The following is a 118,474-nucleotide window of genomic DNA, read 5'->3' on the forward strand; positions in this document are numbered from 1 at the left end:
CTGGAAGCAAAAAACACCTGCAGTTTCTTCCTCTTTCTTCTTCTTTCTCTTTTAAAAAAGTAACATCTTTATCATGGTATCATGGTATAATTTACATGTCATAAAAGTCACCTGTTCTAAGTGCATGACTCAATGATTTTTCACATATTTACAGAGTCGTGCAACCATCACCACAATTCCGTTTTAGAACATTTCCAGTAAGAAACCGGTACCCTTTTGCAGTTACTCCCCGTTCCTATGCCCACACTGGGTAACCCCGATCTGCTTTCTGTCTTTGTAGACTTGTCTTTTCTGGATATTTCATACAAAAGGAATCATACAATCTGTTCCTTTGAGTCCGGCTTCTTCCACTGAGCATATTTTGAAATGTTTTGATGTATGATTTTTTTTGGTCCATGTTATAGAATTGATCAGTGTTTCACTCCTTTTTACTGCTGGGTAGTATTCCATTGTACACATATACATTTGTTTCTCCAGTCATCAGTTGATGGATACTTGGATTGTTTCAATCTGGGGGCTATTGTAGTTGTTTTCATTTTTCCTGAAAAGACTGTTGAGTCATATGACCCTCTATGTTTAACATTCTGAAAAACTGCCCAACTGTTTTCCATGTTCCATTCTCACCAGCCATGTATGAGGGCTCTAATTTCTGCAGTCTTGTCAACACTTATCATGTCTTTTTGATTACAGCCACCCTAGTGAATATAATGTGTATTTCCCTAACAATTCATGACACTGAACATCTTTTCATATGCTTATTGCTCATTAGTGTATCTTCTTAGGAGAGCTGTCCTTCTAAGTCATTTGCCCATTTTTAAGTTGGGTTGTTTGTTATTTAAATTGGGTTTAATAGACGTTTTTTAGAGCAGTTCCAGGAGTTTAGTTCACAGAGAAATTGAGCAGAAGGTACAGAGATTTCCCACAGATCCACCCTGATCCCACATATACAGCCTCTTGCATTATCAACATCCCTCACCAGAGCAGAGCACTACTACAGTAGAACCTACACTGACATCATAATCACCAAAGTCCGTAGTTTACATTAGGGTTCAGTCATGGTGTTCCATATTCTATGGGTTTGAACAATATATAATGACACATCCACCTATCATACAGAGTAGTTTCACTGCCCTAAAAGTCCTCTGTGCTCTATTAATTCCTGCCTCCCCACTCCCAGAAACCACTAATCCTTTTACTGTGTCCACAGGTTCACCTTTTCTAGTTGTAACCATACAGTATCTAGTAATATGTATTTAAGTTTCCTTCATGGTTTTTCAAGCTTTCTAGCTCATTCTTTAGTGCTAAAAAGATTACATTGTCTGGATGTACCATAGTTTATTTATCCGTTCATCTACTGAAGGGTATCTTGGTTGTTTCCAAGTTTGGGCGTTATGAATAAAGGTTCATGGGCAAGTTTTTTTGTGCACATAAATCTTCACCTAATTTGGGTAAATATACTGCTCACAAAAATTAGGGGATATTTCAAAATGACAATGAAGTGATAAAATATCCCCTAACTTTTGTGAGCATAAATAGGAGCTATTTCAAAATTAATATGAAGCGATAATATATCCCCTAAATTTTGTGAGCTGTGTACAAAGGAGTCCAATTGCTGGATCAGATGGTAGGAGAATGTTTAATTTTGTAATAAACTGCCAAACTGACTTCTAAAGTAGCTGTGCCATTTTGCATTCGCAGCAGCAATGACTGATACTGTCACTCTGCATCCTCATCAGCATTGGTGTTGTCAGGGTTTAGGATTTTAACCTTTCTAATAAGTGTATAGAGGTATTTCCCTGTTGTTCTAATTAGTGATTCCCTAATAATGTATGATGTGATCACCTTTTAATACACTTGTTTGCTCTCTGTATTTCTTCTTTGATGAAGTGTTTGTTCAGTCTTTTGCTAATTTTTTAATTAGGTTGTTCATTTCCTTATTGTTGAGTTTGGATAACAGTCCTTTATCAAATGTGTGCTTTCCAAAGATTTTTCTCTCAGCTTTTGGCTTGTCTTCTCAATCTCTTTTTCTTTTCTTTTCTTTTTTTTTTTTTTTTTACAGGGACAGAGAGAGAGTCAGAGAGAGGACAGACAGGAACGGAGAGAGACGAGAAGCACCAATCATTAGTTTTTCGTTGCAACACCTTAGTTGTTCATTGATTGCTTTCTCATATGTGCCTTGACTGTGGGCCTTCAACAGACCCAGCAACCCCTTGCTGGAGCCAGCGACCTTGGGTTCCAGCTGGTGATCTTTTTGCTCAAGCCAGATGAGCTTGCGCTCAAGCTGGCAACCTCGGGGTCTCGAACCTGGGTCCTCCGCATCCCAGTTCAACACTCTATCCACTGCGCCACCACCTGGTCAGGCTCTTCTCAATCTCTTGACAGTGTCTTTTAGAGAACAGAACTTTTGAATTTTATTATTTTTAATCACTGTTTTATTTTTCAATTAGTTGACATACAATATTATATTAGTTCCAGGTGTACAACCCAGTGATTAGACATTATATAGCTTACTATATATAGCTTACTATAGTGATCATCCTGTAAGTCTTGTACTCATCTGACATTATACAATTATTGTAATATTATTGACTATATTCCCTATGCTGTACTGTACATCTCCATAACTATTCTGTAACTACCAATTTGTACTTAATTTCTTCCCATTATTCACCCATTCCTCCAATATCCCTCCTATCCAGCAAACATCAAAATGTTCTCTGCATCTATAAGTCTGTTTCCATTCTGCTTATTTTCATTTTTAGATCCAATCGTTGATAGATGCGTATTTATTATCATTTTATTGCTCATGTTTTGATCTGTTTTATTTCATCTTCTTAAGAAGACCCATTAACATTTTGGGTAATACTGGTTTGGTGGTGATAACTCCTTTAGCTTTTTCTTGTCTGGGAAGCTCTTTTTGTCCTTCAATTCTAAATTATAGCTTTGCTGGGTACAGTCATCTTGGTTGTAGGTCCTTGTTTTTCATCACTTTGAACACTTCTTGCCAATGCCTGTTAGCCTGTGTAGTTTCTGTTGAGAAATCAGCTGAAACTCTTATGGGAGCTCCTTGAGGTAACTGCTTTTCTCTTGCTGCCTACAAGGTTCTTTCTTTGTCTTTACCTTTTGCATTTTAATTATGTGTGTTGGTGTGGGCCTCTAGGTCTATCTGGTTTGGGATTCTCTGCATTTCCTGAACTTTGTACGTCTATTTCCTTCATCAGGTTAGGAAAGTTTTCTGTCATTTTTTAAAGTAGGATTTCAATTTCTTGCTCTCTCTTCTTCTGGCACTGCCAAGATGTGAATGTTGGTATGCTTGAAGTTGTCTCAGCAGCTCCTTACACTATCCTCATTGGGGGGGGGGATTCTTTTCTTTTTGCTGTTCTAATTGGGTAATTTTTGCTTCTTTGTATTGAAAATCACTGATTTGATTCTTGGCATCATCTACTCCACTGTTGAATCCTTGTAAATTATTCATTTCAGTTAGTGTATCATTAATTTCCGTTTCTTTTTTTTTTTAATGGTTTCTATGTCCTTTTTCATGCTGTTGAAGTTCTAAGCTTCCTTATAACTATTGTTTTGAACTCTGTATCTGGTAGTTTGCCTCCATTTATTTTTCTGGAGCCTTCTCCCGCTCTTTCATTTGGGACATGTTTCTTTGTTTCTGCATTTGGGCTGTTTTCCTATGTTTGTTTCTGTATTAGGTAGAGCTGCCATGTCTCTGAGACTTGGTAGAGTGGCCTTGTGTAGTAGGTGTCCTATAGGGCCCAGTGCCATGGCCTCCCCAGTCACCTGAGCTGGCCACTCCAGGTATGCCCCTGTGTGGGCTGTGTGCACTGTCCTGTTGTAGTTGAGCCTTGATTGCTGTTGGCATCACTGGTAGGGATTAGCTCCCTAGCTGATTCACTCAAGGACCAGCTGTGACTACAGCAGAGGAGCTGCTGTGCAGGAGTCAACCCTATGGAGCAGAACTCGCTTCAGTGGGGGCTCTGGTGATTACCGAGTCTGCCCCTGGAGTGTGTCACTTTTGGAGGTGGTAGGGTTGTAATCCAGGTGTACTGGCTCTGGGGCTTCCTGAAAGGTGCAACATCAGCCACTGCCTGTGCCCTGCCTGGGGCCACCTGGCACAAGCTACAGAGCCATGTTCAGATAGCTGTTACTTGCACTGGGATAGAGATGTCCAGATGAGACCAAGCTATGAACCAAGGCCAGCTAGTATTAGAGCCAGGCCTGGGACCATTTATAGAGATATGAGGTATGCAGAGGCCAAATGCTGCTTGTTTGAGATTTTAGAATAGTGCAAAGCATGAAGAAAGATCATCTGTATAGGAAAGTCACTGAAAATGGCTTGAGTGGGCCTGCAACTTGGGTGGGGGTCACAGGGAGTCACCTAGGTGGGGCAAACAGTGTAAGCCATGTTGATGGAAACTCAGATTGCCCACTTGTTGGCTCTCTGAGGGGAGGAGTCTCAGAAAAGGAACAATAGCCTCTGTCAGCATTTTTTGTCTGGCAGAAAGCTGCCTCCTAGCTCTTGCTCTCATGCCAAACAATTCAATTATTCCTTGTATGTCCATTTCTTTTCAAGCTGCTGGAGCCCAGAGGGTATGATCGGAGTCTGTCCATGGGCCCTTTTAGAACTGCCTGGGACTCCAGCAGCCCTGTCTCCCTCAGCCACAGTCCTCTGGGTTTTTACAGCCAGAAGCTATAGAGACTTCTCTTCCTGGCTCTGGAACCCTTGACCAAGAGGCCTGTTGTGGGGCTGGGACCCATCACTTCTTGGTGGGAACCTCTACAGTCAAGATATCCCTCCCAATTTTAAACCAACACAAGTGGGTGTGGGACCAGCCCATTCAGTGACACTGCCCCTCCTTCCAGTCTCGATGTGGCTTCTTTAAATCCCTAGTTTTAGGACTTCCATTCAGCTAGATTTCAGGCAGTTCAGAATGGTGGTTGTTCTGTAGTTTAGTTGTAATTCTGATGTGGGAGGACTCAAGTACTGCGTTACCTATGACGCCATTTTGACCAGAAGTCAGAACTTTTTATTTTAATGACGTCTACCTTATCAAATCTTTATGGATTGTGCCTATAGTGTTGTAACTAAAAAATCATCATACTTAAAATCTGAATTTTCTCCTAGATTATCTTCTAGGAGTTTTACAGTTTTGCATTTTACATTTTAGGTTTATGATCCACTTCAAGTTATTTTGTGAAGGGTATAAGGCAGGCATAGCCAACATACGGCCCGCAAGCCAAATGAGTTTATGTGGCCCGCAATTAAATTTTTAATATTCTCCACACGACGCAATGTGGAAATGAAATAAGTGGTACTTTTAAATCGTTATACATAAACTACAATATCTAACCACTGTACAACAATGAAAGTTAAAATCTCAGCTACTCAGAAGCGGAAGCATCTTTGATTATTGGAAATCGAGATATTTAAGAAGATAGTGATACGCGCAAAAGAATTCTGCGTGTGACTAATCTAGGGTTAACTTCCAATAATTGGTCGAATGGATTCGCGATACTTCTTTATTTTTAAAAAAATTCCATTATAAAGATTTACAACTTTTGTACTCATCTGTGCAATTTTTATAAGCAATTAAATACTGGAAAATATGGAAATTTAAAAAAACTTGCCAAGGAATATTTAGTAATCTTCAGCTCAACTTATATTTGTGAACAAACTTTTTCTTAACTGAATCTAAATAAAAGTACAAGATCAAGATTAAATGATTTACATTTGGAGGCTGTGTTAAGAATAGCTACTACAAGTATAGAGCCAGATATTAAAAAAATACTAGGCAATGCAGAGCGCCTCAACACATCATATTAGTTTTTTTGTTAATTTGTTGTACTAAATTACTTACATTTATTCATAAACAAATTACATAATAAAATTTTGTTTACTTAAATGAATCATTTTTGTATTTAACATTTTTTAATTTTAATATTTCATCCAGCCTGTGAAAAATTTTTCTTTCTAATCTGGCCCGGGGGCAAAAACTGTTGGCCACTCCTGGTATAAGGTCTGTCTAGATTCTTCTATTTTTCATGTGGATATCTTCTTGTTCTATCACTTGTTCTATCATTTCTTGAAAAGACATGTTTTCTCCACTACATTGCTTTTGCTTTTTTTGTCAAAGATCAGTTAGCTATATTTATGTGCTTCTATTTCTGGCTTCTCTGTATGTGTACATTCTTTCACCAATATCACAATGTCTTAATTACTGTAGCTTTATAGTATAGTGTCAGCCCTCCAACTTTGTTCTTCTGAAATATTGTGGCTATTCTGGGTCTTTTGGCTCTTTGTGTAAAATTTAGAATCAGTTTGTTGATATACAAAAAAATAGGAACTTGCTGATTCTGAAACTGCATTGTATCTCTAGATCAAGCTGAGAAGAAATGACATCTTCACACAGTATTTTTTCTATTCACAAACTGAGTCACTTCCCACTTATTTAGTTGATTTCTTTCATCAGTTTAACAATTATCTTCATATAGAACATGCACATATTTTGCTAGACCTAAGTGTTTCATTTTGGAGGGTGTGAATATAAGTGGTATTGTTATAAATTTCAAATTCCACTAGTTCATTACTGGCAGATTGGAAAATAACTGAGTAACCTTGTTTCCTGCAATTTTGCTATTCACTTATTAGTTTCTTTTTATTGTTGTTGTTCCGTAATTGCTTTAGCCTGTTTATGTAATAAATTACATTAATTGATTTCCTGATGTTGAACCAATCTAGCATACCTGGGATAAATCCCACTTGGTTATGATATATAATTTTCTAATAGTGTTGGGTTTGTTTTGCTAATATTTTGGTGAGGATTTTTTTGTACTTATGTTGATGAAAAATATTGATCTATAGAAGCGATTTTATTTTTTTAATTTTTTTTCTTATCAAGTGAGAGGCAGGGAGGCAGAGAGACAGACTCCTGCATGCGCCCCAACTGGGATCTACCCAGCAAACCCCATCTGGTGCTGATGTACTGCCCATTTGGAGAAGCTGCTCCATTGCTTGGCAACCAAGCTATTTTAGCACCTAAGGTGAGACCATAGAGCCATCCTCAGTGCTTGGGGCCAACTTGCTCATTTCAGCCATGGCTGCAGGAGGGGGTAAAAGAGAGAGAAAGTAGGGGAGCGGGAGGGGTGGAGAAGCAGATGGTTGCTTCTCGTATGTGCTCTAACTCGGGACTTTCATACACCAGGCCGACACTCTAACACTGAGCCAACCAGCCAGGACCAGAAGCAATTTTCCATCAGTGTGCCACAAGAATTTTTAAAACATGCAATACCTATTTAGTCAGGGACAGTGACCTCTTCTCCCTTAGATTGTCAAATAAAAATAAATAAAAATTATACCTATGTTAGATCAGCTGACTTAAGCCCAAGGTCACTGGTTTGAGCAAGGGGTCACTGGCTTGGCTGGAGCCTCCCAGTCAAGGCACATATGAGAAAGCAATCAATGAACAACTAAGGTGCCACAACTATGAGTTGATGCTTCTCATTTCTCCCTTCTTGTCTGTCTGCCCCTGTCTCTCTCTTGCTGAAAGAAAGAAAGAAAGAAAGAAAGAAAGAAAGAAAGAAAGAAAGAAAGAAAGAAAGAAAGAAAGAGAAAAAGACAGTAAGTAAGTTATGGATATTCATCCAGATTTAGCTTCAAGAATGTTCAATACAGTAAGTATTCTTCACAATAGTAAAATTGAAAACAAGGGGGATTTTTAAAATTATTGTACACTACTGTAATGAAATGCACTCCTATCATGTGATTTTTTAAAAATGTATAACTTCAAATGCTGTTTGTGATGACTTAAAGAAAAAAAATATATATATTATAGAACAAGATACATAGTATGATCACAGTTCATTTTAAAAATTAGCATATGAAAAAAAGGTTGGTATATGCAAGGGCTTGTGTGCATAAAACAAGACAATGGAAGCTTTATACCAACATATCTAAAGTGATTGGCTCTTTTGGGTTATAGGGCTTCTTTGGTATCTGGTAACAGAAGCCAAGTTGAGGTAAAGCAAAAAAAGGTCATTTGACATGTTGTCCAGAAAAGGCAAACCTACAGACAGAAAGCAGATTAGTGCCTAAGCAGGGCTGGGGGCAGGAGTGGGAGTGAATGCAAATGAGCACCAGGGATCTTTCTGGCCCTGTGTTCTAACACTGGATTGAGTGATGGTTATACAACTGAAACATCACTGAATTGTGCAATTAAAACTACTGAATTTTATAGTATGTAAATTATATCCCAATAAAACTTTATAAGGGGGAAGGGGCCATTTACTGCAAGAATAGGATGGGTGTCAGGGAGGTCTTTCTGAATTCACAAGGACTCACAACCAGGACTCAGGGAGCCTTCTCACCTCACGTCTGTCTGCGACTGTCTGCCCTCCTGTTCCACTCCTCTTTAAGGCTGGCTCAGAAACAAAATAGAATCAAAAAACTGTGGCCACCCCAGAGACCCTGCACTATTATGGTCACTAGTAGAATTCCTTACTCAATTCCCAGCATGGATAAGGTGCACCAGCGATGGCACACCCAGAGGCCCAAAGGGGAACGATTCTCACCGGGGCAGTTGCCATATAAGTATTAGAGCATTAGATGACTTTTCTCTAATGACCTTTATTGATTGAGTATGCTTTAGTGCATGCCCTTCCAGGAACTACATATCCTGCTCTTTCTCCCTTGTGAAGCCCTACTACCTGAACTAGAAGATGGAACATGTGACTGGCTGCAGCCAATGGGTCAGCAGTAAACATGTTGTAAGCAAAGGCTTAATAAACACTTGCAATTAGTCTGTTCTGCAGGAATGTTGGAAGAATGCTCCTTTGTAGAACCCAGCCACCATGCCAGGAGGCAGTCCAAGCAGCCACGTGGAAAGGCCCACCTGAGAGAGAACCGAGACCCTTGGCCAACACCTCCACCCGAGCTCCCAGGTGACGGCAGCTGCCCCAGTGACCCTGCTGGCACAATGTGGAGAGATGTGCCAGAAAATCCACAGGATCCAAGAGAAAATAAACTGCTATGGTGTTAAAACATTAGATTTTGTAGCGGTTTCTTTTTTTAAAAAAATTTTTAAATTATTTTTTAGTTTTTTGAATTATTTTAATTTACTTATTCATTTTAGAGAAGAGAGAGAGAGAGAGAGAGAGAGAGAGAGAAGGGGGGAGGAACAGCAAGCATCAACTCCCATATATACCTTGACTGGGCAAGCCCAGGGTTTTGAACCGGCGACCTCAGTGTTCCAGGTCGACACTTTATCCACTGCACCACCACAGGTCAGGCCTGCAGCGGTTTCTTATGTAGCAATAGGTAGCTAAGACATCCTTTATTCTTTGTCATCAGATAGTTTTGGTAAATATTGAAATGCACAACCTACAAGGCACTGAGTAACTGGCACCAGGCTGAAGTACCTTTACTTTCCCACCACCCTGCTGCGATGCCCTGCAGCGGTGGCGGGCATGCAGGGATACTTGCCGGCACTTCGCTGAAGGGGGACGGATATGAAAGTCCTACTTAATGTACCAGCTCTTACTTGAGTTCAGTGCTCAGTGTATGCAACAAAAGGACAGGCACTGCTGAGCAGCTCTAACAGCAGCTTCCTTGGGAAGCCCAGACAGCTTTCCTCTTCACATCCAAAAGGCCAAAAAACCATTGTTTGTAGGCTGCAACTAGTGGTGGAAAGTTTGAGGAGTAAAAGAATATTACATCAACTCAGTGAATCTCCCACAAAATACTTATTTGCAAAAAGGGAAGGATCAAAGTTAACTCTGCCACAAATGGGACTAGTGGACAGCGTGTGCTTCCTAACTGATACACTTAAGAAGCACTCAGCATCACATTGTGGTATTCCTGCCGAACTGCCCAACAGAACCCTGAACAGAAGGAAACAACAGGCACCTTCAAGTTCAGGACGCTCTGGCAAGTCAACTACAGTACTCCTTAAAAATGTCCACATCAACGAAGACCAGGGCAGTTCCTGACTGTAGGAGACTAAAGCAGCACAACTAGACACAACACATGCTCTTCACTTTCTTTTGCCATAAAGGACAGCGTTAGAACAATTAGTGAAATGTAAATTAGGTCTGCAGATCAGATAACAGCACGGGATCAATGTTAACTTTCCTGATTTTGATTCTTGTACTGTGGCAAAGAACATTTACTTTAAGAAATGCATACCTGGCCCTGGCCGGTTGGCTCAGTGGTAGAGCATCGGTCTGGCGTGCGGGGGACCCGGGTTCGATTTCCGGCCAGGGCACACAGGAGAGGCACCCATCTGCTTCTCCGCCCCTCCCCCCCTCCTTCCTCTCTGTCTCTCTCTTCCCCTCCTGCAGCCGAGGCTCCATTGGAGCAAAAGATGGCCCGGGTGCTGGGGATGGCTTCTTGGCCTCTGCCCCAGGTGCTAGAGTGGCTCTGGTCGTGACAGAGCGACGCCCCGGATGGGCAGAGCATCGCCCCCTGGTGGGCGTGCCAGGTGGATCCCGGTCCGGCGCATGCGGGAGTCTGTCTGACTGCCTCCCCGTGTCCAGCTTCAGAAAAATAAAAAAAAAAAAAAGCAATCAATGAACAACTAAAGTGACACAATTGTGAGCTGATGCTTCTCATCTCTCTTCCTTCCTGTCTCTCTCTCAAAAAAAAATTTTTTTTAATTAAAAAAAGAAATGCACATCAAAACATGTATTATGGAGAAAGGAACATGATATATGCAACCTACTTTTAAATAGTTCAGCAAAAAATGTGTGTGTGTATATACATGTTTGTAAAGACAGCAACAAAAAATGCAAATATGTAAAGTATTAACATTTAGGGAACTAAAATGAAGAATACCTGGGAATTCTTCGTCCTCTTATACAATTTTTCCATCAAGCCTGAAATTATGTCCATTAAAAACAAAATATTTTAAAGGCACTGTTTACTAGGTCATTCCCTTTGAACCTTTATCACAACGGCCCAGCTGGATCTAGAAAGTCCCCCCTCTGATCTGAACAGGGTTTGTTACTACTTTTTGGCTCACACACCCCTTTAAACATCTGATGAAACCTCAGGCTCCCTCCACTGAAAAACATTCACTCTTTTTTGTTTGTTTTTTAAGATTTTATTTATTCATTTTAGACAAGGGGGGGGGAAGAGGGGAGAAACAGGAGGCATCAACTCCTATATGTGCCTTGACCAGGCAAGCCCAGGGTATTGAACCAGCAACCTCAGCATTCCAGGTCAACGCTTTATCCACTGGGGCCCCAATGGTTAGGCATTCACTCCTACTCTCACACTTACTTGCCTCAGGTTACAAACCCTGACCTGGGAGACCAACAAAGAAATACCCACATGCACCAGAAGTGTGAGGTCCAAGCAGCAGGGGAAGTGAGGGGCTTGGCTCAAAATCACAGGTGCCCACTCTGGGTCCATGGACTCCTTGGCCGGGGAAGGGCTCCGCCTCCACTTCACAAGCTGCAGACAGGGCGGGCCAGTACAGAGGCAGCTCCAGTACAGAGGCAGCTCCAGCGCAGAGGGGCTCAGCCCTCTGCAGTCTACCTGCCTGCTAGCTGCTGTCTATCTTACTCGGCCTCTCAAGCCTCAGCTTTCTCCTCCATAAAATAGAGGCCATTACAGCAGCATCTCCTGGAGTCCTTGGCAGAAGCCGGAGCTCAGCAGGAGCTGCCATTGTTTTAGTACTTTTAGCACGGAGTATGTGTCTGCTCAATGTCCAACGGACTTCGCTGCTGCTGCCCGACCCCACCTAGATTTGGCTCTGGAGGTGCCAAGTGCTGTTCCGCTGCTCCCTGGAGACATGAGGCCAGCGCCCAAGCTGAAGCCCCAGAGGCCTAAGTTCCCAATAACTCCTGTTTGCCTAGGAATCTCTGAGATCAAACCTTTGCTTTTCATCCCACTTGAAGCTTAATGCCTTTTGCTGGACATAATTTTTCATTTAGCCATTAGCTATACTCAGTTTAACTAGAATACTAGACATTTTGGCCCAATGTGAACATATTAGTAGTATGTTTGCTTTTCAACAGCTACTCATTTTCATCTTGAAATTCTCTCTCAAAATAACATGAATTATTAAAGTGAAGACAGGAAGTGGTTATGAGTAGCCAGACAGAGGGCGTCACATACTTCAAGTGTAGGGGTTTCACACAGACGTTGGTGGGAGCAGGGGCTTCCGACGCCTACAGCGCACAGGGATGAACGCCTGTGGTTCCCCCTGAAGCACCGTCCCCAGCTAAAGTGACCTGTAGTGACGTGCGTAGGATCATGCCGGCGAACAAAGCCCCGGAGCTGCAGAAGGCCTTCCAGAAGTTGACGGTGTGCACATACCTGAAACGAGGCCTAGCTGGCCCCAGGCATCACTGGACTACATGGCATTGACTGGGGAGGGCCATCCACTGCCTGACTGCCCTCTCCGCGGCTTCACAGGCCAGGGACAAACAAGTTAGGCTGCAAAGAACTGGTGTGCTTTTTGGCAAAACCCATCAAATTGTTATTTTTCATTGTTTCTGATTTAAAGAAAACATTCTGCAAGAAAAAAATAGATATTAAGGCAATATTTGAGTTTTTTTATGAAATGCACATGGCCTGTCAGAGCTGAAAGTTAAAACTATTGTGCAAAGAAATGCAGCTGCTCGAGTGTGGGCTTGTGCCCTGAGGTTCTGATGAAGGCTGCACACAGGCTCTTAACACGGTCTGTTCTGAGCTCCGTGGGGACTCAGGGCGGAGTTTCTGAGCATGGGGAGCAGAAGCCTTTCTGGATTCGTATGTGGCTGAGGAAGGAAGACAAAAGCCAAAGCCAGGCACTGAAATGGAGAGTCTGAATTAGTAGTTACTCTGGAAATTTTTCCATCTTGCGTAAAATGTAAATAGAAATTATTTGCAGCCTGCCCCCGTTCATCGGGCAGTGTGTTTCAAAGGGCTACTTGCCTCTCAGATCCTTGGTGAAACTTTATGTGCAATTGTTATGTATTTATTCCACCATGGGAACAGAACACCTGTTTACTGATATCTATTTTATTGATGCAGCTGTGATACCAAGTCTCCTTTGCTTTTTAATAATGTTCTAAATTTTAAATGATGACTTACTTTGATTGTGGAATAAATACATAAATAACAACCTAAGAAAATAAGGTGAAGACAAGTCTGCCTTGACCCCTGGGAGCACTGCTGAGGAGGAGAACAGTTTTGTGAGCAGAGCCTGCACCCAGGGCTGGTCTGTGCATAGGCAGACTGCCCATTCTCCTAGTGTCAATGCTGCCCAAAGTTCTAGGGTGAAACCATCCATTATTTAAAAATTAAAACATACTTGTAATTTTGAGTAGAATGTAACATACTTGTGATTTTGAAAACCTAAACCTTAAAGGACAGGAATGAGTCAGGTTACAGCTAATCCCATCCTCTGTTGGGGCCTTGCAGGGCGAGGCTGGAAGTGCTGGCTTCGCTCTCTGGAGGGGAGGAAGGAAATGAGGAGCCCAGAGGATTCGCTCTCTGCAGGGGAGGAAGGAGATGAGGAGCCCAGGGGATTCACTCTCTGCAGGGGAGGAAGGAGATGAGGAGCCCAGGGGATTCACTCTCTGCAGGGGAGGAAGGAGATGAGGAGCCCAGAGGATTCGCTCTCTGCAGGGGAGGGAGGGGATGAGGAGCCCAGGGGATTCGCTCTCTGCAGGGGAGGGAGGGGATGAGGAGCCCAGGGGATTCGCTCTCTGCAGGGGAGGGAGGGGATGAGGCGCCCAGGGGATCCGCCCTCTGCAGGGGAGGGAGGGATGAGGAGCCCAGGGGATCCGCCCTCTGCAGGGGAGGGAGGGATGAGGAGCCCAGGGGATCCGCCCTCTGCAGGGGAGGGAGGGATGAGGAGCCCAGGGGATCCGCCCTCTGCAGGGGAGGGAGGGGATGAGGAGCCCAGGGGATTCACCCTCTGCAGGGGAGGGAGGGGATGAGGAGCCCAGGGGATTCGCTCTCTGCAGGGGAGGGAGGGGATGAGGAGCCCAGGGGATCGGCCCTCTGCAGGGGAGGGAGGGATGAGGAGCCCAGGAGATCGGCCCTCTGCAGGGGAGGGAGGGATGAGGCGCCCAGGGGATCCGCCCTCTGCAGGGGAGGGAGGGGATGAGGAGCCCAGGGGATCCGCCCTCTGCAGGGGAGGGAGGGGATGAGGAGCCCAGGGGATCCGCCCTCTGCAGGGGAGGGAGGGATGAGGAGCCCAGGGGATCCGCCCTCTGCAGGGGAGGGAGGGGATGAGGAGCCCAGGGGATCCACCCTCTGCAGGGGAGGGAGGGATGAGGCGCCCTGGGGATTTGCCCTCTGGAGGCAGGCCATCACAGCTTTGGGGAACCTGGCAAGTGGGTGACTCTGTATCCAACCCAGGGCCAAATGCCACAGAAGTGCTGTGGCAGCCTCGGCTCCTAGGAACCCCGAAACTTCGTTAAGAGAGACAAGTGACACAACAACAAATTGTCTTCACGTGGGGGCATGCCATGTTCCCCCTGAGCCTTTAAAGAAGTTCTTAATGAGTGGTCCACAGCTCCCGGGTGCAAAATTTTAAATGTGCTGGACAGTTCTGTAGAGTGCTCAGCTTTCTTTGGCTTCTCAGAGGGAGTCATGTCCCAAAGTTAAGAACCACTGTTCTCGACTGAAGATCTGGGTGTTACAGGGAAAGGTTTTTATTTGAGAGGAGCCAGCAGTGTTGGAAATGCTCCTGCTGGTTCCCAACAAGCTGACTGCGAATCTACCGCCAACACCCCCCACCCCCCAAACAGCCCAGTTCTACAGACGGCTAGGCCCATCCATGCCAACTCTCCTCCCACGCTGCGCACCTCCACCAGTGGTGCCATCTGCACAGGCTGCTCAGCCCACCACGCCCCGGCCGAGCCCCTAGTGGGAGATGCTAACAGAACAGGTGGAGCGACATGTAGACGCAAACATTTAGTTTATTCTGTGACCAACGTCAGAGAGACAGACACCAGAACCTCAGTGACAACACAGCAAGGCTGGGAGAAGGACTGGCACCCTGTTATGTAACCTCATCGTCGCTCATCATCCCAGGCCAGGACAGCACCTCTGACACTGTGCTCACCCTCTAAGTCAGGACAGATTTTTTTCTCACCAGGGGGATCAGTTTAGATACTCTCCTTCATACAGACCGTCCAGTGGAAGGACAGCAGCATCCCCAGTGTCAGGTAACTGTGGAGTCCCAAGATGTGGGCCGAAGGCCACTCCACAAATGAGTGCACAGCGATGCTGCTGACAGGCCACTCACTCCTCATTCCGCTGCCCACCTCTCCTCTCCTCTCAGTTGAGAGTTTGAATGAATGTCTAATCACAGAGATTAGAACTCACAGTGAAATGAATAAGGTCTATGTGATGACCCATCTCTAAGAGCAGTGTGTGTCTCTCTCTCTGTGAAGAGCTGTAGTCAAGTCACATCAGCGTCGGAGCCTCAGAAAGAACGCATGTTTGCACTCTGTGCTCTCTAATGGGTAATACTTATCATAAAAATCTAACACGTATTCCTCAGTCTTGAATCCAAACTTCTGGTACAGCAGCATAGCAGGGTTGCTTGCCGAGACGTGAAGGGTTACATCCTTGCCCATGCAGGTCTGCCAAAAGAGCGGAAAACACAGGATGGAAAGGAGGAAGCCCAAGGGAAATGAGTAGGTGAAGAAACTCTTTTTAAGTGTAGGTAGGTAGTTTTGGAAACCGGAGAAGTCAGGGACTGAAGCTGACACTCCATAACACCTAGCAACAGCTGGCCACCCAATGGCATTCTGCCACTGATGAAAACATTCACTGAAGTGTCCATCAACACTAAGGACACTGACACGTGCTGAGTGCTCTTTTTCTCCCTGAAACAAAGGGCCAAGGGAGCTCTTCTATTATCAACTGTATTATTTATAATTCAATTACATTTAAATATATCAAACATACCTATACAAAACCCTGGTAACCTTGAAGAAATAGTAAACAAACTATCCTAAAGTAAGTTCTGCTTTTAAAAACTAGATGTTAAATTATGTGACCAGGTATGAAATATTAGGACTTTCACTTAATTATAAAATCTGAAGAATCTAAATGGAGCTTCAAAACCTGGATCCAGGCCCTGGTCAGTTGGCTCAGTGGTAGAGCGTCAGCCCAGCATGTGGATATCCCAGGTTCAATTCCCAGTCAGGGCACACAGGAGAAACAACCATCTGCTTCTCTACCCCTACTCCCTTCTCATAGCCATGGCATGACTGGCTCAAGAAATTTGGCCCTGGGCACTGAGGATGGCTCCATGGCCTCACCTTAGGTGCTAAAAATAGCTCAGTTTCCTAGCAACAGAGCAACACCCTAGATGGGCAGAGCATCACCCCATAGGGGGCTTGCTGGGTAGATCTTGGTCAGGGCACATGCAGGAGCCTGTCTCTCTGCCTCCTCTGCTCTTACTTAAAAACAAACAAACAAACAAAAACCCTGGATCTAAATAGTCTTATTTTAGAGGGGTGATTTTTTGTCTGTTTTAATAACCTCATGAATGACGGTTACTGGCTTTCTGTCCCTTGGTCTCATATTATACTGGGCCATTTTGGAAGGGTCTCACTCAGACTCACCCCTCCTCCACTTCTTCCCAAAGAGCCCAGAAACAAGTGGGCAAATGAGCAAAGACAACATACCTGAATCAGATGATAAATCATGAAAGTTGCAATCCCTGATCTTCTCCATTCAGGATGGACAAACAGAAATGAAATGTAAGCTTCATTGTACTTCACATCGGGAACCATGAAGCCGAAAGCAATGATGACTTTTTTATACAGGACGACAACACTGAAGTCTGGGTACTGCAGGCACTCAGACAGGTCAATGCCTAAAGAAAAGAAACCATCAGAGTCCAACCATGTGCCTTTTGGAATGAATGAGCACCAAGCTGTTCAGTCTGTACTTACAGCTACACCTGCATTCTAAGAAAAAAACAAAACAAAAAAATTAGACAAAGATATTATCGTAGAAACCACACATTCAGATCATAAAGTTAACAGTGAATTTTAGAATAAATAAAAATGAACATCATCTTTTCTAAGTACATGTTAGAAGAGGAGAGACAGAAGAGGGTGGGCAGTCAAGTGAACAGGTTCAGAACCGGACACACCTGGTTTTAAACTCAGCCTCCTAGCTGTGTGTATCAGTGGGAACATCTCTAAATGTCTCGGCCTCAGTTTCTACAATGTTTAAGACGAACCTGTACCTAGACCTCACAGTGTTGGGGTAAGATCCCCTGTCCATATCATTGTATTCTTCACCTCAGACATACTTAGTTTATAAGCCCTTTTGTACAAATGCTACACTTGCAACAAACAGGTTAAATAAAAAGTGAGCCCTGGCATAGTGTATGGAGTTCTAGTGTAAAGGCCGGAAGCAGTCAATGCTCCTGGAATGTTCCTTTCAGCCCCCACCACTCCCAACAGAGCAAGCACAGCTCTGCCACCACATGCACTGTTACATGACTGTCAGGCAACAAAGATGGCAAAGCTCTTGTCCTGATTAAATCTTATCTAACATCTGGGAGACATATTATTTCCTTTATATTTCAAAGCACAGTAGTAAAGCAGATCAACACAAAAAAATGTGTTTACATTTAACAATGAAAATGTGCTCCTTTAATTGATGGCTTTGGTCTCTAGAGACCAAATCTATTGAATTAAAGTCTGTAATTGGGATATTTGGCTTTTTAAAAACACCTTTTGGCTGTACTAATACTCTCTATGGAACAGCTAAATAAACAAAGCATACAGAATTATTAAGCAAAATCAAAAATGTCTAAATGCCCCAGCTACCAGTCTGTGTGTGGCCGAGAGACATTACCTGGTATCTAAACCCATGGAGAAGCAAACAGCATGAACCTTTTATTCTGGAAGCAGAGGCAAACAGGGAAGAGAAACAAAAACACTGTTTATTACTTTATATGCAGGTTTCTTCTTGATCTTAGGAAAGAAAGAGGTATTTATATTTTAATATTTCTGTATTAGTAGAGACAAACTGAATAAAATCATGAATAAAGGTTTTAGGATCACATGACATACACTACTTTATGAAATTACTACGGTTAACTACACAGAAAACTGATCTGCCCAGTGTGAGAAGGGGGAACATACCAGGCCAGAAAAACTCCTGACACATAGAGTTTATCGTTGGGATGTGATTTGGCTGGACATAGCAGTAATCAAGAGGCGCATCGGGCTCTGGCGTCCAGTGAGGGTCACCTCTGTGCAGGTGGGAACGAATCTGTGACAGGAGTTGCAGTTTGGGTGGCTTTGTTTCATAATCACGCCTCCAGTACCACAGAAAATAAACAAATTCAAGTCAAAAAATACCCACTATTATTCCTAGCCATTTGATTCACACAAATTCCTTGATCTGCTTGAAACTGTGAGCTAATTCGCATTACTTTATATGGCAGCTAGCTTGACAACAGCTACAGTCCTTTTTGGTAAGAATTTAAAACTCTTTCAGCATCTGTCAGACAAGCCCCTCTGCACCCACCAGGAACTCTCCCAGTGCTGGTGAGGAACAGAAACTGCCTCCTAATGTTCTAACCAAGAGCGAGGGCAGGGCAGGTCCTACTGCGCCAGGGCCACAGGGACCACCAGCGACCCCGGGACACAGCGGCTCACACACTTCCTTTCCACGTGCCTGCCTAGGAGGAGCGCTGCAGAGGAGGACCTGTGACTGTGGAGCAGCAGGCAAGTATGGTCACCAGGACTATGGGCGCTGTCAGTCACAGCCAAGACCGCACCGGGGCCTCTCCTGTCAGCTCGGCTTCGCTGCATGGCCTGGACTCCTCACTAGAAACTGTCCCAACATCCAGTCCAGATACAGGTCTGACTGGGACATCTACCCATTTTTTTTATTACACAGACTACGAAATACATACAAGTCTAAAAGTTAAAACAATGAGTATGATCATCATAATTAAATCTAACAGTTAACTTATCCTTGCTTTTTATGTTTCTATCAAAGGACCATCCTTTCTGTAAAAAAAGTAGAGTTGAAACAAGTCCAGGTTGAGGCCAGACCCAGAGCACAGACTCAGCCCTTAACGACTCCTGCTCACAGGCTTTGGGATGCATTCACTCCAACAGAGGGACAGGGCAGAAACACAAACACACTGCTCCTGACATACAGCAGCGCTGCGCTTCTCCGCATACCTGATGTACGGTTTCAAGATCCGGGACGTGTAAGGGCTGACAATGCTCTGGTCCACAGCCAAATCTTCTGATCCCACCAAACGATATAGAAACTTGGTAGTTTGGTGCCGAAATCCTTTCTTGGATGGTAGGGCAGTCTATGAGAAAGAAACAGTGGTCACATAAGAACAAAATATTGGTTTAATTTCCACAGAAAATTAGTACTTATGATATTTTTATGTATCAGAAAGTAGGTCTTTTCATATCATACATTTAAAAAGCTTATTTCAACAAAAAAAATGCATACATATCTTTGTGCAAAATTACATATGAAACACTCGACTGTAATAGTTTAAAATAAAAATAATTTAAAAATTTTTTAAGTTATTTAAAAATGTTTAGCCTGACCAGGTGGTGGCGCAGTGGATAGAGCGTCAGACTAGGATGCAGAAGATCCAGGTTTGAAACCCGAGGTCACCAGCTTGAGCCTGGGCTCATCCACCTTGAGCAGGGGCTCACCAGCTTGAGTGTGGAGTCACTGGCTTGAGCATGGGATCATAGACATGACCCCATGGTTGCTGGCTTGGGCCCAAAGGTTACGGTTTGAAGCCCAAGGTCGCTGGATTGAGATCAAGGTCTCTGGCTTGAGCAAGGGGTCACTCGCTCTGCTGTAGACCCCACCCCCACCCCCCGGTCAAGGCACACATTAGAAAGCAAACAATGCACAACTAAGGTGCTGCAATGAAGAATTGATGCTTCTCATCTCTCTCCCTTCCTGCCTGTCTGTCCCTATCTGTCCCTCTCTCTGTCTCTGTCACTTAAAAAAAAATGTGTAAAGTCACTGAAGTGAGTGAAACGCAGGACTGAGCACAGGATTTACAGCTTCCATAGGGTTCACTTTATCTATACATACCTTCAGTCTTTTCATCAAATATTAACCAGCACTAGTGTTGTAGAGGTACAAGTATACATGGGTCAGGTTTGATGAGCAGTTTTTGTCCTAACAGCCATGGAGGCCAGTTATTCAGTACCTATATATGGGTTTATTAAAATATATCTCTATTCCCATGAGTAAATTTGACAAAAGTAGGACTGATATAGATTATCAACCCTCCAACAAATCCCACTAGTGGGGAAGCCCTCCCAGAGGTCCACTGAGGATGTGGGCTCTGCCCCCCAGCCAGTGTCCTGATTGAACAGGTAGGTTTCACCCTGGGAGACCAACTGGGGATGTCTGTTGTTCAGCAAGTGCTGCTACAGGCCCCAGTCATGTAGTAACAGAACACGGGCAATTAGGGTTTTACAGCAAAGAGCTCAAATGGGAGATTAAAAAGCACACTTATAAAGTGGTTTGCCAAGGGTTGGATAAAGTTTAGAAACTTGAGTTGTTTTTGTAGAATCAGTTTGCTCTTAGCCCAGAAAATAACTTTGTTGGAAGAAGAGCAAGAATTCCTTCTTTTATAATTTGCTCTCATTATTTTCCTAACTGGACACCAAAACTTTCAAAAGCCAACTTTGAAATTCTTCCAGGACTTTAAAGTAAGTTTCAAAGTGAAATTAAAAGCTGTGGTATACAGTTCCCAAATATGGCCCGTCACTTCCTCCCATGCCTCTGGGCACGGATGGCTCCTCATATCAAAAGGCAGTCATTTCCCCTCCCCTTGAATGTGGGTGGGTCTATGACTGGCCAATCAGAAAGTGACTAAAGTAGCACTGGAACTACTGGGACTGCTGGGCCCAGGGCTTAAGGGGGATGTCAGTTTTTCCCTCCGGGAGTCCAACTTCCTTGGTGTCCAGGTCAGACCACTGAACAACCAGAGGCCACAGAGGCTCTGGCAGAAGAGAAGCCATCCTATTCACTTCAGTCCTGACCCAGTTCCTGGCTAAATGTAGCCAAAGAACCACCCAACTGAGCCCAGTCACCCCAAAGAATCAGAATATCGAGTAGTCCGTGTTTAAGTTTTGAGATGGTTTGTAATGCAGCAACAGGTAACTGAAACACCAGCCACTTAGCCGCTAGCCCACAAAATACTACCCAGGTAAGGTCTCAAGATGAGTTCTGTGGAACTCTATGGATGTTATATAGTATCCCAACCTTACTGCCCTGCTCTCTCCCAAGTCCACACCACCCTCAGCTTCTGCCCAGGCTACGATTGCCTCCTGCTCGTTCCCCGCAGCCTGCGGCTCTCACCCCATATCATCTATTCTCCAGAGCCAGATCCTTCTTTTAAAAACTAACGAGTCCTGGCCAGGGTGCTCAGTGGATAGAGTGGCATCCCAGCACTCTGAAGTCGTGTATGTGCCCAGTCAGGCACACACAAGAAGCAACCAATGAGTGAACAACTAAGTGCAACAACGAGTTGATGCTTCTCTCTCTCCCTTCCCTTTTCTCTCTCTCTTTCTTTCTCCTTCCCCCCTTCTCTCTCAAATCAATGAAAACATTAAGAAAAAAAACTAATTAAATTCTTCTTCCTTGATGGGAACTCCTATCTGGCTTCCCACTGTCATTGTATGTTCATAATACAATTCAAACTCCTTGCCATGACTGCAGGATCTGGCCCCGTCACCTCTGTGGCCTCATCTCCCATTACCCCCTTCCTCTGTCATCACCATGTTCCAGCCCTAGACACCAAATTAACTTCTGCCTTCGGTCCTGGGCCTGGGTCTTCCGCCCTGACCCTTCCTCAGCCTGGCTCCTCCTTGCAGATCAGAACTTGGTTCCAATGTTGCCTCTACAGAAAGGCCGTCCTTAGCGACCCCGTCCAAAGTGGCGCTGCTGCCCTCCGCCCTACACTCCACTGCAGCGCTCGCCTTGTCGGGAGTGATCCTGTTTGTTCAGAGTTAGTACTGTCACCTCCCTGCTCACCAACGGCAGCTCCATAAGGGTGGGAACCTTGTCTGTGTTAATCCACTGCAGTACCGCCCAACAGACTGGTGCTTGGCACACATGAAGTATTCAACTTAACATCAGTTCAATGACAAAATGGTGGAGGGAAACGTCCCAAAGTCAAATACTTCTGGTTCTAAACAAAATGAGGTGTTAGATAGATAGGCTGAAGAGTCCCTTCCCTAAACCCAAGCTGGGAGAAATTGAACAGTGAGAAGGAAGACAGAACGCAAAGGCTGAGAGAAAACCCAAGAGATATCAGAGGTGGCCAAGTACAGGAGAGCTGGCCATGGCAGGCCAGCGCAGAGAAAGGCACTGCACCATGACGGGCATGGTGGTGTTTCCTGATTAGGCCACTGTCTCCTCTCTGAATAGATCTCTGTCAAGCAACGTGGCCAGCAAGCGTACTCTCAATGCAGTGGATGCCCCTGGGACAGCCCCAGAGCACCCTGTAACCCAGGCAATGACAGAGAGACATGTAAAGGTGCACAGGGGCTGCTGTCCTAGGACTTCCTCTGAGGTGAGCTTGGCTGGTTGTGAACAAGGTGAGGAAGGTAAGTGGTTGAGCCCAGAGCCTCCCATTTTATACAAGTTTGCCAAGAAGGTGACAAACTAGAAACCAGTCTCTGCCCTTCCTTCCAGGTGTAAACTGCCAGCAAAGGTAACTAGTCAAGCTAAAGGAAAATGCATTCTCAGGGAAAGAAATCAAGACATACAAATGAGAGTAAAACAAACAAAAAAGGGGCCCTGGCCGCTTGGCTCAGTGGTAGAGCGTCGGCCTGGCTTGTGGGAGTCCCAGGTTCGATTCCTGGCCAGGGCACACAGGAGAAGCGCCCATCTGCTTCTCCACCCTTCTCCCTCTCCTTCCTCTCTGTCTCTCTTCCCTTCCCGCAGCCAAGGCTCCATTGGAGCAAAGTTTGCCCGGGCGCTGAGGATGGCTCTGTGGCCTCTGCCTCAGGCGCTAGAGTGGCTCTGGTCACAACAGAGCGACACCCCAAGATGGGCAGAGCATCGCCCCCTGGTGGGCATGCCGGGTGGATCCCGGTCGGGCACATGCGGGAGTCTGTCTGACTGCCTCTCCATTTCCAACTTCAGAAAAAATAAAATAAAATAAAACTAACAAAAAGGAAAGATAAACTGTACTAGAAAAGGCAGAAATGATCAGACCGGCAAGAATGTTGTAAAAGCACAATAAATAGTCGTCAGGGAAATGCAAACTGAAACTACAAGATACCACTTCATATTCACTAAAATGACTATAATCAAAGAGACAGATAATAACAAGCATGGTAAGGATGTGTGGAGAAATCAGAATCTTCACACAGCACTGGTGGGAATGCAAAATAGCATAGCTATTTTAGAAAATAGTTTGCACTTCTTCAAAAATTTACACATGATGTTAGCATTTGACTGGGCAATTCAACTCCTAGGTATACAGCCAAAAGTGAAAACGTATGTCCACACAAAAACATGTACCGATGTTCACAGCATTATTCATAGTAGCCAAAAGGTGCAAACAACCCAAATGTCCACCATCTGATGGATAAACAAAATGTGGTATATTCATACAATGGTATATTATTTAGCCATAAAAAGTAACAAAGTACTAATATATGCTACAGCATGGATGAATCTTGAGAAGATTATGCTAAGTGAAAGAAAGTAGTCAGAAACACCACATATGGTGAGTCCACTTATGTGAACTGTCCAGAATAGGCAAATCTATAAAACAGAAAATAGATTAATGGGATAAGTGTAGGGGGCTAGGTTTCTTTTTAGGATGATAACAGTGTTCTAAAATTGAGTATGGTGATAGTTATACAACTGTTACTATATTATAAACCAATGACTTGTATACTTTAAGTGGGTTGACTGTATGATATGTGAATTGTATCTCAATAAAGCTGTTTTTTAAAAAAGCATAATAAATAGGTTCCAAGGTAATGAAAGAGCCTGTAAACAGGAATAAGTCGTGAAGCATCTCTTATTCATATCAGATATTAAATGCAAGATCACTGAAATAAAGCTCTCAGTGAATGATATTACAGACAGGTTGAGGATCTCTTCAAAAAGGCAATGGGAGAGATAAAGAAGTAATGGAGTCAATAACCGTATGAGGAGTTCACACAGAGAGGAAAAGAACATAAAGAAGGAATATTTAAAGGAGAATGATGAAGAATTTCCCAGACTAAAGAAGCGTAGAAGAGAACTTTTAGTTTCTACTTTGGTATATAAATAGATTACATCTTAACAACAAGTAGAAAATTGAGTAAACTGAAAATCAACAACTTCTTAGACCCACCAGAGAACTGAGGTCCCAGGGCGAACAGCTGCCCGAGAATTGGAGACAGACAGGAGGATACAAAGAATCACAACCTACCAGAGCAGAAACCCAGAACAGAGAGCCCAGGGGAAAAGAGCTGAGTGAAGAAACTTAAATTGCAATTGAGAAACTGCTGGAGGCTCAGTGTGGACAAATCAGAAAGAAAAATCTCCGGGGGGAGGGAGTACATTTTTGTGAGTTTTCCCCAAGGGGAGGGGGAAAGCAGCCATTCTGAAATACATCAGAGCACAATGCACTCCGTTCTTAACAAGGCCTGCCCTTAAGAGAAACTGGTTTTCTCAGAGCGTAACCTATTGGGTTGTTTTAAAGTAGCTTGTTAGAAACATTTTCCCCCAGTTTTATTGAGAAATAACTGACATACACCACTGTAAAAGTGTGAGGCGTACCTGATAGTCTGATATATCTTTACTGTGAAATGACTGCCACAATAGGTTCAGCTAACATCCATCTTCTCACATAGGTATGATAAAAAAAAAAAAAAGTTTTTCCTTGTGATGATAACTCTTAAGGTTTACTCCATTAACTTTCCTGTATATCATATAGCAGCACTAGCTATAGTTACATTGTACATTACATTCCTAGTACTCTTTTATCTAATACCTAGAAATTTGTGCCTTTTGACTACCTTCTTCCAATGCCCCTTCCCCCACCCACTGCATATGGTAACCACAAGTCTGATCTCTTTGTCTAGGAGTTTTTTTTAATTCCACACAGAAATGAGATCATACAGTATCTGTCTGACTTATTTCACTTGGCATAATGCCTTAAAAATATTAAATACTTCACAAATTTGCATGTCACCCTTGTGCAGGGGCCATGCTAATCTTCTCTTTGTCATTCCAATTTCAGCATGTGCTGCCAAAGCACATTGGGATTTGATAAGAGCCTAACCAACCTGTGGAATGGGAACTACCCAACTGCAGCTCCCTCCAGCCATCCCATCCCTACTAGCTGGGGAGGAAACACTGAGACGCCCTTGTGAAATTCACAGCCCAGAGACACATGTTCACTAAAAGAAGGATGAAAGTTGTGTGCACAGCATAAGATGCCCAAATCCCACCTCAACTCCCTGCTGCCGTATGGCTGCCCTCCCCAGTCTGGAGGTCCAACCTCTAGAGGTGGAACCAGCCTTCTGCCGGGGCAGCTCACCTAGCACTGCGGTGTGAGTACAATACAAGCTAAAGGCGAAGGTCCCTTTCCCCACATGGCACAGGCTCTGAGACTGGAACAGTCCTTTATGGGGATTCTGACCAAAGAAGAAACACGGGGCATCCCTACAGAGAATTGCTCCATTGTCTACTTGCTTCCAGTACTGCTGTTAAACTGGCTCCCAGCTTGACCCAATGCTGGCTTGGGATTTCGGCTCTAAGTTCAAGGCCTTTTAGACATGGAAGGCCTCAGCACTTCCCAGGCTGCTTTCTTCAGGAAGCCACCAACGATGTACTGCACTAAAACAGGGAGTCAACCTACAAAAAGGTAAAGCTGCAGCACAGGAAACAGGAGATTCAATACAGAGAAGGGACAAATGAGTTTCCAGTGAGGGGTGACCCCAGGACCGCTGAGCACCATTCACAAAAGGCAGCAGTAGAGGGCAAGCGTGATTCCAGAGGCAGACATACTGCGGCTGCCACCACCAGATCCCTGTTGCTACTGGACCACTTTTAACTCTGAGGAGTAGTGGTCCAGAATCTGTGTGCTGCTTGGCTTCACCATGTGCTCTAAGACTTCTACTCCCTCCATGCCCGCTCCCTGGGTCAACTGAGGAATCTCTCCCCATGAATAACTGCTCTGACTCACGATGAGCCGGAAGGAAGCATGTCAGCCCAGGCAGGAAATAGAGAGGACCCCATTCCCACGGCCCAGACTTCTGTCACAGTCCCCGGTATACATGCAGCTCAGATGCTGGTGAGCCTTATGTTTCCCAGGACTCCCTAATGACCTTGCCCACTGACTTCTCCAGGACGGGCTCATGGAAGATACAGACAGAACAGGCCTGAGTGAGTTTCCTGGAGCTGTTGCATCAACAAGGGTGACTTAGAACAGAAATTTATTCCCTCACTATCTGGAGGCTGAGTCAGAAATCCAGGTGTCAGCAGGGCCAGGCTCTCTCTGAACACTCAGCAGGGGAATCTGTCCCCATGCCTTTCTCTTGGCTTCTGGTATTGCTAGTAATCATTGGCATCCTTTGGCTTGTAGACTATCGCTCTGCCTCAGTCACCATATGGTGGTATTCTCCCTGTTTGTCTCTGTGTCTTCTCTCTTATAAGGACACCAGTCATATTGTATTCAGGGTCCATGCTATTCCAGAATGACCTCATCTTAACTAATTATATGTACATGGGGCCTCTTTCCAAATAAGGTCATATCCACGTGTACCAGGGGTTAGGACCTCAACATATCCTTCTGTGGGACACAGTTCAATCTACAACAGTGACCCACAGAAGCTACTTAGCTTATCTTCTCCTGGAAACCTTCATCTGGGAGGCAGTCTCCTTACTTCCCACTTCACTTTTTAAAAACGAAAGTATAGTGTTGAGGGATATAGACATTTTAAAAGTAGAAGAATGATTAACAATAATAATCAGAAAATGACTCCATCTGGGGGGAGCAGGAAATATATAGGACTGCTCGAGTATCTGTAATGCTCTGTTTCTAAACCCAGCACTGAAGCATAGGCACTTATTTTATTAATCTCTAAACTATACCCACGTTCTATACATTCTTCTATGAGTATGGCATGGTTCATAATTAAAAGATAAAGTACAGATATTAAAAAGACAAACCCATTAGAACAAAGAACAGATGGCAACAACAAAAGCGTATGAGTAAGTGGCGAATGACAGACCAGAGACCACAGCCTAAGGCAGCAGTGAGGCTAGGCCAGAAGCAGCATGGCTCACAGGCCAGAGCCTCAGCAAAGGGTAGCAACTGGAGACACCTGCTAAAGTTGGGAATCTCTTTAAGAGGTTAAAGAACCTACTGCCTATATCCAGAAGTGACCTTCCCCTCCACGGGCACATAGACTCTGCAGAGGCTCAGAAGAGAGATTTTGGACACTGGGGCACCGGACACAGCCAACAATGGAAGTACTGTCCTAAAAACAGGGACCTGGTGGAAATTTACCAGCTGAATGGAGGCTCTGAGCTCCCCTAATTTAGTTCCTTGGATGCAGGCAAGCAGAACGCTACTTCCCAGGAAAGGAAAGATGGCGAATAGGAGAAAAAAAGAAAGTTAAAGGGATCCATCTGGAGTAGAGGTCATTGGCAGACTACAGCCCGCATGCCAAACCCAGCCTGTTCCAGTGAATGACATTTTCCTGGCACACAGCCACATCCATTCATGCCTTTCCTGTGCTTTCACTCGGGAGCAGCAATGCTGAACAGCTCCACTGAGAGCGGACGGCCTGCGAAATGGACTATTTACTATATGGCCCCTTACAGAAGTTTGCTAACCCTTGATCTAATAGGCCTCTGAAAAGACAGAAAAGAAAAAACAGAAAACAGGAAATTAAGAAGACTTCCCAGAACTCAAGGAGCATTTCAAATTGAAAGGGCCCGCCCACCCACCAAATGTTGAGCACAACGAAACAAAAAGCCCCACACGTGGTACATCACTGAATAGTATCAGACCAGCAGCAGCAAAGAGAAGAGGACACTAGTTGCCAAAGAACAAGACAAAAAAACGTGCAAAGAATCCAAATAGGCAATTCACAGAAAAATCACTAGGGAATGTGAAAAATGTTTAACCTCACCTGTAACCAAAGTAATGTAAACTAAATACAAGTTTTCCCTTCATAGCTCTCAGCTAAACTAGGTAAAGGCTGGGTAAGAGCAAGTGCTAGCAAAGACCGGGGGAACAAAGGACCTCTCCTTCTGTTGAAGGTGTGCTCTGGCCGGTCCGAGCGGAACTCACTGTTCCAGAAGCACCTGTAGACCTGGGTTCCACCAAATCACCTTGAGCGACACTAACACCACAGTGACCCCTGGGCTGCTATGTCTCATGTTGTCTCTGAACCACACAGATGCTTCCTCCATGTTTTCAGATCCTGCGGAGCAGAGTCTGATGCACTTAAGTTCTCAACAACTGTCAATCAAAGGTCTGACACAAACCACCTACAGCTACCCTCAGGGACTAAATGATACAATTAAAATGTCCAGATTCTGCCTTAACTGCCCAAAGAGAAAAAAGACCCAGGTGTACTGAGGGATATTCATACTAAGCAATTTTGAAAATTAAAGCCCAGCATTTTGTATTTTTCTTTATTGCTGTTTTCTTCTCTCTCTCAAAATTGCTCAGGACTTTAATAGTCACAGCATAACTGGGTCCACTCCAAGGTACTGCCTGCTCCACCTCCATTCCCGCCCCAAGTCTGAGAGCATGTGCCAACTCACCTGGTACCGGTCAAGGATTCTGAAGTCCTGACAGGTGGTTCTGTATGTGGCTTGGCCAGCTGGAAGCCTGGAAACCCCTCCTTCTTTGGCTCCATAAATCCCATCAACTAATAGAAGAGCAGCATTTACAACTTGATCCAAGTCAAAAAGTGGTAATCCCCTATCCCTTTTCGCTTGTCTAACAATCAATTTCCGCTTCAGTCTCCGAGCTTCTGGTGTCATGGCCACAGCGCTGGGACATGCTTCCAGCCTCTTCAGGAGCAGCTTCTCCTCGTAGATGCTCACAGCAGTGTACTTGGGCCCTTTTGGCTTTCTGTCCTTCTCTAGTTGCGGCTTCCCCTTTTCTCGAGCCCTTGTTTGCAAAGATGTGTTGGAATCTGTATCTTCGCTGTCAATGTCCATTCTGTCAGGCTTTTCCTCCTCACTCTCTACTTCCTGCTTTATCTGTTCGGGGGCTCTGACCTTCTTTCTGCCAATCATTGTCCCAGTAGCTGCTGCCCCAGCTGGGGGCGGGACATACTCCATCCCTGGGTCTATGACTCCGTCACCTTCCATCTCATCATCATCTGCGCAGAGTAAAAATGGGACAGGAGAAATGCAGAGCACACCAACACAAGGTGAAACACACATTTATATCATGAGCCACACATCAAATACAAGACCCAAGAGAGGCAAGTCTTACCATGAAACAAGGCTTGTGGGGGCATCACATCTGGGATTAAATCTGCTTCGGAAAGCAAGCTGGGCGTGGCTGAGTGAGAGGCAGGGGTCCCCGGGGCAGAGAAATCCAGAGACGGAGATGGAGAGGGGCTCGTCAGCGGGGTGCGGTCAGAGGAGCTCAAGGATGAGAAGTCGATCACTTCTCCTTTTTCTAGAATCACATCAGGCCTGCGGCCTCGGCTTATGAATTTTACAGGGGTCGAAGAAGTGCTCCTGTCAAGAAAGCCAGCTGCTTCCTTCTGGGCCCTTCTAATGTCTTTGGCTTCCTGAGTCCGAGACCTTTTCTCCTTCAGCTCCATGGCTGACTCCACAGGGTTGCGGCTCGCCCGCTTCCGAAGGCCCTCAACAGTGATGATGGGATCCAAAGTTGGTTTGGAGGCTGCTGGAAAAGAATAAATAGCTAAATTTTTCAACAACCATTCAACTTTTGTTTCTTTTGCTAATTTATTATTGTAAACCTACTACCACATTCAAAATAGTGAAATGTTCAATGACTACCTTAAATGAGGATTTATATATACTGGTACCTCTTAACAAGAAAAAAAATTACCATGCACATTTAAACAATTAAATGCTGTCTTTCACCTATTGGAATCGGTAAACATTGAAAGTTTGATCATGCTCAGCAAGTGTGTGGGGAAATGAGCATCTTCATACCAGGACATAAATTTTATTACAACTTTCTGGGGGATAACTTGCAATGCTGGTTAAAGTTTTGAATGAGCATGCCTTTTGATACAGCAACATTTTTCGAGGAATTAATCACAGAAAATTTTGTATATGTACATAATAGAGTACAATTGTAATACTGTTTAAAGTAAAAACAAAGAAAGGGTTTTAGAAATAACCGAAATGTCCATCAACAGGAGTTTAATAAACTACCACAGCCATGCAACAGAAGGCAATGAAAGAAAAGTCAACAGGGGCGATCCACATGCACTGCTATGGAAAGCTATCCAAGGTACCCTGGTGAGCAGGGAGAATATGCAGAACAAGTATTTTGAGTCCATTTGCAGTTTCTCTTAAAATAAAACCAGAAAATGTGTAAACGTGCAGAGGATTTTTGAATGCATTCCCAAGTCAACAGTGGCTCCTCTGGGAGTTGCACCTGCAGGCAGGGCTGAGTATAAGGACCACTTCCAGACTTCACAACCTTCAGTCCCATTTCATTTCCTCCCAATCATATTTTTAAAAATGTAAAAGCTCATTAAAAACTTTGTAGAGGTAAGGAAGATGTAGGAGGGAAAGTATGTAAAGAGGGACAAATATGCCTGACCAGGTAGTGGTGCAGTGGATAGAGCGTCGGACTGGGATGCCGAGGACCCAGGTTCGGGACCCTGAGGTCGCCAGCTTGAGCGCAGGCTCATCTGGTTTGAGCAAGACTCACCAACTTGGACCCAAGATCACTGGCTCAAGCGGGGGGTTACTCGGTCTGCTGAAGGCCCATGGTCAAGGCACATATGAGAAAGCAATCAATAAACAACTAAGGTGTCGCAACAAAAAACTGATGATTGATGCTTCTCACCTCTCTCCATTCCTATCTGTCTGTCCCTATCTATCCCTCTCTCTGACTCTGTCTAAAAAAAAAAAAAAAAAAAAAAAAAAAAAAAAGGGACAAATATAAGGTGACAAAATTATTTGGCTTTTTGTACTTATTGATCTATGTACTTATTGATCAATGTCACCCTGTTAAAATTAATTTTCTAAATAAAAAAAATTAAAAACTGAAAACAACTTTTTTTTTTTTTTCCTTTTTCTGAAGCTGGAAACGGGGAGAGACAGTCAGACAGACTCATGCAAGCGCCCGACCGGGATCCACCCAGCACGCCCACCAGGGGGCGATGCTCTGCCCCTCCGGCGCATCGCTCTGCCGCGCCTGGGGCAGAGGCCAAGGAGCCATCCCCAGCGCCCGGGCCATCTTTGCTCCAATGGAGCCTTGGCTACGGGAGGGGAAGAGAGAGACAGAGAGAAAGGAGGGGGGGAGGGGGTGGAGAAGCAAATGGGTGCTTCTCCTATGTGCCCTGGCCGGGAACTGAACCCGGGTTCCCCGCAGGCCAGGCCGACGCTCTACCGCTGAGCCAACCGGCCAGGGCCGAAAACAACTCTTTAGATTAAAAAAAAAATTAGGCCAATATGTGATAGTAAGGAGTTACTATTAATTTAATGTGAAAATGGTATTATGGTTAGATTACAAAAAAGAAAGAGTCCTTATCATGTACAGCTACAAAAAGAAGTATTTAACCCTTTAAGCAGTGAGTTTTTTTCATGCTTGCTGATCCCCAGGAGTGAGTTCTTTTGCAAAAAGTAAAATTAGTTACAGTTACAGTTTTATTAACTTAAAATCATGTTTGTTTAATAACTAATTTATGAAAACAAGAAGAACATAAATTTGCCTCTTTTTAACGTTGCCTTACACATTTTTAAAATAAAAATTTTTGTACGATCGTACTCTGGATGGTCAGGAGGCACGAGGACGTACATGAACGTTCGTACCCCTCAAAGGGTTAAGAATGATGCCTAGAATTGCTTCTAGATAATTCAAGGGCAGGGAGGGTGGGGGGCTGGGGAAGCACTCAGGGTGAGACTGCCAGCTGCCACTGTTGACCTTGACATGAGGTGAAAGGTAGTGGGGAGTCATTCTATTACTCTCTCCACATTTGCATGTTCAAATTTTTCCATAATACAAAGTTTAGAAACAAAATCAAATTGAAAATTGAGAACCTTTCAGCTATCAAAGGAAGTTTATACAACTGGTAACTTGATTAGGCGAATATCAAATATTTTTATGTACTATTTATTTACGGCATACAAAAAACGTGTCACAATAAAATGTCACGCAGTTGCTTCAGAGGCAGATGAGCGATGCCTGTAAAAGTGGAACTGTCTCCGGAGTTCCCACTGCTTGGCCTGGCGAGTACCTCCTGCACCGCGCTCAAAATAGTACCTTTTACTTTCAAAGTGGAGGCAGACAGCTTCTCTCCTTCGGGTTTCATCGTTGGGGGCTTGTTGTGAACAAGTTTCCACCATCCTGGTTCTCCAAATTCCTGAGCCCCTGAGCGGAAGTACATAGGACTTCCCACGCTGAGGCAGCCTGCTACTGTGCTCCACCAGGTCGAAGTCTTTTTCCTTCAGAGCCCAAAAATTTAAAAATTTCTTTAATTCTATCATTATATGGAAGATACATTCTAAGTATACTCTATGACATATAGCTCACAATCTGCTACAGAACCTGCAATCTTTGAAGGAACATAAGTCAAGAGAAAGGCTCTGAAGTCAGTCTGGCTTCAAATCCTTGCTCTACTACCACATTCTAGCTGCCTTTGTTTCTTCATCTTTAAAATTAGGATCACAGTCTGCATTCCCACAGCAGTGCAGGAGGGTTCCCCTTTCTCCACATCCTCACCAGCACTTATCATGTGTTGTTCTGTTAATGACCACCATTCTGACTGGTATGAGGTGGTATCTCATTGTGGTTTTTATTTGCATTTCTCTAATGATTAGTGATGTTGAACATTTTTTCATCTGTCTATTGGCTATCTGTATGTCCTCTTAGGAGAAGTGCCTATTCATTTCTTTTAAGAGCCAAATTTTTGATTAAATTGTTTATCTTCCAGTGTTGAGTTTTACAAGTTCTTTATAAATTTCAGCCATCCCACTTTTATGAATATATCCCAAAAACACCGTATCACTGACTCAAAAAAAGAAATGCACCCCCATGTTTACAGCAGCATTGTTCACAATAGCAAAGATCTGGAAACAGCCCAGGTGTCTGTCAGTGGATGAGTAGATTAAAAAACTGTGGTACATATATACAATGGAATATTATGGAGCCATGAAAAAGGAAATCTTACCTTTTGCAACAACATGGATGAACCTGGAGCTATTATGTTAAGTGAAATAAGCCAGACAGAGGAAGAAAAATATCATATGACCTCACTCATTTGAAGAATCTAAGAAACAATGTGAACTGAGGAACGGAATTGAGACAGAGGAGGGTTCAAAGGGACCAGAGGAAAAGAGGACAGAGGGAAAGGGGATGACAGGATGGGATAAACCTGAAGGGAAGGGCGGAGGGAGATGTTGGGAAGGGGGCAAGGAAGATGCATTCAAGGCGACACTAGAATCTATGTAAACACAATAAATTAAATAATAAAAAAAAGAGTCCCTCAAGGCTAATAAATAAATAAATAAATAAGTAAATAAAATAAAATTAGGATCACAGAACTTACCTCGCTAGGTTGCTATGGGGATTAAATGAAATAATTCAAACAAAGTTCCTAAAATACTTCTCATCACAACTATCACAATTATAGAGTTCTACAAGTTAATTTTAATTAACTTGAGTTGCTTTTACATGTGAATTAAACAGAGCTCTCAAGCAAGCAAGCAGGCAGGAGAACCATCAGCCCTGGTAAACAGTTCATTTCACCCATAGTATCAGATACACGTCTCATTCTGGTCCTACTGCGTTTACACGGTGGTGTGGGAATAAACTATACTATATGTTCCACAAAGAATTGAACTTTGGGGGGGGAGCAAGCATTTTAAAATAACTACACAAGAGTATATGAAATAAAAATTTTAAAATATGTAAAATGTCAACTACTCAGGTTCCTGTTGAAAATTGTTTCACAGGCAATGGTTCTATTCCTCCTTGAAAATATAATTTAATTCCCAGAAATCCCTTCATTAGAAGGACAGTCTAATAGTTTAAAAATAATGCTAGGAGGCAAAAGAAAAAAGTATTCTTAGGAACAAAGAGGTACTGGAAAACAGAAGAAACAAGAAGATAAACTTTAGCAGGCTAAGCACTCTGTGCCAGGGCAAACAGCTGAGCTTTCACAGGCAATGTTCTGGTCCCAGCACCTCTTTTCAACTCTTGACTTTTTCTTTCCATGCCCCCTTCTCTTGCCCAAAGAATATGACCAACAGAGAAGCCATTCCACTTGCTTTCTCACACAAGGAGTATGTTAGTCCAGTTGGTGTCCACAGGTCCCTTAGGCTCTGTTCACTTCTTCTTCTTCTAGAGAGAGGCAGAGAAAGAGGAATACTGTTCCTATATGTGCCCTGACCGCGGATCAAACCGGCAACCTCCGTGCTCTGTTCACTTCCTCATTTTTTATTTCTGTTCCTCAGACCTAATAATGCCCATGTTCTATCCTCAAGGTCACTGAACCTCTCTTCTGCCTGCTCAAATCTCCCTTCAATCCCTCCAGAATTTCACTGCAGTTATTGTACTTTTCAACTCCAGAATTTTTTTTCTTTTGTATTTTCTGTCTCTACTTTTTCTTTTTTAGCAAGAGAGACAGAGACAGAGAGAGGGACAGACAGGAAGGAAGAGAGATGAGAAGCATCAATTCTCTGTTGTTCATTGATTGCTTTCTCATATGTGCCTTGACTGGGGGGCTATAGCTGAGCCAGTGACACTTTGCTCAAGCCATTGATCCTGGTCTCAAGTCAGCAACCTTTGGGCTCAAGCCAGTGACCATGGGGTCATGTCTATGATCTCACACTCAAGCCGATGAGCGAATGCTTAAACCAGATAAACCTGTCCTCAAGCTGGTGACCTCAGGGTTTCAAACCTGGGTCCTCAGTATCTTAGGCCTATGCTATATTCACTGCACCACCACCTGGTCAGGCAGATTTTCTGTCTCTTTATTGATATTTCTATTTTGCTCATACATCGTTTTCTCAACATTTTCCACATCTTCCTTTAGTTCTTCAAATATCTTTAATACATTTGTTTACAAGTCATTGTCTAGTAGAGACACCATTAGGTCTTTTTCAGGAAGTCCCTGTTGATTTATTTTTTTTTCCCTTTGAATGGGCTATACTTTGCTGTTTCTTTGTATTACTTCTAATTTTATTGAAAATTGGACATTTGAATTTAGCAATGTACTAACACTAGAAATTAGATTATCTTCCTTTTCCAAAGTTTGGTTTTTGACTTTTGATTACAGGCTGTCCCCCATGCCAAAGATTAGCATGAATTGTTATAAACTTAAGGACTTCTCAGGTCATTTCTGAGCTTGCGCCTCCTCCTGAGCATGTGTAGTGACTTTCTAATTTCCCCTGTATATATAACTACTTTTGAATGTCTTAGTCTTCAATGTCTGCTCCAAAAGGGGAACAAAGAGAAAATTGAAGGGGGGAGTGGAAGGTACCAGCCTGTTAAATCCCCTAAAGTTGGTTCAGCCAGGGCAGAAGGGGCTTACAACAATGGGGGAGGTGCAACAATAATGGCTGCCCACCTCTGTCTGCACTTCTGTAATTAGATGCAGTGATCAGAGCACTGATCACAATATTTGGAGGACAGGGTCCTTTATGTCCAGATGGGTCCCAAGCTGGGTGCACGCTGCTCTGAGAACACACACATTGCTGCCTGCCACAGGCTGAAAGATGTGGGACAGACAGAAGCTACAGTGCTAAAAGTTGAAACTGACTGAAAATCATAGCAATTTACTGCCCCAACCTTCCCCTGCAAGCTTTCAATAGACTCCAAAAATCCAAAACAGTTACAGCAGACAGATTCTGAGACTGCAACTGTTGTCTAGGTAGGGAGGCAGATTTTTGTTGCTTCCCACTCTATCATCTTCCTAGGATCCTCATATAATTTTTTGAATTTTAAGTACTATGAATGTGTTGCTTCATATTTTATCAAATTTAAGATCTATTGATTTAAAGTACATTTTATTTACAAGAAAACTTTCAAATTTTGACACACCATCACCTGTAAGACATATCCAGCTAACAGAAAAATAGAAATATGAAATACTGTGCTTCTTAAAATCAGTAAAATATGGTAACAGAATAAAGTATTCAAACTATCATTCACTAATCAGTTATACCTTCTGGAAGAATTCAAGGCTAGGATTGTAAAAGCAAATTAAATGATCAAACACACAATGTCAATTAAAATGTAGTAACTAATAAAGCTTTTGTGTACTTTTTGTTTCTACAATAGGTACATAAAGTTATTTGGGTTAACCCTAAATAATCCTCTATACACTTAATCTTTAATAGAATTTAAAGGCATAAAAGTAAAACCTGTAACTTTCTGAAAGAAAATGTACTCAAGGCCCTGGCTGGTTGGCTCAGCGGTGGAGCGTCGGCCTGGCGTGCGGGGGACCCGGGTTCGGTTCCCAGCCAGGGCACATAGGAGAGGCGCCCATTTGCTTCTCCACCCCTCCCCCTCTCCTTCCTCTCTGTCTCTCTCTTCCCCTCCCGCAGCCAGGGCTCCATTGGAGTGGGGATGGCCCGGGCGCTGGGGATGGCTCCTTGGCCTCTGCCCCGGGCGCTGGAGTGGCTCTGGTCGTGGCAGAGCGACCCCCCCCCCGGGGGGGGGGGCGAAGCCTCGCCCCTGGTGGGCGGAGCGTGGCCCCTGGTGGGCGTGCCAGGTGGGTCCCGGTCGGGCGCATGCGGGAGTCTGTCTGACTGTCTCTCCCCGTTTCCAGCTTCAGAAAAATACAGAAAAAAGACAAAAAAAAAAAAAAAGAAAAGAAAATGTACTCAAATTTACAACTTCATTATACAGTATACTATAAAATATGGTCCATGAATAACAGAATTAAAATCTTTAATAGCTAAGAAAAAAGTTTGACTGTAGGCCCGGCTAGGTGGCTCAGCTGGTTGGAATGTCATCCAGATGTGCCAAGATTGCGGGTTCGGTCCTAGATAGATCCTAGCACATTCAGGAGTCAACCAATGAATGCATAAAATGGGTGGAGCAACAGGTCAATATCTCTCTCTCTCTCTCTCTCTCTCTCTCTCACTAAAATCAATAAGCTGAAAAAAAGGAAAAAGAAGAAAGTTTTGACTGCAAATGCTCGTTGCTGCCCGGTTCTTTGCGGTGCGGTGATTCTGTGGGTGTTCATACACAGAGACAGCTGAGCGTGTGCTGCCAGCATGGGTAGTAGTTTCAGACGACTTTCCAATCACTGATGTCTAAAGCAGAGTTCCCAAAGTAAAGGTTAGCACTGGACAGGAAACTGAATGGCAAGGAATCATCGGGTAATTTTTAATTCTCTTTCCCTCCCTCAGGTTATATCAAGAAGAAAGTGTGTTGCTTGAAAGTCTAACATACGTAGCCTCCACTCTGATCAAGAAAGAGGATTTCAGATTGCCTCGACAGGCCATGGGCTCCAGCTACAACTTCATAGAATTGTTTTACTTTTAGTGCATTTATTTTTACAATTTAATTCTATTCATGGCAAATAATATGAGTTTTTCACTTATCAGGGTGGTGTGAAGTTTCTTTTTAAAGTGAATGTATTTTATTCAAGTCATCTGATATGAATAATGATAATTCAAGTGATACATTAATATGACCAAAACCACTAGTCTAATGGTTAAACTACATAGCAGCTGGGAAGTAATTAAAGCCATTCAGTAGACATATTAAAAAGAACAGGCTCTAAAAATGAACAAATGAAACTGAACTTCTGTTAAAATAATAGCAATTGCCTTAAAACAGGCAATTTAAATCCAGTTTCTTCCAGAAGACAATCCATTAAACAGAACAGCAGTAGAGATCATGAAAACATTCCAAGATCTAATTTTATCCGTATTTTTCCTTTCTTGTCCCTTTATAAATGGGATATATTTAGTTCTACAAATAGTGCTAAATCATTAAACTGAGACAACAGATCTACTTTCTTGGAGAAAAAGAACCAGTTATACTGTCAATTCTTTTCTTAGTATCACTAAAATACTGAAGAACAAAAATAACTCCTTTGTAAAAATGTACTGAATCTATTCTATTTTTTTCCTCACAGCAAGGCTTCAGAAGGTTGCCCCTCCTTCCAAATGCCTGCCCTGACTTCCCAGCAGCATGAGCCAAGCTGTGACTTCTCAGCACTGGAGGAAACAGAGGCTGCAGAGAGTTCAGAATGAGAACAGGTACAAATTCCCTGCTCTGTCCTGATGTAATCAGAGGCTTTGTCTTGTCTACACTGACCCACTAGGCAAGATTTATTAATCTCACACAGGACTTCAGATAGCAATCAGCAATCAGATTCTCAAACAGAATTCACCAGTAGAGTTGCAAATTCATTAATTCCTAAATACCAACAAAGATCTTATTGGGTGCACATGAACCTTTAGTTAAAACATATCATCTCCCTGTCTGTGCACGGGCACAGATGCACGGGCATCCCTAAATCTGATGAAAGAAAGCAGTCTCCACGGAGGAGTGCCCTCAGCACCAAAATCAAAGCATTATCATGAAAAGAGAAATAATGAATGAGTAAACCCTATGTGTATCAATGTACCTGGACTTCATCAAGCACTGTAATACCAAAAGGTATGCAACTATTTGTCCCTTTCGGTAAATAAAAATAAGTACTAATAACATAAGGCTCTATTAAGGAAGAGCAAAACAAATGGGTACAGTCAATAACTGCTATTATGTTTCTTCTTCTGGTCTCCTATAAGGCACTGATTTTAAAAGGATAGTAATAATGCAATCTCCTCTAATTAAATAGTTACTCATCTAACTATTAAACGGCCTCATTTAATCAAACTTCCTTAACATTCTACAAATCTTTTCAAAATTTCTTAATGCTCAGTATAAACTAAGTTTCCTCAGGAAAGATGAATGACTACATTTTTTTCCTTTTTATTGAATTTACTGGGGTGACACTAGTTAACAAAATTACACAGGTTTCAGGTGCCCGATTCCACAAGACATCTCTGTACACTGTCCTATGTGTTCACCCGAAGTCAAGTTTCCTTCCATCACCATTTACCCCCACTATACCTCCTCCCCCCTCCACCCCCCCAAGTAACTACACTTTTAATAGCATACACTTCCACTTTGGTTTTTCATAAACAAGTTTTTTCATTTAAAAAGAAACATTTTGAGGGCAGCAAGATGGCAATGGAGTAAGCAGATGTTCCAACTTCCACCTCCCAGAACCAAAGTGGATTACAACTTAATTTTAAGAACAATCATCTGGAAAAACCAATTTGGGGCTAAACCAAATGGAATCTATAACCAAAGATCACTGAAGAAGCCACACTGTGACTGGTAGGAAAAGCGGAAATGCGGAGAGGGCTGCCCAGCTCCCAGGAGCGAGCAGTGGCCGGGAGGGACTCGCATGGCGGTGGGGTTTTACCAGAGAGGGGAGGGTCCTGGGCCCCAGGACAGAAGCCCCAGCCTGCAGGCCCAGAACCTAGAAGAGGCGTATGGACAGTATTTAGCTGCAAAACAAGCCATGATACTGTTTGCGAGAAAAATATTTCTCAGACCCAGGATTCGTCTCAAAGGGATCACTCAGAAAACCTTTCACAACCACTTACCCCCAGCTCCAGGGGAAGGGGAGAGCTGAGAGCACCAGAGTAGCAGGAAGAGAGTGTAATCTAGGAGGCACAGGGAGAAACACTTTGAGGGGACAGCCACCCTAACCCCTGGGCTGAGTCACTCCCCAAATCTAAAGTGAATATTTTTCCTGGAACCAGCAATACCAGCAAAGAGAAGCAGGTCACCAGCCAAACGGAAGCTCTCCTGATACAGTCAGAGCAGAGTCCCTTATAAGCAGGGAGCCCATCAAGGATACAGTATTGAGCGCTGAGGCCTGAGTTACCCCTACCCTGCTAAGTGCTCTCCAGAGGGCAGGCGGCGGTGGGATGGGGAGTGTGGTCCGGTCTGTCTACAGGGGCAGAAGCCGGGAGCCACAGGGGCCCAAGCGCGTGAATGCAGTCCGGCCTGGGAGGGCGGGGTGGAAGCCGGGGTGGCCAAGGCCTGCAGCTCTGACATGTGAACACAGTCCCGCCCGCGGGGGCAGCCAGGTCTTGCAGACCTGACACATGTGCGCAATCCAACCCACAGAGGCAAGGGGAAAGCCACAGCGACCAGAGCAGCAGGTCAGTGCCAGAAACGCCTATGCCTGAAAGCCACCGGCGGCAGTAGCAGTGGTGGCGTTCCTGCGGACAGACCGCACCTTGCACCTTGGGAACACAAAGGCCACACCTATTGGACTCCTGTGGCTACACCCTTCTGAGGGCTGAAAAGAAAGAAAAATAATAAAATAAAATAGAAGGTTGGATAGAATGACTCCTGAGGCTAAGGGGCAAGCCACATCCAATACCTTACCTAAACCCTGATTTATAGTACTGAGCCCAACTAGTAGCCACCAATAAGAGGCGGCAGAAAGTGGATCTCAGGGGAACCTGAACATTTAAACCAGGGGTCCCCAAACTTTTTACACAGGTGGCCAGTTCACTGTCCCTCAGACCGTTGGAGGGCCACCACATACAGTGCTCTTCTGACTGACCACCAATGAAAGAGGTGCCCCTTCCAGAAGTGCGGCGGGAGCCGGATAAATGGCCTCAGGGGGCCGCATGTGGCCCGTGGGCCGTAGTTTGGGGACGCCTGATTTAAAGGAACATCCACCAGGCCAAAAGTAGATAAAAGCCAGCCTAAGTTGATATTAACAACGGCACCTGGGCTCAGCAGAGGCAACCAGAGGATATGGATTGCCTGTTGCTCCAAAAAGAGATAAGGGACAGACATAGGCAATGATTCCCACTGTTCTGCGCCAGGCTCCGACCAAGAAAGTCCAGGGAAGGCATATCCAGAGGCCAGATACAGAAAGTTCAGGACCTAACAACCCTTGTAAGAGTGACATCTTAAGTAAGGGCTCCTCACACCTGACCCAGTTAAGATATAGAAAACAGAAAAGCAGCTCTACTAGTCAAAGGGACCACAACTCAAACAAGCCTACAAACCACAAACAAACAATGGGAAGACAGAGGAATGTAAGTCATATGAATCAACAAGAAAAATCTCCTGAAAAAGATCTGAATGAAATGGAAGTATTCAAATTACTGGATGCAGAGTTTAAAATAATGATTGTTAGGATGCTTAAGGATCTCAAAGCTACAACGGATGGACTTAATGAGTGCCTAAATAAAGAAATTGTAGGCATCAAAAAAGACACTGAAATCATAAAAAAAAACACCAGACAGAAATGACAAACACAATATCAGAAATGAAGACTACACCTACTAGAAGGAATTAAAAGCAGGCTGGATGAAGCAGAGGATCGAATCAGTGACATAGAGCACAAGATAAGCAAAAGCATGGAAGCAGAATAGCAAAAACAAGAGAGGATCAAAAACTCTGAGAAACTCTAAGAGAGCTCTGTGACAACATGAAGAGAAATAACATCCACATAATAGGGGTCCCTGAAGGAGAAGAGAAAGAACACGGGATAGAGAATCTGACTGAAGAAATCATAGCTGAAAACTTCCCCTTATTAATGAAGAAAAAAATCACACAAGTTTAAGAAACAGAGAGAATCCCATTAAAGTGAAACCCAAAGAGCCCTACACCAAGACACATCATAATCAAAATACCAAAGCTAAGAGATAAAGAAAAAATACAAAAAGCAGAAAGAGAAAAACAGTCAATCACCTACAAAGGAGTTCCCATAAGGATGACATCTGACTTCTCAACAGAAACACGTGAGGCCAGAGGGAATGGCAAGAAATATTCAAAGTAATGCAGAACAAGAGCCTACAACAAAGACTTCTTTATCCAGCAAGGCTATCATTCAAAATTGAAGGAGAAATAAAAAGCTCCCCAGACAAAAAATCTCAAGGAATTCATCACAACCAAACCAATGCTGCAAGAAATGTTAAGGGGCCTGCTGTAGACAGAACAAAGCAGGGGAAAAAAATCTAGTGAAAGAGGAATGTAGTTAAAAAAATGGCAATAAACAACTACATATCAATAATAACCCTAAATGTAAATGGATTAAATGACCCAATCAAAAGACATAAGGTAGCTGCTTAAATAAGAAAACAGGACCTGTATATATGCTGTCTACAGGAGACCCACCTCAAAACAAAAGATATACATAGACTGAAAGTAAAAGGTTGGAAAAAAATATTTCATGCAAATGGAAATGAAAAAAAAAGCTGGGGTAGCAATACTTATATCTGACAAAATAGACTTTAAAACAAAGACTATAGTAAGGGATAAAGAAGGTCACTACATAATGATAAAGGGAGCAAGTTAAAAGGAAAAGATAACCATTATAAATATCTATGCACCTAATATAGGAACACCTAAATATATAAAGCAGATTTTGATGGACATAAAGGGTGAGATCAACAGCAATACTATAATAGTAAGAGATTTCAATACCCCATTAACATCACTGGATAGATCCTCAAGACAGAAAATTAATAAAGAAACAGCAGAATTAAGGGACACACAAGATCAACTGGATTTAACAGTTATCTTCAGAACCTTTCACTCGAAAGCAGCACTTTTCAAGTGCTCATGGTACATTCTCTAGGATAGACCACATGTTAGGGCACAAAAAGAGTCTCAACAAATTTAAGATGACTGAAATCATATCAAGCATCTTCTTTGACTACAATGGCATGAAACTAGAAATCAACAACAATAGAAAAACTGAAAGTCACTCTAACACTTGGACTAAACAGCATGTTATTAAATAACAAACGAGTTAACAATGAGATCAAGGAAGAAATCAAAGATTTCCTTGAAACAAATGAAAATGAGCATACAATAACTCAAAACTTATGGGACACAGTAAAAGTAGTCCTGAGAGGGAAGTTCATAGCATTACAGGCATACCTCAAGAAGCTAGAAAAAAGCTCAAATAAACAATTTAACCATGTAAGTAAAAGAACTAGAAAAAGAATAGCAAGTGAAACCCAGAGGAAGTAGAAGGAAGGAAATAATAAAGATCAGAGCGGAAATAAATGACAAAGAGGCTAAAAAAAACAATAAAGAGGATCAATGAAACCAAGAGCTGGTTCTTTGAAAAGGTAAACAAAATTGATGAATCTTTAACCAGACTCACCAAGAAAAAAAGAGAAAGGACCCAAATAAATAAAATTAGAAATGAGAGTGGAGAAGTAACAACTGACACAGCAGAAATACAAAGGATTGTAAGAAAATACTATGAAGAACTATATGCCAAAAAATTAGACAACCTAGGAGAAATGGACAAATTCCTTGAAAAATATAATCTTTCAAAAAACAATCTGGCCTGACCAGGCGGTGGTGCAGTGGATAGAGCGTCGGACTGGGATGCCAAGGACCCAGGTTCGAGACCCTGAGATCGCCAACTTGAGTGTAGGCTCATCTGGTTTGTGCAAAAGCTCACCGGCTTGGACCCAAGATCACTGGCTCAAGCAAGGGGTTACTCGGTCTGCTGAAGGCCTGTGGTCAAGGCACATATGAGAAAGCAATCAATGAACAACTAAGGTGTTGCAATGCACAACGAAAAACTAATGATCGATGCTTCTCATCTCTCTCCGTTCCTGTCCGTCTGTCCCTGTCTATTCCTCTCTCTGACTCTCTCTCTGTCTGTTAAAAAAAAAAAAATCAATCTGGAAGAATCAGAAAATCGAAATAGACCAATTACATCAAATGAGATCGAAACAGTTATCAAAAAACTCTCAACAGCCTGACCAGGCAGTGGCGCAGTGGATAAAGCGTTGGACTGGGATGCAGAGGACCCAGGTTCGAGACCCCGAGGTCGCCAGCTTGAGCACAAGCTCATCTGGCTTGAGCAAAAAGCTCACCAGCTTGGACCCACGGTCACTGGCTCGAGCAATGGGTTACTCAGTCTGCTGAAGGCCCATGGTCAAGGCACATATGAGAAAGCAATCAATGAACAACTAAGGTGTCGCAAGAAAAAACTGATGATTGATGCTTCTCATCTCTCTCCGTTCCTGTCTGTCTGTCCCTATCTATCCCTCTGTTTGACTCTCTCTCTGTCCCTGTTAAAAAAAACCCAAAAACTCCCAACAAACAAAAGCCATGGGACATATAGCTTCACAGGCTAATTCAACCGAACATTCAAAGAACTAACTCCTATCCTTTTCAAAATGTTTCAAAAAATTCAAAAGGAGGGAAGACTTACATGCTCCTTTTATGAGACCAGCATAATTCTGATTTTAAAACCAGGCAAAGACAACACAAAGAAAGAAAATTATAGGCCAATATCCCTGATGAATTTAGATGCTAAAATTCTCAACAAAATATTAGCAAACCAGATCTAGCAATACATTAAAAATATCATACATCATGATCAAGTGGGATTTATTCTGGGGAGACAAGGCTAGTACAATATTCGCAAATCAATCGATGTGATTCTTCACATAAACAAAAGGAGAAAAACCACATGATAATATCAATAGATGCAGAAAAAGTATTTGATAAAATCCAGCACCCATTTATGATAAAAACTCTCAGCAAAGTGGGAATACAGAGAACATACCTCAACATGATAAAGGCCATCTATGACAAACCCACAGCCAACATCATACTCAATGGGCAAAAATTAAAGGCAATCCCCTTAAGATCAGGACCAAGGTAGGGGTGCCCTCTTTCACTACTCTTATTCAACATAGTTCTGGAAGTCCTAGCCACAGCAATCAGACAAGAAGAAGATATAAAAGACATCCAAATTGGAAAAGAAGTAGTAAAACTTTGGAAAAGAAGTAGTAAAACTATCATTATTTGCTGATATGATATTGTATATAGAAAACCCTAAAGTCACAGTCAAAAAACTACTGGAATTAATAAATGTATTCAGCAAGGTGGCAGGATATAAAATTAATACTCAGAAATCAGAGGCATTTTTATATACCAACAATGGACTGTCTGAAAGAGAAATTAAGAAAACAAGCCCCTTCACTATTGCAACAAAAAAAAATAAAGTACGTAGGAGTAAATTTAACCAAAGAGGTTAAAGACTTGTACTCGAAAAATGATAAAACATTGATAAAAGAAATCAAGGAAGATATAAACAAGTAAAAGTATATACTGTGTTCATGGTTAGGAAGAATAAACATCATTAAAATGTCTATATTACCCAAAGCAATTTATAAATTCAATGCAATTCCTATTAAAATACCAATGACAAACTTCAAAGATATAGAACAAATATTCCAAAAATTCATATGGAACCAAAAAAGAACACGAATAGCCTCAGCAATCTTAAAAAAGAAGAATAAAGTGGGTGGTATCACACTTCCTGATATAATTTATACTACAAGGCCATTGTACTCAAAACAGCTTGGTACTGGCATAAGGACAGGCATATAGATCAATGGAACAGAACAGAAATAAACCTACACCTTATGGACAATTGATATTTGACAAAGGAGGTAATAACATACAATGGAGTAAAATATGGTTTTGGGAAAACTGGACAGCTACCTGTAAAAAAATGAAACTAGACCACCAACCTATACCATTCACAAAAATAAACTCAAAATGGATAAAAGACTTAAATGTAAGTCGTGAAACCATAAGCATCCTAGAAGAAAACATAGGCAGTAAGCTCTCCGACATCTCTCGCAGCAATATATTTGCTGATTTATCTCCACGAGCAAGGAGAACAAAGGACTGTATAAACAAATGGGACTATATCAAACTAAAAAGCTTTTGCACAGCTAAAGACAATATGAACAAAATAAAAAGACAAACCACACAATGGGAGAACATATTCAACAATACGTCTGATAAAGGGTTAATAACCAAAATTTTTTTTTTTTTGTATTTTTCCAAAGCTGGAAACAGAGATGCAGTCAGACTCCCGCATGCGCCCAACCAGGATCCACCCAGCATGCCCACCAGGGGGCGATGCTTTGCCCATCTGGGGCGTCGCTCTGTTGCAACCAGAGCCATTCTAGCGCCTGAGGCAGAGGCCACAGAGCCATTCTCAGCGCCCGGGCCAACTTTGCTCCAATGGAACCTTGGCTGTGGGAGGGGAAGAGACAGAGAGGAAGGAGAGGGGGAGCGGTGGAGAAGCAGATGGGCGCTTCTCCTGTGTGCCCTGGCCAGGAATCGAACCTGGGACTCCTGCACCCAGGCCGACGCTCTACCACTGAGCCAACCGGCCAGGGCCCTTTTTTTTTTTAATGTTTTTAAATCCTTTTTTTAATATTTGTTTATTTATTCATTTTAGAGAGGAGAGGGAGAGACAGAGTGAGAGAGAGAGAGAGAGAGAGAGAGGAGAGACAGAGAGAGAGAAGGGGGGAGGAGCTAGAAGCATCAACTCCCATATGTGCCTTGACCAGGCAAGCCCAAGGTTTCGAACCGGCGACCTCAGCATTTCCAGGTCGACGCTTTATCCACTGTGCCACCACAGGTCAGAATAACCAAAATTTATAAAGAACTTGTAAAACTCAACACCAGGAAGATAAACAATCCAATAAAAAAAATGGGCAAAAGAAATGAATAAACACTTCTCCAAAGAGGACATACAGATGGCCAATAGGCAGATGAAAAAATGCTCAACATCACTAATCATTAAGAAATGCAAATTAAAACCACAATGAGATATCACCTCACACCAGTCAGAATGGCGCTCATTAACAAAACAACACAGAATAAGTCAGGGGTCCCCAAACTACAGCCGGCGGCCGCATGCGGCCCCCTGAGGCCATTTATCCGGCCCCCTCCGCACTTCTGGAAGGGGCACCTCTTTCATTGTTGGTCAGTGAGAGGAGCACATTGACCATCTCATTAGCCAAAAGCAGGCCCATAGTTCCCATTGAAATACTGGTCTGTTTGTTGATTTAAATTTACTTGTTCTTTGCCTGACCTGTGGTGGCGCAGTGGATAAAGTGTCAACCTGGAAACGCTGAGGTTGCCGGTTCGAAACCCTGGGCTTGCCTGGTCAAGGCACATATGGGAGTTGATGCTTCCTGCTCCTCCCCCCTTCTCTCTCTCTCTCTCTCTCTCCTCTCTAATGAATAAATAAAAAAATCTTAAAAATAATTAAATAAATTTACTTGTTCTTTAATTCAAATATTGTATTTGTTCCCGTTTTGTTTTTTTACTTTAAAATAAGATATGTGCAGTGTGCATAGGGATTTGTTCATAGTTGTTTTTTTTTATAGTCTGGCTCTCCAACGGTCTGAGGGACAGTGAACTGGCCCCCTGTATAAAAAGTTTGGGGACCCCTGGAATAAGTGCTGGAGAGGATGTGGAGAAAGGGGAACCCTCCTGCACTGCTGGTGGGAATGCAGACTGGTGCAGCCACTGTAGAAAACAGTATGGAGATTCCTCAAAAAATTAAATATAGAACTGCCCTTTGACCTAGCCATCCCACTTTTAGAAATATATCCCAAGAACACCACATCAATGATTCAAATGAAGCAATGCACCCCCATGTTTATGGCAGCATTGTTCACAATAGCAAAGATCTGGAAACAGCCCAAGTGCCTTTCAGTGGACGAGTGGATTAAAAAGCTATGGTACATATATACAGTGGAATACTATGGGGTCACGAAAAAGAAGGAAGTCTTACCTTTTGCGACAACATGAATAGACCTGGAAACTATTATGTTAAGTGAAATAAGCCAGGCAGAGAAAGAAAAATATCATATGACCTCACTCATTTGAGGAATCCAATGAACAATATGAACTGAGGAACTGAACAGAGACAGAGGTGGGATCAGTGAGTCCAGAGGGAAAGCAGACAGAGAGGGAAAGGGGATGAGAGGATGGGATCAGAGAAGGGAAAGAGATTGGCAAAATTATATATACATAACACAGCATTAGAGAGCAGAAATGCTAATTCTGGAGGTGAAGGGGGAGGGTGTTGCAGGGAGGGGGGAAAGGGGGATGTTGTGGGGAACACGGGGGAGGAGGGATACATTCTGGGGGACACTAAAATCTATGTAAACACAATAAATTAAAATTTAAAAGTATAAAAAGAAAGAAACATTTTCTGGATTACAAAATTCTCTGAAATTGCCACAAGTAAATACATATTCTAATTCAGTGGTTCTCAACCTGTGGGTCGTGACCCCAGCGGGGGTCGAATGACCAAAACACAGGGGCTGCCTATAAATATGTATTTTCCAATGGCTTTAGGCAACCCCTGTATTTTGGTCGTTTGACCCCCACCGGGGTCTTGACCCACAGGTCGAGAACTGCTGCTCTAATTCTTTAGAGCAGCGATTGTCAACCGTTGTAATGCAAATATTTTGAAACATGCAATATCTAACTATGTAGTCAAGGGCACTGGCCTCTTTTTCCTTATACTGTCAATTTTAAAAATGACAACAGCTAACAAAACTACAGCCATCCAGTTGAATGAACCAAAATTATACCTATTCTTTGGTAGGACTGGCAAAAAAATATATTTTTTGGTGTGCTACAGAATTTTAGTAATTAGTTCATGTGTACCATGAAAGGAAAAAAGGTGAAAATCGCTGCTCTAGAGAGCTGCATTAGGCTGTCTCAAATCTTATATTGTTGAAGTGACGTTACGGAAATGGCGCCGTGAGAAGCGCGTCCGAGAGCTCTCCCCTAAATCACAACAAATTTATCAACTAGAAACAGAAAAATTTATCCTCGGAGCATTCTGGAGTTCCACACAAACTGAAAGCAAAAGGACTGTTATCACTTGAATCTGAGAGATGAGGGTGTGGAGGAAGCTACTGCAGCAGCGACGCTCATTCAAGCCGCGAGGGAGTGCGCCTGCGTGCTATCAATAAGACCACCCTCAGATGCCGATAAGAAAGAGGAAATCGAATATTATGGATACAAAAGAAAGAGAGGTAACACAAATAGATGTGGAAAAATCTATGGAGAAAAGACTTAACATATTGGAAGCCTTGGAGCTAAATGACAGAGAATTTAAAATAGAAATCTTAAAAATACTCAGAGATATACAAGAAAACACAGAAAGGCAATATAGGGAGATCAGAAAACAACTCAATGAACACAAAGAATATATTACCAAGGAAATTGAAACTATAAAAACAAATCAAACAAATGAAAAACTCAATTCACGAGCTGAAAAACGAGGTAACAAGCTTAGCTAACAGAACAGCCCAGATTGAAGATAGGATTAGTGAAATAGAAGACAAACAACTTGAGGCACAACAGAGAGAAGAAGAAAGAGACTCAAAAAAAATAAAAAATGAGAAAGCCCTACAGGAATTGTCTGACTCCATCAGAAAGAATAACATAAGAATAATAGGTATATCAGAGAAAGAAGAGAAAGAAAATGGAATGGAGAATATACTCAAACAAATAATAGACGAGAACTTTCCAAGCCTGTGGAAGGAACTAAAGCCTCAAATTCAAGAAGCAAACAGAACACCAAGTTTTCTTAACCCCAACAAACCCACTCCAAGGCACATCATAATAAAGATGACACAAACCAATGACAAAGAAAAAATTCTCAAGGCAGCCAGGGAAAAGAAGAGTACAACATATAAAGGAAGGCCTATTAGATTATCATCAGATTTCTCAGCAGAAACTCTACAAGCTAGAAGAGAGTGGACCCCAATATTTAAAGCCCTGAAAGAGAGGAACTTTCAGCCAAGAATACTATACCCATCAAAGCTATCCTTCAAGTATGAAGGAGATATAAAAACATTCACAAATACAGAAAAGATGAGAGAATTTATCAACAGAAAGCCCCCACTCCAGGAAATACTAAGGGGGGTTTTCCAACCAGATTCAAAGAACAAAACAAAACAACACCACAAGTAACAGCTCCACCAAGAACACAATAAAACCAAACTTAAACTGTGACAACAAAGGAAAAAAAGGGGGGAGAGGATGGAGATTAACAGTAGCAAAGGATGATGAAGTGCAGAAATACTTATAAGATAGGGTACTACAATGAATATGGTAGGTACCCTTTTCATTACTTAATGGTAACCACCCTTAAAAAAACCACCACAAAAACACTTGACTTAAAAAAGGTAGCAACAGAGGAAAGAAGTATGGAACACAAACAAACAAAAACAAATGATAGAAAAACAAAAGAGAAGAATCAAACTAGATACAAAACTAACAGAAAGCAATTTATAAAATGGCAGTAGGGAACCCACAAGTGTCAATAATTACACTAAATGTAAATGGATTAAACTTACCAATAAAAAGACACAGAGTAGCAGAATGGATTAAAAAAGAAAATCCAACTATATGCTGCCTACAAGAAACACATCTAAGCAACAAGGATAAAAACAAATTCAAAGTGAAAGGCTGGAAAACAATACTCCAAGCAAACAACACCCAAAAAAAAGCAGGCGTAGCAATACTCATATCTAATAATGCTGACTACAAGACAGAAAAAGTACTCAGAGACAAAAATGGTCATTTCATAATGATTAAGGGGAAGTTGAATCAAGAAGACATAACAATCCTTAATATATATGCACCAAACCAAGGAGCACCAAAATATATAAGACAGCTACTTATTGACCTTAAAACAAAAACTAACAAAAATACAATCATACTTGGAGACCTCAATACACCGCTGACGGCTCTAGATCGGTCATCCAAACAGAGAATCAATAAAGATATAGTGGCCTTAAACGAAATACTAGAACACCTGGATATGATAGACATCTACAGGACACTTCATCCCAAAGCGACAGAGTATACATTTTTCTCTAGTGTACATGGAACATTCTCAAGAATTGACCATATGTTGGGCCACAAAGACAATATCAGCAAATTTAGAAAAATTGAAATTGTACCAAGCATATTTTCTGATCATAAAGCCTTGAAACTAGAATTCAACTGCAAAAAGAGGGGGAAAAACCCACAAAAATGTGGAAACTAAACAACATACTTCTAAAAAATGAATGGGTCAAAGAAGAAATAAGCGCAGAAATCAAAAGATATATACAGACAAATGAAAATGAAAATACGACATATCAGAATCTCTGGGATGCAGCAAAAGCAGTAATAAGAGGAAAGTTCATATCACTTCAGGCCTATATGAACAAACAAGAGAGAGCCGAAGTAAACCACTTAACTTCACACCTTAAGGAACTAGAAAAAGAAGAACAAAGACAACCCAAAACCAGCCGAAGAAAGGAGATAATAAAAATCAGAACAGAAATAAATGAAATAGAGAACAGAAAAACTATAGAAAAAATCAATAAAACAAGGAGCTGGTTCTTTGAAAAGATCAACAAAATTGACAAACCCTTGGCAAGACTCACCAAGGAAAAAAGACACAGGACTCAAATAAATAAAATCCAAAATGAAAGAGGAGAGATCACCACAGACATCATGGAAATACAAAGAATTATTGTAGAATACTATGAAAAATTATATGCCACAAAATACAACAATCTAGAAGAAATGGATAAATTCCTAGAACAATACAACCTTCCTAGACTGAGTCATGAAGAAGCAGAAAGCCTAAACAGACCAATCAGCAGGGAGGAAATAGAAAAAACTATTAAAAATCTCCCCAAAAATAAAAGTCCAGGCCCAGATGGTTATACTAGTGAATTCTATCAAACATTCAAAGAAGACTTGGTTCCTATTCTACTCAAAGTCTTCCAAAAAATTGAAGAAGAAGCAATACTTCCAAACACATTTTATGAGGCCAACATAACCCTCATACCAAAACCTGGCAAGGATGGCACAAAAAAAGAAAACTACAGACCAATATCTCTAATGAATACAGATGCTAAAATACTAAACAAAATACTGGCAAACCGAATACAACAACATATTAAAAAAATAATACATCATGATCAAGTGGGATTCATCCCAGAATCTCAAGGATGGTTCAACATACGCAAAACGGTTAACGTAATACACCATATCAACAAAACAAAGAACAAAAACCACATGATCTTATCAATAGATGCAGAAAAGGCTTTTGATAAAATACAACACAATTTTATGTTTAAGACTCTCAACAAAATGGGTATAGAAGGAAAATATCTCAACATGATAAAGGCCATATATGATAAACCATCAGCCAACATCATATTAAACGGCATAAAACTGAGGACTTTCTACCTTAAATCAGGAACAAGACAGGGTTGTCCACTCTCTCCACTCTTATTCAACGTGGTGCTAGAAGTTCTGGCCAGAGCAATCAGACAAGACAAAGAAATAAAAGGCATCCATATCGGAAAAGAAGAAGTAAAGGTATCACTTTTTGCTGATGATATGATCCTATACATCGAAAACCCGAAGGACTCCACAAAAAGATTATTAGAAACAATAAACCAATACAGTAAGGTCGCAGGATACAAAATTAACATACAAAAGTCCATAGCCTTTCTATATGCCAACAATGAAATATTAGAAAACGAACTCAAAAAAATAATCCCCTTCACGATTGCAACAAAAAAAATAAAATACCTAGGAATAAACATAACAAAGAACGTAAAGGACCTATATAATGAAAATTACAAAGCATTGTTAAGGGAAATCGAAAAAGATACAATGAGATGGAAAAATATTCCTTGTTCTTGGATAGGAAGAATAAATATAATCAAAATGGCCATATTACCCAAAGCAATATACAAATTTAATGCAATTCCCATCAAAATCCCTATGAGATTTTTTAAAGAAATGGAACAAAAAATCATCAGATTTATATGGAACTATAAAAAACCCCGAATAGCCAAAACAATCCTAAGGAAAAAGAATGAAGCTGGGGGCATTACAATACCTGACTTTAAACTATATTATAGGGCCACGATAATCAAAACAGCATGGTATTGGCAGAAAAATAGACACTCAGACCAATGGAACAGAATAGAAAGCCCAGAAATAAAACCACATATATATGGTCAAATAATCTTTGATAAAGGGGCCAACAACACACAATGGAGAAAAGAAAGCCTCTTCAACAAATGGTGTTGGGAAAACTGGAAAGCCACATGCAAAAGAATGAAACTCGACTACAGCCTGTCCCCGTGTACTAAAATTAATTCAAAATGGATCAAAGACCTAAATATAAGACCTGAAACAATAAAGTACATAGAAGAAGACATAGGTACTAAAATTATGGACCTGGGTTTTAAAGAACATTTTATGAACTTGACTCCAATGGCAAGAGAAGTGAAGGCAAAGATAAATGAATGGGACTACATCAGAATTAAAAGTTTTTGCTCAGCAAGAGAAACTGATATCAAAATAAACAGACAGCCAACTATATGGGAACTGATATTTTCAAACGACAGCTCAGATAAGGGCCTAATATCCAAAATTTACAAAGAACTCATAAAACTCAACAACAAACAAACAAACAATCCAATAAAAAAATGGGAAGAGGACATGAACAGACACTTCTCCCAGGAAGAGATACAAATGGCCAACAGATATATGAAAAGATGCTCAGCTTCATTAGTTATTAGAGAAATGCAAATCAAAACTACAATGAGATACCACCTCACTCCTGTTAGATTAGCTATTATCAACAAGACGGGTAATAGCAAATGTTGGAGAGGCTGTGGAGAAAAAGGAACCCTCATTCACTGTTGGTGGGACTGTAAAGTAGTACAACCATTATGGAGGAAAGTATGGTGGTTCCTCAAAAAACTGCAAATAGAACTACCTTATGACCCAGCAATCCCTCTACTGGGCATATACCCCAAAACCTCAGAAACATTGATACGTGAAGACACATGTAGCCCCATGTTCATTGCAGCACTGTTCACAGTGGCCAAGACATGGAAACAACCAAAAAGCCCTTCAATAGAAGACTGGATAAAGAAGATGTGGCACATATACAATATGGAATACTACTCAGCCATTAGAAATGATGACATCAGATCATTTACAGCAAAATGGTGGGATCTTGATAACATTATAAGGAGTGAAATAAGCAAATCAGAAAAAAACATGAACTACATGATTCCATACATTGGTGGAACATAAAAATGAGACTAAGAGACATGGACAAGAGTGTGGTGGTTACCAAGGGTGGGGGGGGAGGGAGGACATGGGAGGGAGGGAGGGAGAGAGTTAGGGGGAGGGGGAGGGGCACAGAGAACTAGATAGAGGGTGACGGAGGACAATCTGACTTTGGGCGAGGGGTTTGCAACATAATTTGATGACAAAATAACCTAGACATGTTTTCTTTGAATATATGTACCTTGATTTATTAATGTCATCCCATTACCATTAATAAAAATTTATTTAAAAAAAAAAAAAAATCTTATATTGTTCATTGTTTATCTTTTTCCAAGTATAAAATTTTTTGAAAATCACGTTACCTATTCCCGAGTAAAAAAGTCCAATGTTTCTCAATAAAAGCACAGATATCCTCTTTCCACCTGAAGTAACCTTGACGTCCACTTCCTTCCAGAGACAAGTTGTACATTGCCAACATGACAACCTGAAACACAGATGAAACAAGGGCTGGGAGAAAGGCATGATTACAGGGCTTAATCTTTAGGGGGAAATTCTGTTTCATAATCTGGGTAGTAACGTTGGAACACAGAGGGGGGAAAAGAAGGACGTATCTATGAACAGTCACAGTATAGAATTTCATTTCTGCGTTTGCTCTCAGACGAGTAGCACTAACCCACTTAAAGTACAGTTTTCCCTCACATGTTCTATATGCAGGGCTAAGGTGCAGGTGAAGTGCTTAGATAAATAGCCACTGTCCAGGGAAAACTCCAGCCCACCGTCCCTCCCTCCTGCACAATGCACTACTGACAAAGGTGTTAACTACTGGCCACTGGGGAGCCTCCAGGTGTCTATTCCCACCAGCACCTTCTGAATGACAGTGATAACTATAAATCGTGTGGAAAAATCACCCCAGCATATATATTTCCCTAAGCTCTTTAGAGGACAGAAACAAATGACTCTCAGAATTCCAGAACTGAAAATACTGTGACATATCATCTACTCAGTATTTATCCACGTTTAGCTGTGGAAACCTCTCTTCAAATGAAATCAGCATTCGACAAGAGGCAAAGACCAGAGAGGCCTGACTGCTCAGCCCATTCTCAGCAGGCTCACTCCCCACAGCTCACTGTGTAAACTCCTAGTCTAGTCCAAACCTGGTTATTTTACAAATAAGGAATTCATGGCTCTGAATGGGGAAGTATTTATAATATAAATAGCACATGCTAATTGTAAAAAAACTTCAATAGAGAAAAGAGCAATATAATCACTTTAAATCCACCATCAAGAAATAATCACTTTTGCCCTGGCAGGGTAGCTCAGTTGGTTAGAGCGTCATCCCAATATGCCAGGGTTTCAAGTCCAATCCTCAGGAAATATACAAGAATTAACCAATGAATGCATAAATAAGTGGAACAACAAATCGATGTTTCTCTCCCCCAGTTCCTCTCTCTCTCTCAAATAAATTCATTAATCACTTTGAACATTTTCAGTGACTGTCCTTTTTCTCTTTATATCTATATGTAATTTTGTAATTATGTAATTTTATGTAAACAGACAAAACTATACAAGCTATTCAAAACCTAGTTTTCAACCTATAAAAATAATGATTGATTTTGGGCCAATGAAATTGAAAAGGGGACAGAGAATCAAAAGGAAAAACATCCTTGAATAATTATTTCCCCATAAGAAATATCCTGAAGCTGGGAGGAGTCTAGTAAAGTGCAATTCATGCCCCCACAGCATTAACTCTCAACAGTCCCATGAGAAGACCGAAGACTCAAGGCAATTCTGATGCTTCCACTAACTGAGTTTCAATTTCCCCCATTCTTAATCTTGTAAGACTTGCAGATGGCCTAACAACCCCATGAACGTATTTTTCAAATTCTTCCACTTATTTTTGCATCAGGTCTGCATCAACCAACAAGCATCTTCCTTTAAGCAGTTATTGTTCAAAGGGAGTTACTGTTTAATGGATATGGATTTTCAGTTTGGGAAGATATGAAAGTTCTGCAAAGGGATGGTAGTGATGATTGCTAACAATGGGAATATACTTCATGCAACTAAATTGTACACTTACAAATGCTTAAGATGCTTGAAATTGTAAACTTTAACTGAAAAGTTTTTTAAACATTTTAGGCCCTGGCAGATTGGCTCAGTGGTAGAGCCTCAGCCCAGTGTGTGATTGTCCGGGGTTCAATTTCCGGTCAGGGCACACAAGAGAAGCGCACATCTGCTTCTCCACCCCTCCTCTTCCCCTTCTCTCTCTCTCTCACTCTCTCTCTTCCCATCCCCGCAGCCATGGCTCCATTGAAGCACATCGGCCCCAGGCACTGAGGATGGCTCTGTGAAGCCTCTGCCTCAGGTGCTAAAAATACGTTGGTTGCAAGCATGTCCCAAGATTGGCAGAGCATGGCCCCAGATGGGGGTTGCCAGGTGGATCCTGGTTGGAGCACATGCAGGATTCTGTCTTTCTATCTCCCTTCTGCTCACTTAGGGAAAAAAAAAAAAAGAATGAATCTCAGTTCAGCTTTCTGCTCTCACACTATCAGACCCAGCACAACAGTAGCAGGCTAGCCAGGGTATCCCCAGGGCCTAGCTCAGGGCTGGCACAGCCCCAGCAGGCACTTCACAAGTATCTTGAAAAACAATCATGGTGTCCTTCTTTATCTGCAACATAAGAATGACTGGCCAGGACAAGAATTGTAAAAACTACACTCTTCTCCCCAAACACATGATAAAGTTTCCTCTGCATTGCAAACTGCTGTTCAAAAGTCACCAACATGGAGGGCTGGAGATAGGAGAAGGGCATGGGAAAAAGAGGCCTTTTACTCAGGAGACCAGACCTCTTTGCTGCTGGTACTTTGTAATACAAGCAAGCACTTCTATTTATTACTTTGATAAATCAACAAAGTTTAAGATTAACAACGAACAACAAACACAAACAGATAACCCTCATTCCAATATACCTATAACCAGTATTTGATGATTTTAATGGAATCTATTCAAGATCAACCGAGTTTCTTTCAGCTCTTCCATGAGACTTTTTAAGATGCAACCAGAAACACTGGTCAGTAGCTTGCCAAGAACCAGATGTGTCTGATCTAAACTATCACTTCATTATACCAGTATTATCCATCACCAATGTGTCTTTAGAAGTCAAAAAATAATTTTCAAGTGATGACAGTCTATTTAAATGTGATAGTTGAGCCAATAGTATATATTCTGAGCAACACAATCAAAACCTAGTTTTTCTTTTAAAAAACAACCTCCACAGAAAATTCATATTCTTGAAAATGACAAAATACATACACAGGAGTGGGCAAAAGTAGGTTTATAGTTGTGAGTACACAAAAGTTTATTTTTATATTATTATTTACTATTGTATTACTTATTTGTATTATTTGCCTCATTATCATTATTGTTATTATTTCTTATCCTTACCTAAGATTTATCTTTTAGGTAATGATGATTGATAATTTAACCTACTTTTGCCCACTGCTATATCTGCTCTTCTTCCATTTTATAGCTTTTCAGAAGCTACTTGCCAACCACATGCAAATTTACCACACGTGTACACATCAGAACAATCTATTACTCTGACCACGCCCAGATGCAGGTCCCATGTACGCTTTGAGAAAAATACTGGAATTATAATACTCATGAGACTATATCCTCAATAGAAACTTCCTTTCATGTATTTTCAGATATGTCAAAAAGACTCCCTCCATTCATCACTAACAGATTTCATTAAGAGATATCCTAATAAAGCTCTGATAAGATAATCTAAGGCTGCTAAAGCAACTACAATTTACAAGGAACCTTAAGTGGCTTAGATGGTATAATCTACAATCTTTTCCATTACCCTGTTTATTTGCTCCATAGCCAAGAAGTGCTATGGGTAATGAACTTATTTGTCTGCCTATAATCTAAAATAAATGTCTAGACTGTCACCGCTTAGGGCAGAGGTCTGAGCTGTCTCATTTCTCACAGTAGTCTCCAGGCCTAGAACAGTGCCTGGTTTATCACAGGCACTCAGTATTAGTTGAATCAATAAACATAAAACTGAATATGTATACTTCATTCCTTTTTAGAACTTCAAGATTATATATACATTGTGCCTACTATAGACATATTAATATAAAAGCAAAACCAAAAATATTAATACAAACAAGGATCAGTAAAAAGCTATCGTTCAGGCTGTATGGTTGGATTAGGGTAATGGTATTGAATATGGTTAAAAGTTGACATAAGTATTCATCAAACAAAGAAATATTCAAATGTGTCTGAGTTCCAATGCAGAAAAGCTGGATTACGTTGCTTTCTGCAATCAGCAACATTATGTCTTCCAAATCTGCATGTGGCTATCTTCACATTTTAAAAAATGGTTTCATTGTTCCAAAAAAGGATACCAGAAAAACATGAACATCATTTTCTTTTTTTTTTTTTTTCTTTTTTTCTGAAGCTGGAAACGGGAAGAGACAGTCAAACATACTCCCGCATGCGCCCAACCGGGATCCACCCGGCACGCCCACCAGGGGCGATGCTCTGCCCCTCCGGGGCGTCGCTCTGCCGCGACCAGAGCCACTCTAGTGCCTGGGGCAGAGGCCAAGGAGCCATCCCCAGTGCTCGAGCCATCTTTGCTCCAATGGAGCCTTGGCTGCGGGAGGGGAAGAGAGAGACAGAGAGGAAGAAGGAGGGGGGGGGGGTGGAGAAGCAAATGGGCGCTTCTCCTATGTGCCCTGGCCGGGAATCGAACCCAGGTCCCCCGCACTCCAGGCCGACGCTCTACCGCTGAGCCAACCGGCCAGGGCTATCATTTTCAATTCATATCAGAGTTCAGCATTAAATAAAAATGAAACTGAGTTTTCAAAAATCTCAAATCCAACTCACCGAGTTAGCAGTGAGAGCCATGAACTCCTTTCTCCGCACACTCAGTCTATAATATTCACGAGGAGATAAAAAGTGACACTCAAAACAGCTCCAAAGCTCATTAGTTCCTCTTTCTCTAGATTCCAATAAATTCCTTGGGGGACCAAGCTCATGAATTCTACAGGAAGAGCCTTTTACTCACCTGCTGCCAGGTTAGCTTCAGCCTCTCATACTGCTCCTTGCCATCTTCTGAGCAATCAGAACAAGTAAACCTAAAAAAATTATCACCCTTAAGGTAACTGAGCTGCTCCCTCAGCTGACCTAGGAGAAAAACGAAAAGGCATATGATAGGTTTATCTGAAGCAGCACTAACTCAAAGTTTTAATTTGTTATGAACTTGATTTTCCAAGTTTCCCATGCCGTTTTTCCTTTTTTTCAGCCAGTTCATGATAGGAGGCGGAGAAGGGAGAAGAAAGATATTTATTCTTCCAACATCAAGTGTATGCCTACTAAGAGCACTGGTTCCCTAATTTTTAGGAGAAAAGTACTGGGAGAAGCAGGCATTTTTGCTCACTGAATTTTCCAACTGTTGAATGACTCTTATAGGTGTCTTCACACATTCGAAAAATATTTGAGCTCCCACCAAGTATCAGGCACTGGGCTAGGAACTGGAAATGCCACATACAAGACAGACCTAGTAAGTGCTCTCAGCAGTTTGCAAATTCTGTAAGGGAAACAGGAGGAATTAAGTAATCACAACAGCACAGCAGTTCTCCATCCTCACTGTACATCAGAATCACCCACAGTGGTTTTTGTTTTTAATGGCTTGGCCTACCCCACAGGAATCACAGTGGGGCCAGGGTCTGCATTTTTAGTTCCCAGGTGACAACATGCTCTGGAAGACGTGAAAATCCCTGCAGCAATAAGGGCAATGTGAAGGCACATAAAAGGGGTGCAGGAGCCATATTGGGAAGATAGGAGAGCTAGAAAAAAGTGGGTTCTACAGGACAACCAGAACTCACCAGAGGGTAGAGGTGCTTGTGGGGGGGGGGGGGGGGGGAGACGGGATCTTGGAGACTATGGTGATACACATTCCAGAAAGGAAATTAAAATGTGCTAATCCTAGGGATAAGAAAAAACTTGTTTGTAAGAGAATTAAAAGCTCACCCGGACAGCACATTGTTTGTGTGTGAGGATAAGAGGATACTAGTGAGACAGACTAAAGACATTAGCAGGGGCACAGTCATAAAGGACAGTTTAAAATGCATCCTGTGAGGACAAGGGGAAAGCCGTTGAGATTTTCAGGCAGGACCCTGAATTAATAAGCAGAAAAAAACAGCTCACAAGCAAAAACCACCTAATATGTAAAAATTCTAGGTTTGTTTTCTGTGAAAAGTTATGTATTAGTAGTAACTGCTAATCTAAATAGTTGAATCTTTAACAAAAACATTTCCACATACCAGAAAATGGCCCACTTCACAATTATATATGTGTAGGAACTTCCCTGACCCAGTTACAAATTCTATTACACAAAGAATGCCTCTAGTACATGCCTACTGGTCTCTGCTGAATGGAAAAATCCTGTTTTGGTAAGACTCATGACTGACTGACAAAGCATACTCTTCCCTGAGAACAAGGAAGCTAGCAGCTGGACTGAGTAGAAAAAGTAAAGTATCAGGGAAGCATGTGTGTATATCTCTGGCCAGCAGAGCAAAAAGGCCAACAAGTAGACAAGAATGGTCCTAGAAAACAGGGCACAAAACACTTTTATTCTGCTAATTCTGACCTTACTTCAGTATACAATAGCAGCAGTTTTCCACGTAAGTTAAATATTGAGTACTTTTAATGAACTTTAATTCTACCCAGGGCCTAGAATTTGGCCCCAAATTCTTAACATAGCCTTGTTAGAAAAATCTGGCTAATTCTTTAAGTAACACAGGATTTCCAATTTTCTAATCTTTATTGGGTTACCATCAAGAATGTTAATTTAACAATGTGATAGATGTTGACAGTAATTTTTATTAGTACAAATGTGTCTGTTTTATATAAATTTTTAATCAATTAAATTAAAAATAAATATAATAATTATCTTTTCATTTAGGTCTATTTTACATTCATGTTTCTTTCACAGGTTAGAAAAACAAACCATGGAGAAATTGACTAATCAAAGGAATTGAGAAGCTCCTTACTGGCTGGTATCCATTTCTGGCATTTGTCACAGAAGTAGGACAGCTGCTCCTCCATCCAGGACACATCTCCTTCATCACTGTTGAGGGAATCCCCACTCTGGTCATGAGACAAGTCCACTGATGCCTGGTCCTCCGATTCTACAATCAGGAGAGTCTCCCCCTCCACCTCACCCTCCTCCAGTCCTTCTGAGGTAGATGTTCTTGTGGCTTCATCATCATGGCGGCTTATCAAACTACTCAGGTGGATGTTACTCTCCATCCCTTCTTTTTCACAGGGTCAGAAGTGCTTTTTGTAACAATCCTAAATTCTGGACACCAAGCTCAAAGGGGCTTTTATCAGGATTACACAAACAAAATTCTTCACAAGCGTGTCTGCCTACTTCTCTACTCAGATGTAACGAACTCTTAAAGCAATAATTCAGAATATATAACTCATTGTCCTTTTACTTGACTAAGTTTAAAAGGACGGTGAGCAAAAAAAGATTGAAGATCTCAATATACTTTTCTCCATCATCACACCAACAGACATACACATTCAACACTAACTGTCCCACCTATATTTCACATTCATTTCAAGTCATGTTTTTTTAAATCCTTTGCCAAAAACGCCTTCTCTCTTTCTGCTTCAAGTTGCTCAGTCAAAATAATCTGTTCTCCCAAAAGACGAATGTTTTCTTTTTTCCGATTTTGCCTCTCAATGTCTCTGATCACTCCGTCACGAAGCCTCTAAAAACGTTAAGAAACAGATTTCAGTAACACCCTGAACAGGTGGTTCCCATCCTTGTGCCATTCAAATCCAAGTAACTGTTACCAAAATACACTTAAAACTTTCAGATTCCAAATACCCAATTACTATTTTAACTTTCTGTATAAATGTAAAATGTAATAAAGAAACCATCAAATTAATCTGGTACTGTGCTATAATGTTATCACTTCAATGACTATTTACCATTTTTAAAGAAATTCTTGAACACTTAGTACAGAAAACTTAATTGGAAATAACAATTTTTTAAAGAAGTGCTACTGTGTTGAATTCAAGTTTAGTTGATAGACAGCACTTAAAAACCCAGCTTCTATTATATAAATAGAAAAACATGGACCTGGCACCTAAGATAAGACTTTTTATTTGTTTATTTTTTTTTAATTTTTTCATTGATTGAGAAAGAGAGAAGGGGAGGGAGAGAAAGAGAGAAGCATAATTCATTGTTCCACTTTGTTGTTCCATTTAGTTGGGTACTCTTTATTTTCTTTTAAGATTTTATTTATTTATTTTAGAGAGAAGAGGGAGAGAGATACAGAAAGAGAGAGAAGGAGGGAGGAGCAGGAAGTATCAACTCCCATATGTGCCTTGACTAGGCAAGCCCTGGGTTTCGAACTGGCAACCTCAGCATTCCAGGTGCTTATTTTAATCCACTGTGCGACCACAGGTCAGGCTAGCTGCATACTCTTTGATTGCTTCTCATTTGGGCCCTGACTGGGGATGAAACCCACAACTTTGGTGTGCCACAGCAACACTTAATCCACTGAGCCACTCGGCTAGGGCCTAAAATGAATTTTTTTAAAGTATCAATCCAGTCAGGACTAATTAACAACTTTATAGTTACAGGTCAAAAAATGCTCTAGTAAGTTTTTAACAAAGAGGGACAAGATGGACACAGAGTGGCAGATGCTCCAACTCCCACTTCCCAGAACCAAGGTGGATTACAATTTAATTCTGAGAACACTCATCTTGAAAGACCAATTTTGGACTAAACTAAGAGGATTCTATAGCCGAGGACCACCAAAGAAGCCACACTGAGACTGGTAGGAAAGGCGGAGACGAGGAAAAAGCTGCCTCTCTCTTACAGGGAGGGTTGCCCTGTGAGTTGTGGGTCCTCAGCCCCAAAACCGGAATCCCAAGACCCAGACTGCATATTAAAGGGCCTGCATGGAGAGCCTCGCTCACAGCCACCTTCCCAGAGTTCCAGGAGGGGGCGGGGGCCGCTGGGAGGACTGAAGTTGCCAGGGGAGAGAATGGTCTTGGAGGCACAGAGGGAGACACTTTGAGGGATGGACACCCTAACCCCTGGGATGAGTCACTCCCCAAATCTAAAGTGAACTTTTTCCCTGGGAACAGCATCACCAGCAAAGAGAAGAAATAACCCTGTCCACCAGAGGCTCACCCGCCCCAGTTAGAACAAAGAGGCGCTTAGAGGCAGGCAGCACGTTAGGGGCAAAAATAATGAGTGCAGAGGTCTAAGCTACACCACTCCCACCCCCCACCCCCCCACCCCCCCCCCCCCCCCACCCCCCCGCGCTGAATGCTCGCCTGGGGCGAACCTGCGGAGGCCAAAACCATGGTGGTGGCCGAGGCAGAGGTCCACCCTCACACACAGTCCTGCCTGCGGCGTGGGCCCGCCCTTGGCAGGGGTAGAAGCCCGAGCAACAGCAGACGGTGTACATGCGGGCTTGCGGGAGTCAGCCAGCGAGGGCGGAAGCTGCAGCTGCAGTGGCTGCTGCAGAAGTCCAGGCCAGCAAAAGGGCATACCCTTGGCGGCAGCAGAGCCGGGCGACCTCCGGGGTGGACCCAGGGAGCACACGCCCCTTAGGCCACAGAGATGGGAGCTGCAGCGGCTGCTGAAGAGGTCTAGGCTGAGGCACAAAGCCCCTAGCGAGCGGACCCAACCTTGGCAGCAGCAGAAGCCAAAGTAGCCCCAGAGCAGTCTGAGCGAGCATGCACTGGCCCACCAGCAGAGGCAGAAGCCCCGGCAAACACTGTGGAAGCCCAATCCCAGGCGCAAGCTGGCTGGTGGCACAGGTCTGCCCTCAGGGGCAGCGGAAGCTGGGGAGACTTTGGAAGGGGTCCAAGCAGGGGCAGCTGCGGAAGCAGGCTGGCTCCAGGTAGCAACAGGGGGCGCGTGGACAGACCACACAAGGGGAGCACAGGGGACACACCCACTGGACCCCTGTGACTACATCCTACTGAGTGCTGAAAAGAAAATACAAAACAAAACAAAATAAATAAAAAGTCTAGATAGAATGACACCTGAGGCTAAGGGGCAGGTCATATCCAATACTGTACCTAATCAATGAATTACATACAGTACTGAGCCCAACAAGTAGCCAGCAATAAGAGGCAACAGAAAGCGGATCTCAGGGGAACTTGAACTTTTAAAGGAACTTCCCCAAAGCCAAGAGTAGATAAAAGCAAGCATAGGAGTGCAGCTGATATTTACAATGGCACCTGGGCCCAGCAAAAGCAGCCACAAGATCTGGATCGCCTATAGCTCCAGAAAGGTTGATAAGAGCCAGTACACAGGCAGTGACCCCCACTGATCTGCACCAGGCCCCGGACAGGGAGGTCCAGGGCAGGCACATTCAGTGGCCAGATACAAAAAGTACCAGTTTAGGACCTAACAACCCTTGTTAGAGTGCAAGCTTAAGGAAGGGCTCCTCACACCTGACCCAGCTAAGACATAGAAAACGCTGACACAAACAGCAAAAAGAACAATGATAGCAGATAAGTAGCCCACAGCAGATTAGAAACAACAGCTGATGCCAACCAAGAAGATTTAGAAGTGGCCCTGGCTGGTTGGCTCAGTGGTAGAGCGTTGGCCTAGAGTGCGGAAGTCCTAGATTCGATTCCTGGCCAGGGCACACAGGAGAGGCGCCCATCTGCCTCTCCACCCCTCCCCCTCTCCTTCCTCTCTGTCTCTCTCTTCCCCTCCCACAGCCGAGGCTCCATTGGAGCAAAAGATGGCCCGGGCGCTGGGGATGGCTCCCTAGCCTCTGCCCCAGGCACTAGAGTGGCTCTGGTCACGACAGAGCGATGCTCCAAATGGGCAGAGCATCGCCCCCTGGTGGGTGTGCTGGGTGGATCCCGGTCAAGCGCATGCAGGAGTCTGTCTGACTGCCTCCCCGTTTTCAGCTTCAGAAAAATACAAAAAAAAAAAAAAAAAAGATCTAGAAGTAACACAACTGAAAATTGGAGGCAGACAATACCAACCCTAGACTTAGCTAGCTTCACAAACAACACACCCAAACGAGGAGTGTATGCACAGACAAAATGGGAAGAAAGAGAAATGCAATCCAAATGAATAAACAAGAGAAATCCCCAGAAAAAGAACTGAGTGAGATGGAAATAATGAAACTACCAGATGCAGAGTTTAAAATGATTACTAAAATGCTCAAAGATCTTAGAGCAACAATGGACGGCCACAATGAGAATCTGACAGAGATAACAAGTATCAAAAAGGACATTCAAATAACAAAAAAGAATCAGTCAGAAATGACAAATACAATATCAGAAATGAAGACTACACTAGAAGGAATTAAAAGCAGTCTGGATGAAGCAGAGGATCGAATCACAATTTTGAAGACAAGATAAATGAAAGCACAGAAGCAGAGCAGCAAAAAGAGAAGAGGATCAAAAAGTCTGAGGAAACTCTAAGAGAGCTCTGTAACGATATAAAGAGAAACAATTTCTGCATCATAGGGGTTTTAGAAGGAGAAGAGAAAAAACAAGGGATAGAGAGCCTGTTTGAAGAAATCATAGCTGAAAACTTCCCTAAATTGATGCAGGAAAAAGTCACACAGTTCAAGAAGCACAGAGAATTCCATTAAAGAGAAAGCCAAAGAAACCTACACCAAAACACGTAATAATTAAAATACTAAAGCTAAGAGATAAAGAAAAATACTAAAAGCTGCAAGTGAAAAACAGTCAAACAACTACAAAGGAGCCCCTATAAGGATGACATCCAACTTCTCAACAGAAACACTTGAGGCCAGAAGAGATTGGCAAGAAATATTCAAAGTAATGCAGAACAAGAGCCTACAATCAAGACTTCTTTATCCAGCAAAGTTATTGTTTAAAATTAAAGAAGTAAAAAATTTCCCAGACCAAAAAAAAAAAAAAAAAAACCCTCAAGGAATTCATTACAATCAAACCAATGCTGCAAGAAATGTTAAGGGGCCTGCTGTAAACAGAACAGAGGGGGGGAAATATAGTAAAAGAGGCATGTAGATTTAAAGAATAAAATGGCAATAAACAACTACATATCAATAATAACCTTAAACATAAATGGATTAAATAATCTAATCAAAAGACATAGGGTAGCTGCATTGATAAGAAAACAGGACCCGTACATATGCTGTCTACAAGTGACACATCTCAAAACAAAAGATACACACAGACTGAAAGTAAAAGGTAAAAAAATATATATTTCATGCAAATGGAAATGAAAAAAATCTGGGGTAGCAATACTTATATCTGACAAAATAGACTTTAAAACAAAGGCTATACTGGCCGGTTCGCTCAGTGGTAGAGCGTCGGCCTGGCGTGCAGAAATCCTGGGTTCGATTCCCGGCCAGGGCACACAGGAGAAGCACCCATCTGCTTCTCCACCCCTCCCTCTCTCCTTCCTCTCTCTCTCTTCCCCTCCCGCAGCCGAGGCTCCAATGGAGCAAAGATGGCCCGGGCGCTGGGGATGGCTCCTTGGCCTCTGCCCCAGGCGCTAGAGTGGCTCTGGTTGCAACAGAGCAATGCCCTGGAGGGCCAGAGCATCGCCCCCTGGTGGGCAGAGCATCGCCCCTGGTGGGCGTGCCGGGTGGATCCCGGTCGGGCGCATGCGGGAGTCTGTCTGACTGTCTCTCCCCGTTTCCAGCTTCAGAAAAATACAAAAAACAAAACAAAACAAAAAAAACAAAGGCTATAGTAAGGGGTAAAGAAGGTCACTACATAATAATAAAGGGAGCAATCCAACAGGAACATATAACCATTATAAATGTCTATGCACCTAATAAAGGAGCACCTAAATATATAAAGCAGATTTTGATGGACATAAACGGGAAGATCAACAGCAATACTATAATAGTAGGAGATTTCAATACCCCACTTACATCACTAGCTAGATCTTCAAGAAAGAAAATTAACAAAGAAACAGCAGACTTAAAGGAAACCCTAGGTCAACTGGATTTAACAGATATCTTCAGAATCTTTCAACCTAAAGCAGCATAATATACATTCTTTTCAAATGTTCATGGTACATTCTCTAGGATAGACCACATGTTAGGGCACAAAAAGGGTCTTAACAAATTTAAGAAGATTGAAATCATATAAAGCATCTTCTCTGATCATAATGGCATGAAACTAGAAATCAACTACAACTGAAAAATACTCAAACACTTGGAAACTAAATAGCATGTTATTAAATAACAAATGGGTTAACAATGAGATCAAAGAAGAAATAAAAAAATTCCCAGAAACAAATGAAAATGAGCATACAACTCAAAATTTATGGGACACAGCAAAAGCAGTCCTGAGAGGGAAGTTTATAGCATTATAGGCATACCTCAAGAAGCTAGAAAAAAGCTCAAATAAACAATTTAACCCTGTAACTAAAAGAACTAGAAAAAGAACAGCAAGTAAAGCCCAGAGGAAGTAGAAGGAAGGAAATAATTAAGATCAGAGCAGAAATAAATAACACAGAGGCTAAAGAAACAATACAGAGGATCAATGAAACCAAGAGCTGGTTCTTTGAAAAGGTAAACAAGATCAATGAACCTTTAACCAGACTCACCAAGAAAAAAAGAGAGAGGACTCAAATAAGTAAAATTAAAAATAAGAGTGGAGAAGTAACAACTGACACAGCAGAAATACAAAGGATTGTTAAGAAAATACTATGAAGAACTATATGCCAAAAAATTAGACAACCTAGGTGAAATGGACAAATTCCTTAAAAAATATAATCTTTCAAAAGTCAATCTGGAAGAATCAAAAAATCGAAATAGAACAATTACATAAATGAGATCGAAACAGTTATCAAAAAACTCCCAAAAACAAAAGCCCTGGGCCATATAGCTTCACAGGCTAATTCAACCAAACATTCAAAGAACTAACTCCTATCCTTCTCAAAATATTTCAAAAAATTCAAAAGGAGGGAAGACTTCCATGCTCCTTTTATGAGGCAAGCATAATTCTGATTCCAAAACCAGGCAAAGACAACACAAAGAAAGAAAATTATAGGCCAAAATTCCAAAATTAGCAAACCAGATCTAGCAATACATTAAAAATATCATACATCATGATCAAGTGGGATTTATTCTGGGGAGACAAGGCTAGTCCAATATTCACAAATCAATCAATGTAACTCATCACATAAACAAAAGGTAGGAGAAAAACCACATCATAATATCAATAGATGCAGAAAAAACATTTGATAAAATCCAGCACCCATTTATGATCAAAACTCTCAGCAAAGTGGGAATACAGGGAACATACCTCAACATGATAAAGGCCATCTATGACAGACCTACATCATACTCAATGGACAAAAGTTAAAAGCAATCCTCTTAAGATCAGGACCAAGGCAGGGGTGCCCCCTTCCCCCACTCTTATTCAACATAGTTCTGGAAATCCTGGGCACAGCAATCAGACAAGAAGATATAAAAGGCCTCCAAACTGGAAAAGAAGTAAAACTATCATTATTTGCAGATGATATGATACTGTATATAGAAAACCCTGAAGTCTCAGTCAAAAAACTACTGGACCTGATAAATGAATTCAGCAAGGTGGCAGGATATAAAATTAATATTCAGAAATCAGAGGCATTAATATACACCAACAATGAACTGTCAGAAAGAGAAATTAAAAAAACAATCTCCTTCACTATTGCAACAAAAAAAAGTACGTAGGAGTAAATTTAACCAAGCAGATTAAAGACTTGTACTTGGAAAATTATAAAACATTGATAAAAGAAATCAAGGAAGATACAAACAGTGGAAGCATATACCGTGTTCATGGTTAGGAAGAATAAGCATCATTAAAATGACTATATTACCCAAAGCAATTTATAAATTCAATGCAATTCCTATTAAAATACCAATAACATACTTCAAAGATATAGAACATATATTCCAAAAATTTATATGAAACCAAAACAGAATACAAATAACCTCAGCAATCTTGAAAAAGAAGAATAAAGTGGGAGGTATCACACTTCCCAATATCAAGCTATACTACAAGGCCATTGTACTCAAAACAGCTTGGTACTGGCATAAGAACAGGCATATAGATCAATGGAACAGAACAGAGCATCCAGAAATAAACCCACACTTTTATGGACAACTGATATTTGACAGAGGAGGTAATAGCATACAATGGAGTAAAAGCCTCTTTAACAAATGGTGTTGGGAAAACTGAACAGCTACCTGTAAAAAAATGAAACTAGACCACCAACCTACACCATTCATAAAAATAAACTCAAAATGGATGAAAGACTTAAATGTAAGGCGTGAAACCATAAGCATCTTAGAAGAAAACATAGGCAGTAAGCTCTTCGACATCTCTTGCACCAATATATCTGCTTATTTATCTTCACGGGCAAGGGAAATAAAAGAGGATAAACAAATGGGACTATATCAAACTAAAAAGCTTTTGCACAGCAAAAGACAATAAGAACAGAATAAAAAGACAAACTACACAATGGAAGAACATAGTCGACAATACGTCTGATAAGGGGTTAATAACCAAAATTTATAAAGAATTTGTAAAATTCAACAACAGTAAAGTAAACAATCCAATCAAAAAATGGGCAAAAGAAATGACCAAACACTTCTCCAAAGAGGACATACAGATGGCCAATAGGCAGATGAAAAAATGCTCAACATCACTAATCATTAGAGAAATGCAAATTAAAACCACAATGAGATATCACCTCACACCAGTCAGAATGGCGCTCATTAACAAAACAACACAGAATAAGTGCTGGAGAGGATGTGGAGAAAAGGGAACCATCCTGCATTGCTGGTGGGAATGCACACTGGTGCAGCCACTGTGGAAAACAGTATAGAGATTCCTGAAAAAATTAATAATGGAACTGCCTTTTGACCTAGCCATCCCATTTTTAGGAATATATCCCAAGAACACCAAATCACTGATTCAAAAGAAGAAATGCACCCCCATGTTTATGGCAGCATTGTTCACAATAGCGAAGATCTGGAAACAGCCCAACTGTCCGTCAGTGGACAAGTGTATTAAAAAGCTGTGGTACATATATACAATGGAATACTATGGGGCCATAAAAAAGAAGGAAATCTTGTGGTATGATACTAAAGAATAGAAAATTAATATTAACATTTTAGGGAAAATTGTTAGCTTTCTTGTCCTCTCCTTTCTGTAGGGAGTGAAAGTAAAGGAATGTGAAAGTTTCCTAGCTTGCAGAGACATACTGTGTAGCAGGCATCGGGAACCTATGGCTCATGAGCCAGATGTGGCTCTTTTGATGGCTGCATCTGGCTTGAAGACAAATCTTTAATAAAAAAATAATAACGTTAAAAATATAAAACATTTTCATGTATTACAATCCATTCATTTCCTACTACTCATGTTCATGGTTGCAGGTGGCTGGAGCCAATCACAGCTGTCCTCCAGGACAACACCAAATTTTTATTGGATCATGCCTAACGTACACGGGTCGTTGTATGGCTCTCACAGAATTACATTTTAAAATATGTGGCATTCATGGCTCTCTCAGCCAAGAAGTTTCCTAACACCTGCTGTGTAGGAAACCCTTTTTACCAGGAAGCTTAAAAGGCATTTTATAATTTGGGCTAGGCATACAGAGATATTTTGTAAATATGGTTTTTATACTTTGTGATTTGCACCAACTCAGGATAAACAACATTGTATTGTAAAGAGATTTTGTGCTGGGAGACTTAGATTCCCCCTTCCCCACCTCTGTGAGAAGATGGGGAAACACCAGCCCAGTGTGGGGAGGGGAGGGAGAGATAAGGCAAGCCACTTTCTGCTCTCTTTCTTTCTTCTTTAATGGATCATTTGCAAAAGTTTATTCCCTGGGGCCACGTAGGCTCCCCGCCTCAAGCCTATAGTTAATGCATATACCTCCAGAAAAAGAAATAGCAAATAAACACTGAAAAATTTAGAAATGTCTTTAATATGAAAAACATTTTTCACTATGGTGTTACCTTATAAGTTTTAATATGTAGAAATGTTTTTTATAAATCCTATAGATGAGTGTTATAAGCTTGCTAATGTATTATGTCATCACTGCCCCTCCCCCTTTTCCCACCAACCTGTGTTTGATCAAAGCTATATAACCTGTCTCAGGGCTGTGCGCAGGGCACATGATTTGGGTCAGCTTTGCCCTGTGTTAGCCATATGAGGCCGGCATATTAAATTTCCTCCTTTTAATAAAACTCCTTAAAAATTTATTTGGACTTGGTGTCTCTACGTAAACCCGGCAAAACGGTACTTTATAACAATCTTACCTTTTGCGACAACATGGATGGACCTGGAAACTATTATGTTAAGGAAAATAAGCCAGGTAGAGAAAGAAAAATATCATATGACCTCACTCATTTGAGGAATCCAATGAACAATGTGAACTGAGGAACTGAATTGAGACAGAGGAGGAATCAAAGGGACCAGAGGAAAAGAAGACAGAGGGAAAGGGGATGAGAGGATGGGATAATCCCAAGGGAAGGGGGGAGGGCGCTGTGGGGAGGCAGGCAAGGGAGATGACATTTAAGGCCTCTTCACTATTCCAATTATAATATCCAAAACTCTGGCTCCTCGTTTAGTAAGTACTACCTGTTCTGCTGGGTTCCCGAGAGGATTAAAGATTATGTCTATAAAGTGCTTAGTACAGTACCTGGTATGTGGTATACAGTCAAGAAACAATAATCATTATTTTATGCCTTGCTTCCTTAAACCTTCCTACATAGCCACCATGTCAATCATTTTGCCAACTCTTTCCTACTGCTAGAAAGTAAGCCCATAATGAATGACTCGGTTTAAGATAAACACACAAGTTATTCTAGTTAATCTTTTCTTCAAATCTCTAACTTTCAGGTATCTAAATCTTCCTGTTCTTCCACTCTCTAATACAGTGGTTCTCAACCCTGGCTGCGCGACAGAAGCCCCTGCGTAGCTTTTAAAACATATTTAAGCAAGATCCCCATCTACAAGAGATTCTGATTTAACAGGCCTGGAGTAGGGCCCAGCCTCAGTTGCACTGTTTTAAAACTTCCCAGAAATATCGTGTGTAGTTAGGTTTCAGAACCAAGCTTTAATGACCCAGCCTGACCTGACACTCTTTGAAAATCCCTGGTCACTGGCCTCAGAGGTATATCTGACACACCATCCTTTCCACCATCTCAATATTTCTTGGAATCACCATGTTTTCCTTCTTAGAGAAGGGAGGTTCTTGTCTATTACAAAAGATACTCCCTTAGAACTCCAAATCTCTAATCTCTTCCATGCCCTTATTTCATCATTCATCATCCCTTTCCCTCCTCCCAAAAATTCTTATGACTTCCTCTTTTCTGGTTTCCACGGACTGTGAACACGGAGGACGTGACCTAATCTGCTTCATTCCTGGTATACCCAGCACCCAGCACTGTCCAATGCAAGAAATGAGTTGACTACTGATTCAGGTCATTACTTCCACCCTTGGCAAACTCGGCTCAACCAATCCCCTCACCATGTTGTTCTCTGAGAGGTCACCGGGGACCTCGTTCCCGCCATCACACTCCACATTCAGCCCTGCTCTGAATCCTTCCGTCTCGGGCGGCTGTGCTTCCTTATCTTTAAGTCCCCAAGCACCTGGTGTGGTGTCTGGCGCGCAGTGGTCAATCACTAAACGTTTGCTAACTTGGATGAGAAATAAAATAAGAGCTGAGAGACAGAATGTGCGGTCAGACCCCTGACCGGTAAATCACAGATATTTCCAGACATAAAAGTACCAAAAAAAAAGAGAGAAAAACTGGAGGCTGGTGTCGCTAATGTCCTCAGAATCTAGTTTTCATAGCAAACTGCTCCTTTAAAAACAAAACAAAAAAACATCATACAAGCATCTCACCACATTACCTTGGCCAAAGGCAAGAGCGGCTGCGGGGACGCGTCTTCACCAAGGGATAAAGCCTTACCGGCCTTTGAACCCCGTCGGCCCCAAACTGGGGCGTGGGGAGGGGACAGGCCGGTAACCTGCAGGACGCGCCCCAAGGCGGCTGCTGCCCCGCCTCCACTCTGCCGCGGCCCCAGGGGCACTCGGAAAGGTCGCACCCCCGCAGGCTGGCTGTGGCCCGAAGTCGGGGCCGCTGACCGGGCAACCTCAGAGGGAAGGGGCGGGCTCCCGGGCGCCGCTCAGGGGAGGGTGGCCGGGCCTCGAGGATGCACGCGGCCGGGGCCTGCAGCACCCAGGGCCGAACCGGAGGGAGCAGGGCAGCGCTGTGGGGAGGAGAGGCAGGGAGAGAAGGGAAAACCAGAAGGAGCGGGGAACCACGCGGAGACCAGAGCACCCGAGGCCGCCCCGCGCGGGCCTTAGAAGGCCGTAACGTGACACCGACCTGCTGGTCCTGCCGCTGCTTCAGATGCACGCCAACCACGGTGGTCGCTGTCAGCACCACCGACAGGCCCAGCACCAGCTTCGAGGTCCTCGACATCCCCACGCGGCCGCGCAGTCTCACCCCGGCGAGGCCCCGACCGCCGCGGAGCGTGCGTCGCTACCGGTGCAAGCCAGACCCGACGCCGAGAACGCCGAACCCCGGCCTTTGCGAGCGCCGCCTGCCGCCGCCAGGCGCGAGCAATCGAGAGCCGAGCGGCGCCCCAGCTCCGTGGCAAGTGCGGCTCTGCCGTAGCTTGGGGAAAAGCGGGATCCCTTCTCTACACTGCAGGCGGCCGGGTTAAAACACTCCCCATTCAAATTCTGTAGAGTCCTAGCCCAAAGCGGGTTCCAGCACCTTGCCGGAGGGGGTGTGGAGGGGTGCCATGCCTGAGCCACTTCATTTTATCACCGCACCACCACCACCAGCGGTCGGGGCCTTCGCGGGGTGCGGGATTCCCACTGGGGAATTTGACCCAGGTGCTTTGCTTAATACCAACTTCACCAAACTCAGCCCTCATTGTCCCTTTGGTGGGGGCGGTGCCTCCAGGAGATGGAGCTTTGCTAGTTAAATGTTGTAGACACAGTCACCTGCTTTTACCTTGACGCTGTGGGATGGTTGGTCAGGGTCTGATTTTTCTTAAAATCGAAGTTTTATGACTAAAGAGCTTGCTAGATGGGCAGCGATACATCTTTGCCTCCTTATATTAAAAGAGCTGGTCACCTTCTTGCCCGTGTAATCCATAAGAGGTCACTTTTGCACCCTTAGCGCCTTTGCAAGACCATTCCTGAGCCCACATCACTGGGAGCATACTGTTCCCATGTATAAGACGCACCCTTTTCTGAAAATTTTGAGGTCTGAAAACTGGGTGCATCTTATACAGTGGTTGTGGCATTTCAAATGTCATAGATGGAACTGAGGACGAGGCAGTCTATGAAGACAGTGATTTGTCATCAGACACAGATGAGGACAAGCTAATGAAGGGAGTTTTGACAGTGATGAAGAGTTGTATGAATTTTATGATGAATAAAACTTGAGTTCAAAAACTTTATGTAATACTTTTTTTCAATTTCAGGCCCCAAAATTAAAATGCGTCTTATACATAGGGTAATACTAAACGATGGAATGAAGGAGCGCTTTGAGAACAGCGTAAGGTACTGTCCAAGGTGTCCAAAGATGTTTGGCTTTCTGATGAAGAGGTATCATCACTGAATTATTCTTTCTCATTAGAACTCACTAAGAACAAACTTCCTGTGGAAACAACTTCGGATGGTATTGATTTGGATTCTGTCTTAGCTTCACCCAAGTGGTTCTTCGACATTCATCTCTGCAGTGCTTTACTATTCCAGCCTAAATTACACAAGCATAAATGGCATGAGGTGATAGTGCTCTTGGGAGATGTAATATAATAAAACTTTAAACAATAAAATTTTTTTAAATACCCTTTTCAAATGTCATTTTGTCTGCAACATGTTTTTCAGCTGGAGGAATGTACCATGGAATTGGAAATGGGGTTCCTTCCCTAATAAACCTTGAAGTTGGAAGCAATTCAATTCAGAGTGTATTTGCATATTTCTGTAAAGAAATAAAAACTATATTAGACTACTTTTAATTGTGGTCTTCAGATACTTTTCAACTCAGTCAGTGAGCCTTCAGCTTGTCCTTAGAATGTACCTACCCCAAAGGGTTAGATGTTTTTTTATTCTATCCTCACTACTTTTTCAACTTGTCTTTTGAAATATTTTGTTTTTCTACTTTTGAAAGATTCTTTAAATGTTAAGTGTCAAATTTTTAAAAATGGATTATCTGTTTAAATATTTATAAACCTAGGCAGGATGTATTGTGTGGTTATTGTCTTATAAATTACTGGGTTATGAGGGAATGACTGCATACCATCAAACACTGAAACCAACTTTTTTTTTTTTTCATTAAAATAATTTCCATTGGCCCTGGCTGGTTGGCTCAGTGGTAGAGTGTCAGCCTGGCGTGCAGGAGTCCCAGGTTCGTTCCCAGCCAGGGCACACGGGAGAGGCACCCATCTGCTTCTCCACCCCCCCTTCCTCTCTGTCTCTCTCTTCCCCTCCCGCAGCCAGGGCTCCATTGGAGCAAAAGTTGGCCCAGGCACTGAGGATGGTTCCACTACCTCTGCCTCGGGTGCTAGAGTGGCCCTGGTTGCATTGGAGCAACACCCCAGATGGGCAGAGCATCGCCCCCTGGTGGGCATGCCGGGTGGATCACAGTCGGCGCATGCAGGAGTCTGTCTAACTGCCTCCCTGTTTCCAACTTCAGAAAAATACCCCCCCCCAAAATAATAATAATAATAATTTCCATCTAGTCTAAGTATACTTTTAAGTGTGTGCGGTGTGTTTGAACAAAAGCAGTTTTCTTGGACAACTTGAAGAGTTTCTACTAATGAATAGAAGTTCAGATTTGCTGATTGGCTTCCCCCCCCCCCCAACAACCTGACTGAATGTGCAAGGAGCAGAAGATTCAAGATACCCTCACCCCACCCCATTTCTCAAGCAGCTCAATTCCTGCAAGGAAGACAGGCTGGCATATCAAATAATCACATTTTTAAAAAGCAGTTTACAAGCAGCAATTGTTATGGACTAGATGTTTGTGTCCACCCACCACCATTTTTATGTTGAAATCATAACCTCCAATGTCATGGTATTAGGAGGTAGAGCCTTTAGTATACCTACTTAGTGAAGAATAGGTTTAGATGAGGTTATGAGGGTAGAGCCCCCTGATGAGATTAGTGTTCTTGTAAAAAGAGAAAAAGGCTAGAACTTGCTCTCTCTACCATGTAAGTACACAGCAAGAAGGTGGCCATCTGCAAACTGGGTAGAGGACCCTGACCCTGCCGGTACCCTCATCTCAGTCTTCCCAACCTCCAAAGCTCTAAGAAATAAACATGTTTAATCACCCAGTCGATGGCATTTTTTATTATAGCAGCCACAGCTAAGACAGCAATGAGCTGTTCCCTCAAAGTTAAGTGTGGGTATAGATCTACTGCCCTAGAGACAGTCTCAGCCAACACAGAAGATTAAGACCCAGTGCTCTGTCAGAACCTTCCAGCAACTCTCTTCTAGGAAGGAGCCAGGTGCTGGTTGGTCTTCCTCACTCTCTTCCTCTCAGTGGTAAACCATCTCTAATGCTAACTAAATGGAAAAGTCCTGCTTAACCATCGGAAACTGGGTAAGAGGAGCTCCTGAAATAAGCACAGAAATATAATAAGTACAGGCAGAGTTTCTACTACAAGGTCTAAGACTTAAAATTGAGGCCCACTTTACCCACAGAGACGGTAAAAAAAAATTTCTTCATAATATTAGCAGGCACTTAGCACATTCAGGCACACATTTGAGAGCTGTTTATCCTTTGGCTAGCATCTCCCCATTTCTCCCATCCCCCACCCCCAGCAACCACCATTCCACTCTGCTTCTATGAGTTAGAATTTTTAGATTCCATATATAAAAAGTATTTGTCTTTCTGTGTCTGGCTTACTTCATTTAGCATAATGTCCTCCAGGTTCATCCATATTGTTGCAGATGGGAGGATTTCCATCTTCTTATGGCTGAATAATCTTTCATTGTGTATATATACCACAATTTCTTTATACATTCATCTGTCAATGGACACAGGTTTTTCTACATCTTGGATATTCTGAGTAATGCTGCAATAAACATGGGACCCCAATTTCATTACCTTTGGATATATATCCAGAAAGGGTTTGCTGAATCATAAAGTAGTCCTATTTTTTATTTTTTGAGAAATCTCCATACTGTTTTTCCATAGTGGTTGTACCAATTTACATTTACAGCACACCAGGGTTCCTTTTTCTCCACATCCTCACTAGCACTTATTATCCTGTGTCTTTATAATAATTGCTATTCTGACAGGTGAGCAGTGATATCTCATTGTGGTTGTAATTTGCAATTCTCTGATGATTAGTAATGTTGAATACCTTTACACATACCTATTGACTATTTCAGTTATAAGATGAATAAATTCCGGGGATCTAATGTACACCACGGCAACTGTAGTGTGTGTATACTTGAAATTTGCTAAGAGAATAGACTTTAAGTGTTCTCACCTCACACAAAAAATGCGTGTGAAGCCATGGTCAGTTGACTCAGTGGATAGAGTGCTGGCCCAGCGTATGGACGTCTGGGTTCAATTCCTGGTCAAGGCACACAAGAGAAGTAACCATCTGCTTCTCTCTCCTTCTCCTTTATCTCCACCTTCTCTTCCCACAGCCAGTGGCTCGTTTGGTCCAAGTGTCAGACCCAGGTGTGAGGATAGCTTGATTGATTTAAGCATCAGCCCCAGACCAGGGTGGGGGGTGTTGCCAGGTGGATCCCAGTTGGGACACATATGGGAGTCTCACTATCTCCCTTCCTCTCACTTAAAAAATAAATAGGCCCTGGCCTGTTGGCTCAGTGGTAGAGCATCGGCCTGGCATGCGGGAGTCCCGGGTTAGATTCCCAGCCAGGGCACTCAGGAAAAGCACCCATCTGCTTCTCCTCCTTCCCCCTCTCCTTCCTCTCTGTCTCTCTCTTCCCCTCCCGCAGCCAAGGCTCCATTGGAGCAAAGTTGGCCCGGGCGCTGAGGATGGCTCCATGGCCTCTGCCTCAGGCGCTAGAATGGCTCTGGTTGCAACAGAGCGATGCCCCAGATGGGCAGAGCATCACCCCCTGGTGGGCATGCTGGGTGGATCCCGGTCGGACACAAGCAGGAGTCTGTCTGACTGCCTCCCTGTTTCCAACTTCAGAAAATACAAAAATAATTAATTAATTAATTAAAAGTATGTGAAGTGATGGATGTGTGTAATTAGCTTGACTGTAGTAATTAATTAACCTTTATACTATATCAAATGATCACATTATACACCTTAAACATGTACAATTTTTATTTGTAAATTATGCCTCAGTAAAGCTGGAAACAAAATAAATTTTAGGTATTTTTAAAGCATCAAGAAGAAAAAATTATCTACATATATACACACATACTCAGGAAAAAAAAAAAAGAAATGAAATACTGATACATGCTACAACATAGATGAAACTTGATATCTTGAAAACATTATTCTAAGTAAAAGAAGCTAGTCACAAAAAACCAGATATTGTATGATTCCATTTATATAAAATGTCCAGAATAAGCAATTCCTTAGAGACAAAAGGTGTAACATTGGTTGCCAGGGGCTGGGGGTGTTGAGTGATGGAGACTGCTAATGAATTTCATTTTGGGGTTATGAAAATGTTCTAGAATTAAATTATAGTGGTGGGTGCAAAATTCTGTGAAGTTACTAAAAACTATTTTAAAATGGTAAATCTTACGGTATATTATTATCTCAATAAAGCTGTTAAAATGATGTGAAAAATAAAACTGTTTATATCATTTAATCTTCACAATAATCCTATGAAACACACGCTGTTAGTGTCCCCATTCTCCAGGAAAGAAAATGAGCCACAGAGGGGTAGATAACGTGCCCAGAGGCCACAAGTTACAGAACAATCTGCTTGGTTTTTAGTTTTGTTTTCAAAAGACATAAAAGATTAAATTTGCCTGGTTTAAACATTTAAAACAGAGAATATATATCTTCAGTCAATGGAGGCAAGAAAAATGTGTATATTTAGAATTTTCCAGTTCCATATTTTAGCTACTTTAAAAGGAGGAGAGAGACAGGCAAGAAAGGGACGGTGCTATGAAGAGATACACAGATGGGAGGAGAGAGAGATAAACAGAGGAGAACAGAAAAACAGACAGGGACTCTAAGTGCATTCTGAGGTACAGCACTTTCCCCACGGAGGTGTTCCCTTAAATAGACTTCGGAGAGCCACGCCCATTCACGTGGCCCTTTGCAATTCCATTTCCGAGTGTCTTCCATTACTCCCTTTGATGGGAGAGCCCTGCTGCCCTCCCTCAGGATGGCATTCTTAGCAGGTGGCCTCTCTGAGCCAAGCTCTGCTGCAACAGAGGTGGAAGAAGGACTTTTGACTTCACTCAGGGGACAATCCCTTAGGTTTAGGGCCTTAGTTTCCTCCTCTGTACTATAGGGACAGTGATATGTCTGCTACCTCCTTGCTTGCTGGTTGAGATGATTAATTAGTAACATGACTACAAATAAATCAGCCTGTGGAGATAAGTGGGCTCAGCATCCCAGCCAGTGAGTCTCCAGTGGCCCCTCCATGAGTCATAAGACTCACTGCTGCTGGGGGCAGTGGTCCTGAATCCTTGTCTTCACATAGTTAGGAGAGGTCTGTTTTCTTACAGCTAACTAGGCCTTTTGGTGAAATGCCAGCATGAGCACTCTCATCTCTCAATGTGCTTGCCCAAGCTTGTGGATTAGAATTTCTTTCCAAATATTTGATGAGATTGAGTTCTTTCAGATTCAAAATCCCATCACATTGTCAGAAAAATGTCAACATTACCATTGTTAATAGAAGAGAACTGTTAGATCTTTTCAATATACTTTCTGACTGCTGTAAATTTATGAACCATTGTTAAAAAAAATAAATAAAACAAAACAATGGCTTTAACTAACAACAGCATATGTTGGCAAAGACATGAAACAGCTGTAACGCTCTGTACTCCTGTGGGAGTGTCACTGGAAACACGTTAGCTGTGTTTGCTGGAACTGAACTGGTGCAAACCCTATGACCCAGTAACTTCATCCCTAGATTCAGACCCAACAGAACTGCATACATGTGAGCACCAAAAGACATGTGCAAGTACACCGGTATGAATTCCACTTACAGAAGTCAGCGTGGTGGTCACCTCGCTGGAAGAGTTGAGATAGTATTCATTGGGAGAAGGCAAACGGGACTGCTGGATGCTGGTATCATTCTATTGCTTGATCTGGTTGCTAGTACTAGGTGTGTGTGAAAATTAATTAAGTGGCACACACATTTTGTGCTCATGTCTATATGCATGGCCGACATCTTTACAAAATCTTATGTAAAATTAGAAATTGAAAAAATGGTTTTAGGCCCTGGCCAGTTAGCTCAGTGGATAGAGTGTTGGCCTGGCATATGGACGTCCCAGGTTCCATCCCCAGACAGGGCACACATGAGAAGCGACCATCTGCTTCTCTCCCCCTCCCTCTTCTCCTTCTTTCCATCTTCTCCTCTCACAGCCAGTAGGTCAATTGATTTGAACATCAGCCCCAGACAGGGGTTGCTGGGGGATCCCGATCAGGGCACATGCAGAAAAGTCTGTCTCTCTATTTCTCCTCCTCTCACTTAAAAGTTTTATCATTACTTTTTTTTTTGAGAGAGAGAGAGAGAGATAAAGAAAGAGAAAGGAGGAGAGAGTCAGGAAGGGAGAGAGAGGGAGGGAGAGAGAAGCATTAACTCATTATTGCTTCACTTTAGTTGCGCATTGACTGCTTCTTATATGTGCCTTGACTGGGGATCTTACCGGTGACCGCCAAAACCAAGCCAACGACCCTTTGTTCATGGCAACAACCTTGGGCTTCAAGCCAATGATCTTTGGAATCAAACTGGCAACTTCTGGATCATGTCAATGGTCCCACAATCAAGCCAGCCACCCAGCACTCAAGCCAGGGAGTCCATGCTCAAGCCAGAGAACTTGGGTTTTGAACTGGTGACCTCAGAGTTCTGGGTCTACGTTCTATTCACAGCGCCACCACTAGTCAGGATATTGTTACTTCTTGCACCAAGAAAGTTTTTTCTCCATAATCACTATTAAGAATTGAAGAGATGCCCAACCTGTGGTGGTGCAATGGATAGAATGGCAACCTGGAATGCTGAAGTTGCTGGTTTGAAAACCTAGGCTTGCCCAGTCAAGGCACATATGATAAGCAATCAGTGAATAACTTAAGTGAAGCAACTATGAGTTGATACTTCTTGCAATACAGCCCCTCTGTAAAATCAATAAATAAAATCTTTAAAAAAAGAATTGAGCAGATTATCAATCAAAATAGCTTAAACGAGAATTATGTGCAGACTTTTTAAACATAAAACTTGATATTAAAAAGTTAGACTCAAAGAATTAGATCTAGTTTTTCTCTTTTTTTATGGTGCCCAATTAGACAGTTTTATTTAAGCCACTACATTTTCCACTTTACAATGCAGTGCTTAAAAGGTGCATTGTTATTTCCTTTCCCTGTGTCTATTTAAATCTGCCCCAATATTGTTTGTATTTTTTCTCATAATTTATAGTATCATAGATGTTTTGTTTTTAGTTTTATATTAATATTATATAGCCTGACCAGGTTGTGGCACAGTGAATAGAGCATTGACCTGGAATGCTGAGGACCCACATTCGAAACCCCAATGTCATAGGCTTGAGCACCAGCTCATCTGGCTTGAGCGTGGGCTCACCAGCTTGAGCACAGGGTCACTGGCTTGAGCGTGGGACCATAGACATGACTCCATTGTCACTGACTTGAGCCCAAAGGTCGCTGGCTTGAGACCAAGATTGTTGGCTTGAGTAAGTGGTCACTGGTTCAGTTGGAGCCATCCCTCCCTCCCCACGTCAAGGCACATATTAGAAAGCAATCAATGAAAAACTAAGGTGCCGCAATGACGAGTTCATGCTTGTCATTTCCCTTCCTGTTTGTCTGTCCCTGTCTGCTCCCCACCCCCTCACACTATACACACAAATTATATAAAGAAATTGTGAATAATTATTATCCACGAACTCCATTTAATAATTATTTTCCAAGCTCCCTCAAGTTGATCCCAGTGAACTATACAATTACCCCTTTTTAATGTTTATCAGGGTGAGACAAAGATTAGGAAGCATGACTAATCTAACACAATTTGCTTTTCAGGCCAGAACTTCTAAACCTTGTGTATCTACCTTTATTCTATTCTAGTGTCCTGGTATCCTGAGATCACATTTGCTCCCATCCCTCTCAGCTTTGGACTGACCCAGATGTGACCAGAGTGACCACTGCTTTCCTGGAGGGCACAGTGGGTGCACATTCACAGCTCCTGTCCCTTCGATGTCAGTTCTGATGGGAGCTGGAGAAAGGGCTAGTGGTGACATGAAAACAAAAAGCTTTAGGAGCAATCTGCCCAAACTCAGCTGTACCGGAGATCTAGGATCTTCAGCATACCCCACCCTCATGGAGTTGTTTGCAAAACTTCTTTTGAAATTGATTGCGCCCTGGCCAGTTGGCTCAGTGGTAGAGGGTCGGCCTGGCGTGCAGAAGTCCCGGTTCGATTCCCGGCCAGGGCACACAGGAGAAGTGCCCATCTGCTTCTCCACCCCTCCCCCTCTCCTTCCTCTCTGTCTCTCTCTTCCCCTCCCACAGCGAGGCTCCATTGGAGCAAAGATGGCCTGGGCGCTGCAGATGGCTCCTTGGCCTCTGCCCCAGGCGCTGGAGTGGTTCTGGTCGCAACAGAGCAACGCCCTGGAGGGGCAGAGCATCGCCCCCTGGTGAGCAGAGCCTCGCCCCCTGATGGGCGTGCCGGGTGGATCCCGGTCGGGCGCATGCTGGAGTCTGTCTGACTGTCTCTCCCTGTTTCCAGCTTCAGAAAAATACAAAAAAAAAAAAAAAAAGAAAGAAAGAAATTGATTGCATGCATGATAATTCTTCTTATGTAAAATCACTGGACATAATCACTTATCAGATTGAATCTGCTTCCTCAGAGAAAACTATGAAGTCAGCCTTCTTAAAAACCTCTCCGTGGCTCCCCATTTCTATAGGATAAAGCCCCAAATTCTTAAGACTAGCATTCTATCTACCCTATGCCCTCCCCTACTTCAGCCTCTTCTAAGTAAGAGGAAACATCAAAAACAAGGCTGGGAGAAGAACCAAGAAATGAAAACTAAGTGGAGGGAATACAATCATCCTCCTGTGTTTGATCAACATGGTCACAGAATGCTTGTTCTACCTTCACTCATACAAGGGTGGGACTTGAAAAATGCCTTCACCACCAAGTGTGTAATTTGGCTTGTGTTATGTCGGCTTGAATCAGGGCCAAGTCCTCACAGCTATTATGGGAGAGCTGGTTTCCAAGTCATTTCTTTCTTAGAGAACATTAATCATCAGTACTCTAGTGGAAAGTATTAATAAGATCACATTGGTAAGTTTAAAGTGAAAGAGAGGGCGGGAACAACCATAATATGTAGGGGCAGAGGCATAAAGCAATGAGTTAGAAAGTTGTATGGGATGGGGCTGAAAAGAAAGAGGAGGCAGGGAGAGGCAGTTTGTTTAAGAATAGGGTGGAAGGTGTCTGCTGAACTGCACCAGTAACCAACTTTTCTGTAAATGTTACAACTTCAGCACCCAATGATTGCAGAAATAACGTACCACATGGCACTCCATAATGCACCATTATGACTATTTAAAAAGAAAATACAGCCTGACCTGTGGTGGCACAGCACAAAAAGCATTGATCTTGAATGCTGAGGTCTCCAGTTCGAGACCCTGGGCTTGCCTGGTCATGAGTTGATGCTTCCTGCTACTCATCCTTCCACCCACTCCTCTCTCTCCTCTCTCTCGCTCTCTAAAAAACAAACAAACAAACAAAAAACCGGAAATGCAGAGCCCAGTCTCATGTATGATCCTATCATGGGGTCTACAGGTGGCTAATACAGTGAAGTCCCAAGTTCTTCAGGCTTAGGTCCTAAAGTCAGCCATGAACTTGTAAGGCAAAAATCACAAACTACCCTTGAAAATCCCTTAGGAAGGTGACATGCTGGAGATAATAGACTTCTGGCATTGAAACTGATTACTGTGTTCAATGGAGGAGCTACAGAACTCATTTGGAATTCTGCACAGATTTGTCTCGTTCTCATTTATTAATTTATTCAATCATTTATTTATATCATTTTGGATTCATGATACTTCTTTTATATTTTGGGGTATAATGCAATGTTACTTCCTTTTGTTGCTCAAATTGCTTCAGCTTTGGTCACTGGGAGATCTTTTAGTTGGCTCCTGGGCCCTTTGACACATCCCAGTCACCGGGTTTTTCTTTTTTCACACTTTCTTACTTTCTGGCACTGTAGGATGCCCCAGGCTCATCTTATCTATTTCCTGTCCAAATCTTAGAATCAGCTGATTCTCTTAAGAACCCTGGTTCCTTTTGAGGAATAGTATTAAAAACCAACACTTGGGCCCTACATGTGCTTGTTGCCACTGGAGTGGGTTTCATTTAGACCCTGTCAAATGACAGACCAAATAAATAAATGCGCGTGTACTAACCTGTGTATATTCACGCAGCTGTATAACCATCTGAATCTGTATTGAGTTAAACATGATGTCTCCAATTCTGATCCACCACGTCAGGGATCATTCTAGTCTCCTCCCCTTGTTTATCTGTAAATCCTCATCCCAGCAGTCCATCACCTACCATCCATTTATTTAATTGTTCAATTTCAGTATACTTGTAGAGCAGCTTTAGGATTGTTAACCTGTACCCTCATGGGAAATCACTTTATCAACTAGAGTACCATGCTTTTTTTGCAGTTCTTTTAATTTTACAGATTCCATGATTTTCCAAAGTTACTAAGTAAGCAACTTTTCTCCCACTTCTGTCCGTGAGGCTGTTTCATACATTTACATGCAATTGGTTAGATTTTCTTGTCACATCCTGTATTCTCTCCTGGGATCTTCCTGAGAGTATTTTTCACACACTTCTATAAACATGATGGAATTAGCATAAATCCACTCTCCCTACCACCCAGTTGTAGTACAGTATATAATACTGTTTTTAACTTTTACCTTTTAAATTCTAAATACATTTAAGATTGCTGTACTCGATTTATCAACTTAAATGATATTTTCTAACTGCCAGCTGTAAATATTGAGAAAATCAGTGTACTTACCCTACTTTCCATTCTTTCTCTCTTTCTCAACTTTTGTTAGTTATATAATTTTTTTCACTGCAAAATGGGTAATATGTACATTCTATTTTGTAAGCATAATTTCCACATATGTTTATCAGTCCTTTCAGTGTTGCTTTTCTATTGCCTATTAGCATCTTCAAAAAAAGGTAATAAAAACTATATATCCTTAATTCTTACATGCTCAAAAAACCTTTTGTTGGCTTTGTACATACAGCACAGTTTGGCTGGGTATAAATTTTTTTGATCTCACTTTTTTCCATGATGACTTTATTGACTTTGTTCATCTATCTTCTTTATTTTATTTTATTACTTTTTCCCCTTTTTATTGAATTTATTGGGGTGACATTGGTTATCAAAATTATATGGGTTTCAGGCACACAATTCTACAACACATCATCTGTACATTGTATTGTGTGTTCACCACTCCAAGTCAAGTCTCTATCCATTACCATTTATCCTCCTATATCTTCCTCCACCTCCCCCCCCATATTTTCTTTTTTTTATATATTTTATATTTTTAAATTATTATTTATTTATTTATTTATTTATTTATTGTATTTTTCCGAAGCTGGAAACGGGGAGAGACAGTCAGACAGACTCCCGCATGCGCCCGACTGGGATCCACCCAGCACGCCCTCCAGGGGGCAAGGTTCTGCCCACCAGGGGGCGATGCTCTGCCCCTCCGAGGGGTCGCTCTGCCGAGACCAGAGCCACTCCTGCACCTGGGGCAAAGGCCAAGGAGCCATCCCCAGCGCCCGGGCCATCCTCGCTCCAATGGAGCCTCACTGCAGGAGGGGAAGAGAGAGACAGAGAGGAAGGAGAAGGGGAGGGGCGGAGAAGCAGATGGGCGTCTTTCCTGTGTGCCCTGGCCAGGAATCGAACCTGGGACCCCTTGCACACCAGGCCGACATTTTACCACTGAGCCAACCAGCCAGGGCCACCCCCCATATTTTCTAATATTAAATAGCTGTGGAGACTTGTTCATTGTTCATGTATAGAAATGCAAATGACTTTTGTACATTGATTTTTGTGTCCTGCAACATTGCTGAATTTATTAGCTCTGTTTTATTGTGTGTGTGGAATATTTAGGGATTTCTACCTATAAAATGTTATCTTTGAATAGAAATAATTTTACTTATTTCTTTCCAACTTAGAAACCTTTTCTTTTTCTTGCCTAATTGCTCTGGCTAGGATTTCAGTACTTTGCTGAGTGGCAAAAGTAGGCATCCTTGTCTTGTTCTGATCTTAGAGGAAAAACTTTCAGTCTTTCACCATTGAGTATGATGTTAGCTATGGTTTTTTCATATAGTTTCTTTCTATTCCTAGTTTATTATGTCTTTTTTTAATCAATAAAGGGTGTTTAAAATGTCAAGTGCTTCTTCTGTATCAATGAGGTCATGATGTAGGTTTTTCCTTTATTCTATTAATGTGGTATGTTACATTGATTGTTTTCATATATTGAACTAAGTTTGCATTCTAGAAATAAATCCCATTTAGTTAAAGTGTATAATCTTTTAAAATATGCTTCTAAATTCAACTTCCTATTGTTTTATTGGGGCTATCTGCACCTGTATATTTCTTTTCTTGTAATGTATTTGTCTGATTTTGGTATCCAGGTAACGCTGGCTTCCTAGAATGAGTTAAAAACTGTTCCTTTTTCAATTTTTAGCAGAGTCTGGGAAAAATTGGTGTTCGCTCTTCTTTAAATATTTGATAGAATCTATCAGTGAAGCCATCTGCTCCAGGTCATTTCTTTGTTAGGAGGCTTTTCATTACTGACTTAATCGCCTTAAATCAATTCAGACTTTCTTTTTTTTTTCTTCATAATTTAGTTTTGTTAGAATGTGTATTTTTAGGAATTTGTCTATTTCCTCTATGTTATCCAATCTATTGGCATATAAACATTCAGAGAATTCTCTTAAAATCATTTTTATTTCTGTTAAATCTGTAGTAATATCCTCATTTTCATTTCTGATTTCAATGATTTGAGCCTTTTTTCTTAGCCAATCTGATTAAATGTTTGGACTTATCTTCATGAAGCACCAACTTTTCACTTTGTTGACTTTTAAAATTATTTATCTCTAATAATCAATAGTTCAAATGTTATAAAAATGTTCACCTGAAACCTATGTACTTTTTCTTAAGATAAATATTTGTTTTATTGATTTTAGAAAGAGAAAGGGAAAGAGTGAGAGACAGGAACATTGATCTGTTCCTGTATGTGCCCTACCCAGGGATTGAACTGGCAACCTCTGTATTTCAGAACAATGCTCTAATCATCTGAGCTATCTGGCCAGGCAAAAGTTATGTACTCTTTTTTTTTTCTTGTATTTTTCTGAAGTTGGAAACGGGAAGGCAGTCAGACAGACTCTCGCATGCACCCAACCGGGATCCACCTGGCATGCCCACCAGGGGGCGATGCTCTGCCCATCTAGGGCATTGCTCTGTTGCAACCAGAACCATTCTAGTGCCTGATGCAGAGACCATAGAGCCATCTTCAGCGCCCAGGCCAACTTTGCTCCAATGAAGCCTTGTCTGCAGGAGGGGAAGAGAGAGACAGAGAGGAAGGAGAGGGGGAGGGATGGAGAAGCAGGTAGGCACTTCTCCTGTGTGCCCTGGCCGGAAATCGAACCTGGGACTCCTGCACACCGGGCTGATGTTCTACCACTGAGCCAGCCAGCCAGGGCCTCTGCCTTAATCTTTAATTATTCCTTTCTTTCCTCTAGGTTTGGATTTAGTTTGCTCTTCTTTTCAATGTAATGTTAGGTTATTAATTTGAGCTTTTCTTTTTTTAAAAACAAAAAAAGACTTTATTTATTCATTTTAGAGAGGAGAGAAGGAGTAGAGAGAGAGAGAGAGAGAGAGAAGGGGGAGGAGCAGAAAGCATCAACTCTCATATGTGCCTTGACTGGGTAATCCCAGGGTTTTGAACCAGCAACCTCAGCGTTCCAGGTTGACACTTTATCCACTGTACCACCACAGGTCAGGCTCTTCTTTTTTAAATATATACATTTAAACTATAAAGTTTATTCTTAGCACCACTTTCAATGAATCCCTTACCTTTTGGTATGTTGTATTTTTGTTTTCATTTGTCTCAAGGTATTTACTAACTTCCCTTATAATATTTTTTTGACATATTGTTTGTTTAATTTACACATACTTGTTAATTTTCTAGTTTTCTTTTTATTAATTTCTTACTTCATTCCACTGTGGTCATAAAAGATACTTTATATGACTTCAATCTTTTAAAATTCATGAAGACTTGTTTTGTAACATAACATATGATCTTTGGGGGAAATGATCAGAAAGTCACTTAAAAAATGTATATTCTGCTGTTGTTGAGTGGAATGTTCTGTGTACATCTGCTTGGTCTAGTGGTTTATAGTGTTGTTAAAGTCCTCTATTTCCTTATTGATCTATTATTGTTGAAAATAGTAATGTTGAAGCCTTGGCTGGTGGCTCAGTGGCTAGAGCATTGGCTTGGTGTATGTATGTCTCAGGTTCAATTTTCAGTCAGGGCACACAGGAAAAGCGACATCTGCTTTTCCCTCACTCCCTCTCCTCCTTCTCTTCTTCTTCCTTACCACAGCCAGTGGCTCAATTGGTTTGAGGGTTGGCCCTAGGCACTAAGGATAGCTCCATTGAAGCATATCAGCCTCAGTTTGAGTATCGAACCCAGATGGGATTGCTGGGTAGGTCCCAGTCAGAGTGCTGGTGGGAATCTGCCTCATTATCTCCCCTCCTCTCACCTAAAAAATAAATAAGTGCCTGACCAGGCTGTGGCACAGTGGATAGAGCGTCGGTCTGGGATGCAGAGGACCCAGGTTCAAGACCCCAGGATCGCCAGCTTGAGTGCAGGCTCATCTGGTTTGAGCTAAGCTCACCAGCTTGGACCCAAGGTTGCTGGCTCGAGCAAGGGGTTACTCAGTCTGCTGTAGCCCCATGGTCAAGGCACTTATGAGAAAGCGATCAATGAACAAGTAAGGTGTCGTAACGAAAAACTGATAATTGATGCTTCTCATCTCTCTTCGTTTCTGTCTGTCTGTCCCTATCTATCCTTCTCTCTGACTCTCTCTCTGTCTCTGTAAAACATAAATAAATAAATAAATAAATAAATAGTAATGTTGAAGTTTCCTATTATGACATAAGGTTCATGGTTAGTGACTTCTTTTAACCTTTACCTCTCCTCAACCAATACTGATACGTCATCTCCTCCTCTTCCCCCACCTCTCTGATAGATTGCTTCTACAAATAAAAATTCTGCGATGATTTCTCATTAAATCCTGCCTTTATTCTTTCCGATTTTTTAAAAATTTACTTTAGAGAGGAGAAAGGGTTGGGGGGAGGAGGGAAGAGGAAGCCTCAACTCTTGTATGTGCCTTGACCAAGCAAGCCCAGAGTTTCAAACTGGTGACCTTCCATATTCCAGGTTGACAATTAATTTATCCAACACTACTTGGTCAGGCCTGCCTTCTTTCTTTATTCATTCATGTGTTCATTCAACAAATATTTGCTGGGTGCCTATCATGAGCTAAGTACTGTTTTACCTACTTGGGATATATGCATATGAGCAAAACAGAGACAAATCTTGCTTTAAGGAATTCTTGTGGAGAAAACAGATAATGAAAGTAAACATAAATAGATAGCTTGTATTGTGTGTTAGAAATTGATAAGAAAAGCAGAGCAGGGTAGGAAGATTAGGAGTAGCAGTGAGGAGATAAAGTCAGATTACAAGTAAGATGATCAGGGTAGGCCTCTTGACTTGTGATAGTTGAGCAAAGATGTGAAGGAAACGAGAAAGGATACTTGTGGGCATCTGAGAGAGAGGAGTGTTCCAGACAGAGAGAACAGCGGGTGTAAAGGCTCCGAGAAGGATCTTGTTTGATATATTTGGAGCATAACAAGGACTATGTGGCTTGGGTGGAGTGGTCAGGGCAAAGAATGATAAGGAGGGGAGCAGAGAGGTAACGGTGGAGCCAAGCCATTTAGGGCCCCATAGAACACAAGAATGATTTTGGCTTTTACTCTAAATGCAATGAGGGCTATTGCTGGGTTTTCAGAAAACAACCAGCACAATCTGATTTAACATTTAAGACATCACTCTGGCAACTGGTTAGAGAATAGACTGTGAGAGGTCACGATACTATTTTAGTAATCCAGACAACAAATGATGGTAGCTTGCACCTGGGTGGCAGCCGCAGAAATGGTGAAAAGTGAGTGAATTCTAGATATATTTTAAAGATGGAACTAATGAGATTTGCATATGAGTTGGGTATGGGGTATAAGAGAAAGAGACCATCAAAGATGACTGCAAGGCTTTTAGATTGAGCAATTAGAAGAATGAGGTCACTGTCCACTGAAATGGGAAGCTGCGGATACAGGACCTTGTGGGCAGAGAGCAATGGTTCAATATTCACACAGTAAATGTGAGTTGTCTAGTTAGAACTCTGAATGGAGATGTCGAGCAAGCATTTTAATACACAAGTCTGGAATTTAAGATTGGAGTCAGTTTGGATCTATAAATTTGAAAGTTTTTAATATACATGGAATTTGAAGTCATGTGATTGGATGACATCAGCAAGAAAATAAATGTATATAGAAAAGGCTAATGACAGGGTCCTGGAACACTCCAGCATGAAGTGTCTGAAGATGAAGAACCCACCAAGGTGCCTGAAGAGAGTGGCCAGTAAAGTAGAAAGAAAACTGAGACCAGAGGTCCCAAGATTTGGTGAAGGAGAAGAGAATGATCAACTATGTCAAATGCTAATAGTTCAAGGAAGAAGAGGACGAAGATTTCTTCCTAACAAATCCAGGGGCACTGGATTTCCCCATGTGGAAATTTTTGGTAATCATGAAAAGAACTATTTTGGGCATTTTCTCTGTGGGTGTGAAAGCCAGATTGGAGAGGATTTCAGAGAGACTGCAGAAAGAAACTGAAGATAGTAACACAGACAACCTCCAGAGGAGTTTAGCCACAAAGTAAAGACAGCATAGTAGATGATGGTTAAAGTGATATTAAGAGAATCTATCTGTTTTGTTTTGTTATGTTTTTTAAGGTATGAGCAACAATAGCATACAGTTCTTGTACCAGTTGAGAATGACCCAATAGAGAAGGAAACACTGGAGTGATTTCTTTGAATGATCAAGAGAGGATGGGATCCAATGTACAAGGTGAGGCTGGCTTCATTAAGAGCATGAATAGTAATTAGAGCATCTACGGTAACTAAGTATATGAGTGCCGATGATAAAGGCACATCAGATTTGGCAGCAGGAGTGTGTAGAAACCACAAGCTCAGATTCTAAGATGCCTGAGGTAGGAAGCAAGATCGTCAGTTGAGAGTAAAGATGGAGAAGAAGGCACCAGTTGTTTGGGGAGGAAACAGCCGTCTAGGAGAACAGGAAGTGAATGAACAAGGGAAGTGGACTGTGAATCCTAGACAGCATAAGGATCCAACTGAAGCTCTTGACAGGTATTTACAATGTTTTCTCTAGCCCTGGCTGGATAGTTAGGTTGGTTAGAGCATCACTTTGACATATAAAGGTTGCTGGTTCAATCCTCAATCAGGGCACATGAAGAAACAGATAAAGCCCTGGCCGGTTGGCTCAGCAGTAGAGTGTTGGCCTGGCGTGTGGAAGTTCTGGGTTTGATTCCCGGCCGGGGCACACAGGAGAAGCACCCATCTGCTTCTCCATCCTTCCCCCTCTCTTTTCTCTCTGTCTCCCTCTTCCCCTCCTGCAGCCAAGATTCCTTTGGAGCAAAGTGACCTGGGCGCTGAGGATGGCTCCATGGCCTCCGCCTCAGGTGCTAGAATGGCTCAGGTTGCAACAGAGCAATGGCCCAGATGGGCAGAGCATTGCCCCCTGGTGGACACGCTTGGTGGATCCCAGTCAGGTGCATGTGGAAGTCTGTCTGTCTGCCTCCCCCAGCTTCTCACTTCGGAAAACTACAAAAAAAAATATATATATATATATATATCAATTATATATCAATGTTTTTTTCTCTCTCTCTCTCTCTCCCTTCCTCTCTCTCAAATCAATCAATAAAAAATATTTTATTTTATTTTTCTAGTGATTACGTTTTCTTAAATTTTTTAATTTATGTATTCATTTTTTTAGACAGGAGAGAGAGTGACAGAAAGAGCAAGAGAGTGAGAGAGAGAGAGAGAGAGAGAGAGAGAGAGAAAGGGGGAAGGAGCAGGAAGCTTCAATTCCCATTTGTGCCTTGACCAGACAAGTGCAGGGTTTTGAACCGGCAACTTCAGTGTTCTAGGTCGATGCTTTATCCACTGCGCCACAACAGGTCAGGCCTAAAATATTTTTTATTGCCTGACCTGTGGTGGCGCAGTGGATAAAGCATCGACCTAGAACAATGAGGTTGCCGGTTCAAAACCCTGGGCTTGCCTGGTCAAGGCACATATGGGAGTTGATGCTTCTAGCTCCTCCCTCCCTTCTCTCTCTCTCTGTCTCTTCTCTCTCTCTCTCTCTCTCTCTCTCTCTTTGTCTCTCCCTCTTCTCTCTAAAATGAATATAAATAAATAAATATTCTATAAAAAATAAAATAAAATAAAAAATATTTTAAATAAAATGTTTCTCTCCAGCCTGTTCAGCTGCATGGGCACAAACCCAAAACAGGTGGAAAGGCGAATTTAATCAGTTTGGAGGTTTTGCCACGTGGGTATGAAGCAGTGAATGAGAAATACAGAAGGGGAGGGTGTGCTGATAATCACTGTTCATGGTAAGCAAACTGGGTGAGGTTGGGGCAAAGGGCAGAAAAAGTGGTGCAAAAGTAACAAGATTACTGAATTGGAGGTTCAGGTGGGTTAAACAGTTGTTGACTATCCAATAAGGGATGACAAAAGTGGAATTCGTGAAAACAGAGATTATGTCACAGAAATAGTTACCGGCACTGACAAGGTCTAGGCAGGACCTTTCAAGCCAGCTGTGGTGATGACCAGGTCTTTTTCTTTCTTCCCCTTATCCAAGCTGTCCCAAACCACACACACACACACACACACACACACACACACACACACACACACACACACATACACACAACTAGAACAAATGGGGAAAAAAGTTTTTAAAGACATGTAAAATACACTGATCAAAAAAGCTCTGATCGGCCTGACTTGTGGTGGCGCAGTGGATAAAGTGTCAACCTGGAATGCTGAGGTTGCTGGTTTGAAACCCTGGGCTTGCCTGGTCAAGGCACATATGGGAGTTGATGCTTCCTGCTCCTACCCTTCCTCTCTCTCCCCCTTCTCTAAAATGAATAAATTTTAAAAATCTAAAAAAAAAAAAAGCTCTGATCACATGGTTGGATGGCACAACAATGTCCAAGTGCTATAAAAGATTTCAAATGCTTACTTTAGATTTTCCATATTTATCCCATGTGGACCACTTAAGTTTGCCCACTAGCACTGGCCCATGGCCCACACAAAGCAGCACTGATCTCAGGTATGACCATAGAAATAAGTGGCTACAGTAAGATATAGGCCAAATTCATCAGAAAAGCTCAAGAAAGTGAAAGGCCAGAGAGGCTGAAAAGATCATCTATGTGTTTATTGAAATCACTCAGCATTAAGATAGAAATAGTGTTAGAATGATTCTGAGCCAAGAGCGAAAATTGTTAAGAAGGAGGCGGGGAGTACCCCAGGGGTGCAATGACAGCAAGACTGGGGTAGTGGGTGATACATGCGCAGAGATGACATGTAAAGCTGAGGTTTGGGGAGAAGAGAGGGAGGATGATCTGAAAGCAGTGATGAGGAGTAGGGAGGACACCCATCACCTCCAGCCCAGTGTGGGAGAAGAAAAACAACCACCCTTGGGAGGGTTGCAGGAGACACAGTGTCCTCGGAAGAAAGTCAGATTTCTACTAGAGTAGGAAGGGCAAGACTGTGTAAAGAAGTTGAGGATACGGCCTCTTCATTGCTGCACAGTAGAAGACAGGTTTTATGAGTAGATGGAGATGGGAGAGGGACTGAACAAGGAATGTGCAAGGCCTTCCTTGAACTCCAGTGCAGAGATGAGGGCTCAATGGCCTCCAGGGCTCCTTAAACATAAGTCAAGGGCATAAAGAGATAAGTCCTGGATTCAAGGCAGGTCGTGAAAAGGCTGAGCGTTGGGTACAGACAGGAATGGAAGTCTGGGGATCTCTCCTGATCCTCACGCATGGAGGTAAAGAGGTCTTAGGAAGCTGGGTTCCCTCTTTATTCCAATGATGGGGATAAAAGGCCTGAGAACGTGTGTGTCTCAGACTTCTAGTGAAAGGGTCCAGGGAAGATGCCACCAGCAGCCTATATTATTATATATATGACCCTCTCCTGCTTTCACAAATAGGAAGCTGTTGGTTTTAGTACCTCAGAATTCAACACTTATTTTGGGAAAGTATTCTTTGTTGATTATTTTCTGATCTCTGCAATTACAAGTATCCTCTACTCAAATTTTTCTGTAGTTGGGATTGACTTCTGGCTCTTCTAATCCCATATTTTGATTTAAGGTTTCAGAGCAATCTTAACTTTCCCGATGATGAATTTGCATTTCTGTTTTTTTATCTCCGTGTTGAGTCTGGATATTCCACGTCAGAAAAAAGAAGTGTTGACTCTACTTCATTATTTTTTTTTTTTACTCATTTAAAGAGCTCTTCTTCTTGTTTTATTTATTTATTTATGTGTGTGTTTGTTTGTTTGTTTATTTATTTATTATTTTGTACAGGGACAGAGAGAGGGATAGATAAGGACAGACAGACAGGAATGGAGAGAGGTGAAAAGCATCAATCATCAGCTTTTCATTGCGACACCTTAGTTGTTCATTGATTGCTTTCTCATATGTGCCTTGATCACGGGCCTTCAGCAGACTGAGTAACCCCTTGTTCGAGCCAGCGACCTTGGGTCCAAGCTGGTGAGCTTTTTTGCTCAAGCCAGATGAGCCCGCGCTCAAGCTGGCGACCTCGGGGTCTCGAATCTGGATTCTCCGCATCCCAGTTCAACACTCTATCCACTGTATCACCGCCTGGTCAGGCTCTACTTCATTATTTTAGAACTGGAATTTCCTTTTTTCATCTACAATCTTTTTTTTTTTTTTACTACTTCACTCTTTATTTCATTGAGGAACCCTGAATGTTTTATACCATTAGTTCTTTTCTCTTATGTTAAGAATTTCTCCACGAAAGAATCCTCTAATGCAGGGGTCCCTAAACTTTTTTCACAGGGGGCCAGTTCACTGTCCCTCAGACCATTGGAGGGCCAGACTATAAAAAAACTATGAACAAATAAATCCCTATGCACACTGCATATATCTTATTTTAAAGTAAAAACAAAACAAAACGGGAACAAATACAATATTTAAAATAAAGAACAAGTAAATTTAAATCAACAAACTGACCAGTATTTCAATGGGAACTATGCTCCTCTCGCTGACCACCAATGAAAGAGGTGCCCCTTCCAGAAGTGCGGTGGGGGCCGGATAAATGGCCTCAGGGGGCCGCATGCGGCCCACAGGCCGTAGTTTGGGGACCACTGCTCTAATGTCTTCCCTTTGAGATAATAGGTCTGGAGGTCAGCATCCTAGGAGCCCAGTAGAAGAAGGATGCCATAAATTCCCCCATCCCCTGCCCATTAGTAAGCAGACTTCTCTGTTCAATTCCTCTGTTTCTAGTACGGTCTCATCTGTGCTTAATGTCCCTGAATAGAAAGAGTCTCTGTTTCAGATTCTTCATTTGTTAGGCTAGGCAGGAGTTGATGGACAGCGTGGGAGAGGAGAGCACTCTTAGGGTTCTAACTGCCCCTTCCCTACATGGATATCCCTATATTATGCCCCACTCCTTAACCCTCTGCACAATTATATTTTTCCAAATAGCCACACCAATATATATCCAACACCACAAACACTTTTCACAAACTGATATTGACATACCTCCATTCCTTCCTCTTGAATCTGGGTGGAACTTTGTAACTGCTATGACCAATGGAATGCAGCAGAAGGGATGCCCTGTGACTTCCAAGCAGCTGATATGACTTCATCCTGGCCCTTTCTTCTCTTGTGGGATGTTCACCATAGGACCCAGTTGCAAGGAAACCCACGCCACATGGAGAAGCCCCATGAGCTTGTTCTGCCCAATGGCCCTAGCTCAGGTCCTGACCAAGAGCCAGCATTAACTACTGGACATGTGAGTAAGTAAACCCACAGGTGACTCTAGACCTCACCTTTGAGTCTTTCAGCTAAGCCCCAGGCACTGTGGAGCAGAGACTAGCCATACTTACTGTGCCCTTGTGAATTCCTGACTCACAGAAACCATAACAAATAATAATTATATTTGGCCCTGGCTGGTTTGCTCAGTGGATAGAGCATAAGCCTGGCATGAGGACATCCTGTGTTTGATCCACAGTCAGGGCACACATGAGAATTGACCATCTGCTTCTCTTTCCTTCCTTCTCACTCTTCTCTCTCTTCCTTTCTCCCCCTTCTCTCTCTCTTCCCCTCTCCCAGCCAGTGGCTGAATTGGTCCATGTGTCGGCCCTGAGCACTAAGGATAGCTCAATTGATTCCAGCATTGGCCACAGAGGGGGTTGCTGGGTGGATCCCAGTGAGGGAACATGCAGGAGTCTGTCTCTCTATCTCCCTTCCTCTCACTTAAAATTATTATTATTATTATTACATTTGTATTAAGCCACTAAACTTTGGGGGTAATTTTTTATTCAGTAATAGATAACTAATACACCCCATCTTCAGCAGTCTCTTGTATCTCTAATTTGTGATATTTTCTAGTGTTCTGATGCAAAAAACAGCTTTCTTCTTTTTTATCCCTTTGCCTTCCCCCACAACCCTGCCTGCACTGTGCATTTGGTTAGAGCTTTCTCTGATCTACTAAGTCCATTCCTACTGTCTGGCTGCTTTCCATCTCTCAGAACTGTTGACATCTCGTGTCTGCGTATCGTCACATCCCCTGTTCTTTGTGTCCTAATAGTATATGCAAGCAAATACAAATATTTTTCCTCCTTTTTACCTAAAAGTTAACATAATATACCCATTGCAACAGCTTTTTTAAAAGTTTTTTTGATTGATTTTTTCTTCCTTTTTCTTTTTCTTTCTTTCTTTCTCTCTCTCTTTCTTTCTCTTTCTTTTTCTTCCTTCCTTCCTTCCTTCCTTCCTTCCTTCCTTCCTTCCTTCCTTCTTTTCTTCTTTCTTTCCTTCCTTCCTTTCTTAGAGAGAGAAACAACAAATTGTTGTTCCACTCATTCATTACATTCATTAGTTCATTGTTGTATGCATCCTGACCAGGGATCAAACCCACAAAACTGACATATTAAAATGATGCTCTAACCAACTGAGCTACCCAGCTGGGGCTTTGCAATAGTTTTTAATCATTTGTGTCTACTGGTGTCACTTCCCTTGCTCTTGATGTCTTTGTAAAAAAATAAATAAATAAAATTTTTTTAAATTCTTATATAATCATGTATGGTTTATTTAATTCTTGGATTATTATTATTTAATTTGCCACACACTTAGATCTCTTTACTTCTGTCATATTTTTCTAATATTTCTTAATTTATTGACTTTAGAGAAAGGAGAGAGAGAAAGGGAGAGAGCGGGAAGCATAAACTTATAGTAATTGCTTCTTGTATGTGCTCTGACTGGGCAACCCAGAGTTTTGAACCAGAGACCTCAGCATTCCAGGTCAATGCTCCATCCACTATGGCACCACAGGCCAAGCACTGCTGGCATATTTTAAACTCCTGGAGACAAAAGTGGTATCTTATTTATCCTTGAGCCATAAGATAAATGACTTTCCCAAATGATCAGTAAAAGTGAACTAAATTGAAAAGATGATGATCAGATTGTTGTGGAATAAGTGATTTAATATTAAGAAAATATATGCAACACCTATTCTTTCCTAATTGTAACCAATTTTATAAGCATTGTTTTTTAAATTATTTATAATATATAGTTGTCTCAGTTACTTTCTGTTTGATATTATTTTTTTCACTTTATTTTAAGATTTTTTATTGATTGATTTTAGAGCGAGGAGAGAGAGCGAGAGCTAGAAGGTGGGGGAGAAGCAGGAAGCATCAGCTCATAGTTGCTTGTCATATGTGCCTTGACTGGGCAACCCTGTGGGTTTTGAACCAGTGACCTTAGAATTCCAGGTCGACACTTTATCCATTGTGCCACCACAGGTTAGGCTAGTATTCTTCTTATAAGAAACGAACTTACTTTTTTTTTTTACAAAGACAGGGAAAGAGTCAGAGAGAGGGACAGATAGGGACAGACAGGAAAGGAGAGAGATGAGAAATATCAGTTTTTCGTTGTGGCACTTTAGTTGTTCATTGATTGCTTTCTAATATGTTCCTTGACCAGGGGGCTACAGCAGATAGAGTGACCCCTTGCTCAAGCCAGTGACCTTGTGTCCAAGTTGTGAGCCTTGCTCAAACCAGATGAGCCCGTGCTCAAGCTGGCGACCTTGGAGTCTCGAACCTGGGTCTTCCGCATCCCAGTCTAATGCTCTATCCATTGCGCCACCGCCTGGTCAGGTCAAACTTACATTTTTTATTTGAAAACTTTTTGAGAGGAACATGGAGGCATAAGATAAAGCAAGCATAAATCCAGCTAACATGGGGACCAAGAGAAGGAACACTGTGGTCCCAGAAAGCTCTGTTAGAAGCTGAATAGCACTCAAAACCCTTGCTTCTCTGAGCATGCTGGTGTGAATTCTGACCCATGCTTTCTCATAGACCATGTCAAATCTTTCCTTTAGAAGTGGTCTGTAGCAAGTAAGGTCTAACCCCTCCCAATGGTGGTATTATAAGTCCTTTTAAAAATTTTTTTCCTCCTGAGGAAAACGATCATTTGTTCTCATGCAGCTGCGTTTTCACCAAGCAGGACAAAAATGTCATCTGTAATTTGGTGCATTCCAAAAATCACCCCTTTTGTGAGTGACAGCAAGTATTTATTGAGGGAAGAGACCAAGTCTTTCTCCTGGATCCCCAGAGCCTAGAATAGTGCCCTGTCCATGTTTGTCACGTGAAGCTGGGAAGCCTGCTCTCAGGGAACCGGCAGTCCCCAGTGAACTTCAGTACTTTTGCACAATACCACCTAGACATATACAAAGCAGATTAAAATAATTCCTTAACGTTTTAAAGCATTTAAAAGCACTGCAGTACTACTTATACAAGTCACAGTGTAAATCTGAAGTATACAGCTTAATGAACTTTTACCAATGAATACCTTCATGAAGCCACTACCCAGATCAAGATAGAGCACATTTCTAACACCCCACAATGCGCCCTAATGTCCTGTCCCCATCACAATCCTGCTTGTATCACCTTAGAGTCATCTTGCCTGTTTTTGAACATTGTATAAATGTGATCATACAATGTGGCCTCTTAACATGGTGTGAGATTCATGTGTGCTATTGCACATACCAGTAGTTCATTGCACATACCAGTGTTGGAAAGTGTTTCTTAGTATAAACATCACAATTTACATGCCCATTCTCCTAAACGGACACTTGGAAGGTTCCCAGTTTAGGCTTTCATAAATAAAATGCTATGAACACTTGTACACATGTCTTTTTTAAAATTATTTTCATTTATTTATTGACTTTTTGGTATACCGTGTATGAATTTTAACATGTGTATGGATTTACACAACCACCAAACAATCAAGATACAGTCCCAATACCCCCAGAAACTCCCTACTAGTCCTCACCTCTAATCCCTGACAGTCACTGATCTAGGCTCTGTCACGACAGCTTTGTCTTTTTGAGAACATCACATAGATGAAGTTGTATAGTATGTAACCATTGCAGGCTGGTTCCTTCCACTCAAAGAATTCCTTTAATAGCCATCACAGTACCATATTTCCCCAAGTATAAGATGCTCTTATATATAAAACGCACCTTCATTTTGGGGTCCAACATTTGAAAAAATGTATTACATACAGTTATTGAACTCAAGTTTTATTCATCATCAAATTCATGCAACTCCTCATCACTGTCAAAATTCCCATTCATTAGCTTGTCTTCATCTGTGTCTTCATATATTGCCTCGTCCTCAGTTCCATCTACCATCATTTGAAATGCCACAACCACTGTATAAGATGCACTCAGCTTTTAGACCCCAAATTTTTCGAAACAGGGTGCATCTTATACATGGGGCAGTATGGTACATTTCTTTTCATTGCCAACATTATTACATGTTTTTTAGTGGACATAGCACTCATTTCTATTGGGTATACTTTTTTAACTTTTAAAATTATCATTATGTATTGCTTTCTGTTGTACAGCTTAGTGGTTCGACAATCATATACTTTACACAGTTTTTCCTCAGTATTTCCAGTACCCAACTGGCACCATACATAGTTATCACAACTATTGGGCATACTTTCAGGAGAGGGCAATTGCCAGGTCATATTGCTTTTAAATTGCACGTACCAAATTGCAATAATTTCACCACATGTCTAACTTCAGCAGGTATGGCCAAATGTTCCTTCTAAGTGGTGAAGCCAGCAGAGTAAGATAGTTTTGACTGCTTCCTGCCTTCACCAGCATTTGGGAAACATTCTGGTTAGTGTGATTGTATATTTTAGTTGTTCTTATAGGTGTGTATGCAAATGAGATTTTAAGGTTTGTCATAAATCATGGAAAGGCTTAGTCATCGTTTTTAGCAGATGCCATTGGGGCCCTGCCCAGATCCCCCGGGATCCCTTTTACTGTCCCACAGCTGCCGCAGGTGCTGTTGCTAAAAGCTCACATCTGCGACTTTGCCCAGCACTGTCCCTTTGGGCCATTAGAGCTGCCACACAGTTTTCACTGCCCGGCCCCAAACACACTGGGGTGGTCACAGGCCATGCTGACTGCTGTGGGGTACAAAAGCCCAGTCCCTTGCTCAGGGCAGACATTCACAATGTTGCAATTTATACTTTTGAGTTCCAGGCGGGATCAGACCGAGAATGACTTCACCTGAAACCACATCCTTGTTCAGCTTTCCCTCCTGCCCTGCCCTGCTCCCCTCCCTCCCTCCCAAGGCTTTCCTGAGAGCGCCACCCCAGGAAAGAAGTCAGACAAGAACTCCCATGTCGGCTCTGCCTGTAAGGAACCTGACCCCACACAGCTTTGCAGCATCCATTTCTCCACCTTTCAACCTAAAGGCCCCGTTTTCTGTGTATACTGTTAGAAAAACTAGATGTTCGACTGTGACTCACAGACAACCTGATAAGCAGTGGCTTAAACAAACAAGGGTTTGTGTGTTTTCTCAGGTCACTTTTGCCTCAATGTGATGAGTACCAGTCAAGTGGCAGGTTTACAGGCAGAACTATGAGTTAAATGGAATTGCCCTTAACCGTCTCAGTCCCTGATCAGGATCCTTGCTTCTGCCTGTGTTGGTCGCCCTACTGCATTCTCTCACGAGTCCCAGTGATCTCCTAATGCTCACTCCAGTCATCTTCAGTAAAAAAGTGATCATTTTTAGGTTGCTTGGGGTGCTTTAAAGACTCTGCACACATAAATTAATATCTTATGCTAAATAATAGAAAAGTTTAATTCCTGAGATTTTTATCATTAGGTAAATTAATACCTATGTAGTTAATTTTATTAAACTTTTAAAGAAATCCCTTCAGTTGTTTCACTTCAGAGAAAGTGATCATATAAAGTCATTTGTGCTCAGGTTTTAAGACAGTTATGCATTCTTTGGTTCCATTAGTGTTTGTAGAGGGCCTGACCCAGGCTCCAAATAAGGTGCGGGGATTACAAATATGAATAATATATTGACCTCTCTTTTTTTTTCTTTAATTAATTAATTTTTTTTTCTTTTCTAAGTTTAGAGGAGGGAAGATAGAGAAGCACACTCCTGCATGCACCCCAACTGGGATCCACCCAGAAGCCCCCATCTGGGACTGATGCTCTGCCCATCTGGGGCCATGCTCACAACTGAGCTATTTTGAGCACCTGAGGCAAGGCTCCAGGGAGCCATCCTCAGCACCCTAGGACTGGGCTGCTAGAGGGGAAAAAGAAAGAGAGAGAGAGAGAGAGAGAAGTGGGAGGGGTGAAGAAACAGATGGTTGCTTCTCTTGTGTACCCTGAATGGGAATCGAACTCAGGACTTTCACATGCTGGGCTGATGCTCTACCACTGAGCAAACTGGCCAGGGCCATGATCTCTCTTTTAAAGATTCTGCAGTAAGCCTTGGCTGGTTAGTTCAGTTAGTTAGAGCATTGTCCCAAAACAACAAAGTTGTGGGTTTGATCCCAGGTCAGGACACCTATAGGAAGCAGCCGATGAATACACAACTAAGTGGATCAACAAATGAATGCTTCCTTTCTCTCTCTCTCTCTCCCCCTTCCTTCCTCCCTGTCTCTCTAAAACAATCAATTTAAAAAAAGACTGCGTGTACACATACCATTGTACTTTTTACCCTATTGTGATTGTCAGTTTGCTGGTTCTTATCCATTTAGATTGTAAGCTTCCTGAGGTCAAGGATTATGTTTTATTTTTGCTCCTATATTTAGCATAGTGACTGGAACATCCCACACACATTTGTGGAAAGCAGAGTGACAGAGAAGGATAATGGAGAATAAAGAAAGGCTGCAGGAAGGGACGAAGGTGGGGTACATTAAAGATGTCACCAATACTTTGTGTTTTCCCCATGACAGGCAGAGTCTTTTTCTTCTCTCTCTGAAGGTAGGCTGATCTTGTGACTTGCGTTGACCAGCAGAATGCAGTAGACATAATACTATTCCAGGTCAAAGCTTTAAAAGGGTCTGGCAGCTGATGTGTTTGCTCCTTGAGGGAAATCAGCCTCATGTAAGAAGTCCAACTATCCTGAACTACCATACTGCGAGGAAGCCCATGAGAACCTCGTGGAGAGGCCATTCAGAAGGGAACTGGAGAACCCAGTTGACAACAAGGACTGAGACCTAGACATGTGACCCTCATTCCCAACAGACCTCAGCTATGTGAGCCATTCCAGCTGAGGCTCCAACATTACAGAACAGAGCTGAGTTATTACCACTGTGTTCCAATCAAATTACTGACCCACAAAATCATGTTCATAGGAAATATTCTTTTAAGCTAAGTTTGGAGGGGGGTGTCACACAGCAAGAGCTGTCTGAAGCAGGAGGTATTCACTATCAAAAGGACACTTTACTGTTTTATCATTGCCTATAGTTTTTATTCTATTTAAGATATGCTTGTAGGAAGAGAGCAATTCTTAATATAAGTAAAATTTGTAATAGTGGAGATATTTTGGGACAGAGAAAATATTTCTGACACATTTCTCATATTCTAAAAAGGATAAAGCATGTCTTGAGTGGTCATATTGGAGGACATGTTCAGGGCAGGATGGAAGCTGGGAAGCCTAGTGCATGTGTTGAAACTTAATTATATATTTACTCTGGTCAGGGAGATAAGGTAGAATGAATAAAGTGGGTCAGTTATGGAAGGCATAGGGAATGGGGGGAACAGTGGATTGGGAGCCACCAGTACTCACTCAACTCCAGTCAATTATAGTCATGAAGGAATGTGGACCCTATTTTGCTAAAGCATTTATTTTTCCTCAGAAGCAAAACAGCCAGATATTTTTTACATAAAATCTCTAGATTTTCTATCTGGGCTATCCAACTTGTTCAGTTGCCAATTTCAGCATCCTGGTACAGTGAATGAGAACACTGAGATAATTGTCATACTCAACATACATTGCCCATGTGTCTCTCTGGACATCCTGTGGCTTTTGAAAATGTAAGTTGGCCTGTGTATACATGCGTGTTCAAGCAAGGTCAACCGAAACAGACTCGGTGCTTGACATTCTAAGTGTTGGTGGAGGTGTGGAGCAACCAGAGCTGTCACACACTGCTCGTGGGTGTGTAAACCGACACAACCATTTTGGTGAACTGTTTGTCAGTAAGACTGAGCATATACCAAACCTAACCTTCGGACCCAGCAGTGCCACTCTAAGGTAAATACCCAAGAGAAATGCAATATATGTTCATCAGGAGACATATATGAGAATGTGCATAGACACACTATTAGTAATAGTCAAACACTAGAAGCAAATAGTTATTCATGAACAGCATAATGGACAAAGAATGTATTCATCGGTGAAGCGTTACACAGCAATAAAAACTGACTTATTGTTTTGTCGTAATAGTGGCAGGAGGTTGATAACTCGATAGGGCTTGAGAGGACTTCCAATGGTCACTGTTTTTTGGCTGTGAACTGGTTATGTGGGTGTATTCGCTTTGTGAAAAAATCCACTGAGCTATATGCTTTTTGGTTTGTGCACTTTTCTGTATGCATGTTGTATTTTAATACAAGTTTTTAAAAAGTAGAATTTTAAATATTTAGCCCTTCCCTTTCAACCTGGGTCCAAAGGTGAGGACAACATCAGGCTAGAGCAAGCTGCTAGCTACTTAGCATGGACATGTAACATGAGAGAGAATGACGCCTTTGTTTTCTTTTTAAATTTTTTAATAGATTGAACTTTTAGAAAGAGAGAGGAAGAAAGAGATACAGAGAGAAAGAAGGGTGGGGGAAGCATTCATTTGTTGTTCTACTTAGTTGTGCATTCATTGGTCACTTCTGGTATGTGCTCTGATTGGCAACTGAACACGCAACTTTGGTATTTCAGGTCTATGCTCTAACCAACTGAACTGACTGGCCAGGGAGAAGCCTTTGTTTCCTTAAGTCACCAGAATATAGTGAGTGCTCTGGGGTGGCTGGCTAGTTGTCCTCGCAAGTCTCTGCTCCATAGTCCTGGACACAAGCATGCCTAACAAGGCTCCTTTCCCCAGCCTCCCGTGTGGGCTAGTGGGAAGATAACCAGACAGATGAGACTGTCTGGTTATCTCCAGCATATACTGAGCCACTTGCCACAGAGTTTTCTTTTACTCTTTCTTGGGTGCCTGAATACGGAGATGGCAAGGACCCATCTTTGACTGTGCAGACCGGAATAGCACCTTGGGGGATGGCAGAGCCACAAAACGGAAAGAAAGCAGGTCTTGAATGACCATGTGATTCAGAATCACACTGTCATCCTAGATGAGCTGGGATGTCAATGTGAGAGAAACAAACTTCCTTCTTAATTAAATTGTTATATTTTGGGGTCTCTTTGTTGTAATAGCTAAGCCCTTTCTCACATGTTACATAGTGCAGCTGTCAAACCACAAGTAGCAGAGACTTGGGGCTCATGAGCTGCTGCTGTGCAATTTCCTGATGAGCTGAAGTCAGTCAGAATTACCATGTAGTATAGGGCCTTGGCAGCCACAGCTGTCAAATGGAGCATTGAAAGAAATGGCTTGACATTAAGTATCAATGCAATAAGGTTAGAGCAGTGGTCCGCAAAGCCTGCCCCCAGAACAGCAGTTAGCTTCACCGGAGCTTGTTAGAAATGCAAATTCTCAGGTTCCACTCAGAAGTAAATCAAAACCTGGGAATGGGGCTCAGCAATGTGTATGTTCACAAGACCTCCAGGGATTCTAATGCACACTCAAGTTTGATGTCCCTAAACCAAACCACTGGTTGGGAGGCCGCAAACTTTTTCTGTTAAGAGCTGGCTAACACATTGCATTTAGTCATCATGTCTATGTAAGTGCTCCTCTCGACTGTGACAGCTTCTCAGACTTTCCTTGTTCTTGATAACATTGTCAGTTTTGAGGAATATAAGCAGTGATGGAATTCAAATAATTTAACAACTGGTTCTCTGCCCTAATGACCGTTTTAAGTATAAAAAAAGATATACCGAAAGGTAGTTTATTATTTCATGCATATAATACTTAAATAGAAACAATAAAAAAGGTACACAAAACTAGATTATGTTACAAGAAAGGGTTTTAAAATAGTAATAAAAATATTAAATAATATTTGACAAAAACCAATAAAACTATTATTTAAGATATTTTCATATTGCTTTTTGATTGGCATCCTCACTTGCAATTTTTTTCACCCATGGACAGAATGAACATTACTACGGGCGCTTAGACTATGCTGTTGTGCAGATAGATGAATGTTAAAAAAGAATAAGGAAAGTCAATTTGTGATTTCCACATTGGGCGGCTGCCCAGGTGCCCACCTTAGAAGGAACCCTGATGACAAGTGCCATTTTAACAACTGATTCACCAAACTCAACAAAAAATTAGGTATCAGTTCTGCTGAACCAGTGCAAACTGACTGAATCCCATTACTGAGTATAAGCAGCTTTTTGTAGAACATCCCTCACTTGGAATTTATCTGAGTTTTTCGCCTGATTAAACTAGGGTTATGGGTTTTGGGGAGAAAGAACACAGAGGTAAATTGCCATTCTCATCACATCTCATCAACAGTATATATTATCTACATGACTTGTCACTGTTGATGTTGATCTTTAGATAATGTTTGTCAGGTTTCCCCACTGAAGCCACCCTTATTCTTCCCCATTTCATACTGACCTCTTTGGAACGAAGTAGCTGTGCAACCCACACTGGATCAGGGGGTGGGGGTGGGGGGATTGGGAACCTTAAGGAAGGTGTGGGTTGTACATCTGACATTGAAGTTTTGGAAATTAAACACTAAGTAATGAGTAAGACCTCTGCAGGAAAGAATGCAGGCAGAGAAGCTGAAAGGAGCCAGAACCAAGGGCTGAGGAAGAGTTGAGAACAAAAGCCAGGCTGTAAGGCAGGGGTCCCCAAACTACAGCCCGCGGGAAGCATGCGGCCCCCTGAGGCCATTTATCCGGCCCCCACCGCACTTCCGGAAGGGGCACCTCTTTCATTGGTGGTCAGTGAGAGGAGCATAGTTCCCATTGAAATACTGGTCAGTTTGTTGATTTAAATTTACTTGTTCTTTATTTTAAATATTGTATTTGTTCCTGTTTTGTTTTTTTACTTTAAAATAAAATATGTGCAGTGTGCATAGGGATTTGTTCATAGTTTTTTTATAGTCCGGCCCTCCAGTGGTCTGAGGGACAGTGAACTGGCCCCCTGTGTAAAAAGTTTGGGGACCCCTGCTGTAAGGGGTTCCATGGAAGGAAGAGTAAACAGAAAGTTGAAAAGTGTGGGTACATATTATAGAGCACATAGGGTGGTTCTCAAACCCATATGATTATCAGAATTACCTGCAGGGCTTGTAAAACTTACATCTCTGGGCCCAGAGTTTCTGATGCAGTAGGTGGGTCTAGGATGATGCCTGGGAATTTGCATTTCTAAAAAAATTCCTGGATGATCCTGATGCCTCTAGCTTGAGGACTACATTTTGAGAACCACTGCCAGAATAAACACTTTTGATATGGTTGGCAATGAATGGGCATCAAAGAACTGGGAGGAGTGAGAATAAAAGAGAGTTTCTAAGGTAACAGCATGTTTGCTTCCTGAGGGAAATGATTTAGAGGCGGAGGCAAATGAGGCAGAAGAAAGGGGGATAAATGTAGAGACAAAATCCTTGATAATTCAAAGTGGGGTTGAATTTGGAGTATCATGGGGACTTTGGCCTTTGATGGGAGAATGGATATGTACCCCAAAGTCACAAGTATTCACAGGTTTATAGGAGTGGAAGTAGGAGATGACACAAGCTTGTAGTCTCCAAAGGAAGACCTTATGTAGAAGCTTCCATATTCTGTATTCTCAAGGAAGAGTAGAGACAGTGACAGAGGACATTTGAGGCAAAGGGAGAAGGTGTGAACTACTTGTTTTAGAGAGCAAAATCTCAAACTTACTTGACCAGCCTAATAACACTTTCTGTAATTGGGAAAATATTTTTGGGGTGTTTTTTTTTTGTATTTTTCTGAAATTGGAAACAGGGAGGCAGTCAGACAGACTCCTGCATGCACCCGACCAGGATCCACCCGGCATGCCCACCAGGGGGCGATGCTCTGCCCACCTGGGGCATTGCTCTGTTGCAACCAGAGCCATTCTAGCACCTGAGGCAGAGGCCATAGAGCCATCCTCAGCGCCAGGGCCAACTTTGCTCCAATGGAGCCTTGGCTGTGGGAAGGGAAGAGGGAGACAGAGAGGAAGGAGAGGGGGAGGGGTGAAGAAGCAGATGGGCGCTTCTCCTGTGTGCCCTGGCCGGGAATCAAACCTGGGATTCCTGCACACCAGGCCAATGCTCTACCACTGAGCCAACCGGCCAGGGCGGGAAAATGTTATTGTGCTGTCCAATATGGTAGCCACTAGCCATATGAGACAATTATACTTAAATTAATTAAAATAAAATAAAAACAGTAACTCAGTTCCTTAGGCTCACTCATCACATCTTAAGTATCAATGGTACATTCTTAGAGAAACAGAATTGGGCTGTGGAGCTGTGTTGAGGATGTACTTGAGGTTCATAAAACCAGCCAGACCTGGTTTGTAATTTTTTTCCCAGCAACACTCACCAGCTTAGTGACAGGCCCAGAGAATGTTGATGATGCAGCCCTTTCAGGGGGGATTTTTCCAAGATAAGAAGAACAAGGGGAGAGAGGGCCAAAAATGTATTGGGGATACAGTGGTTATAATGCAGGACTATGAAATGTCTAGGACAAGGCATGAGACAAGAAGAGTAATGAAGCCAAGAGGACTCACAAACGTGTCCTCACTGTTAAAATGACCCTTCCAGAATAAAGCATTATCTTACTTTTTCTATAATGGGTATCTCAAGAATAAATTACGGACAAGGGGAAATTTCTCTTTATGCAATATTCCAGCTAATAAAAGAGTGGTAGAATTAAAGTATCAACAATCTGTATATCCCTAGTAAAAGACTGGATGTAGGCAATGCTCATCAATGGCTGCTAAAAACACAAAAAAAGAGGGACAAGATTTTTTGTGTCTCTTGATGGAAGAACTCAACACTACCTGATGTATCCTTGCCCCCCCCAAAAAAAAACCAAAACCAAAAAAAAAAAACCCAACACTGAGTTTGATTAAGCATCTAAATCCAACAACCAATCTACAGAACATGTTAGCATCAGGGAGCTAGAATCAGTAAAATCTAGACTGTGGAAAATTCTACCAAATAAATAACTTGGTTCCTTAAACAAATTAACTGCAAGGGGAAAAGAGCTGAAGAGGGAACCTAAAAGAGATTTATGAGACACATCAATAATGATATTGTGGTTATGTGTTTTAGATGTCCTTGTATCTTAGTAATATACTGAAATATTAACAAGTGAAATTACTCTCTGGGACTGACAGCTGTCAGAGGGGATGGGGAATAGGGGACTGGGTGGAAAAGATGAAGGGATTAAGCAATAAAAAAACACCCTCACAGACAACAGTACGGTGATTACAAGAGAAAAAGGGGATGGGGGAGGCAGAAGAAGGTAAAGGAGGAATTGACCGATGGTGGCACAGTGGATAGAGCATCGACCTCAGATGCTGAGGTCCCAGGTTGGAAACCCCAAGGTCTCAGGCTTGAACGTGGGGTCACTGGCTTGAGTATGGGATTATTGACATTATCCCAAAGTCACTGGCTTGAGCAAGGGGTCACTGGCTTGGCTCGAGCCTCCTGTCCTGCTCTACCACTGGTCAAGGCACACAGGAGAAGCAGTCGGTGAACAACTAAATGAAGCAGCTACAAGTTGATGCTTCTCACTTTTCCCTCTCACACACTCTCTCTATCTCTCAAGATCAATTTAAAAATTAACCTGATCTGTGGTGGTGCCATGGATAAAGCATCAACCTGGAACACCAAGGTTGCTGGTTCAAAACCCTGGGCTTGCCTGGTCAAGGCACATATAGGAATTGATGCTTCTTGCTCCTCCCTTCTCTCTCTCTCCTCTTTAAAATGAATAAATAAAAAAAATTTTAAATTCTGAAATAATAATAATTCTTCCTTGCTCTGGCCAAGTAGTTCAGTTAGTTAGAGCATCATCCCAATATGCCAAGTTTGCTGGTTTGATCAGAATTATCCAATGGCCTGACCAGGCAGTGGCACAGTGGATAGAACATAGGCCTGGGATGCTGAAGACCCAGGTTTGAAACCCTGAGGTCACCAGCTTGAGCACAGCCTCATCCAGCTTGAGCACGGTCTCACCAGCTTGAGTGTGGGGTCACTGACTTGAACATGGGATCATAGACATGACCCCATGTTTACTGGCTTAAAGCCCAAGGTCGTTGGCTTGAGCCCAAGGTCACTGGCTTGAGCAAGAGGTCACTGTCTTGGCTGGAATCCTCTGGTCAAGGCACATATGAGAAAGCAATAAATAAACAACTAAGGTGCCACAACAAAGAATTGATGCTTCTCATCTCTCTCCCTTCCTGTCTGCCCTCCCCCCATCTCTCATGCATGCAAAAAAAATCAACCAATGAATGCATAAATAAATGGAATAACAAATCGAAGTTTCTCTCTGTCTCTCAAATTCACAAATAATAATAATAATAAAATAACCCTTCCTACTCTGAATACTCTTACCAGATATGCACCTGCTTCTCTCCATCCTTTCATAGCCAAGTATCATGAAGGCATTATCTCTTTTGTTGTTCTCTTTTGTTGCATCTCTCTCTCTCTCTCTCTCTCTCCCCCCCCCTATGTGGCCTCTCCCCATAGCTGACTTCATGTTCCTCTCAAAGTACTTGGGACTTTGTACATAACAGCTGGATTCCCTCAAAGTGAGCACGAAGTGGAACTTCTGATCTCTTAGAGCCTGGAACGTCAATTCTACTATATTCTATTAGTTAAAGCTGTCACAGAGCTGCCAGGGTTCTAAAAAGAGGGCACTTGGTGCAGTACCAGGGAGAAAGCCTCAAAGTCATTCATTTGTGAAATAAACTTTACTCTCCATTATAAAAATGACCTCCCTTACTCTCTTTCTCTCCCTCCATCCCTCTCTCTCTCATCCTCCTCCAACATCTCTAAATCATAATTTCTCAAAATATTGATATTCTAGGAGCACATTGCATGCAGAAAACATTAGTAGCTTAAATAATAGAGGATACATTTTTATTATAAAAAATATGAAAATGAACAGTTGCAGGCATTGCTTCAACTGTTCAAGGATGCCTTCACAGTCACATGCTCTTTCTTTTTGCTCTGCCAACATTGGCATCTGGGTTTTCACCATGATGCTGGCATCCTCATGGCACAGGATGGCTGCCATGCCTCCAAACCTCCAGTGGAGCGGAGTTCTAACTATATATGTCACATGGTTATAACTAACTGAAAGTGAGGCTGAAAAGAAAGAATGGAGCTTGGCACATTACAATGCCACAAAAAGCCTGACCAGGCAGTGGCGCAGTGGATAGAGGGTCGAACTGGGATGCGGAAGGACCCAGGTTCGAGACTCCGGGGTTGCCAGCTTGAGTGCAGGCTCATCTGGCTTGAACAAAAAGCTCACTAGCATGGACCCAAGGTCACTGGCTCGAGCGGGGGGGGGGGGGGGGGACGGGGGGGAGTTGCTCGGTCTGCTAAAGACCCGCGGTCATGGCAAATGTGAGGGGGCAATCAATGAGCAACTAGTGTTGCAACGAAAGGCTGATGATTGGTGCTTCTCATCTCTCTCCATTCCTGTCTGTCTGTCTCTATCTATCCCTCTGTCTGACTCTGTCCCTGTAAAAAATTAAAAATTAAAATTTTTTAAAAAGCCACAAAAAAGTTGGAGGTTTGTTATCAAGGAAAAAGCTGGAAATAGATATTTAGTAGGCAGAAAACTTGCCACATTCTGTCAGCCACATTCATGTGTGTGACTAATCACTGCTCAGTACTTGGTGGATAGTAGCTATGCAACACTCTTTGATGGATGGTGGCTATCATGAATGGGGAAGTCAGGGTTCCAGGTCACCTCCTCTAAGAAAGATACCTAACCCCTTGCCCTGCGATAGAATGAACAATTACAGCCTCTATCCAACAATACCCAGGACAGACTTTTATCAAAGCAGGTATGACTCTTAGGTTTGCATTTCTCTCCTTCTTCTCTATTGTGACCCTTTGAGTTTAGGAGCCAAGATTTGTTCATCTTTGGATCCTGATAACCTAACAGGTTGGGACAGTGAATGTGATAGTGAGTCATAGGTTTGGGGAAAGTTTTGATGATAGTAGAGGGTTTATTTAGGAAAAGTGGGAGGAGTCAGAAAGAAAGAAAGAGAAAGAAAGAAAGGGAAAGCAGGGAAGGTGGATATGTTAGCCTCTTCAGGCTACTGTAACAAATTCCCACAAATTTAGTGGGTTAAACCACAGAAACTTATTCTCTCACAGTTCTGGGGGCAGAAGTTTGAAATTAGTACCCTTGGGCTGAAATCAAGGTGTCAGCCGGGCCATATTCCCTCTGGAGACTCCAGAGCACAATTGTTCCTGCCTATTCAGGTTCCGCTCCTCTGTCCATATGATCTCCCTCTGTCCCTCTCTAATAGGGACACTTGTGGTGGCATTTAAATCCTCCCCCACAATAGTCCAGGATAATCTCCTCAATTTTATCAAATCTGCAAAGACCCTTTTTCCAAATAATACCACATTTCCAGTTCCCAGGGGTTGAGGCATGAATATATTCTGGGGAGGGTCATTTTTCAACCTCCTGTAGTGGGAGAGAGACAGGAGAAAAGGAAAGGACAAGCTGTCAGCCTCTCCCACTCGAAAGACCACCTTCTTTTGGAAGAGTATTGCCCCCAAATCATTCTCTCTACCATCATCTGGACGATTTTAGCCTTATGTGTGCACCACCCATTCCATCATACAGCGCCCATGAGAACGTGACGCTCACTCTCTGACTACAGGGAGCTGACTGACCTGGGCTTCGGCCACCACACTCTTAAGTCCGTCACTGAGTTGGAGAGGAGGCCATGCTTCCCATGGGTTGCTCCAGCCAGTGTTGCTGAGCACAGCGGTGATACTGAGGCAGGTCCACCCCGGGAGACACGGGACTCCTCTGAAGGCCTTGTTGAACCTTCCTTAGAACTGCCCAGCAGTTGAAGACCCTTCCATGAACACTTCTCCCTGCCGTCCCTGCTCTCCTTCACTGGGGGCGGACCTCCATCCTGGTGTGACAGCTCTCCAGATTCCTCCCTGTTTCCTCTCCATTTTCTCTCAGCCATATTCCCTAACGTCTTGCATTTTTAATCTCTTCCTAATATCTGCTTCTTGGATGATCCAGACTAACATATATTACCTACTTAGTACTCAGCTTTAAATGTCATCATTAAATAAATGTATTTTAAAAGGAAATCTTGCATCACTACTAGAAACAGAAAGCCAATATTACTTGTCGTAAACAGAGGAAAAACCGAAAATAGAGACATAGACCAACAAAAGATGTTATTAAATTTCAGCAGGTACCCATTGCTTGCCTACCAGAGGATGAAAGTCTGAGGTTGGCTGGCTCATTAAAGGGAGCTTAGTGAGTGTTAGAAAGGTGTTAAAGACCTATTAACACCAAACTAGGACTTTCTGCTAGACCTAATCAGAAGGATCAAAACAGAATTTTAAAAAAGAATAGCTTTCTCACTTGGGGCGTCCATATTAACATTTACCAATGATCAGTAAATGTGCCTCAATCTCAGAGCCTTGCATGTGACTGACGAGCGATATGATGAGTCCACTGTTGGGAACCCTTACGGTAGAGAAATTATTAAGACATCAATTTGTGTGTTGTTCTAGCAGTACCAAGCAGATAGCTGTTCCTTCATACTTTCTTGTCTTTGGGGAGGTCTGGAAGCAAAGTTGTTGAAGGCACTCTCTTGCCATCTTTAAAGAAAATGTAAACTCATGAATGAGAAAGAGAGAGATATGGATGCAGGAGCACAGAGTGAACAGAGGTTAAAAGCTGGAGAGGGGGAGGACATAGAGACCCGAGACCCAGGGAGCAGTGAAGATTCTTATGCCCTTTGCTGGGGGCAGGATTTAAAGGGAAGGGGAAGAAGGCTGCTGCATGGCAAACACACCACATTGGGATGGGACCTAGGAGTCAGGGTAAAGGGAAAAAAACTAATGTGATGTTCACACATCCGAGTTTGTGGATCCAGATTCATATACACCCACAGCACAAGCATCTCAAGAAGATTAGATCAGTAACTCAGAAACTCAGAATGGTAGTCAACAGTGATATTTCTCTATTTACACTGATATTTTTAACGTACCCAAATGATGGAGACTTATTGTTCCACATGTATATCCTTAATTTACAGAACCATACCTTCTGTCTCATAGTCATAAGCTAAAAAGTAACTGTGGTTGGGTGACCTTTGGAGAACCAGTCTGTAATTCACTGGGAAAATACATATTGTCTTTTCTGAGTCATAGGAAAGCAAAACAGTGAATAAGTGCCATTTTAATAGGTGCCATTTAATAAGTGCCATTTAGTTGAACCTGTTGGCTACAAATGAGAAAGCACAACTCCAACTGGCTTAAGGCAGAAAGTGAGAATTTATTTGACCACTCAAAGCAAGGGTCCATCTGCTTCAGGCAGAGCTAGATCCAGTACTGTCCTGAGAACTCATGCTTGTCTTCCCCATCTCCCGGCTTTGCTTTCTTCTGTGGTGGCATCATTCTCAGGTGGCTGCTGGTGGCAAAGTTGGCTGCCTGCCCAGGTCTTATATCACATCCTCTCTCCGCCTCCAGGGGAAAGGGGAGTTTAAGCAACAGCTCCAACTCCAGGGCTGGTTCAGTTTAGATTTCATGTCCATCCTTGAGGCAATCGCCGTGGCCAAGTTAAAGGCTCTATATCCACCTCCCATAAGAAAAGTGGAGTCAACTCATCCAGAACTGCATGATCAGTTCCTGGAAGATGAGGGAAATGGGTGCTGGAGGGCAGGTGAAAACACCAGGTGTTCTCCACAGGCAGAATCTTTCCTTCCCCAGACACAGGTGTGCCCAGGAGTAGGGAGAGCTTGTTAGTGTGGAGGAGACACTGAATCTTGTTCTAGGAAAATTCTGCGTGTGTTTACAGATCCCATTTGATTCTTTGAGAAGTAGATAAGAGACACGTTACTGTCTCATTTCAGGGATGAAGACACTGAGGCTCAGAGAATTTGAATGCTTTTGCAGTGTCCCTAGAACTTGTCAGTGGCAGAGGCAGGTTTCAAAGCCAAGGCATTGATCTCTCTGTGCTACCTCCCTGTGACCCCCCAAATCACAGTGCTGACCAGGAAAATGTGGGAATGCCTGAGAATAGCGTTCCAGAATGACACAGGCTCTTTTTTATGTATTTTTTAAAAAATTCTTTTTTATTTTCCAATTGCAGTTTACTTTCAGTATTATTTGTGTTGGTTTCAGGTGCACAGCATAGTAGTTAGATGATCATATACTTTACAGAGTGTTGCCCCTGACATTTCCAGTACCCACATGGTACCATACTTGGTTATGATAATATTATTGACTATATGCCTTAGGCTGTACTTTACATCTCCATGAATATTCTGTTACTGCTTAACCCCTTCACCTCTTTCACCCAATCCCCCAACACCCTTCCCCTCTGCCAATCACCAGTCAGCTCTCTGTGTCTATAAGTCAGTTCCAATGACACACACTCCTCATGCTAGCCATCACTAATCTAGACCAGCACTGTTCAATAGAATAATGCAAATCACAGAAATAATGTTAAAATTTATAGCAGCCACATAAAAAAGTTAAAAAAAATCCTGAAATTAATTTTAATAATATATTTTATTTAACCCAATATACCCAAAATATTTTTATTTTGATGTATAAAATCAACATACAAAAGTATCAATGAAATATTTTGTAGTCCGTTTTCACAGTAAGTCTTCACGATCCAGTGTGTATTTTACACTTACAGCACATCTCAGTTGGGACCAGCCACCTTTCAGGTGCTCAGAAGCTACACATGATCAGCTGGTGATTCTTGTTTTGAACGAGTGCAGGACTAGAGGCAATTAGGCACAAATTTGGGGCACCTGCAAAGCAGGAACCTGAAAGAGAGGGGTTGAGGGGAGAAAGAGATTTTGCTTCGATATCTAGCCAGAACCTTGCAAATTAGTCTACAAAGAAGAAACTTAATATAGGCATACACATTTTGTGGTTTAGTATTTTATTCCAAATTATAGTAGGGTGGGGATAGTGGGACACAAAATCGTACCCTTGATTAGGAGACAACTGAAGGTCTTAATGCGGTCCTTGAGACAATGCCATTTGCAGAATAGATGACCCAAGATGTGGCAACAGAACACACTCTAGATAATTTAATCAGAAAAGAATTTATTAAAGAATGTTAGATAGCTCATGGAATCTCCAGGAAACCAAAGAATCAGTCTCTGAAGGAGCCACCTGAAACGATGCTCAAATTGCAGTGCCAGGCTTCTCCAGTAGGGGTTCTGTCACTGCCGTCTCCCTGACCACCGCAATCTTCCTAACTGGAGTCTGTGGGTATATCCGGGTCATATGTTTGCACCCAGAGCAAGGAAGTCTGGGAAAGCAAATTTCTGTTTTCCTTGTGAAAAAGTGAGACTCATAAGAAGAAACAGCCCAAAAATGAAGGTGTAGGAAGGGTATTGGTTTTCCTAAAGCATAGCCCATATCCACTACACCAACTGATTTGTTTTTCTCATTTAAAAATTATTGTGAAAAAAAATTATTGTGAAATATATAACATAGACAAGAGTGAATACATGATAAGACAATAATTATTCTTACACTTCAGATTAAGATATTCAGCATTACCAGTACAATAGTCCTGCAAGAGATAGTTTCCAAGGCCCCTAGTAGATGCCAGAAACCATGGATGGTACTGGACCCTGTACACATATACAATATTTAACATAAAGAAAGCACTTTACAGCTTCTCTTTGATGCCAAAGAGATGTATCTGAATTACCAGCATCACTGCTCTTGTGCTTTGGGGCCATTACTAAGTAAAATAAGGGTTACCTGAACACAAGCACTGTGACGTCAGGACAGTGGATCTGGTAAAGCACATGGCTGCTAAGTGATCACTCGCTGGAGAGCGCACACAGTGTGGAGATGCTAGACAAAGGGATGATTCACGTCCTGGCAGGATGGGACAGGAAGGCACAAGATTTCACCACACTACTCAAAAAAGTGAGCAATTTAAAACCTATGAATTGTTTATTTTTGGAATTTTCCATTTAATATTTTCAGACTGTGGCAGACCACAGATAACTGAAACTGTGTAAAGTAAAACCTTGGATAAGCTGGGGACCAGGAGGGCGGAGGATGGGGAACTACCTACTTTGAAACCCTCATTTGTCTCTCCCTAGTTATACACCTGTTTCTCTTCCCAATAATCACCACTATCTTGACTTTCATATCAATTATTTTCTTGTTTTACCTATTTCCTTTAAATTGAGATACCATTGACATATAACATTGTATTAGTTTTAGGTGTATAACATGGTAAGTTTGTATATATGTACATGTTATAAAATGATTACCAAAAGTATTTTAAATGAGATTTTTTTAAAAAAATTATTTATTCATTTTAGAGAGGGAGAGAGAGAGAGGCAGAGACACAAGGAGAGGAGAAGCAGGTAGCATCAACTCCCATATGTGCCTTGACCAGGCAAGCTCAGGTTTTCAAAATGGACCTCAGCGTTTCAGGTCAATGCTTTATCCACTGCACCATCACAGGTAGGCCAAATGTTTTTGTTAATATCCATCAATGCATGTAGTTACAATTCTATTCTTGTGATGATAACTCTTAAGATGTACTTTCTTAGCAACTTTCAATTTTTTTAATTAAACTTTTTATTTTGACATCATGCACAATCATATGCAGTTTGGGGATTTTTTTAATGAGAGGAGGTGAGATGGAGAGATAGACTCCCACATGTGCCCCAACCAGGATCCACCCAGCAACCCCCATCTAGGGCCAATACTCAGACCAACCGAGCTATCCTCAGTGCCTGGGGCCATTGCTAGAACTAATGGAGCCACTGGCTGCAAGCAGGGAAGAGAGACAGAAGGTGGAGAGAAGCAAATGGTTGCTTGTCATTTGTGCCTTGACCAGGAATCAAACCCAGGACATCTGTACCCTGGACCGATGCTCTATCCACTGACCCAGTCAGCCAGGGCCCAGCTGTGTTCTCTTCACTGAGTTTCCCAGTGGTAAATTTTACAGAACTAGAATACAGTGTCACCAGCAGGATATTAGCATTGAGACAATCCACAGGTCTTATTCAGATTTACCCAGTTTTACTTGTACTCATTATGTGTGTGTGTGTTTGTGTGTGTGT

General features: G+C 42.2%; 2 protein-coding genes and 1 pseudogene across 5 annotated transcripts; all 3 read right to left on the minus strand.

Annotated features, from left to right (window-relative positions):
* Nucleotides 1-14,904: 14,904 nt before the first annotated feature.
* On the minus strand, nucleotides 14,905-61,445 carry KAT14 (lysine acetyltransferase 14). 4 transcript variants are annotated; one of them, XM_066234762.1, is made up of 10 exons: nucleotides 61,187-61,445; nucleotides 59,200-59,318; nucleotides 54,491-54,612; nucleotides 32,439-32,620; nucleotides 29,457-29,873; nucleotides 28,775-29,340; nucleotides 19,174-19,310; nucleotides 18,121-18,296; nucleotides 16,645-16,835; nucleotides 14,905-15,591 (listed from the first exon to the last, which is right to left on the minus strand). In XM_066234762.1, the coding sequence occupies exons 1-10, from the start codon at nucleotides 61,443-61,445 to the stop codon at nucleotides 15,418-15,420; spliced, it is 2,343 nt and encodes a 780-aa protein (XP_066090859.1). In that variant the 3' UTR covers nucleotides 14,905-15,417. The 4 variants fall into 4 exon arrangements, with proteins under 4 accessions (XP_066090859.1, XP_066090857.1, XP_066090860.1 ...); XM_066234760.1 differs by having other exon boundaries at nucleotides 29,457-29,876; XM_066234763.1 differs by lacking the exon at nucleotides 14,905-15,591 and adding an exon at nucleotides 17,831-17,876 and having other exon boundaries at nucleotides 16,699-16,835; nucleotides 29,457-29,876.
* Nucleotides 25,150-25,250, minus strand: LOC136309738 (U6 spliceosomal RNA; annotated as a pseudogene).
* A 308-nt stretch (nucleotides 61,446-61,753) lies between the features above and the next one.
* On the minus strand, nucleotides 61,754-73,766 carry PET117 (PET117 cytochrome c oxidase chaperone). The gene is made up of 2 exons (XM_066234765.1): nucleotides 73,532-73,766; nucleotides 61,754-61,912 (listed from the first exon to the last, which is right to left on the minus strand). The coding sequence occupies exons 1-2, from the start codon at nucleotides 73,625-73,627 to the stop codon at nucleotides 61,754-61,756; spliced, it is 255 nt and encodes an 84-aa protein (XP_066090862.1). The 5' UTR covers nucleotides 73,628-73,766.
* Between the last annotated feature and the right edge of the window lie 44,708 nt (nucleotides 73,767-118,474).

This window comes from Saccopteryx bilineata, chromosome 6 (assembly GCF_036850765.1).
Source record: "Saccopteryx bilineata isolate mSacBil1 chromosome 6, mSacBil1_pri_phased_curated, whole genome shotgun sequence".
Classification (NCBI taxonomy): domain Eukaryota; kingdom Metazoa; phylum Chordata; class Mammalia; order Chiroptera; family Emballonuridae; genus Saccopteryx; species Saccopteryx bilineata.

Excerpts from the sequence above, each read along its gene's own strand:
- KAT14 (XM_066234760.1), bottom strand. The coding sequence starts at position 61,445 with ATGGAGAGTAACATCCACCTGAGTAGTTTGATAAGCCGCCATGATGAT. Across the intron at positions 54,613-59,199 it reads TGAAGCTAACCTGGCAGCAG|GTTGTCATGTTGGCAATGTA; the intron begins GTGAGTAAAAGG and ends TCTGTGTTTCAG. Across the intron at positions 18,297-19,173 it reads ATCTTGAAACCGTACATCAG|GCGTGATTATGAAACAAAGC; the intron begins GTATGCGGAGAA and ends GTGGTACTGGAG.
- PET117 (XM_066234765.1), bottom strand. The coding sequence starts at position 73,627 with ATGTCGAGGACCTCGAAGCTGGTGCTGGGCCTGTCGGTGGTGCTGACA. Across the intron at positions 61,913-73,531 it reads AGCAGCGGCAGGACCAGCAG|AGGCTTCGTGACGGAGTGAT; the intron begins GTCGGTGTCACG and ends TAACGTTTTTAG.